Genomic DNA, 142,355 nt, shown 5'->3' on the forward strand with positions numbered 1-142,355 from the left:
TGCAACTAGAGAAAGCTTGCACACAGCAACAAAGACCCAGCACAACCATAAATACATTTTTAAAAATAGTTTAACTCTCTTGCCTTGTAGAGAATTACTGAAAAATACCCAGACCGAGGGCAGGGAAATTATTTAGGATCTCAAAGTTGGATGATCTGTTCTAGCAAAAGTAGAGGCAATGGGAACAGAAATTATAAGCCTTATCAAAGAGAAAATTTTAGAGCAGAGAAAATGGAAGGAGTGGTTGATGTCAAGCTCAAGTATGGGGAGGGAGAAGAACCAAAGAGTATGGTAAGGCTGGATGCCATGCCTTGGTTGTGAAACTAGGAGGCAGGTGTTCAGAGGGTGAAGGTGTTAGAGGGTGAGTATAGTTTTAGACTCAGTGACCCTCCAAGACCTGTGACAGCTCAGCAGGATGTGCCTAACGCAGGAGAGAGGGGCCAGAGATGCAGACAGCTGTCCACTGGATCTAGATGGTGATGGATCCAGAGGCGGTGGGCTCAGCTATTATCCTGAAGCAGACGGTACTGAAAATGACCTGTGAATTTAGAATCCAACGAGGCTCCTTAGAGATACCATCCAAGCCAGAGATAAAACACTTCCAGTATCACTCCTTCACTTACATCACATTTTCAGCCCAGAGACAAATATCTCTCCACCTCAATCATTGCAGTTTTTATTCAGTCTCATTTGCCCACCAATAATGCATCAGATCCAATGGAGTCAATACATTCTTTTAATTTTGCCAAAAATGAAATAAAGACACATCAAACCCTATATCCTGAAGAAACTGCCAGGATACTATCCTAACATTTTATACCCTGAAAGCCGTTTAACCAACACAGCACTGCAAGCACAGTGTGATATGACTGCTGACCACCCTGGACAGCTGCAGAGTGGAACACCTCCCGTGGAGAGATCACACCGCTCACGGCACCCAGGAGGCAAGCACTGGTCTGCAGCTTTGAATGCTGTTGGGTAGGGAATAATATGTACAATATATACATATTGTACAATAGGAAAAATATGAAAATATGTACAAGTACATATTTCTAAAAGTCTATCTCTAATGTAATCTCATTGTTTATATTACTCTTTTCAAAGATAACACTTGTATGTTACTAATGAAGAGATTCGTGGCTAACAAAATTTTCCTCAGAGTATTCAATGCATTTATTTGGAATCCTGAAATAGTTCTTTTCTAGTCCATTTGCTTCTTAATGAGCTTAAACAAGCTACACTTCTTGAAGGCAAATAAAAAAACTTTTTTTAAGTAAAATACAGAGAAGCTCTCAATACCTTTTCTCTCTTTAGTCTCTTAAGAAATTTTTCATGTCAATGCAAACTTTTAAATGAAATAACACAGACTCATAAAAGTTATTTGAGTAAGCACTTCCCTCATAGCTCAGTCAGTAAAGAATCTGCCTGCAATGCAGGAGACCCGGGTTTGATTCCTGGGTTGGAAAGATCCGCAGGAGAAGGAAATGGCAACCCACTCCCGTATTCTTGCCTGTATAATCCCATGGACAGAGGAGCCTGACAGGCTACAGTCCATGGGGTCGAAAGAGTCAGATATGACTTAGCGACTTAACTACTACTACTATATAATCCTAGGGAAAACGGAAAACAAAAACCTATATACTGGAGTATATTGAAATAAAAGAATTAGTAGTGAGAGGGTAACAGGCAGGAAGGCCAGGGGTCTCCAAACGGAGGAAATGGCCTGCAAGTGTCAGACATTTTTATCTCTCTTAAGCGGCAGGAGGAAACCAACTAGCAGTATTTTTTTCCTTCCCTATACAAATTTAAAAGGAAGTTTCTCTTAAAATAGTGTGTTGCCATAAGGACACCTGGTTTCACCTGAAGTTAACTACTCTCAAACGTTGAGTTAACCAATGCCTTTTTTCTTATGGAAATATTTGTCTTAAGCTATGCTAATGTACTATGCATTTACCCCAAACTCTGTCTTCAAGTGGGTTCAGCCTCTTGGCTCAGAACCTACTTGACAAACCAGTATGTTATACTCAGATATTGTTCCTCTAATTTATATAAATGAAACTATTTCTATGGTGATCTGCCCTTCTTCAAGATTCAAGTTAATCATTTTATGTCCCAGGATGAAGCATTTGGTGCCAAGATTATCCCAAAATGCATTTTATGGGTGAGGGGCATGATGCCAGAGTTTTAAGACTTTCATTCATTCATTCATTTCATTCATTCATCCTTTCTTTCATTAACAGACTGCTAGTGACTATATAACATCCAGCTGAAGACTAGCAGGGGGGTACTCTTTCTGCCCCCTTCCGATGCCTATGTCAGAAGCTTTCTCAGTTTCCTTTATACTTTAATAAAACTTTATTACACAAAAGCTCTGAGTGATCGAGCCTTGTCTCTGGCCCCGGATTGAATTCTTCTCCTCCAGGGGCCAAAAATCCTGATGTCTTTGCGTGATTCAACAACAACCTTTCAGTAGTAGTACATTTATTGAGAGGTTAAAACTAAAAAACTGCAAAGCCTATAAAGCATTCAAGAATCAAAGACTTATTGTTAACAATTGTCTAAAAGGATTTACAAAATATATTTGCGCCAATATTAGAAAGACTCCATACACTGTAAACCCCTGAGTCATAATATTGTACAACACAACCTTCTCTCCTGGAGATTTCCATAAAACAGGTCCACCACCCACCACACCCACATTTCCCACCTTGGTGTTCAAAACACAAGGTCCTGAGTACACATCAGATAGCAGCATTCCAACTCAAATCCCCTTTAGTAACATTTAACATTTGATCAAAACCATCAAGGTGTTACCACCAGCAAAAGCATCTTTACTCCATGGTATAGGGATCCTCCAGCATAGGGATTTTCTTGGTGGCTCAGAGGGTAAAGCATCTGCCTGAGATGCGGAAGACCCAGGTTCGATCCCTGGGTTGGGAAGATCCCCTGGAGAAGGAAATGGCAACCCACTCCAGTATTCTTGCCTAGAGAATCCCATGGACAGAGGAGCCTGGTGGCCTACAGTCCATGGAGTTGCGAAGAGTCGGACACGACTGAGCGACTATACTTACTTACTAAAGTTAGTGAAGTTCTAAATATACAAAGAATCATTACTAGAAGAAAGAAAAGTTAACTCTTAAAACCACAACTCATATATGAATGGAAGGATTGGATGAGACTTGGAAGAAGAAGCTTCCCAGCAGAATTACATTCACCTTTGCAACCTGGGAAACCTAAGAGGGAGGAAATTATCACTGGGGACTTCTCTGGTGGTTCAGTGGGTAAGAATCTGCCTGCCAAAGGAGGGAACACGGGTTCAATCCCTGGTCTGGGAAGATTCCACATGACATGGAGCAACCATGCCTGTGTGCCACAACTACTGAGCCCCACTTCTAGAGTCTGAGAGTTGCAACTACTGAAGCCCACATGTGTAAAGCCTATGCTCTGCAATGAGAAAGCCACCACAGTGAGAAGTCTGAGCATCGCACTGAAGAGCAGCCCCCGCTGGCCACCACTAGAGAAAGACCACACAAAGCGATGAAGAGCCAGCACAGCCATAAATAAGTAAATAAATAAACTAGTTTAAATTAAAAAATAAACCTTCGCCCCATCTTACAGGAAATAGGTGGGACACTTAAAAAGGGGATGCCAATGGAAAGACTTCTCAGCCGGCACTCTTGCTGCAGGGCTGCTACTGTGTGTAAAGAAACAATTTAAGTGTCACAGAATTCTTCTCCACACATGCACTAGATCCCAGAGAACTACCATCAAGGACCATTCTGCCTGAAGTATAAAAGAGACTGAAAGGAGCAAGGTTAAACATTTTTAAGCATATTTTTAAAACACAACAAAAGCTTAATTTTCTCAAGAAATTACTCTATTCCCTGTGAAAATTTAAAAGGACAATTTTTGACCCATTGCAGCTCTGGCATAACAGATAATAAAGCTACCAATAGGTCCAGGGTATGCCGGACACTGACTCAATCACAGAATAATGGCAGTCATTTCTCATGCAATCAATGCCTCGAGAGACATCCTTGAAGGGAAGACACAAAGGCTTCCCTCTCTCTCACCCACAGTGGAGCAGGTGTCTAAGAACAACACTCCCTGGCATCCTCTGCTAGCATCCAATAACTGTCATCTCTTGTTCTGATCTTTCCGATGTTACAGTACCCTGCATTATTACCATTTCAAATTGACTAGAAGTTTTATTATCTGTGTATTTATACATTTAACATTCAGAAAATCTTAGAAAGGTTTCAGTCACTGATATTATATCCAATAACTTTATATTGGATATAAATTATATCCCACAAGTCAGTTGGGAGTGAATGAAGATGGCAGAGGAACAAGACATGGAGCTCACCATCTCCCCAGAGATACATCAAAAATGCATCTACATGTGGGATGATTCTCACAGAACATCTACTAAATGCTGACAGTGGACCTCAGACCTCCAAAAGGGCAAGAAAATCTCCATGCAACTGGGTAAGGCAAAAGAAAAACAGAGAGGAAGGAATCAGGACAGGACCTGTGGCCCGGGGAGGGAGTTGTGAAAGAGGAAAGTTCTCCTTGCTGGCAGGGAGCTCAGTTGGGACAGAGGGGGAGCTTCGGAGCCTCAGAGAAGAGCATGGTGACAGGTGTGCAGAGGGCAAAGAAGAGAGAGTCCTGCATGGTCAGTCGGTGCTGAGCGGCACACCCGAGCCTCAAACGCTCCTACTAAGGGGGCTGGGTACTGAGGCTCAAGTCTAAGGTCAGGCTTGGGGAGAGGACTATGGTTGGTTGCACGAAGACAGCAAGCCAGCCTAAGGGCACTAGGGTGTGATGCGCTACAACCAAGGGAGCTCAGAAAGAAGTCTGGGACCACCAAAGAGGCAAGGAGCCACTGCTGGGGGGCATGCGAAGAGAGGGTCAGGCCCACCGTAGGAGCCTCTATCTCTGCACATGCTCTCAGGCATCAGGGGGCCACCTACATGAGTTACACGGGCAGGCTTGAGCCACCATGGCCATGTAGGGTTCCAGAGGAATGGACCACTGCCACTGCAGAGGGTCCTGAGAGCAGATACAAGTTGCTGTCCCCACATTCCTGGGGGCACGAGCAGCCCACCACCAACAAAGGTCCCATGATACAGCACTGATAACTGTCCTCATCTCCCTAGTGGAGCCAGCTGCCTGCACCAAGGGACCGCCAACTGGGAGCCAGCTGCTGCCCCAACCTTCCCAGGGGCATGCGCATGGGCCGTGCACCTGTGCACCCCTTATCAAGGGGATCACAGCCAGCACATGCTGAAAAAAGAGACAGCAAAACCAGCCCTCACCCCTCCAAAAAATTAAGCCCACACACGCTACGAAGGGATGCTCCCACATATACATAGTCCTCCAAGACTACAGTAGATTGGTTTCTCCTAAACTCACAGAGGAAGTGAAATATAAAAATGAAGAAGCAGAGGAACCACTCTTAGTTAAAAGATCAAGAGAATTCCCCTGAAAGAACAATGAAACAGACGTCTTCAGTCTAATAATGGAAGTAATGAAATACTGAAAGAATTAAGAAAGGCTATCAACAGAAATGCAGATAACTGTAGAAAGGAACTAGAAACTATAACGAGGAGCCAAGAAAAATTAGACAGCTTATTTGCTGAGATGAAAACTGAGCTCATGAGAATGAATAGCAGGATGACAAATACAGAAGAAAGAATAAGTGATCTGGAAGATAGAATAATGGAAATTACCCAATCAAAATAGCAGACAATAACCCAATCAAAATAGCAGACAGAAAGTCAAATGAAAAGAAAAAAATGAAATATAAGAAACCTACAGGATGATATGGGCTTCCCTCTGCCACTGCAGAGGGTCCTGAGAGCAGATACGAGTTGCTGCCCCCACATTCCTGGGAGCATAAGCAGCCCACCAACAAGGGTCCCGTGACACAGCCCCGATCACTGTCCTCATCCCCCTGGTGCAGCCAGCCACCTTCACCAAGGGACTGCCAACAGGGAGCCAACCACTGCCCCCACCTTCCCTGGTGGCTCAGACAGTAAAGAGTCCATCTGCAATGCAGAAGATCTGGGTTTGATCCCTGGATTCACAGACCCCTGGAAAAGGGCATGGCAACACACTCCAGTATTCTTGCCTGGAGAATCCCCATGGACAGAGGAGCCTGGTGGGCTACAGTCCATGGGGTCACAAAGAGTTGGGCAAGACTGAGTGGCTAAGTAGAGCACAGCATATGGGATAATATAAAACAGGGTATTCTACGACAACAGGCATTCCAAAAGGAGAAGAAAGAGAAAAGGAGATTGAAAACATATTTGAAGAAATTCTGGTTGAAAACTTCCCAAACCTAAAGAAGGAAACAGATATCCAGAACAGGAAGCACAGAGGGTCCCAAACAGACATCAAGACATAATAAAAATGGCAAAAGTCCAAGGGAGGATTTCAAACCCAGCAAGAGACAAGCAAACAGCTCATTACAAGGGAACCTCCATAAGGCTATCAGCTGACTTCTCTATGGAAACACTGATAAAGTTTTCTAGAGAAAAGGGAGCAGCAAAATATATTCAAAGCATTCAAAGAGGAAAATCTGCAACCTAGAATATTCTAGCCAGCAAGATTATCATTTAGAACAGGAAGAGAAATAATAATTTCTCAGACAAGCAAAAACTAAAAGAATACTAAGCCTATTCTAAAAGAAATATCAAAAGGTCATCTCTACAGAATAAAGAAGCAAGATGCTATTTGAAAGAGGAAATCACAATTGGGAAGGAAATTATTTAAATCAGCCAGTATACAGATCAAAAGCACTTCCCAGCTGGTGCTACTGGTAAAAACCCTGCCTGCCAGTGCAAGAGATATGAGACCTGGGGTCAAACCCTGGGTTGGAAAGTTCCCTTGGAGGGCATGGCAACCCACTCCAGAATTCATGCCTGGAGAATCCCATGGACAGAAGAGACTGGCAGGCTGCAGTCCACAGAGACATATAGTTGAACATGATCGAAGCAACTTAGCACACACACACACACACACACACACACACATAAAAATAAAGAAAAAAAAAGTATTTGTGAAAGCAATGATAACACAAGGACCAGCAAAAGGATAAACATGAAGATGTAAAATAGGGACATCATAATCATAAAATGTGAGCAAGGAGAATAAGAATATGCATATTCTTTTTCTTTTTTTAGAACATGTTTGAGCCTGTATGACTATCAGACTAAAGCAAGCGGATATAGGAAGGGGACCACCTGATCTGTCTCTTGAGAAACCTATATGCAGGTCAGGAAGCAACAGTTAGAACGGGACATGGAACAACAGGCTGGTTCCAAATAAGAAAAGGAGTACGACAAGGCTGTATATTGTCACCGTGCTTATTTAAATTATATGCAGAGTACAGCATGAGAAACGCTGGGCTGGAAGAAGCACAAGCTGGAATCAAGATTGCCAAGAGAAATGTCAATAACTTCAGATATGCAGATGACAGCACCCTTATGGCAGAAAGGGAAGAGGAACTAAAAAGCCTCTTGATGAAAGTGAAAGAGGAGAGTGAAAAAGTTGGCTTGAAACTCAACATTCAGAAAACTAAGATCATGGCATCCAGTCCCATCACTTCATGGCAAATAGTGGGGAAAAGTGGAAACAGTGACAGGCTATTTTGGGGGGCTCCAACATCACTGCAGATGGTGACTGCAGCCATGAAATTAAAAGATGCTTGCTCCTTGGAAGACAAGGTATGACCAACCTAGACAGCATAATAAAAAGCAGAGATATTACTTTGCCAACAAAGGTTCATCTAGTCAAAGCTATGGTTTTTCCACTAGTCATGTATGGATGTGAGAGTTGGACTATAAAGAAAGCTGAGCACCATAGAGTTGATGCTTTTGAACTGTGGTGTTGGAGAAGACTCGAGAGTCCCTTGGACTGCAAGGAGATCCAACCAGTCCATCCTAAAGGAAATCAATCCTGAATACTCATTGGAAGGACTGATGCCAAAGCTAAATCTCCAATACACTGGCCACCCGATGCAAAGAACTGACCCACTAGAAAAGACCCTGATGCTGGGAAAGATTGAAGGCAGGAGGATAAGGGGACGACGGAGGATGAGATGGTTGGATGGCATCACCAACTCAATAGACATGAGTTGAAGTAAACTCCAGGAGTTGGTGATGGACAGAGAGGCCTGGCATGCTGCAGTCCATGGGGTTGCAAAGAGCTGAACATGACTGAGCAACTGAACTGAACTGAAACAATATGCTACTAAAAAACCAACGGGTCAACAAGAAAATCAAGAAGGAAATTACAACGCAACAAGGTAGTACATATTAGGTTCATCCTGCCTCTTGAGAAGCATGTATGCAGGTCAGGAAGCAACAGTTAGAACTGGACATGGAACAACAGACTGGTTCCAAATAGGAAAAGGAGTACGAGAAGGCTGTATATTGTCACTCTGCTAATTTAACTTCTATGCAGTGTACATCATGAGAAACGCTGGGCTGGAAGAAGCACAAGCTGGAATCAAGATTGCCGGGAGAAATATCAATAACCTCAGATATGCAGATGACACCACCCTTATGGCAGAAAGTGAAGAGGAACTAAAAAGCCTCTTGGTAAAAGTGAAAGAGGAGAGTGAAAAAGTTGGCTTAAAATTCAACATTCAGAAAACGAAGATCATGGCATCTGATCCTATCACTTCATGGGAAATAGATGAGGAAACAGAGGAAACAGTGTCAGACTTAATTTTTGGGGGCTCCAACATCACTGCAGATGGTGATTGCAGCCATGAAATTAAAAGACGCTTACGCCTTGGAAGGAAAGTTATGACCAACCTAGATAGCATATTAAAAAGCAGAGACATTACTTTGTCAAAAAATGTCCATCTAGTCAAGGCTATGGTTTTTCCAGTAGTCATGTATGGACGTGAGAGATGGAGTGAGAGGTTGGGGTTGGCAGATATAAGCTATTACATACAGAACGGATAAATAAGAAGGTCCTACTACATAGCACAGAGAACCAGATTCTGGTATATCCTGGTATAAGCTATATCGAAAAGAATACTGAAAAGAATGTATACAGTGGCTGAACAACAAAACACATATATATACATACATATGTATAACTGAGTCACTTTGCTGTATGGCAGAAGTTAATACAGCATTAAAAACCAACTATACTTCAATTAAATAGAATAAAGATGATGGCCATAGTAAAGCAACTAACCACACAGGAAAAATTTCTGCTTGGAAGTCAACAAAACGCACTTACCTCCTCAACAGGAATCCTGCTAAGACTCTCAAATTTCAAATTTGGAAATAATTAGAAAATTTAAACAAAATGCTAGCTCCAAGAATACCCCTTTTATTTTCCTTAAGGAAAACAAAACTTTAACCTGGGGTTGAAGGGTCCTATGATCTTCAGGATTCAGATCAATCCTCCTATCAATTTCTCTCTCTTCATCCCTTGCCAAGGTGATAAGTCACTGCACACTTGATGCACCCAAAGTACTGTATCTCTGTGTGTTCCTGTGCTTAGTCAGTGAGTCATGGAAAGGCAGAAACAGGATTTAATGATCGTTGTATCACTCAGCACTTAACATACTGTCTAGCACAATATGACTGCCCAGTGTATGTATGTATGTGTGTGTATATATATATATTTGTTAAATAAAGGAAATGTATTTTTCCTTTAATATTCATTTGGAAATGAATATTTCCAAATTCTAAAGCTGCCTGAAAGAACAATATTAATGAATGATAATCTTAATTATGGTGATACTTTCATTTTAGGAAAACAATATATGAAATGAGTATTACCTATATAAGGAGGAAATAATTTCTCACCAACATTCAGTTCACAAAAATTAAATAAAGAACTTTCCGATCCTTTTATTTCAGGTTTTTTGGGTTTTTATCATTGTGTGTTGTTTTAAAATTTATCTAGTGGGTATCAAGACTATAAACATTCCTAACTTAACCTACAAAATAACAGGAACAGAAAATTAGAAAAGGGAGAGCAAGCATGTAAAACATAGAGGAGGCCACTCTTAAGTAGAAGACTCGATAAATGTAAAAATAAGAGAGTCCATAGAAGAAACTTGAACTGTGGCCCGCCCCGCCCAAAGCCCATGCCCAAGCCCAGCCCCAGTCTCACACCCAGCCCCTCGTATGCAAACACACACACACACACACACACACACACACACACACGCACACATCCTGCCAGCCCCAGTCTCACACCCAGCCCCTCGTATGCAAACACACACACACACACACACACACACACACACACACATCCTGCCAGCCCCAGTCTCACACCCAGCCCCTCGCATGCAAACACACACACACACACACACACACACACACACACACACACATCCTGCCACCCAGACAGGTCAAGAGCCTGAAACCCCAGGTAAGGGAGATGGAGAAAGAGGGAGAGAGACAGCAAGAGGACCACACAGGCTTCCAAACCCCGGCCTCCACACCCTGCCCCCTCCTTTCTGGGTATCCACCTGGCCCCCAGTTGGCCGACCACACCCTCACCCACCAACACACTCACCCTCTGGCCTAGGGGTAGGGGCTAGGTCTTGCCTTAAGTAGCAAAGCCGAAGGGAACCTTTGAGACCTCTGCTGTGAAAAAGTCTTGGGGACCCCACGGGTAACTGCCAGCCCCGCTGGGGCCGGGCCCAAGGCTGACTCCCCCTCCCTTGAAGAAGCTGCTTCTTCTGCATGGCCTCTCTCTGAGGTGTGTCAAGATCTGTGCCAGTGTGTCTGTCTCGGATCGGATGCCATCCTCTCTCCCGTGTCGGTCTCCAGTTTTCTGTCTGTCAGTTGCTCTGTGTTTCTGTCTCTCCATCTGTGCCTCTCTGTGTGAGTATGCGTGCACGTGTGTGCACGCGGACATGTCTGTCTGCCTGCATCTCCCTCTCGCAGTCTTCGAGTCCGTCTCTGAACCTTCGCCTCTTTCTGCCTCTGTGTCTCCCGTCCCTTCCTCTGGCCCCGGCCTCTCACAGGTGCTAGGACTCTGGCTCTGGCTGACGAACTTGCCTCGGCCGGCTGTCTCACCTGGTGTGGGTGAGTGCGAGTGGCTGTGTGTCTGTCCGTGTGCCTGCCCGTCACTCATCTGCTCTCTCCGGAAGGTCCTGTACTTGGCAGGCGGCGTGGGCCGAGGGGGTCCTCGGTAGGGCGAAGGGGCGGGGCTGACGCTCTCCGGTCTACTGCGCTGGTAGCTCGGGTTGCATTTGGGCACCGAGCAGATACTGGGCAGGATGGGCGCTCCAAGCCCCGGCTGGGCTGTGCCTAGGCCCGGAGGAAGCTCAGAGGACCGCGGGCCGCAGGCAGCAGCAGGCCCCGAAGCCAGACACCTCCGGGGCCACATGGTCCTGAGCAGAGAACAGGATCGGGGCGGGGGAGGGAGCCGCCGAGCGAGGCGGGCCTGGATAGGCCCAGGGCGGGAGAGCGCCGAGACCTCCTCGACCCCCACCCCAACCCCAAGCCCCGGCACGCACGCACGCATGCCCGGGCGCCCGCCTGGGGTGCCGGGAGCCCTCCTGGGCCAGGCGAGTGCTGGCCGTGCTGGCCGGGGGTGGCGGTGTGCAGGGGCGGGGCGGCGTCGGCCGGCCACCGGGCTGCCGACCCTGGCCAGGCGGAGTCGGTCGCGGCTCTTGCGGCTCAGGTACAGTGCAAGGCCTGTTGAGAGGTGCGGCCGGCTGGCCCAACCGGCAGGCAGGTCTGAGCGAAAGGGAGGCGCAGAGCAGGGCTTTTAGGGCGCCTGGTGGTAACCGCCTCCGTCTGTGGCCATACTACCCTGAAGGTGCCTGATCTCGGAAGCTAAGCAGGGTCGGGGCGGGTTAGTACTTAGATGGGAGACCGCCTGAGACTACCGGCTGCTGTAGGCGTTTTGCGTCCCCTCTCCTTTAGCCCCGGCCCCCCAGTGCGGCTGGCGCCTCAAGCCCCCACCAGTGCCTGGCCCCTAGCACCCCACCGCGCTCAGAGGGGTCGCCTGCCTTCCAGCCGGCGGCCCTCGCAGGCAGCGGCGTCCCAACTCTTGGGTCCCCGCAGCCCCAGCCCCTCCCCGGGTGGGTGGCCGAGCCGGACTCCCGCCGCAGACCTGGGTTGCCTCGGCGCGGCCAGCAAGCCCCTCCGCATTCAGCTTCCAGGAACCCAGATGACCATCTTGTCTCTGTCTGAGGCTTCCTTGGCAAGCCTCAGGCAATCCCGGAGGCTGCCCCAACCCCAGCACCATCCTCGCAGGCACACACACCCCAGCCTCTGAGATAGGTCAAGAGCCAGAAACCCCAGGTAAAGGAGGCGGAGAAAGAGGGAGAGACAGACAGCAAGAGGACCACACAGGCTTCCCATCCCCCGACCTCCACACATTCCCCCCTCCATTCTGGGTATCCACCAGGCCCCTAGTCGACCCGACCACACCCTCGCCCACCGACACACTCACACACACACTCACACTCACACTCACACTCTGGCCTGGGGGCGGGGTCTGAGTCTTGCCTAAGGTAGCCAAGCCGAAGGGGACCTTGGAGACCTCGCCTGCTAAGAAGTCTTGGGGACCCCACAGGTGACTGCCAGCCCCAGGGCACCACATCCTGCTGGAGCCTGGCCCAAGGCTGATGCCCCCTACCTTGGGGAAGCTGCTACTTCCACATGGCCTCTCTCTGAGTTGTGTCACCGTCTGTGTCAGTGTGTCTGTCTCGGATCGGATGCCATCCTCTCTCCCGTGTCTGTCTCCCGTATTCTGTCTCTCTGTCACTCGCTCTGTGTCTCCCTGTCTCTGTCTCTACCTCCGAATGTGTGTGTGTGTACACACGCGTGTGTGTGCACGTGCATGTCTGTCTACCTGTGAAAGGTTGTTGCTGAACGAAAAGACGCTGGAATGCTTGGCCTCAGGAGAAGAAGAATTCAATTTGGGGCTAGAGACGAGGCTTGATCGCTCAGAGCATTTGTGTAATAAAGCTTTAAATAAATATAAAAGAGGTAGAGAAAGCTTCTGACAGGCATCAGAAGGGGATAGAAAGAGTACCCCCCCACCCCTGCTAGTCTTCAGCTGGGTGTTATATAGTCACTAGCAGACTTTTAATGAAAGAAAGCAATGTCTTAAAACTCAAAATGGCACCAGGCCCCTCATCCATAAAATGCATTTTGGGATAATCTCAGCACCAGATGGTTCATCCTGGGCCATAAAACGATTGACTTGAAACTTGTAGAAGGGCAGATTACTATGCAAATAGTTTCTTTTACATAGATTAGGGGAACAATATCAGAGTATAACATACTGGTTTGTCAAGTTTGCCATTAGGCAGAGCCGACTTGAAGACAGAGTCTGGGGTAAATGCATAGTACATTAACATAGCTTTAAGACAAACATTTCCATAAGAAAAATGCATTGGTTAACTCAAGGTTTTGAGAATAGTTAACTTCAGGTGAAACCAGATGTCATTACAGCAACAGTATTTTAAGAGAAACCTCCTTTTAAATTGGAATAGAGAAGGAGAAAAACATCGCTAGTTTGTTTCCTTCTGCCGCACTTGCAGGCTGCTTCCTCCCTTTGGAGGCCCCTGGCCTTCCTGCCTGTTACTCTCTCACCTGCATCTCCCTCTCGGCGCCTCCGAGTCTGTCTCTGAACCTTCGTCTCTTTCTGCCTCTGCGTCTCCTCACACCCGGCCTCCCACCCCTTCCTCTGGCCTGGGCTCTCACAGGAGCTGTGGATCTGGCTCTGGCTGACGAGCTTGCGGCAGCCGGCTGTCTCACTTCGCGTGGGTGCGTGCGAGTGTCTGTGTGTCTGTCCAACGGCCTGCCTGTCGCTCCTCTGCCCTCTCAGGGAAGTCCTATGCTTGGCGGGCGGCGCGGGGGCAAGGGGGCCTCAGTAGGGTGAAGGGGCGGGGCCGACGCGCTCTGTTCGACCTAACTTGCGGCTCCCGGTGGGTCAGAGCACTGGGCCGGTGCCCGGGCAGGAGCGGCGCTCAGGGCCCCGGCTAGGCTGCGCATAGGCCCGCAGGAGGCTCGGGGGACCATGGGTGGCGGGCAGCGGTGGGCCCCGAAGCCACAAAACTCCGAGGCCAACTGGCCCTGAGCAGCGAAACGGATGGGGGTTGGGTGCAGCCCAACGGGGGCCTGGCTCCAGAAGCCCAGGGTTGGAGAGCGCCTAGACCTCTGCAGCCCTCAACCCAACCCCCAGCCCCCGCACGCACGCACGCCCGGCAGGCCGCTCAGTGGTCCCGGAGGCCCTCTGGGCCCGAGGCCGGGTGCTGGCCACGGATGGCGGTGTGCGGGGGCGGGGCGGCTTCCATCCGCCGCTGCGCTGCCGGCCCTGCCTGGCCCGAGTTCAGTCGCTGCGCATGTACAGAGCTTGGTCTGGGGAGAAGTGCGCTCGGCTCTCCCGAGGGGCAGGCCAGAACCAAAAGGAGGGCTCTTAAGCGCCTGGCAGCAGCCACCTCTGTCTACAACCATACCACGCTGAACATGCCCAATCTCGTCTGATCTCAGAAGCTAAGCAGGGTCGGCACTGGTTAGTAATTGGATGAGAGACCCCTTGGGAATTCCGGGTGCTGTCATCTTTTTGCCTCCCCTCTCCTTTAGCCCCCGCCCCCCAGGCGTGGTTGGCGCCGCCAACCCCACCCGCCCCTGACCATGGCACCCCACCACACTCAAAGTCGTCGCCTGCCTTTAGGTTGGCCAGCCGGCCGGCTGGCCGGCCAGCCAGCCGGCGGGCCTCTCAGGCACCGGCGTCAAAACTGTTGGGTCCCTGCAGCCCCTGCCCCTCCCTGGGTGGGTGGTAGGGGCCCTGGCTCCAGACAAAGACCTGGGTTGCCTCCAGGCAGCACGCGAGCCCCTTCACATTCAGCTTCCAGGAACCCAGATGACCATCCAGTCTCTGTCTGAGGCTCCATTGGCAAGCCCCAGGCAATCCCAGAGGCTGCCCCAGCCCCAACCCCACCCCGAGCCCAACCCCTAATCCCAGCCCCAAACTCGCACAGGACAGCATACTCTGGCGCACACGCACTCACACCCAGAGAAACAAACACACACACACCATCCGGCGCCAAGACAGGTCAAGAGCAGGAAACCCCAGGTAATGGAGATGGAGAAAGAGGGGAGAGAAGCATCAAGAGGATCACACAGGCTTCCCATCCCCCGACGTCCACACACTCCCCTCTCCTTTCTGGGTAGCCACCCGGCCCCCAGTCAACCCGACCACACCCTCGCCCACCGACACACTCACACACACTCTCCCACACTCACCCTCTGGCCTGGGGATGGGGTCTGGGTCTTGCCTAAGGTAGCCAAGCCGAAGGGGAGCTTTGAGACCTAGGCTGCGAAGAAGTCTTAGGGACGCCACGGGTGACTGCCAGCCCCAGGGCAACACATTCAGCCGGGGACCCACCCAAGGCTGACGCCCCCTCCCTTGGAAAAGCATGGCCTCTCTCTGAGGTGTGTCACGGTCTGTGCCAGTGGGTCTGTCTTTGATCGGATGCCATCCTCTCTCCCATGTCTGTCTCCTGTTTTCCATCTGTCAGTCGGTCTGTGTCTCCCTCTGTCTGTCTATGCCTGCCTGTGTATGTGTGTCTGTGTGCGTGTGTGTGTGTGCATGCGTGTCTGTCTCCCTCTTGCCATCTTCGAGTCTGTCTCTGAACCTTCGTTTCTTTCTCGCTTTTTGTCTCCTGACACCAGGCCTCCCGTCCCTTCCTCTTGCCCCAGCCTCCCGCAGGTGCTATGACTCTGGCTCTGGCTGACGAACGTGCTCTGGCTGGCTGTCTCACTTGGTGTGAGTGCGTGCGAGTGTCTGTGTGTCTGTCCGTGTGCCTGCCTGTCGCTCAACTGCACTCTCAGGAAGGTCCTGTGCTTGGCAGGCGGCGTGGGGCAAGGGGGCCTCCTTAGGGCGAAGGGGCGGGGCTGACGCTCTCCAGTGGACCACGCTGGTGGCTCCCCGTGCATTTGGGCACCGGGCAGGTGCCCGACAGGAAGGGCACTCCGGGATGCGGCTGGGCTGCGCATAGGCCGGCAGAGGCTCACAAGACCTTGAGCCGCGGTCAGCTGCGGGCTGCCAAACCAGACACCTCGCGGCCTCGAGGCCCTGAGCAGCGAATGGGGGCGGGGGGGGGGCTGGCCTGCAGAGGCCCAGGGTGGGAGAGCGCCCAGATTTCCGTGCCTCTCACCCCATCCCCCAGCCCACGCAGGCGTGCACGCCCAGCCACCCGCTTGGGGTCCAGGAAGCGCTCCGGCCCGCGGACCAGGCCAGACGGATGCTGACCGGGGGTGGTGGTGTTGCAGGGCCGGGTGGCATCGGCTGGCCACCGGGCTGCCGACCCTGGCAGGCCGGATTCCGGTCGCGGGTCGTGCAGCTCAAGTACAGCGTGCGGCCCGTGGAGAGGTGCGGCCAGCTGGCCCGATCGGCAGGCAGGTCTGAGCAAAAGGGAGACGCAGCACAGGGCTCTTTAGGGCTGCAGCCACCTCCGTCTACGGCCATACCACCCTTAACGCGACCGATCTCGTCTGATCTCGAAAACGAAGCAGGGTCAGGACTGGTTATTACGTGGATGGGAGACCACCTGGAAATACCGGGTGCTGTAGGCTTTTAGCCTCCCCTCTCCTTTATCCCCCGGCCCCTGGCGCGGCTACCTCCGTAAGCCCCACCTCCCCCTGGCTCCTCGCACCCCACCGCGCTCAGAGCCTTCACCTGCCTTCCAGCCGCCGGTGGCCCTCGCAGGCAGCGGCGTCCCAAGTTTTGGGTCCCCGCAGCCACAGCCCCTCCCCGGGTGGCTGGCTGGGGCTCCAACTCCTGACGCGTGGCCCGCGAGCCACTCTGTAAGCCATTCGGCTTACAGGGAACCAGATGACCCCAGCCCCAGCCCCAGCCCCATCCTCACATACGACCTCCTACTCTGGTGCGCACGCACTCACAGCCAGAGAAACACACACACACACCAACCGGTGCCAAGACAGGTCAACAGCCGGAAACCCCAGGTAAGGGAGATGGAGAAAGTGGGAGAGAGAGACATCAAGAGGACCACACAGGCTTCCCACCCCCGGCCTCCACACCCTTCCCCCTCCATTCTCGGTATCCACCCGGCCCCCATTCGACCGACCACACCCTCGACCTCGGACACACTCACACACACACACACTCTCACACACTCACCCTCTGGACTGGGGGCGGGAGCTGGGTCTTGCCTTAGGTAGCCAAGCCGAAGGGGACCTTGGAGACCTCGTCTGCGAAGAAATCTTGGGGACCCCACAGGTAACTGCCAGCCCCAGGGCACCACATCCAGCCGGGGCCCGGCCCAAGGCTGACGCCCCCTCCCTTGGGGAAGTTGCTTCATCCGCATGGCCTCTCTCTGAGGTGTGTCACAGTCTTTGCCAGTGTGTCTGTCTCGGATCGGATGCCATCCTCTCTGCCGTGTCTGTCTCCCGTTTTCCGTCTGTCAGTCACTCTGTGTCTCCCTCTCTCTGTCTATGCCTCCCTGTGTGTGTGTGCTCACGCGGGTCTGTCTCCCTCTCGCCATCTTCGAGTTTGTCTCTGAACCTTCGTCTCTTTCTGGCTCTGTGTCTCCTGACAGCGGGGCCCCTATCCCTTCCTCTGGCCCCGGCCTCTCACAGGTGCTATGATTCTGGCTCTTGCTGACTAACTTGCTCCGGCCAGCTGTCCTTCTTGGCGTGAGGGCACGCGCAGGTCTGTTTGTCTGTCCGTGTGCCTGCCGGTCGACAGTCTGCTCTCTCAGGAAGGTCCTGTGCTTGCGGGCGGCGTGGGGCAAGGGGGGCCTCGGTAAGGCGATGGGGCGGGGCTGACGCTCTCCAGTCGAACGCGCTGGTGGCTCCTCGTGCGCTTGGGCACCGGGGGCAGATGCCGGGCAGGATGGGCGCTCCAGGCCCCGGCTGGGCTGCGCCTAGGCCCGCAGGAGGCTCAGGACCGAGGGCAGCTGCGGGCCCCCAAGCCAGACACCTCCGGGGCCAAGTGGGCCTGAGCACAGAATGGGATGGTGGGGGGCGGAGCCGCCTAGCCGGGGCGGGCCTGGAGAGGCCCAGGGTGGGAGAGCACGGAGACCTCCGCGCCCCTCACCCAAGCCCCTAGCCCGCACACGCACGCCCAGCCTCCCGCTCTGTGTCCCAGAAGCCCACCGGGCCCGGGTGCTGGCCAGGGTAGAAGTGTACAGGGGCGGGGCGGCTTCGGCCGACCGCCGGGCTGCCGGCCCTGTCTGGATGGAGTCCATTCGCGGGTTGGTACAGCGCGCGGGCCGGGGAGAAGTGCGCCCGGCTCTCCCGACTGGCAGGCAGGTCAGAGCGAAAGGGAGGCGCAGCGCTGGGGTCTTAGGGCGCCTGGCGGCAGCCGTCCCTATCTGCAACCATACCACCCTGAACACGCCCGATCTCCTCTGATCTCCCAGGCGAAGCAGGGTCGGGCCTGTTTAATACTTGGATGGGAGACCGCTTGGGATTACCGCGTGCTGTCGTCTTTTTTGCCCCCTCTCTCCTTTAACCCCGGCCACCAGGCACTGTTGGCGCCGCACACCCCACCTGCCCCTGTCCTCTGGCACCCCACCACACTCAGAGCCATCGCGTGTCGAGTCATATAGGTATTCCTGAACCATGGTTGGAGTGACTAACAATTTGTTGAGGGGCTCACTGCAAAATGGAGGAAAATAAAGAAAATGCATCCAAATGATACTCAGGTGGCCGTATTTACTGTAAATTAAAGACAACTTGTCTGAAATATGAACATGACTGAGCACAATTAAGTATCAGAACCCAAGCACCCACCTCACACAACTTCTGTAACAGTTCCAGTTTGGACCGAATTGAGCAAATGCTTTCTGAAAATGTGGACTGAAAAAGGATGCCAAAACACTCGCTCTGAAAAGTTGGGGATTAGTGACAGTTCATAAAGGAACCTAAGGAAATAATGCCAAGTTAAGAGGAAAAAGCTGGAAACAAGATTTCCAGGAGAAATATCAATAATCTCAGATATGCAGATGATACCACCCTTATGGAAGAAAGTGAAGAGGAACTAAAGAGCCTCTTGATGAAAGTGAGTGAAAAAGTTGGCTTAAAGCTCAACATTCAGACACTAAGATCATGGCATCTGGTCCCATCACTTCATGGCAAATAGATGGGGAAACAGTGGAGACAGGGGCTGACTATTTTTCTGGGCTCCAAAATCACTGCAGATGGTGACTGCAGCTGTGAGATTAAAAGATGCTTACTCCTTGGAAGGAAAGTTATGACCAACCTAGACAGCATATTAAAAAGCAGAGACATGACGTTGTCAACAGAGGTCCTTCTAGTCAAGGCTATGGTTTTTTTTTCCAGTGGTTATGTATGGATGTGAGAGTTGGACTGTGAAGAACGACGAAGAATTGATGCTTTTGAACTGTGGTGTTGGAGAAGACTCTTGAGAGTCCCTTGGACTGCAAGGAGATCCAACCAGTCCATCCTAAAGGAGCTCAGTCTTGGGTGTTCATTGGAAGGACTGATGTCGAAACTGAAACTCCAATACTGACGCAGTGCTGACTCATTTGAAAAGACCCTGATGGTGGGAAAGATTGAGGGAAGGCGGAGAAGGGGACGACGGAGGATGAGATGGTTGGACGGCATCACCGACACGATGGACATGGGTTTGGGTGGACTCTGGGAGTTGGTGATGGACAGGGAGGCCTGGCATACTGAGGTTCATGGGGTCGCAAAGAGTTGGACACAACTGAGCAACTGAACTGAGCTGAACTAAGAGGGAAAAGACGATGCCCATAAACACGTTCATCCTCACACCGTTCATGACACTGATGCACAGAAGATACTTCATTTTCCCAATGGAAAGGGCCCCCTATGGCCTGCATGCTGCCCATGGGGCCAACAGTGTGCTTACTCCTCAAGTTTGTCCAGAGACTTGGCGTTTTCCTTGTCTTTGGAGGACTGAATATGATTTTCAGTTTTTTCCAGTTCAACTGACTGTGCTCTCTGGAAAAACAAAAACCAAGCAGCTTTTAGATAATGATCTTAAATACAGCAAAACTCTACATATTTTCATATTTCTTAGCATCTGTTTGAGGTAAAGCTTGACTTTATTCATGAGGTATTTTAAAGTGCATATGTGTAACGCAAACCACATCATCTCCAAATCTTCCAACTGATTGTGCTCTCTGGAAAAACAAAAACCAAGCAGCTTTTAGATAATGATCTTAAATACAGCAAAACTCTACATATTTTCATATTTCTTAGCATCTGTTTGAGGTAAAGCTTGACTTTATTCATGAGGTATTTTAAAGTGCATATGTGTAATACAAACCACATCATCTCCAAATCTTCCAAATATTATTGGCTATCAAAAGTGAAAGTGAAACTCTCTGTCGTGTTTGACTCTTTGTGACCGCATGGCCTATGCAGTCCATGGACTTCTCCAGGCCAGAATACTGCAGTGGGTAGCCTTTCCCTTCTCCAGGCGATCTTCCTGACCCAGGAATCGAACCGGGGTCTCCTGTGTTGTAGGCAGATTCTTTACCAACTGAGCTATCAGAGAAACCGTTATTGGCTATTGGTGATGTGCAAAATATTTATTCTAGCATGGTTTAAATCCATATGATTTCCCTTTCTTGTTTTTTAGCTGTTTATAATACTTCTCTGGCAATCCAGTAGCTAGGATTCTGAGCTTCCACTGTAGCAGGGCACAGGTTCAATTCTTGCTCAGAGAACTCAGATCCCACATGACAATTAAACTATGATACTCTCTGGAATGCAATAATTTTACTTAAAAATGGTATTTCTTATTCAGAAGTTAGTCACATTAAATTTGGAAGGAATTTGATCCTAAAGATGGTATAAGATTTTTAATATAAGTTCATTTATTTTAATTGGAGGTTAATTACTTTACAATATTGTATTGGTATAAGATTTTTAAAAGAAAAAGTACCTATTTACCCTATTGCAATCATTGTCTATGCCTATCTGCTTTGGAAGAAATAAAAATACAGTTGAATTATTAAGTCACGGAACAAAAATAAAAGATTTCGATTCTCCTAAATTTTCTTTCTGATACAAAAATAGCTCCAGGCTTATTTTCTTCCCAAGTGTCTTCTTTTACCCTTGAAAATCTCAAGCTAAACATTTGTAATTCTAAATTTCTGTCTTTATGGGAGAGGATTTTCTACATTTCAACATAATATAGAGAATTTTATGGGCTAACCAAAACACAAACTTATGCTTTATGGAGAATCTGGATGATTTTTATTTTTTATTTTAATATCGCTATCATTCACAAAGATGTTTCAAAACAGCCTAAATACTTCATTTTCTAAGTGTATGAAGAAATTTGAGTAGATCACCCTATCTTGGGTTTGAATCTAGTCCTCAGAAGGTAAAATCCCTTCAAGATTATTTGTTGTTTACACAGAAAAGCAGCCAGCCAAAAACTGCTGTACATGACAGAACCTGATCAACTTTTAAGCGAAGGGATGGTTCTGTTTTGAGCTCACTGATAATTCTGAAAGGCAGGTATTTCTGTTGATGGGATTAATTAGCCAAGACTAGTTCCTCCAAGAAAACTTCTTTTAGCAGGGAAAAAAGATTTGATGACAGATTGGTCAATCTTGAGGGTTTGATAGATGTTGCTTTTGGAATATGATGCAACAGAAGAATACTGACAAGTAAAGATACAACATCTGCTGCAAAGGCTGTCTTGCCCATCTCAACCCCTACTCTAACCAGTCTCTCTCTAGACCAACATAGAACCTTATATTTGCTCTGTATTGTGCCACACATACCACCATGTCTTACTGGTGATGTGCAGGCATGTTTACAACTTCTGTAAGAGAAGGGCCACGTCCTGTGTATCTCTGTGGTCCTGGTGACCGGTATGATTCATGATGTGGTCAGCCCTCTGCATCCTGGGCTCCGAATTCAAGGATTCAACCAAACGCAGATCCAAAATATTTGGGGGAAAAACTCCATAAAGTTCCCAAAGGTAAACTAGAATTCACTGCACTCCAGTAATCATTTATACAGCATTTCCATCATATTAGGCATTATAAGTAATTGAAGTGATTAAAAGTATACAAGAGGGTGGGGTGGGGTGTTCTATGCAAGAAGTGTGTCATTTTATTTAAGGGACTTCAGCACCTTTTTTGTATCAATCCTCCCTCCTGTCCCCCTCCCTGCAGATATCCAGGGATGACTATAAAGCTGTTGTTCAGTTGCTAAACCGTCCCCACCTCTCTGCGACCCATGGACTGCAGTATGCCAGGCTTCCTTCACTATCACCGTGAGTTTGCTTAAACTCATGTCCACTGAGTCAGTGATACCTTCCAACCATCTCATTATATGTCACCCTCTTCGCCTCTGGCCCTTAGGTTTTCCTACCATCAGGGTCTTTTCAAAAGAGTCAGCTCTTCACATAAAGGGGTCGAAGTATTAGAGCTTCAGCTTCAGCATCAGTCCTTCCAATGTATACTCAGGGTTGATTTCCCTGACTGACTGGCTGGATCTCCTTGCATTTCAAGGGATTTTCAAGAGTCTTCTCTAGCACCACAATTCAAAAGCTTCAGCTCTTTAGCACTCAGCTTTCTTTATGGTCCATCTCTCACATCCATACATGACTACTGGAAAAACCATTGCTTTGACTAGATGGACCTTTGTTGGCAAAGTGATGTCTCTGTTTTTTAATATGCTGTCTAGGTTTGTCACAGCTTCTCTTCCAAGGAGCAAGTATCTTTGAATTCCGTGGCTACAGTCACTGGCCACAGTGATTTTGGAGCCCAAGAGAGAATATCCGTCACAGTTTCCACTTTTTCCCCATCAATTTGCCATGAAGTGATGGGACCAGATGCCATGATATTTGTTTTTTAAACGTTGAGTTTTAAGCCAGCTTTTTCACTCTCCTCTTTCACCTTCAGCAAGAGGTTCTTTAGTTCCTCTTGGCTTTCTGCCGTTAAAGTGGTATCATCTGCATATCTGAGATTGTTGAATTTCTCCTGGCAATCTTGATTCCAACTTGTGATTCAACCAGCCCAGCATTTCGAATGATGTACTCTGCATAGAGGGCTTCCCAGGTGGTGCTAGTGGTAAAGAACCTGCCTGCCAATGCAGGTTATATGTAAGAGATACGGGTTTGATCCCTGGGTAGGGAAGATCCCCTGGAGGAGGGCATAGCATCCCACTCCAGTATTCTTGCCAGAGGAGAATCCCATGGACAGAGGAGCCTGGCAAGCTGCAGTCCACAGGATCACACAGAGTTGGACACGACTGAAGTGACTTAGCATGTATGCATGCACTCTGCTAAGCAGGGTGACAATATACAGCCTTGACATACTACTTAGCAGTTAGTAAATTCTTAAAACATTGAAAAATTAAATCAGTCATCCAATAAGAAGAAAGAAGGCCTCCAAGTCCAGAGAGAAGACAGAGGCAAAAGGAGGAAAGATAATGACAGGACACTGGAAACAAGAAATGGGACGCAATGACATGCAGAACATGCCAGCTGTTTACTATCACCTTAAGAGCACAGTGAGAGTCCTTGTGAGTTAATGTGAATCCAAAATATACACCTAAGCATGCATGAGACAAAACTAGTTATTTCAAGTGTTAGGACACCAACAAGTAGATAAAGAAACAAGAAAGTTACACTCAGCAAAAGCACCTGTGAATTCACTCATCTGTATATTCATTCAACATCACTCTCTCTTGCAGGAATCATCAACCTGTTATGCAGGAATATGTGTATAAAGCTGTAAGGAGTAGGACTAACAGGGATGGCCGGGTGGCACAGTGGTAAAGAACCTGCTTGCCAATGCAGGTGATGCAAGAGACGTGGGTTCAATCTCTCGGTTGGGAAGATCCCCTGAAGTAGGAAATGGCAACCGACTCCAGTATTCTTGCCTGGAGAATTCCATGGACAAAGAAGCCTGGCAGACTACAGTCCACAGTGCAGCAAAGAATCAGACATGACTGAGTGCACGTGCGTGCACGCACACACACTCAGGACTAAAACACCATAGATTTTTAAGCAGTATTCATCAAATCTACAAATTTTACTATTCATCAGTACACTAAGACCAACTGCTTCTTCTAGCCCATTATGTCAGTTTTCTCCTTGCAAAACTTGTGCAAAACTTAGAGTCAGTTATTTTCTACCTTTTTAGTTCAGTTCAGTTCAGTTCAGTTCAGTCGCTCAGTCGTGTCCGAATCTTTGCGACTCCATGAATCACAGCACGCCAGGTCTCCCTGTTCATCACCATCTCCTGGAGTTCACTCAGACTCACGTCCATAGAGTCCATTATGCCATCCAGCCATCTCATCCTTGGTCGCCCCCTTCTCCTCCTGCCCCCAATCTCTCCCAGCATCAGAGTTTTTTCCAATGAGTCAACTCTTCGCATGAGGTGGCCAAAGTACTGGAGTTTCAGCGTTAGCATCATTCCTTCCAAAGAAATCCCAGGGTTGATCTCCTTCAGAATGGACTGGTTGGATCTCCTTGCAGTCCAAGGGACTCTCAAGAGTCTTCTTCAACACTGCAGTTCAAAAGCATCAATTCTTCGGTGCTCAGCCTTCTTCATAGTCCAACTCTCACATCCATACATGACCACAGGAAAAACCACAGCCTTGACTAGACGGACCTTAGTCGGCAAAGTAATGTCTCTGCTTTTGAATATGCTATCTAGGTTGGTCATAACTTTTCTTCCAAGGAGTAAGCGTCTTTTAATTTCATGGCTGCAGTCACCATCTGCAGTGATTCTGGAGCCCCCCAAAACAAAGTCTGACACTGTTTCTACTGTTTCCCCATCTATTTCTCATGAAGTGATGGAACCGGATGCCATGATCTTCGTTTTCTGAATGTTGAGCTTTAGGCCAACTTTTTCGCTCTCCTCTTTCATTTTCATCAAGAGGCTTTTTAGCTCCTCTTCACTTTCTGCCATAAAGGTGGTGTCATCTGCATATCTGAGGTTATTGATATTTCTCCTCGCAATCTTGATTCCAGCTTGTGCTTCTTCCAGCCCAGCATTTCTCATGATGTACTCTGCATATAAGTTAAATAAGCAGGGTGACAATATACAGCCTTGATGTACTCCTTTTCCTATTTGGAAGCAGTGTGTTGTTCCATGTCCAGTTCTAACTGTTGCTTCCTGACCTGCATACAGATTTCTCAAGAGGCAGGTCAGGTGGTCTGGTATTCCCATCTCTTTCAGAATTTTCCACAGTTAGGCCCCAAATTCTCTTTCTTATCAGCAACCATCAACTATGTCAGACTAGTGACTACCAATCTGTACAAGAACCTAAAGGTCATCCGGGTAATTCTGACTCTCTTTGACCCCCAAAGTGAAGTATCAAGGGTTCTTCACTGGTCCATCAGTTTAAAGTCAGGCTTTAAAAAGAACGAGTATTAGGGATTTATTCATCCACCTATTCAATTAAAGGCCGACCGATTACTAAGCGTTACACAAGATACTGGAGATAAATATATATATTGGGCTTCAAGTTCTAGGAAAATCCCACCACACTCCTTGCCCACACATCCGTGCTCCTCATAACACCATTCTTATTTGCTCAACCTGCTACAGCGATCTTCCACTGCTTTTAAAACTGCGTGTAACTCTTTCTATATATGAAGGAGGTGCTAGTGAGCTCACTATCATTCCAGAGTTTCTGCTGAAATAGGTTATTATGGCCAAACATATGGACAATGCAACTACACATTCACATATCAATTAACCACATAAAAGAATTTCCAAGTTTCAAACATTCAAATAACAAGCCCTCCCTCTCCTAGCCTCACGAGACCAAATTGTTTCAGTCTCCAGCACAGGGACTGCGTACCCCTTCCCACTCCCACCCCAATTATCTGCAGGTTTGTTCCAGAATTTCTTTTTCCCATGATTTCCCATCTGCCTAAAGATGAACTAGACCTATCGCTGCTAAGTTAGAGGCTTTCACTAATTACTCACTAGTTTCACTAGTTTTCACTTTGTTACTCACTAAGACTCATGGCACCTAACACCACAGACACAACTCTCACCCAACCACTGGCCAGAATAGATAGAATTCCTGGCTGCCAGGAATCACCAAGTATTTTGACCTCCACAGTCCTAAACCAACATATCCTGCAACTGATGGCTGCTCTTCCAACTCCTGAGAGAAACTGTAGCTCCCAGAGAGGAGAGGCGTGGGAGCAGGTACGCAGAGGGAGGGGAGGCTGTCGAGAGAGACCATGTGCTTTTCTGTGGCTAAGTCTATTGACAGTGCTCAGCCAGTGTTTCTCAAGTGGGGTTCCAGGGAACATTGACTTGTGTCCTGGGATTCATTAAGAATTGCTGGGTGGTACATACTATAGTAATAAGGGGGTTTCCCAGGTGGCTCAGTGGTAAAGAATCCGCCTGTAATGCAGGAGACATGGGTCCAATCCCTGGCTTGGGAGGATCCCCTGGAGAAGAAAATGGCAACTTGCCCCGGTATCCTTCCCTGGTGACTCCCACAGGCAGAGGAGCCTGGCAGGTGGGGTAGCAAAAGAGCCAGACACGACTTAGTGACTAAACAAAGACATGCTAAATAAATACTTTCAGAAGTTATGTTATTGAAAGAGCTATTTCATTTTAACAACAATCCTCATAATTAATGGATTATAAAACAAGTGTGTGTGTGTGTGTGTCAGAAGGAGACAGAGAAGATGTGATAGAAATGCTCCTGAAGAGCCAGGTTTCCAAGGGCTGCAGGTGGAAACACTGTGCAAGCCAGACTTTCACCAGCTCCCTCACTCAGTCTCTACCATTTTCTCAGTATTTTATACTCAATCTCATCTGTAAATCTTTGCCTTGATCCTCAAAGGGCATAAACTCTCACCCTCGTTTCTGCTGCCTAGTGTTGCTTCCTTCCATCACAGCATCACACCCTCGGCCCCTGGACTTCCCCTCACCCCCACCAACCCCCCTCACCAGACCTGCATGCACCCAACCACCCAGGACAAATCTCTTCAGCCTGTGTTTCTGTGATCAGCTCCAGTTTTCCCTCCACATCCACACAGGCAACTACTTTCTAGGCATTTTCATCTTAGACCAAAAAAGTCTAAAGATAAGCTCATGTCTTCTTCAGTGGTTCTGATGTCAGTAAAGTGGGAACGAGTTGCCCAGCTGGAAGGTGATGAATTGCCAAGTCTCGGAGCTGCTCACTGTCCTCCACTCCCACTGCTCTGCCCTCTCCATACCAACAGCCTCCATCTACCCAAGACGCGAGGGTCCACCTGGTCCCCCACCATATCCAAGGCTCTGATACATGTCCTAAATGGTGGGCAGCTTGGCTGTAAAGATTTGGATCTGAGCCTGTGTTCCACACCGACCTCACTCTTACCTGTGTCACAGTATCCTGTGGAGGGTTACTATCCTCACTCTTGGATCCACAGAGACCCTGGGCACATGTTAAGCTCCCAGTGCCTGCCCGCTTCCCTGCACCCATGTCTGTGTCCTGCCCCCTCCTGCTGAGCAAGTCTGTCCTCACCAGCTTTCCTTCAGTTCCTCATCCACAAACGCCACATCCTTTATCTAGAACATGCCGCACACATCTCACCCTGGCGGCACCCACAGCCACCTGGCTTCAGCTCTAGCCTCTCTGCTCTGGGGAGGCCTCCCTCACCCTCCACCAGCTGCATCCCCCTGTATCATGGCAGCACTAGAGGAATGCGCATTTCCTTCCAGCACACATCACAGCTGTGAACAGATATGTGAGGCCCAGTGCCCAGAGCAGAAAGAAACTGACCTAAGCACATGGATAATGTCCATTTTCTCCTCACTGCAACCAGAGCAAATGCCTGAAATAAAGCAGATGGTTAATAAACACAAGATGAACTCATAATAAAAGAATGGAGCTTATTATACATATAAATTACTTTAAACTCACTCCTTTCTTTCTAATCTCTTACCTCCTCCTTCCGTCTCTTTCCTCTTCTTTACACAGTGGAAACAGTAACCACCAGGAGTGGAAACAGTGGGTGTCTGATTTTGGAGAAGCAGAGGTCACAGGATGTGGTGATGTCAGTCAGGAATGCAGTCCTGGGCTGGATTCGGGCCGAGGGGCGCCTGCACTGGCCTCGGGGTCAGTGTCCTGTCTTTGCTCCTGTGCTACTCTGACAGCACCAGCCGCACTGTCCTCTCCCTGTAATTTACCTGCATGTCTCCCTTCTCCCTCCTCCCCGTCAGCTTCTCCTCCTGTCCTGCCTGAGCTTCAGACTTCCTTCTCCCTCTTTCACAGGCCTCTCTCTCCTTCTCCAGCTCAGAATCTCAGAGGCAAACTGACTTCCCTCACCGAGTGCTTGGTATTTGAATCCCCATCATCTGGCTTTTGTTCTTCCACTAAGCTCAGAAATGATCTCCCTGGAGCCAAGAGTCTCACCTATAGAAGAACAAGAGCTCCTACTGTTGAGCCCTTAGTAACAGGCAGGCATCTGCCAGGTACCCTGTGTGTACAGTGTCATGGAACCCTGACAGACAGGCATCATCACCAAGAGGGTCACCCCCAGTGTATGAAGACAATGCAGATCTCGGGCCTTGTCCACTGAGGACAGGCGCTGAGGTCCAGGCCCTCACCCGTCACCTCCTGACGTCAAGGGCCAACATCAGTGTCTCTCCACAGGAGCTCTACTGAGCCCCAGGCTAACTAATGAAGGGGTCTGGGGCCTTAGACACCAACAAATATAGGAAAGCTATGAAAAATGTAGGGAAGGTGACCAGGCAGGAACTTCACAACCTGAGGAATGATGTAAGCTCCTGGGTTTTCTTTCCTCCTTCATCCCTGATGGGGTGCTAGAGAGGCCTGGGCCCAGTACCAGCTCTACACAAAGGACTGGAGAAAGGGTGTCTGGTAGAAAAACACTTCATTTTTAATACTTGTTGACCAACCAAAAACCAAAAGGAAAACTGACCCCTCTTGGAATCAGTGTGTTAAAGTGGAGAACCAAACTTTCCCCCTGAGGAGGGGGCAGATGGCACTCCTACCTGCTCCCGCAGCAGCAACAAGGCAGAATGAGGTGGCTCAGAGGGGTGATAGTGAGCCTACAATCTAACAAGAAAATGGGCAAAAGACAGAGACTTCACTGAGAGAACACACAGAAGATAAACATGCAAAGGTGGTCATTTTTTTTCCAGTGGTCACGTATGGATGTGAGAGTTGCACTGTAAAGCAAGCTGAGCACCAAGACTTGATGCTTTTCAACTGTGGTGTCGGAGAAGACTCTTGAGAGTCCCTTGGACTGTGAGGAGATCCAACCTGTCCATCTTAAAGGAGATCAGTCCTGGGTGTTTATTGGAAGGACTGATGTTGAAGCTGAAACTCCAATAATTTGGCCACCTGATGCGAAGAGCTGACTCATTGGAAAAGCCCCTCATGCTGGGAAAGATTGAGGGCAGGAAGAGAAGGGGACAACAGAGGATGAGATGGTTGGATGGCATCACCAACTCAATGGAGATGGGTTTGCGTGGACACTGGGAGTTGGTGATAGACAGGGAGGTCTGGCGTGCTGTGGTTCATGTAGTTGCAAAAAGTCGGGCATGACTGAGCAATTGAACTGAACTGAACTGAAGACTGCCTTTTACCATTAGAAAATTGCCCATTAAAATCACGAAGAGATATTGCCATACATCCATCTATTACAACAGCTAAAATTTTTAACTGGTGATAGTAGCAGCGATGTAGCAAAATTAGATCTCTCACATATTGCCTCTGAGAGTATTAAAATGGTACAGCCATTCTGTAGTTTTCAGTCCGTTTGCCCTCTGATGGAGAAGGACAAGAGGCTTATAAAAGCTTCCTGATGGGATAGACTGACTGTGGGGGATACTGGGGATACTGGGTCTTGTTCTGATGGGCAGGGCCATGGTCAGTAAATCTTTAATCTAATTTTCTGTTGAGGGATGGAGCTCTGTTCCCTTCCCGCTATTTACCTCGGGCCAAACTATGGTGGAATCAATGAATGGATGGATGGTATCACCGACTCAATAGACATGAGTCTCAATAAATTCTGGGAGTTGGTGATGGACAGGGAGGCCTGGCATGCTGCAGTCCACGGGGTCACAAAGAGTCAGACAGGACTGAGCGACTGAACAGAATAAAGATAACGGTGACCTCCCTCAAAAGATCCTATGCATGTACTGCTACAGTCCATGCCCCGAACCCCACAGCAGGCCACCACCAACCCATGCCTCTGCCGGAGACTCCCGGACATCCACAGGCAAGTCTCCTGTGGGGTCACTGTTTCTTTCTCCTGGGTCCTGGTGCTGACATCACCAGCTGAACTGAACTCAACGGCCATTCTGGAAAATAGTTTCAGTTCAGTTCAGTCGATCAGTCATGTCCGACTCTTTGCGACCCCATGAATAGCAGCACGCCAGGCCTCCCTGTCCATCACCATCTCCCGGAGTTCACTTAGACTCACATCCATCGAGTCCGTGATGCCATCCAGCCATCTCATCCTCTGTTGTCCCCTTCTCCTCCTGCCCCCAATCCCTCCCAACATCAGAGTCTTTTCCAATGAGTCAACTCTTCTCATGAGGTGGCCAAAGTACTGGAGTTTCAGCTTTAGCATCATTCCTTCCAAAGAAATCCCAGGGCTGATCTCCTTCAGAATGGACTGGTTGGATCTCCTTGCAGTCCAAGGGACTCTCAAGAGTCTTCTCCAACACCACAGTTCAAAAGCATCAATTCTTCGGCGCTCATCCTTCTTCACAGTCCAACTCTCACATCCATACATGACCACAGGAAAAACCATAGCCTTGACTAGACGGACCTTAGTCGGCAAAGTAGTGTCTCTGCTTTTGAATATGCTATCTAGGTTGCTCATAACTTTTCTTCCAAGGAGTAAGCATCTTTTAATTTCATGGCTGCAATCACCATCTGCAGTGATTTTGGAGCCCCCAAAAATAAAGTCTGACACTGTTTTCACTGTTTCCTCATCTATTTCCCATGAAGTGATGGAACCGGATGCCATGATCTTCGTTTTCTGAATGTTGAGCTTTAAGCCAACCTTTTTGCTCTCCTCTTTCATTTTCATCAAGAGGCTTTTTAGCTCCTCTTCCCTTTCTGCCATAAAGGTGGTGTCATCTGCATATCTGAGGTTATTGATATTTCTCTCGGCAATCTTGATTCCAGCTTGTGTTTCTTCCAGTCCAGCGTTTCTCATGATGTACTCTGCATATAAGTTATATAAGCAGGGTGACAATATACAGCCTTGACATACTCCTTTTCCTATTTGGAGCCAGTCTGTTTTTCCATGTCCAGTTCTCAGTGTTGCTTCCTGAACTGCATACAGATTTCTCAAGAGGCAGGTCAGGTGGTCTGGTATTCCCATCTCTTTCAGAATTTTCCACAGTTTATTGTGTTCCACACAGTCAAAGGCTTTGGCATAGTCAATAGTTGATTTATAATGTGTTAGTTTCAGGTGTACAGCAAAATGATTTAGTTACACACATGTATATACACCTACTTTTTTTCAGATTGTTTCCTCATATAGGTTATTACAGAATACTGAGAGGAGTTTCCTGTGCTGTACAGTAGGTCCTTGAAGATAATCTATTTTATATATAGTAGTGAAAAGAAAGCGAAGTCGCTCAGTTGTGTCTGACTCTTTGTGACCCCATGGACTGTAACCTACCAGGGTCCTCTGTCCATGGGATTTTCCCATATATAATAGTGTGTTCATGTTAATCCCAAACTCCTAATTTCCCTCTCCCCCTTTCCCTTTTGATAACCATAAGTTTGTTTTTTAGGTCTGTAAGTCTATTTGTTTTGCAAATAAGTTAATTTGTATTGGTTTTTAGATTCCACATATAAGTGAAGAATTTGAGGACAGCAGGATTAGCAGATCTTTTTTCTTCTCTCTTTTGAGAAATCTTGGGTATTTTTTAACCAGGTGATTACATATTAAAAACAGCCCTGTGATTTACAAACAGGTCTGTGGTTGGAGCAGAATTTCTCAGGGAAGTGTGAACATTGGAAAGGCACAACACAGCAACCCTCCCTCCATTCCAGCCTTTCAATCAATGTCTGTGCTCCCAGCTCTAGACGCCACACATCCCCTCCACAAACCGACTGCCTTCACCATCTACTCCTTGTTTTAAGGGGATGAGACTTAGAGTGCGCTATGGTATATTTTGTGCTAAATTATCATATCATTGAATGTTATCCCATTGGAATACTTTCGTGATTATTAAAAATTTATGCATATTTTAACCCCCCCCCCCCCCAAAGTATATCCTCTTTGCGGGGAAAGGAGGGCAGAAACAGGCGTCCAGGATATTTTCTAGAATCATTCTATAGACAAAGCATAAATTGGAACATAAAACGTGTAAGTATAAATTATTTTTCAGAGGATTACTATTGTTGTTGTTCAGTCGCCAAGTCGTGTCTCTTTGGGAGACCATGGGCTGCAGCACGTCAGGCTTCCCTTTCCTTTGCTATCTCTGAGTTTGCTCAAACTCACGAGCATTGAATTGGTGATGCCATCTGATCATCTCATCCTCTGCCAATCCCTTCTCCTCCTGCCCTCAATTTCTTCCAGCATCAGGGTCTTTTCCAATGAGTCGAGTGTCCACATCCAGTGGTCAAAGTGTTGGAGCTGCAGCTTCAGCAACAGTCTTTCCAATGAATATTTAGGGTTGACTTCCTTTCGGATCAACTAGTTTGATCTCCTTGCTCTCCAAGGGAGTCTCAACAGTCTTCTCCAGCACCACAACTGAAATGCATCAATTCTTCAGTGCTCAGCCTTCTTTATGGCCTACTCTCACATCTGTACATGACTACTGGAAAAACCATAACTTTGACTAGATGGACCATTGTCAGCAAGTCATGTCTCTGCTTTTTAATATGCTGTCTAGGATTGTCAGAGTATATACTATTTCCATATATATTATTTTAAACATTTAATTAAATATCCAATACTATATTTTAACATGCACAATATACACAGCTTTCCAGAAATGGAATTACCAGTCACATCTAAGGAAAACCTTACCTCAACTTCACCAAGTGTTCACCACCTTGGAATATCTTATAAATGTACGTAGGTTTTTATCTATTAATTTCTTCTCAGAATGGTAAAGGAAATGTGGGCAGAGAATGTTGATGCAATTTCAGTAAACCAAGGATGTTGCTGCCTTCAGCCACTACAGCCACCTCCTCTGTGAGCCCTGAGAGGATCTGGGAGGGAGTGAAACAGGACACCGGCCCTAAGTAGTTAAGGTGCACATCAAAGGGATGTTCCAGTGAACCCAGCCTCTTGCATCTTCCTATACACAGAACACCACTGAGGTCATTTACTTGAGATGTCTGTTTTTGTGATTAGAAGTCACCTTTTGATATTCACTACATGTTTTTGTTTTTGTTTTTTTTCCCCTTTTATATATCCTTACCTCTTTGGGACAGTCACTCAGAGCTTTCTGAGAGGCTGTATCCCAGACTTACATCCTCAGAATGTCTGCCAAGAAAAACATAGTTCTCAACTTACAGGCTGTACATATTTTTCAGCCGACAATAACATATTTCTTAGGAAAAGGCGGCATCGAATGGATAGGATTGAGGATTAGGAGTCTGGTCTAAGGATTATCCATCTGGGATGACTCATCCTTATGCAGGAAGCTCACTCAATAAAGAGACTCCAAAAGGAAAGCAAAGTGGTAACACTGGAGCTTCAAAAGCAAATGTTGCAACATGGAATGATGCAGTCAACATCCAGGGATTACTTCCTGAGGGTGCCTGGTCATTTAAAATGAGAGAGGGCCAGAGGGGAAAAGGAGAAGGTCCAGAGCAGAAGGAAGCTCCATAGAGCCAGGAGTACAGTCTCTCTTCAGGCCCCCTGGGGACGCACAAGGAAGCCAGTAATTGTGATGCACTGGAGAAACACAGCAGGTCAACCCAGGCAGCTCTCAGCTGTGCTTTATGTCGGGGACGTAGTGCCAGAGACCTGACTTCCTGTCATGATTATGAGAAAGTGAGAGTCTTTATTTCATTTGTCAAAGTAAAAACTGATCCTCAGATTACCTTTGTGGAACATCTGATCACAGTTCCTCTTTCTCCTTAAAATATTTGTCATCACTTAAGTAATGATCAAAAGCTTGATGTTTTTAAAAACATTCTATTTAAGAGAACATGTCAAAGCTAGTGTTATGTTTACTATCAGTAAATGCATTTATTTGGTAAATATTTCTTTGGGATGCTTAGTGGGTTCCCAGTGGGAATATGCTACTAAGGAAAAGAAGCAGACATGGAACTTACATGATGTTGGAGGCGATGACAGTAAATGCTGGGGCTGTGTGTGGAACATCCAGGCTAAGTGCTCTAAGGGTGAGGTTGCTCTGAGTTTAAAATAGGAGGGTCTTTGACCTGGAAGAATGAATGAGGAGGAAGGAGGGAATGAGAAATGCTTCCGAGGAGGAGATGGTGAGCAGAAGCTTCCATCTGAGAGCAGCTTGTCAATGGAGTTCTAGGGGTGGACAAGGAGGTTCTGAGAAGCAGACACCAAGTGGCTGGAGGGCAGACAGCTGGGAGACCTGTTCTCCAACATGTCTACCCTTGGATTTCACCAATCAAATTAGAATCTCAAGTTAAAATGAGGGGGAAAAGTGTGTGAACATTGCCATGTCGTTCATTTTCAGTGAAGCCGGGTTATCATTCTAACTTTCATTTTCCAGGAATTCCCTGGAAACCATTTATCTAAAAGAAGCACAGTTATCAAAACCTCAGTCGCACCTTCATTGTGTGGCAGGTGATGTCATGTCTCAGACGGAGTAGAGAGAAACGTAATGTCTGGATTTTACGCAGTCCACAGCATCGATGTGTTAAGTGATCTGAGATCAACAGGCTTTCTGTTTTAATTCTGACATTCACCTTAATCGCGTTCATACTTGAAAATGAGGAACACGGATTCCAGGAACCACCCCCAAAAGCAAAGAAATGCTAAGAGTGTAGTTTTCAAGAAGCTCTGTGGGGAATTTAATTTCCTTGGGCTCCAATGTCACTGCAGGTGGTAGCTGCAGTCATGAGATTAAAAAAACGTTTGCTCCTTGGAAGGAAGGCTATGATGAACCTACATGGCATATTAGGAAGCAAAGACTACTTTGTCAACAAAGATCTGTCTAGTCAAAGCTATGGCTTCGTATGGATGTGAGAGTTGGACCAGAAAGAAGGCTGAGCACTGAAGAATTGATGCTTTTGGACTGCGCTGTTAGAGAAGACTCTTGAGAGTCCCTTGGACTGCAAGGAGATCAAACCAGTCAATCTTAAAGGAAATCAATCCTGAATATTCATTGGAAGTACTGATGCTGAAGCTCCAATACTTTGGCCACTTGATGCGAAGAGTTGACTCATTAGATAAGACCCTGATGCTGGGAAAGTTTGAAGACAGGAGTAGAAGGGGATGACAGAGGTTGGATGGCATCACTGACTCAATGGACATGAATTTGAGCAAGCTCTGGAAGATGGTGAAGGATAGGGAAGCCTGGTATGCTGCAGTTCATGGTGTCACAAAGAGTTGGATGGGACTGAGTGATTTAACAACAACTATGGAGAACATCAGTAATCCTATTACACTTTTTTGAAGAAACTAGTGATTAAATGTTTCATAAAACATCAATCCAGTAAAGTCCTCTAGGAAGTGATGGGAACAGATGGTCAATCTAGTTCCTTTTTACTAAGGTACCACAGTGCACACCTTTGAGGATGCTCTGTCCTGTGCTGTGTGCTGGCTCCTTTTCCATACTGAGGTTTACAATCTGTCAACCAGGACACTAAGTAAAGATCACTCCAACTATGAAGCCTGCCTGTGAAATCCAATCTTGAAAAGTGTAATTTTAAACCTCTAATTCTTTCTACTTTCCCTGATTTTTTCCCCTCCTTCTAATTGGATTAGTTGTTTAATTACAAAGGGATCAGGATTTTTTTCCCTTTTCTTTTCAATATCTTTTCTTGGACTAAAATTCTAATAGGACTTACTTCCAAGGTTTGCTTTTGTCTTACTATTTAAGATTATTTCTGTTTCTTGAATATGAAATAAAGAAAACTGAACCATTCTCTGAAAAAAAATATACAAGGACATTTTTACAGGCACATTTCTGACTTTATGTTAAATATTTGATTCACTAAAAAAAAAAAAAGGATTCTACCTCAACTTCTCTTCCATTCTCCCAACCTCTGTCCACCACTTCTCACTGGGCCATATGAAGAGTATGTACTAAGAATTAGAATCAATAGATATATTGAAGAAGAAGTGAAGTGAAGTCGCTCGGTCGTGTCTGACTCTTTGCGACTGTAGCCCACCAGGTTCCTCCGTCCATGGGGTTCTCCAGGCAAGAATACTGGAGTGGGTTGCCATTTCCTTCTCCAGGCAAATCTTCCCAACCCAGGGATCGAACCCAGGTCTCCCGCATTGTAGGCAGACGCTTTAACCTCTGAGCCACCAGGGAAGCCCCAATATATACATTGAACCATCCATAAATACTGCATAGCTTATGAAGAGATATTACTCTCAGAACTCAATGGCAGTCAATAACTCAAAGTTAACTGTAAAGATTTTTGCTTCAAAAAAAGTCAATAGGATATACAGTATTTAGAATCTCTGGATTTGCTAGGATTTAATTCCTCAGGAAACAGGTATTGGGCCCTCAAGGCTGCGGCTTTTGAAATTGTGTCGTGTTTACATCTGGAGAGAAAGCTCTCTGCCAAACATATGCCATCAGGGGAAAACAAAGATTACATTCTCAACAAGGCTGCATAACAAGAGCATCCGTCTGTTCCACAAAGGTCACACACAGCTGCTGCAAAACATGCCAACGATCTGGAAGCCTCTGGCAAAATGCAAACATGGATCTACAGCAAAGGATTCAGGCTGGCTATGGGTGCTGCTCTCAAGGACCAAGACTGGAAAGACAAGTAAGTGTTCCTTGTACCCCTGAAACAAATATAACAATATATGTCAATTATATTTCAATAAAAAATGAAAAGGAAAAAATAAACCACTAATTAAAAGATCATTTATCATATATTTAGTAGCAAAAAAATGAGTTTAAACATTAGTCTATTTTCTACTAGAGAAAACTTAAATAGCACTTCAAAATACCATTATTGCCTGAGGGGAAGAACAAGATCATGGAGGAGGAGGTGGGCATGGACTACATCTCTCTCCATGGATACATCAGGAACACACCTTCAGACACAGAAGTGTATGCAGAACACCAGCTGAGAGTGGACAGGAATACATGACCAGTGATAAAGAATATATAGAACCATGCAAAACTCAAGATCAAGCCCTGAGCCTCTGCAGTGGGAGCACTGAATCTAAGATCCTAGGCTACCAGGGAACTAACCCTAGGGAGTATCAAATAGCAAGAACTTCCACAAAGGAAACTACTTGAATACAAGTCCAACCAACACCCAACCACCAGTAGAACCCTGTGCAGGATGCCTCATCCAAACAACAAACAAAACAAAAATACAAACCCAATCATCAGCAGAGATTACCACCTCATTCAGCCTTGCCCACCAGAGGAAAAAAATAACTCAGCCCTAATCTCACCCTATACAAAGCTTACACAAATCACTAGATCAAACTTAGGAGGGCAGAAACCAAAAGGAAGAAATAATTCAACCTTGAAGTCGGGAAAAAGGAGACCTCAAACACAATAAGTTAAAATCAAACAAACAAACAAACAAACAAACAGACTAAAAGGCAGAGAAATATTGCACAGATGAAGGAACAAACTAGGAACACAAGTGCAAATAAATGAAGAGGAAATAGGAAAACTACCTGAAAAAGAATTCAGAATAATGCTAGTAAAGATGATCAAAAATCTTGAAGACAAAATGAAGAAAATGCAAGACTCAGTTAACAGAGACCTAGAAGAATTAAAGAATAAACCTACAGAGACAAACAACACAATTACTGAGATTAAAAATACTCTAGAAATAATCAATAGCAGAATATCTGAAGCAGAAGAACAAATCAGTGAGCTGGAAGATAAAATGGTGGAAATAACTTCTGAATAGCAGAATAAAGTAAACACAATGAAAGAACTGAGGATAGTCTCAGAGACCTCTGGGACAACATCAAATGCACCAGAATTCAAATTATATGGGTCCCCGAAGAAGAATAGAAAAAGGAAGGGCATGAGAAACTTTTTGAAGAGAATATAGCTGAAAATTTCCTCAACATGGAAAAGGAAATAGTCAATCCAGTCCAAGAGGTGCAAAGAGTCCCATGCAGGATAAACCCAAGGAGAAACATGCCAAGACACAGAATAATCAAACTAACAAAGACTAAATACAAAGAAAGAATATGAAAGGCAGCAAGGGAGAAGCAACAAGTAACATACAAGGGAAACCCCATACGCTTAACAGCTGATCTTTCAGCAGAAACTGCAGGCCAGAAGGAAATGGCAGGGTATATTTAAAGGGAAAAATCTACAACCAAGATTACTGTACCTGGAAAGTATCTCAATCAAAATTGATGGAGAAATCAAAAGCTTTCCAGACAAGCAAAAGTTAAGAGAATTCAGTACCACCAAACCAGCTTTACAACAAATGTTAAATGGACTTATATAGTCAAGAATATTAGAGAAGAAACAGGTATACAAAATCAAACCCCAAACAATTAAGGAAATGGCAATAGGAACAAATATATCAATAATTACTTGAAATGTAAATGGATTAAATGCTCCAACCAAAAGTCACAGACTGGCTAAATGAACACAAAAACAAGACCCATATATATTCTGTCTGTAAGAAACCCACTTCAGGCCTAAAGACACATATACATTGAAAGTGAGAAGATGGAAAAATATATTCCATGCAAATGGAAAGCAAAAGAAAGCTGGAGTAGCAATCCTTATATCAGACAAAATTGACCTTAAATTAAAGAATATTACAAGAGATAAGGAAGGACACTGCATAATGATCAAGAGATCAATCCATGAGGAAGACATGACAATTGTAAATATCTATGCACCCCACGTAGGAGCACCTCAATACATAAGACAAACACTAACAGACATAAAAGGAGAAATTGACAGTAACACAATAATAGTAGGACACTTCAACACCCCACTCACACCAATGGACAGATCATCAAAACAGAAAATTAATAAGGAAACACGAGTCTTAAATGATACATTAGATGAGATGGATCTCACTGATATCTTCAGGACATTCCATCCAAATGCAGAAGAATACACATTCTTCTCAAGCACATACAATACATTCTCCAGGATAGACCACATCTTGGGTCACAAATCAAATTTTGGTAAATTTAAGAATATTGAAATTCCATAAAGCATCTTTTCTGACCACAATGCTATGAGATTAAGTATCAATTACAAGAAAAATAACTGTAAAAGACAAAAACACGTGGAGATTAACCAACATGTTTCTATATAACCGACAGGTTACTGAAGAAATCAAAAGGGAAATCAAAAATTTCTCAAAACAAATGATGATGAAATCATGACAACTCAAAACCTATGGGATGCAGCAAAAGCCGTTCTAAGAGGGAAGTTTATAGCAATGCAATCCTACCTCAAGGAACAAGAAAAGCATCGAATAGACAACCTAACTTTACACCTGAAACAACTGAAAAAGAATAAAAATCCCAAAAATTAGCATCAGGAAAGAAATCATAAAGATCCAAGCAGAAATAAATGAAAAAGAAATGAAAGAAAAATAGTAAAGATTAATAAAACTAAAAGCTGTTTTTTTGAGAAGATAAACAAAATTGACAAATCTTTAACCAGACTCATCCAGAAAAAAAGACTGAAAATCAAATCAACAAAATCCGAAATGATAAATGAGAGGCTATTACAGACAATGCAGAGATACAAAGGCATATAAGGGACTATTACAAACAACTATATGGCAATAAAATGGAAAACCTTCAAGAAATGGACAGATGTTTAGAAAAGTTCAATCTTCCAAGACTGAGCCAGGAAGAAATAGAAATTATGAACAACCCAATTACAAGCACTGAAATTGAAGCTGTGATAAAAAACCTCTCAAAAGAACAAAAGCCCAGGACCAGATGGCTTCACAGGAGAATTCTGTCTAACATTTAGAGAAGAGCTAATGCCTATCCTTCTAAAACTCTTTCAAAAAATCGCAGAGGAAGGAAAATTTCCAAACTCATTCTATGAGGCCACCATCACCCTGATACCAAAACCAGACAAAGGCAACACAAAAAAAGAAAACTACAGGCCAATATCACTGATGAATGTATATGCAAAAATCCTCAACAAAATTTTAGCAAACAGAATTCAGCAACACATCAAAAATTTCATACAACATGAGCAAGTTGGGTTTATACCAGGGATGCAAGAATTCTTCAATAAATGCAAATCAGTCAATGGGATACACCATGTTAACAAATTGAAAGATAAAAATCATATGATCATTTCAATAGATGCAGAAAAAGCCTTTGACAAAATTCAGCACCCATTTATGATTGAAATTCTTTAAAAATGGGCATAAGAAGAAACATACCTCAACCTAGTAAAGGTCATATATGATAAGCCCACAGCAGACATTAGTCTCAGTGGTGAAAAACTGAATGGATTCCCCTAAAATCAGGAACAAGACAAGGGTGGCCACTTTCACCGCTATTATTCAACATAGTTCTGGAAGTCCTAGCTACAGCAATCAGGGAAGAAAAAGAAATAGAAGGAATCCAGATCAGAAAAGAAGATGTTAAGTTCTCACTCTTTGCAGGTGACATGATACTGTACATAGAAAACCCTAAAGATAATATCAGAAAATTATGAGAGCTAATCAGTGAATTTAGCAAATTCGTAGGATACACTATCAACACACAGAAATAACTTACATTTCTATACAGTAACAATGAAGAATCAGAAAGAGAAATTAAGGAATCAATCCCATTCACCACTGCAACAAAAATAATTAAATATCTAGGAACAAACGTATCTAAGGAGACAAAAGAACTACACACAGAAAATTATAAGACACTGATGAAAGAAATCAAAGATGACATAAACAGATAGAGAGACAGTCCATGTTCCTGGGTAGAAAGAATCAATATTGTAAAAATAACTATACTACCAAACACAGTCTACAGATTCTGTGCGATCCCTATCAAATTACCGAACGCATTTTTCATAGAACTAGAACAAAAAAAATTCACAATTCATATGGAAACACAAAAGACCTCAAACGCCCCAAGCAGTCTTGAGAAAGAAGAATGGAGCTGGAGAATCAACCTTCCTGACTTCAGATTATACTACAAAGCTACAGTCACCAAAACAGTATGGTAGTGGTGCAAAAACATAAATATAGACCAATGAAATAAGATATAAAGGAGGCAAGAATATACAATGGGGCAAAGACAGCCTCTTCCATAAATGGTGCTGGGAATACTGGACAGCTACACGTATAAGAGTGAAATTAGAACACTTCCTAACACCATACAGAAAGATAAACTCAAAATGGATTAAAGACCTAAATGTAGGGCCAGAAACTATAAAACTCTCAGAGGAAAACAGAGGCAGAACACTCAATGACATAAATCAAAGCAAGATCCTCCGTGACCCACCCCTTAGAGTAATGGGAATTCAAAACAAAAGTAAACAAGTGTGACCTGATTACGCTTAGCTTTTGCACAGCAAAGGAAACTATCTGCAAGTTGAAATGGCAACTCTCAGAATGGGAGAAAATAATAGCAAATGAAACAACTGACAAAGAATTAATTTCCAAAATATACAAGCAGCTCATACAACTCAATACCAGAAAAACAAACAACCCAATCAAAAACTGGGGGAAAGGCCTAAACAGATATTTCTCCAAAGAAGACATACAGATGGCTAACAAACATATGAAAAGATGTTCAACATCGCTCATAATTAGAGAAATGCAAATGAAAACTACAATGAGATATCATCTCATACCAGTCAGAATGGCCATCATCAAAAAGGTCTACAAACAATAAATGCTGGAGAGGGTGTGGAGAAAAGGGAACACTCTTATACTGTTGGTGGGAATGTAAATTGATACAACCACTATGGGAGATGGTATGGAGATTTCTTTAAAAACTAGGGTTAAAACCACCATATGACCCAGCAATCCCACTCCGAGGTATATACCCTGAGAAAACCAAAATTGAAAAAGACATGTGTGTCCCATTCATTGCAGCAATAGCTAGAATGTGGAAGCAACCTAGATGTCCATCAACAGATGAATGGATAAAGAAGCTGTGGTACATATACACAATGGAATATTATTACTCAGCCATAAAAAGGAACATATTTAAGTCAGTTCTAATGAAGTGGATGAACCTGAGACTATTATACAGAGTGAAGTAAGTCAGAAAGAGAAAGATAAATATCGTATACAAATGCACATATTCAGAATCTAGAAAAATGGTACTCAAGAATTTATTTGCAGGGCAGCAATGGAGAAACAGACATAGAGAACAGACTTATGGACAGGGGGAGAGGGGAGGAGAGGGTGAGATGAAGGGAGAGAATAACTTACACTACCACGTGTAAAATGGATATCCAGTGGGAAATTGCTGTATGGCTCAGGTAACTCAAACAGGGGCTCTGTATCAACCTAGAGGGGTGAGATGGGGAGGGAGATGGGAGGGAGGTTCAAAAGGGAGGGAATATTATGTATACCTATGGCTGATTCATGATGAGGTTTGACAGAAAACCACAAAATTCTGTAAAGCAATCATCCTTCAGTTAAAAAATAAATAAAATTTTTAAAAGTTCATTATTAAACATTATGGCAAATTTAAGGCTCTATTCAGATATATTTCCAATACTGTTTCAGACCTGAAATAAATATTTACAGTTATATCGCACAATAAAGTTTGAAAGATTTCCAAGGAGATCCCAAGCCAGATCCAAGTGCACAGATAAATTTTTCCTTCCAGAGGCACCTTCATATGAGCAATACTTGAGTCTTACAGAGTCACAAGTGACATGGGACCTATACGCAAAATAAGAACAAACCTTCCAAGCCTCAACCCTCCCTACTGTCCATGCCAGTTATTGACTCTCAGCCCTCAATTTACCCCACTGACCCCATTCTTCACATAGTGGACAGGCCTTTCAGCATCTTGCCTTTTGCCCTGTGAACACAATGTTAAGCTCTGCCAGTAGCGGGCGCTGGAGGGACACAGCCGGCGGAAAAGTGCTCTTCCTGATTCGGGCGGGCAGGGGTTGATCTCTTCTTTCCCAGCTGTTCAGGTGATTCGCTCAGGGGAGCCACCTGCACAGGTGATCCAAAACGCGGGTGTGTGAGAACATGGGGGTCCTCCGGCCTCAGCTGTAGCCACAAACCAGAGCACACAGAGCCCTTTAGAACTTCGCAGGCCTGACTGAGGCCCAGTGACCTCTTCAGCCCCATGTGGATGCCAGGCACTTGGCATCTGTGCCAGCCAGGGCTCACCTAATACTCCCTGGCATCTGCCTTGGCATCCTGCTCCATGACAACGGCCCCCAATGCTTCAGCGTCTTCGAGGAGCTGGTACTTCCCCACATCTCTGATGACCTCCAGCTATATTCCCCTCGCTCACACTGTTTCCTTTGAGCCTCCCTACTGGTCCTTGAACACATCAGGCTTGCTCATACCTCAGGCAGGAAATCATCCCTGAAATATCCACGTGGCTTCTCTTCTCCCTCTCCTGAATTTCCTACTTAAAATGCCATCTTTCATATGGTATTTACAATTGTACATATTATCCTGGGCAATCTTCATTCTCTTGAAGGACAACTTTGCTGGAGAGAGTATTTCTGGCTGACATTTTTTATCATTCAGTATTTTAAGAACGTCATTCTGCTCTTGCCTGGCCTGCAGGGTTTCTGCTGAGAAATCTGATGATGGCCCAGTGGGAGTTCCTTTGTAGGGTTCCTTTTTTTTTTTAATTTCTTGCTGCCTTTAAAATTATTTGTCATTGACTTCTGACAGTTTTAACATAATGTGTGTTGGAGAAGGCCTTTTAGTGTTGAAGTAATTAGGAGTTCTCTTAGCCTCATGGACTTGCTTATCCACTTCCTTCCCCTGTCTGGGAAGTTCTCAGCTATTATTTCTTTAGACAGTCACTCTATTCCCTTCTCTCTCTCTTCTCCTTCTGGGTACCCATCACTCTGTTGCCCCTTATAAAAGAATCGGAGAATTCTTGTAGGATTTCCTTACTTTTTAAAGATTTTAATTCTCTATTCTCTTCTATCTGAATCATTTCTAGATTTATATCTTCGAGCTCACTATTTCTTCCACACGGTCTGCTCTATTTCCAGTACTTTCTAACGAATTTTTTCATCTTCTTAATCGAGTTCTTCAGCTCTAGAATTTTTGTTTGTTGGTTTTTTAGAGCTTCAGTCTCTTTGGTAAAGGATTCCTCCTGTACAATAATATTATTCTTGATCTCATTGTAACGGCTTTCTGAGTTTTCCTGTGCTTCTTCACAATGGCCATTTTGAATTGTCTTTCATTTGGATAATACTCCTTAAGTTTTTTTTTTTGTTTTTTCTGGAAGACTGTTGATTTCTTTTTGAAACACAATGCCACCTGGTTTTTCATGGTGCTGGATGAGCTGTTCTTCTGCAGGCACATGTGAAGTAGGCAACACCTTTCTTCTTTAGGTAAAGCTTTTTTTTTCACTTGATTCTAACATTTAAGGGAAGGGAATGTTGCTCAGTCATGTCCGATTCTTTGTGACCGCATGAGCTATACAGTCCATGGAATTCTCCAGGCCAGAATACTGGAGTGGGTAGCCTTCCCCTTCTGCTGGGGATCTTCCAAACCCAGGGGTTGAACCCAGGTCTGCCACATTGGGGGCAGATTCTTTACCAGCTGAGCCACCAAGGAAGTCCAAGAATACTGGAGTGGGTAGCCTATCCCTTCTTCACGGGATCTTCCTGACCCAGGAATTGAACTGGGGTCTCCTGCATCACAGTCAGATTCTTCACCAGCCGAGCTGCTAAGAGCTAACATTTTATTTTATTTTTTTTTATTTAGAGAATACTTTATTAGTTTCTGTAATCAAACCCATGTAGATAAGACCTTACATATTTAACACAGTGTGTTACCCCTGTACAAATGGAAAAAATTATGTTTAACGTTTCTAGACCAATATGGCTGTTAATTTCTGTACAATGCCAACCCAACACGGTACAACTGGGATACTTTTTCCAAAGTTGACAGCACAGCTAAAGTTTCCAAAAATTCAAATTATATATATATGTATATATATATAGATTTATTTATTTATATAAAAAGACCAATAGCAGTATGTTATGCATCAATAGCAGCAACAGCTTTTCCAAGTTCTGCAGTCATCTGAACAAAATTATAGAGACATCCAGCACACTCCATTTAAAAAAAAAAAAAGTAAAAAAACAAAACCTCAGAAAACAGCAAAGTTCTGATACTGTTGTGGTACCTGGCACCATTTTTTTTTTTAATTACATTTCTCAATCATCATCTGGAAAGAAACATTCTAGAATAACGTCATTAAAAACAGATCTGATAAAGCATGGTCACTACTACATATCATAGAGCAGGTACAAGATATTTTACATTCACAGAGGTATGATACAGTACTGTCCTACATCTAGAATGCTAGAGGATATAATTAAAAAGGCATTATTTGAGACTTGATTCTACTTTTCCAGCAGAGGGCCCAAAGGATGGTTATGACACAGCTCTGGTACAGAAACGCACCTTCTTAGACAGGATTTCCCTCCTTTATTGGCATAGTTCTAGGCACTGCTCTTCATGAACATCAGCTAAAAACCGTTTAAAAAAATAAACAAAAACCAACCATTGGATTCATACAAAGATGACTGAAAAGAGGCAAGCAGGACTCAACCTAAGTAGCATTTAACCAACTCCATCATGTCTGAATGGTTAAGAGCTTTGCTGTGTTTTGGTTGTGGCCCAAAGCTTTGAAGTGCTACTTGGCATCTCCTTTCTTCCATGAAGCTCTTAACCATTCAGACAAGAGCTAACATTTTAAAAGGTCTGTAATTAGAGCGCTGTCTCCGATTTCCAGTAGGTGGCGCTGTGGCATACATTTGTGTGTCTCCACCTGCGTGGCCTCTGCAGGTGCTGCAGGTGACCTGGGTACTGCTGCTGGTTTACTGGGATGTGCGTCACTTCCACCACATTCCGGGGCCTCCTGCATATCCAGGGTGTGGGGTCCACAGGCACAATCCTGGGGGGTCAGGAGGCAGGTGGCTGGAGTCCCTGATGCCCAGCTCCCATGGCCCAGGCGTTTCAGTGGTCAGGAGGCTGGAGTCCTATACAAGCTGCCTGACCAGTGCTGCCAGGCTCCCCGGGGATGCGGGCTGAGCCCCCAGCCAGTCCAGGATCACAGGCAGGTGATCCAGGATCACCTTCTCTGTCTCAGGCTCCACTTTCTCCACGTGCCCTACACACCCGCCTTCAGATGCACAGATCCAAGGAACTCTCCAGAGACCTGACATGCTGAGCAGAGGCATCTTTGTTGAGTTATGGATATTTTACTGATTATATATTGAAGGGGAAAGAGACAGAGATCATCTCATTCCACTCTGATGCTGGACATAGTTAAGATGCCATTTTCACATAATAATTCTTGGTAAAAAGAAACATAACTGGAAAAAGTTCAATTATTTTGTAACAGGTAAAGACTAACAATATTAATTTATAATTATATAATAGACACTTTCCTTGACATTTTATAACAGATAAATTTCTGAAAGCCTGGGTTTATTTCAACTGTAGCACAGTAGTATTTTCAAAAGTATATAATTTGTGTACTATCTGTTCTTTTTTATGGCTGAGTATAGAATTTTTTAGATAAAGAGGAAGTGGTGGTGATACAGCTGCGATGGGCTGGGCATGCTCCAGAAAAGGCGAGGGTTCGGGAGTGGACACACTACAAGGGCCAGGACGTGTCACTGAGCTGGCCTTGTTTAGCCTGCCCACTCGCTCTCCCCACACCTTCAATAGTGCAGAGGAGACATGAAATGTCTGCTGCAGTTCCACTGGGTTGGGGTGCTGCCCCTTATAATACATGATGAATGAGAAGTGCAGCTGGAACCCCAGTCCCATGGGGACTGGCACACATACTGGTTTCACGTGGCTGGAACCACACCTTCTGTTGTGCCTTGTGTGTAAGGGCAGGAGAAGAGGGTTGGTTCAGGAAAGTCACCTCATCTCAGGCAGAAACAAAACTTCAGCCTATTTAATGCAGCTCCACTCCACCTGTAAAGGCAGGAGGGGGAGGGACATGGGAAGGGCCCCAGAGGTCCACCCAGACACGTGGTCACGTGGCGGCCACCTCATTTCTGTGAGTCATAGGTAAACACAGAGTCTTTAACAACTGAAAAAACATGGAGAACTGTGTTCTGCATTGCATACAAAATAAATAAACTACAACTGGGTCCAAGTCTTGGCTTCACCTTGGGATCAATGAACTGGGATGAGAAAGTTCGCACATCCAGTCAATCTACTTGGCATTCAAAGGTCAAGGCAACCTGGGAAAAGGGAAAACTTCCTCCAGCAGCTCCAACAGCTTCTGAGGCAAAAGCCTCTGAAACTGCATTAACAAGAAGGAAACGACCATACTGAGGCTGCCTAAGACAAAACGTCACTTACTAAATTTAAAACATTGAAAAAAAGCACACAAAAATCCGATGAACTATTTCTGAGTTAGTAATGATTAACTTCTATTCAGGTAGTTATCAGTTCTGAATCTTTGAATACATATTTCTGAAATTATATTTAAGAAGGCAACATTACTTTTTACACTGATCTTTCAAAAACATACAGTATTTGAAATAGTGACATTTACCAATTTCATCTCCTTCATTGATGAAACCATGCCAAAAGCAAAAAATAATACAACTCTCAGATCATTCTTTAATTAACTAGTAATTATTATAATATACATAAACCATCACGCTAAGCATGGAATATGAAAATCCTACTAGCAAGGAATTTATAAGGAAAGTGGACACAGTGGCTGACTTTATTTTGGGGGGGCTCCAAAATCACTGCAGATGGTGACTGTATCCATGAAATAAAAAGATGCTTGCTCCTTGGAAGGAAAGTTATGACCAACATATTGAAATATGTCATTTTAATTATTAAAATAATTTAAAAAGCAGACATTACTTTGCTAACAAAAGTCCGTCTAGTCAAGGCTATGGTTTTTCCAGTAGTCACGTATGGATGCGAGAGTTGGACTACAAAGAAAGCTGAGCGCCAAAGAATTGATGCTTTTGAACTGTGGTGTTGGAGAAGACTCAAGAGTCACTTGGACTGCAAGGAGATCCAACCAGTCCATCCTAAAGGAGATCAGTGCTGAGTGTTCATTGGAAGGACTGATGTTTAAGTTGAAACTCCAATACTCTGGCCACCTGATGTGAAGAGCTGACTCATTGGAAAATGCCCTGATGCTGGGAAAAACTGAAGGCAGGAGGAGAAGGGGACGGAGGATGAGATGGTTGGATGGCATCACCAACTCAATGGACATGAGTTTGGGTAAACTCGGGGGGTTGGTGATGGACAGGGAGGCCTGGCGTGCTGTGGTCCATGGGGTCACAAACAGTCGGACATGACTGAGCAACTGAACTGAACTGAAGGAATTTATAGTTAAATTGAAAGATAAGACATATGTACACAAATGATAATATAAATCAAAAAAAGGTGTGTGACCAAGGAAAGGAAGATGGAAAGGATGTCATAAGGGAGGTTACTGGAACAACCATCAGAACAATGGTATCTGAGGATTAGATGACACTAATATATCAGTGTCAATTTCATGATATTGCTGGTTGTATTATGATTAAGTGTCTGCTACTTTGTATGAAATACACACTAAAGTATTCAGCGACAATCAGGCATAATGTTGACAATTTATTTGCAACAAATACAGAAAAAGAATAGTCCTTCATAGTGACCTGCAGCTTCAGTGTACCTCTGAAAATGTTTTAAAAAATTAAATATAAATTTTAAAGTGAAGATTGTAAATAAAGTGGTGTCATTCTAAATTTGACAATTTTTTTTAAAAGAAGTATTCCCCATGAATTCATGTTGCCTATAAATACACAGATATTTATTCTCCTTCATTCAGCAAAATCTTCAGACCCTCGAGGAAAGGTCCAGTTTTAAGATCCATGGTGCACAACTTTTGCTATCTTCAATGCTACCAGTCTTAGACAGTCACTGTCGTTTGACAATCTTAGTTGTTTTCAGTTCTATGCTCATGCTTATTTTTATTTCAAAGAAAAGCATAATAGTATTGAATAGTCCAGAAAATTCTCTTTATGTTCATTTGACAGTGACAAAAATTGATGTTTTTATAAATTATTAGACACCCCATTTAGAAATGGGGAAATGGAAGCTGAAGGAGCATCAGTAAATCACTGGGGGCAACCATGAGCTTCTGCTGCTGAAACCTGGGCCACATTCTCACTTTTCACCCCGAGTTCCTGCCACCACACAGTGTGCCTTACCTCTTCCCAGAGGGTCCTGTCCAGTGCTCTTCAAGAATCAGGAAATTCTGTGCTTCAGAGCATGGTGCTCAGGGACCAGGGTCACACGCAGCAATGAGCTGACTACCTCTCTGGGTCAGTTTTCTCTTTTTCTAATAATAGTGCTTCTTCCTTCTAAGTTGGATGTAAGTCACTTGCAGGATTAAATGAAGTAACATATGTAAGATGCTTAGAGTGGTATCTGGTGCATAATACGCATTAAATTACTACTAGTCTAAAACTCAGATACCCTGATTTTTAAATGATCATAGCTCCCTTAGAACTTAAACAAGTCGAATGAAGATTTTGAACAGTGCGTTTTTCACTCAGGGGATATGTAGCTCAATTTTCTCTTGAGTTAGGGGGAGTTTCTTGCTTTGCTAAAAGTACATTCATCACCTAACTGGGGAAGACTTCATCCACAACCGTTGTCTGACACCAAGAAAAAACAGACACAGCCTTAGCCCATATCCCTAGAAAACCAAAGAGCATCACATGCCAACAAGTCCCGGAAGTCTGACCCTAACGACCCAGAATTCCAAAAATATGTAACAAATTTACCTTTTTCATTTACCCTTTTCAAAGTTTCAGCCATTCTGCTCCTCGCCACGTTTTGTGCAGATCAGGTTACAGTAAGCTATCCACAGCCTCCCAGAAAGAGCCTCTCATTATCGTGCATGTGCAGTTTCATTATCAACAAAGTAAAGAGGGCAAGAATCAACGTTCAATATGGATCCTTGTTCATGATGAGTATCAGTGTGAAAAGGCAAAATGGATCTGAAAACTATATTACAGAAAATCCAAGAGGTCATAAAACCAAGCCTACCAGCAGAGTTCACTCAGGAATTCAGACATATATTCAAAAAAGATGTCCTTTTCATCATAGGGGACTGGAATGCAACAGCAGGAAGTCAAAAGATACCTGGAGTAACAGGCAACTTTGGCCTTGGAGTATGGAATGAAGCAGGGCAAAGGCCAACAGAGTTTTGCCAAGAGAATGCACTGGTCATAGTAAACACCCTCTTCCAACAATAAGAGAGAACTCTACACACGGACGTCACCGGATGGTCAATACCCAAATCAGACTGATTATATTCTTTGCAGCCAAAGATAAAGATGCTCTAAATAGTCAGCAAAAGCAAGACCGGGAGCTGACGGTGGGTCAGATCATGAACTCCTTACTGCAAAATCCAGACTTAAATTGAAGAAAGTAGGGAAAACCACTAGACCATTCAGGTATGACCTAAACCAAATCCCTTATGATATACAGTGGAAGAGACAAATAGATTCAAGGGATTCGATCTGATAGACTGTCTGAGGAACTATGGACAGAGGTTCATGACATCATACAGGAGGCAGGGATCAAGACCATCCCCATGGAAAAGAAAAGCAAAAAGAGCAAAATGGCTGTCTGAGGAGGCCTTACAAATAGCTGAGAAAAGAAGAGAAGCTAAAGACAAAGGAGAAAAGCAAAGATATGCCCATCTGAATGCAGAGTTCCGAAGAATAGCAAGGAGAGATAAGAAAGCCTTCCTCAGTGATCAATGCAAAGAAATAGAGGAAAACAATAGAATGGGAAAGACTAGAGATCTCTTCAAGAAAATTATACATACCAAGGGAACATTTCATGCAAAGATAAGCACAATAAAGAACAGAAATGGTATGGACCTAACAGAAGCAGAAGACAATAATAAGAGGTGGCAAGAATACACAGAAGAACTATATAAAATATTTCAATGACCCAGATAACCATGATGGTGTGATCACTCACCTAGAGCCAGACATTCTGGGATGCAAAGTCAAGTGGGCCTTGGGAAGCATCCCTATGAACAAAGCTGGTGATGGAATTCCAGTTGAGCTATTTCAAGTCCTAAAAGATGATGTTAAAAGTGCTACACTCAATATGCCAGCAAATATGAAGAACTCAGCAGTGGCCACAGGACTGGAAAAGGTCAGGTTCAATTCCAATCCCAAAGAAAGGCGATGCCAAAGAATGCTCAAACTACCACCCAACTGCACTTGTCTCACACGCTAGCAAAGTAATGCTCAAAATTCTCAAAGTGAGCTTCAACAGTACATGAACCGAGAACTTCCAGATGTTCAAGTTGGATTTAGAAAAAGCAGAGGAACTAGAGATGAAATTGCCAATATCCACTGGATCATTGAAAAAGCAAGAGAGTTCCAGAAAAACATCTACTTTATTGACTGTGCCAAACCCTTTGACTGTGTGGATCACAACAAACTGTGGAAAATTTTTTAAGAAATGGGAATACCAGACCACCTGACCTGCCTCTTGAGAAATCTGTATGCAGGTCAAGAAGCAAGAGTTAGAACCAGATATGGAACAATGTTCTCGTTCCAAATAGGAAAGGAGTATGTCAAGGCTGGATACTGTCACCCTGTTTATTTAACTTATATGAAGTGTACATCAAGCAAAATAACAGGCTGGATAAAGCACAAGATGGAATCAAGATTGCCATGAAAAATATCATTAACCTCAGATATGCAGATGACACCCCCTAGATGGCAAAAAGAGAAGAGGAACTAAAGAGCCTCTTTATGAAAGTGAAAGAGGAGAGTGAAAAAGTTGGCTTAAAACTCAACATTCTGGTCCCATCATTTCATGGGAAATAGATGGGGAAACAATGGAAACGGTGACAGACTTTATTTTGGAGGGGGCTCCAAAATCACCGTGGATGGTGCCTGCAGCCATGAAATTAAAGGACATTTGCTCCTTGGAAGAAAAGCTATGACCAAATGGACAGCATATTAAAAAGCAGAGACATTATTTTGCCAGCAAGGCCCATCGAGTCAAACCTATGGTTTTTGCAGTAGTCATGTATGGATGGGATAGTTGGACCATAAGGAAAGTTGAGTGCTGAAGAAGATGCTTTGAACTGTGGTGTTGGAGAAGACTCTTGACAGTGCCTTGGACTGCAAGGAGATCAAACCAGTCAATTCTAAGGGAAATCAGTCCTGAATATTCATTGGGAGGACTGATGCGGAAGCTACAATAATTTGGCCACCTGATGTAAAGAAATGACACATTGGAAAAGACCCTGATGCTGGGAAAGATTGAAGGCAGAAGGGGAGGACAGAGGATGAGATGGTTGGATAGCATCACCGACTTGATGGACACGAGTTTGAGCAAGCTCAGGGAGTTGGTGATGGACAAGGAAGCCTAGCGTGCTGCAGTCCATGGGGTTGCAAACAGTCAGACATGACTGAGCAACTGAGCTGACCGACTGATCCATTTAACATTTACTGAATATTTCCTATGTGCCCGGTACTACCTGAATCTAAGTGCTCAGGATGTTGCTGTGGATAAAAAATAGTTCTGCCTTCTTTGGCCTTGTATATTAATGGACATGACTCAGGAATTAGTATGAGTTCTGTTTGTATACAAGGCATATATTTTTACACAAGGCATCTCTTATTCGTACAGGGTGCCTTAAGTTCCTCTATTGAAGACAGTGATCAAAACAATCCAGAATATTCCCAACTAAACCAGTATCACTATGAATCACTCCTACCACATTGTTTTCCTGACACAGTGAAAGTCTGAACCATCAGATTTAATGACATCAGCAATATAAAGAAAACCACAAATGTAACTAGTTCCAGTTGGTGCCGGTTCTCCTTTCATGGAGTACAGTGGTAAGAAATTCTGGGTAGCTATCTGGGTTGTCTATAGTCAGAAATTTATATTTTGTGAAGTTACTTTACTTTAAAGGCGAAAATCTCCCAAAGGAAATACTCTAAATCACTGCAAAATAAAGTCTCCTTATAAATACAGTTGTCCCCAATGTTGTTGGTTGTTTTTTTTCTGTATATGTTTATGCACATGGATATAGCAGCTTAAAATAAAACATTCATGCCTTCATATAATGTACAGACATATACACTATGTATCTGCAGAAAGACATGTACATAAGTACATTGAATATGTGCATGAGACACAGTTACACATATACCAATAAGTCTGACATGGTTACAATCTGTTCAAGGCATTGTTCTCCCTGGTGTTTCTTTGTTTCTTCCACATGGTTCTTGGTTGAGAGCAGGTTGGCAGGAAGGATGAGGGAAATGAAAGCTCTGTATACCTCTAAACAGTTCCATTTTTTCCAAGTTTTCCATCATGTAGTGACCACCAGGTAACAAAACACTCATGCTTTCCTCTCCAGTTCATTAATGAGTCACACGCCTGGGCCCACAGTGGGCGCCAGGTGACAGCTCTGCGTCCGCCACAGCTGTATATTTCGCCTGTGGACTGGATGATGCTTCATGAGAAATACGTGCCCGATTCTAATATGCCGTCAACGTTGAAACCCACCAATCAAGCCCACCGCTGAGTTTTCAGATGAGAGACTTGAGACAGACAATCCTTAGCCACTCCCCTCTGCTTCCCAATCCCATCCATTCATTGCTACTGTCCAGCTTCTGATTCTCTGACTGGAACGTCTCGCTCTATCCAAATGGTACAAGGCCCCCAGAGGTGACAGAACAACGTCACCATGGTGGCCAGCATGCCCCACTCGTGAGAATGTGTGTGTGTGTGCTAAGTGTCTGCAGTCATGTTGGACTCTGCGACCCCATGGACTACAGTCCACCAGGCTCCTCTGTCCATGGGATTCCCTAGACAAGAATACTGGAGTGGGTTGCCGCGCCCTCCTCTAAGGGATCTTCCCAAAACAGGAATCAAACTCAAGCCTCCTATGTCTCCTGTGCTGGCAGGTGGGTTCTTTACCACTAGTGCCACCTGGAAGAGAATCCAGGAAAGCCCCTCAAGGACCATGAGGCAAGATGGCAGCCACCTTGCTGTGGTCACCATATCCACCTCAATTTCCAACACACACCCATGACCTATGGAACCACAAACTGGCCCAGGCTTTGTAAAGTGCTACCCAAACGCACTTGGTCACTCTTATTACATCATTCGTGGCAGCATCACCTCAGGAACCTGGTAAAAGTGTGCACTTTGCCCACTCACCCATTTGCTTCCTATTACTCATGTTCTTAGGCGTCTTTCTGCTGCTGTTCTATTTTGTCATTATCACTGCACAGTTTACAAAAGTAAGACACATTTTTTCTTACTTCTTTTTAATTTTTGTGTATTCTGGTATCACACCCAATACAACAAATTCTTTTTTCCCTTGCTTTAGCCAGAAAAAAAATGCCAAAATAGACACCAAAATGGCTTGCTCAACACCTGAACCAACACCAAATAACCCTAAGATTTGGGACCAGTGAGCTGCAAACAAAAGTTGAACAATTATGATGGAGGCAAAACAGATCCTGCTGCTCTGTCTCTCCTAGAATTCTAGGCACCTCTCTAATCCATTTCTCATTCCTCTTGTCCCCAATCTTGAGGGAGCCCAAGATCAGTAGGAAAAGGAACCCTACAAACAGGCCTCTACACCTCCGCCTTGTCAAAGATTTAAAATCAAGAAGCAAATAACCTTGGTAGAATGACCTGTGTGATTCTTTTGCTTCTTTTAAGTGTAGTCCACACTGTTGGTAAATTACGTGCAAGTGTTTCAGAGACTCCTATGTACCTTTCAAATACTTTGGCATATGGTATGACCAGAAACAGGGCTTCCCAGGTGGCACGAGTGATAAAGATCCTGCCTGCTAAGGCAGGAGTCATGAGAGATGCAGGTCTGATCCCAGGGCTGGGAAGATCCCCTGGAGGAGAGCATGGCACCCACTCCAGTATTCCTGCCTGGAGAATTCCACAGACAGAGGAGCCTGGCGGGCTGCAGTCTTAGGGTCGCAGAGCTGGACACAACTGAAGCCACTTAGCACACGTGCACACGACCAGAACAGCCGGATGGGGCAACCCTGCCCAGGGCTCAGCAGCAGGTCTGGGCTCTGGGCCTCCCCCCAGGTCACAAACCTCAACCCTGGGCATTTTGTGTGTGTGAAACTCACTCAGTCATGTCTGACTCTTTGTGACCCCATGGATTGTAGCCTGCCAGGCTCCTCTGTCCATGGAATTCTCCAGGCCAGAATATTAAAGTGGGTAGTCATCATTCCCTTCTTCAGGGGATCTTTCCAACCCAGGGATCAAACTCAAGTCTCCCACATTGCAGGCAGATTCTTTACTGTCTGAGTTACCAGGGAAGCCCTAGCTGCAGCCAAACTCAGTTTTTCTGTCAGTTCTGTGGGCTTCCAGAAAGAATTCAGAACTATAACGTGAACAAACATCCTCTAACTGATCCACCTTACGTAGCCAGGGTTTTGTGAATTACATGTTCTTAGGATGATGCACACCTTGGTTCTCTTAACTGTGAAAGAAAGGTTGGGTTTTTTTTTCCAAAGCCTAATAGCGAACCACTGGAGGTGGGGAAGGAGACCTGTGGAATGTTGCCAAGAGTTTGTTTCTGTTCAGTTATCTGGTCAGTGAAGGAAGGAACCTGGACCTCACCGTACAAGTTGTGTGTGTGTGTGTGTGCGCACATATATGGGTACATGAGTGAATGTGTGTGACTGTATTGCATGAGTGAGTATGCTTGTGTGTGTCTATGGGGATGTGTGTCAATGTTTGTGTGTTTGTGTTGCAGGAAGGGGGATCCCTTCCTGGCCATGAGAGTGGGCTCTCATTTACATTTCTGAGTCTAACACTCAGAAAAGAATCGTCCAAGGAGAACAAGTGTGCTGACTAAGCAAGAGATTTTATTGTGTAGGGGTGCTCCAGTGGAGAGCAGCAGGGTAAGGGAATCCAGAACTGTTCTGCCACATGGCTTGCAGTCTTGGGTTTTATGGTGATGGGATTAGTTTCTGGGTTGTCTTTGGCCAATCATTCTGACTCAGAGTCCTTCCTGGTGGCGCACACATGGCTCAGCCAACATGGACACCAGTGAAAAGGATTCTGGTAGGTGGTCAGATATACGGCATTTCCTTTTGACTTTGCCTGAATTCTTCTGATTGGTGGTGGCTTGTTAGTTCTGTGTTCCTCACCAGGACATCCTCTCATAAAATATCTCAAGCAGATGGTTACTGTGGTACCTGGTCAAGGGGGATGGTTTCAGTTAGTGTGTTTCTCCTAACATTTGAACAGGTGTGAAAGAGTTCTGTGAGCATGCTGTCAGTGTGTATGAACATATGTGAGTGTGTACGTACATGAGTGTATGTGTATGAAGTATGTGCATTTGAGTCTGTCTGTGGGGGCTTGGGCATATACTCAATTCCTGGGGATAGTCCTGTAGTTCACAGCTAACCTGTTGAGACCACTGGTCTCAGAGGTTCGTTCCTGGGCTAAACAGGTTGCATCCTTGTTTGCTGGACCATGCCCAGAAAGTACACCTTTGTGGCACTCATATCCGTTTTCAGCCTACACTTGGAGATTCTGTATTCAGAAGTAAAGCTAATTTTTTTCTGAATTGTCCAGCCTCTTGGGCAACTAAAAGCAAGAACAGAATCTCCTTAGCCCAAGAACCTTCCCAGGATCAGCCTCAAAGGAGGGCTGCTCTCACGACTCGTATTTGCATCCCTGGTGACAGATGGTAGAGTCTGCCTGCAATGCAGGACACCTATGTTTGACCCTGGGTGGGGAAGATCCCTTAGAGAAGGGAATTGCAACCCACTCCAGTATTCTTGCCTGGAGCATTCCATGGACAGAGGAGCCTGGGGGCCTATAGTCCATGGGGTCACAGAGTTGAACATGACTGAGCAACTAACACACACATACGGTATGTTTGCAAGAACAAATGCATTTTGTTTCAAAAATGCATGCCTGGAGAAGACTTCAAGGCAGGTGAGCAACCCTGGGGTACTTCTCACCTGCCAGCACAAGAACAGCTTTTGAGGGCCCTGCAAAGGGGGTGTGGGGTCCCTGGGAGGGGAAGGCTGCCAGGAACCAAGAGATTTCCAACTACACTTAAAAATGGAGCTATCTGCAAGACCTGTATGTCAGCCACCTGGGCAAGCACAGGTCACATGCATTTTTTCGGACCTCTTTAAGGCTCCATGAAAATGTCTTTGAGTGTCACAATTCTAATACAGATAATTTCTAATTTAACTAATGATAACCAGTCAATCCTAAAGGAAGTCAACCCTGAACATTCATTGGAAGGACTGATGCTGAAGCTGAAGTTCCAATACTTTGGCCACCTGATGCAAAGAGCCAACTCATTGGAAAAGACCCTGATGCTGGGAAAGATCGAGGGCAGAAGAGGGAGGTAAAGGATGAGTCGGTTGGATGGTATCACCGACTCAATGGACATGAACTTGAGCAAGCTCTGGGAGCTGGTGAAGGACAGGGGAGTCTGGTGTGCTGCCGTCCATGGGGTCACAGATTCAGACACGACTTCGTGACTGAACAACAACAGCAATACTTTCTAGTTCAAAGTTGCTATTGCAATTTTACTATTATTATTTCTTTGACCGCACTGCATGTGGGATGCCAGTTCCCCAATCAGGGATGGAATCTGCATGCCCTGCAGTAAAAGCACAGTGTTAACTTGTGGACCACCAGGGAAGTCACACTCTCATCACTTTAAAGGAAGCCCATTTCAGTTCACTTTCTCAGTGCCGGTCCCCTTCGAAAGTTCCTGTAAGTATTAACTCCTATCCCACCTAATCTAACATTATTATTACTTTGGCTGCGCTGGGTCATTTTGAGGGGCATGGGCTTCTCCAGTTGTGGCGCTTAGGCTCAGCAGTTGTGTTATATGGATCTAGTTGCCTGGTAGCTTGTGGGATCTTAGCTCCCAACCAGGGATCAAACCCATGTTCCCTGTATTGGAAGGCAGCCTCTTAACCACTGGACCACCAGGGAAATCCCATCCTACCTTTTTATTTTTAAAAATAGTGTAATATAGGGTTATCCCTAGGATAATGTGGGTCATGGTCATTTTAGCGGTGTCCTGGGGCAACTCACATCTTATAACTGACTTCCCATCTTTTTCCATCAGGCAAGGATCAGGTGAAGCAATACACACACACACACACACACACCATCTCAGTGGAGGATGCAAAGTAAAATAAAGAAAAATTAAAGATATTGGTTCCAAATAAATATTTTCATAATTTGTTTAATTTGTAAGGCACAAAGGGTTTACGTAGATCGCTTTAACCTCTAAAAATACAAACCTGGCACTAGTAGCAGCAATTCATTTACTAAATTTAAATGTAACATGGTAAAACTCATCTTCAGAATCTGATTCCTAAACAGATGTGAGACAGGAATCACCACGACACATGCCAGAGACAACTTCCTAAATAAATGGCTAACAAAGCGAGTGGAGGGCTGGGAGTTTGGCTGCCCCTGGTTAAACCACTGGATCCAGTACGAGGGAAGAGAAAGTGGCCACCGTATGAAGGGCTTTGTTCCTCTTACTAGACATCTTTTTCTAAATCCCAGAAATCTCAGAATGTTAATGCTAAAGAAATCTCCCTTTCTTCCAAATGAATCGCCCAGTGAACAGGTGTACACTTTTTTTCTAACGTTTTTAACATCAATCACATGCTGTCTCCAACTCCACAAGCGAGTTTTCTGGAAGGTGTGTGCCAATGTCAAAAGGACACAGCCTGGCGGATAACACTGGAACCCTGGGAGTTTAGATGAGCATGGAAGGAGTCTCCTATTCTGTCCTCCAAGCCTTGAGTAGGAACCCAGCTCCCACACACAGCTGTCGCTGTGAAGCTGGCTCAGGGTGGGGGAGGGGAAGGCACAGATGAACCAGAACACTCTTTTGACTCAGTACTTTCTACTTCCTCCCCATATCGCCTATTTACCACAACTGCCCAAGAGGAGTTACCAAGAATTTAATCTCCCTGGATTTTCCCTGCCCGACCTTGAAACGATGCTAGAGAGCGCAGAGATCCAGCAGAATCCAGGCCAGCCCATCATGACATGATGGCCAAAGAGGTGCGGTGTTACGCCATCTGAAGAATCAAGATGTGCTTGGTCCACGTTTCAACAGGGGGCAAGGAGATTCTGCCACACAGATGATGTTAAGAGTCCTCCCGCAGGCGTGATGTCTGAGAGGGAGGGAGTAAGAGGCCTCTGAAAGGGAGCCAGGAGAGACAGAGAGGCACCCTCCTCCATGCCTTCCCTGGAACCAGGGACAGAGGCATCATGGAGGTAGGAACAAGGTGGGTGGGGGTGGGGGTGGGGGTGGGGCCCGGGCTCGGGCCCGGGCCCGGGCCCTCCCACTGCTTGCGGTCCCCGCTGGTCTTCACAAGTCCTCACATCTCTGTGGACCCCGAGGTTTTCCATCCCTCTGAAACTTGGCCACAAGTGCTCTCTCGAGGTCTGTGGTGCCAAATCTCTGTTTTAGGTCCTCTAGGGCTGACCATCAAGGTATCACCAAGGGGGGCCAGTCCCTTCACCAGTCCTTGAAAATAAACTAACACAATACCACAGACGCAGGAAATTATATGTGGTGTGAATGCGAGTACTCACTGATACACTATCAGTAGTTATATAAGTGTAGTGAAATTCTAGGTGACTTTTGTCTTTCTTTTTTATACCTTCTGACTTTGTTTCAAATATTAAAATAAGCAAGTATCACTTTGTAATTATAAAAATTATTTTGTTTTAAAATAGTTGAACCACCATTTTAGAGCAGAAAAATAGGTTATGCATGATTTTGAGAACTATCAGAGAAAAACACATTTTAAAACAAATAAAGGAGGTTAGTAATAAATAAGGTTTGAATCCAAACCTTATTTGCTTTGAAATGTAAACTGCACAACACATGCCCTAAATATCATGGATTACAAGGTCCCAGAATGCCAAAGATATAAATGAACATAAACCAGACAACTGGAGTGTATAACAACAGACACTAGTATTATTCAGATACACAAGTGAGCTGACAAATTACAAGGCTAGGAATGATTTCCTGTTGAGTGGATCATGCTATGGTATCCACGTAGCTAAACTATGGGCATTATTTTGCAAAGAATGGTCACTGGGAGGAAAACACAAAGGAGACACTCGTTTCATAGTCTAGCTCACACAGCTGAGAAATGAGACAGAAAACAGCCCAGCTTTACTTCATTCTTTTGGCAACATCTGAATATGCGTGTTCAATCTCCTGGTCGGCAGGACACGTGTTTGTGAACTCATCCCGAGCATATGCATTGTTCAAGTACCTCCAGATGCCAGTCATTTCAGGAGGAAATTCAAAATCTCTGTATCTCTTGGCCACGATCTGAAAACGAAGAGGAAACAGTCAAGAAAGGAAAACCCACAAACGTAGGCAGTTACATCAGACAATCCATTCTTCTGAGGCATGTAATATATTCTTTCTCAAGTTCCCATGTCATTCTACAGCCTTTCAAGCCGCCCAAATTGAGCATGGGACTCAAAACAGAAGTACTACACACCTGTACCCCACCCATTCATCACAGATGGTCCTCGTGACCCGCTGGCATGAATCTGCTCTATTGTCTTGTCGCTCAGTCATGTCCAGCTCTTTTGTGACCCCATGGACTGTAGCCCACCAGGCTCCTCTGTCCATGAGATTTCCCTGGCAAGAATACTGGAGTGGGCCACCATTTCCTTCTGCAGGGGATCTTCCTGACCCAGGGATTGAACCCAAATCTCCTGCACTAGTGGGCAGATTCTTTACCATCTGAGCCACCAGGGAAGCCCTGAGCTTGCTCAGTAATCTGGTGGATTTCTCTTTGTGCTTCTAGTAGTTTTCTCTCCCTGTGTTCTGCTGCTGAGTTATTTGGTGCCTAAAGATTCAGATGGCTCAGATGATAAAGAGTCTGCCTGCAATACAGGAGGCCCGGGTTCAATCCCTGGATCAGGAAGATCCCCTGGAGAAGGAAATGTCAACTTAATCCATTATTCTTGCCTAGAGAATCCCATAAACAGAGGAGACAATTCATGGGATCGCATAGATTTGGACATGACTAAGCAACTAACACTTTCACTTTCAAGAGTTCAGGATGGATTTTCAGTGCCAGGATCACTCTGTAGTGCCCTCTCTTTTTCTTATTTGCTGAGCCTCACCTCCTGAAACCCCAAGTAACCATGTACGTTACACCTGTGAATTTCCATCATTCTGCCCAAGAGGATCATTTCACTGTGGGTCTGCCGTGTGCAGAGGGCAGATTCATGAACTGAAAAATCCTTATCCTCAAGGAAACAGTGGATATAAGGCTGGGGTAGCTGAGAATGGATATCATGAAAACACAGTGGTATGAGATGTCTCCTCTGGCTGGAGGGTGTCACTGGGAATTCATCACAAAGGAGGGTGTATCCTCTTTGCAGGTGGTATGGGTTCTCTGCGGTTGCCTTAACAAAGCACTACAACCGTGGGTGGCTTAAACAACAGAAATGTCTTCTCCCACAGCCCGGGAGGCCCAGAGTCCAAGATCATGGTGTCAGCAGGGCCGGGTTCCCTCTGAAGCCTCCAGGGAAGGATCTGTTCCAGGTCTCTCCCTGTCTCTGGCTCCTGGGAGTACAGCTCCAGCCTTCACCTGGCATTTCCCCTGTGTTGGCGTCTCTGGATCTAAGCTCCCTTTTATAGGAGCATCTGTCATGTTGGAGTAGGAGCCCATTCTACTGCTCCTAATCAACTAACATGACCCCATCTTAACTAATTACATCTGCTAAAACTCTATTTCTAAATAAGGTCAGTTTTGAGATATTGGGAGTTAGGACTTGGTCTAGTTTAGATACAAATTCAGGGGGACAAATATTTGGAAAGCTATGACAAACCTAGACAGTTTACTAAAAAGCAGAGACATCACTTTGCCAACAAAAGTGCATATAGTCAAAGCTGTGGCTTTTCCAGTAGTCATGTATGGATGTGAGAGCTGGACTGTAAAGAAGGCTGAGCACCAAAGAACTGATGCTTTTGAACTATGGTGCTGGAGAAGACTCTTGAGAGTCCCTTGGACTGCAAGATCAAACCAGTCAATCCTAAAGGAAATGAACCTCGAATATTCATTAGGAGAACTGATACTAAAGTTCCAATACTTTGACCACGTGATGCAAAGGGCTGACTCAATGGAAAAGACCCTGATGCTGGGAAAGACTGAAGGCGGGAGGAAAGGGGGATGACAGAGGATGAGACGGTTGGATGGCATCACCGACTCAATGGACATAAGTGTGACCAAGCTCTGGGAGTTGGTACTGGACAGGGAAGCCTGGCATTCTGTAGTCCATGGGGTCCCAAAGAGCCAGACACGTCTGAGCAACAACACTTGGAAGGACTAATATTTCCCACTGTATTGGCTCCTGGGATGTTTGGATGACGTGAGCATGGAATTCGTCACCAATTAGAAGATTTTAAAGACTTATTTCTCAGATTTTGGAAGCTGCGAGCTAATGATGCAGCAAGACAAGGCCACATAACTTTCCAAAGAAGCTCCTAAATTAATACCTTTCACTTGAATTCAATCTTACTAGAGGTTAGTGTCAAGACTCCTGCTTTTCTTTTATTTGCATTTCCCTGCTTTTGCTTTACCCAAACATTCTGGGTAAATTTATTACATATGTGCCTCTCATAAATGTAAACTTGTTTTATATCATATCTTACTAATGTTATACTTTGTTTTCCAACTTCCTATAAATATTTTTGCATTTGTGTACATGTGTGTTTCCCTCTCTGGTGGTTTGGAAGGTTTACGGTCTGTTTTAACTCTTCCAGTGGTGGTGGTTGTTTAGTTGCTAAGCCATGTCTGACTCTTTGTGGCTCCATGGACTATAACCTCCCAGCCTCCTCTGTTCATGGGATTTCCCAGGCAAGAATACTGGAGTGGGTCCAGTGGTTTCCTATATAACTAAAAAACAAGAATTCTTTATTTCTTGATTATCAACTATCTAACTGATCTCTACTTACTCCTGATAATAAGCAAGGAAATGAGTATACTTACACTTCTTTTCATTTCTGATCTACTATGCTCCTTCCAGTGGTGTGAAAATAGAAGTTTACTATATTTGATTCAGTTCTGTATCTGTAATTCCCACTGCTCTTGAGTTTTAGTTCTGGTTTAATATCTAAAGAGGTTCTATGTCTCTATCACTAATCCTTTTATACCACGCACCTTCTCTGTTCCTGGATCCTTATTTTATTATCCTTTTTTATTATGTCATCATACAGAAATTTTATTTTTACAAAATGGCTCAGGGGTGCTTATTCCATCAAGACCAGAAGTCTAGGTGAAAGCAACAATTTACTTGGATATAAAATTCTTACATCACACATCCTTTCCTTTAATCCTTTACCTACTGGCCGTGCTGGGTCTTCACTGCGGCACGCAGGCTTCTCTAGTTATGGAGCATGGGCTTAGTTGCCCCAAAGCATATGGGCTCTTAGTTCCCCGACCAGGCGTAGAACCTGCATCCCCTGCACTGGAAGGCAGATTCTTAACCACTAGGCCACCAGGGAAGTCCCTAATCCCTTAACCATTAAACCACTGTTTTCTGGCTTTTAATGAGATTCTAGAATCCCACGGAGAAGGGAATGGCAACCCACTCCAGTATTCTTTTCCTTTTTTAATTAATTTATTTTTTTTAATCAGAGGATAATTGCTTACAGAATTTTGTTGTTTTCTGTCAAACCTCAACATGAATCAGCCATCAGTTCAGTTCAGTTGCTCAGTCCTGTCCGACTCTTTGTGACCCCATGAACCACAGCACACCAGGCCTCCCTGTCCATCACCAACTGCCAGAGTTTACCCAAACTCATGTCCATTGAGTCACTGATGCCATCTAACCACTGCATCCTCTGTTGTCCCCTTCTCCTCCTGCCTTCAATCTTTCCCAACATGAGGGTCTTTTCAAATGAGTCAACTCTTTGCATCAGGTGGCCAAAATATTGGAGTTTCAGCTTCAAATCAGTCCTTTCAATGAACACTCAGGACTGATCTCCTTTAGGATGGACTGGTTGGAACTCCTTGCAGGCCAAGGGACTTTCAAGTGTCTTCTCCAACATCACAGCACAAAAGCATCCATTCTTTAGCGCTCAGCTTTCTTTATAGTCCAACTCTCACATCCATAAATGACCACCTTGACTAGACGGACCTTTGTTGACAAAGTAATGTCTCTGCTTTTTAATATGCTGTCTAGGTTGGTCATAACTTTGCTTACAAGGAGTAAGCATCTTTTAATTTATTGCCATCGGTATACATATATCCCCTCCCTTTTGAACCTCCCTCCCATCTCCCACCCCATCCCACTCCTCTAGGTTGATACAGAGCCCGTTTGAGTTTTCTGAGACATACAGCAAATTCCCATTGGCTATCTATTTTATATAGGGTAATGTAAGTTTCCATGTTATCCTTTCCATACATCTCGCCTTCTCCTCCCCTCTCCCATGTCCATAAGTCTATTCTCTACGTCTGTTTCTCCATTGCTGCACTGGAAATAAATTCTTCAGTACCAGGATTCCATATATATGCATTAGAATACAATATTTATCTTTCTCTTTCTGATTTACTTCACTCTATATAATATGTTCTAGGTTCATCCACCTCATTAGAACTGACTCAAATGCATTCATTTATGGCTGAGTAATATTCCATTGTGTATATGTACAACTTCTTTATCCATTCATCTGTTGATGGAAATCTAGGTTACTTTCATGCTCTAGGTATTGTAAATAGTGCTGCATTGAACAATGGGATACATGTGTCTTTTTCAATTTTGGTTTCCTCAGGGTATATACATAGGAGTGGGAATGGAAGAAGCACAAGTTGGAATAAAGATTGCCGGGAGAAATATCAATAACTTAAGATATGCAGATGACACTACCCTTATGGCAGAAAGTGAAGAGGAACTAAACAGCCTCTTGATGAAAGTGAAAGAGGAAAGTAAAAAAGTTGGCTTAAAGCTCAACATTCAGAAAACGAAGATCATGGCATCTGGTCCCATCACTTCACAGAAAATAGATGGGAAACAGTGGAAACAGTGTCAGACTTTATTTTTGGGCTCCAAAATCACTGCAGATGGTGACTGCAGCCATGAAATTAAAAGACGTTTACTCCTTGGAAGGAAAGTTATGACCAACCTAGATAGCATATTCAAAAGCAGAGACATTACTTTGCCAACAAAGGTCCATCTAGTCAAGGCTATGGTTTTCCCAGTGGTCATGTATGGATGTGAGAGTTGGACTGTGAAGAAAGCTGAGCGCCAAAGAATTGATGCTTTTGAACTCTGGTGTTGGAGAAGACTCTTGAGAGCCCCTTGGACTGCAACGAGATCCAACCAGTCCATTCTAAAGGAGATCAACCCTGGGATTTCTTCAGAAGGAATGATGCTAAAGCTGAAACTCCAGTACTTTGGCCACCTCATGCGAAGAGCTGACTCATTGAAAAAGACTCTGCATCAGAGTCTAGGAGGGATTGGGGGCAGGAGGAGAAGGGGACAACAGAGGATGAGATGGCTGGATGGCATCACTGACTCAATGGATGTGAGTCTGAGTGAACTCCAGGAGTTGGTGATGGACAGGGAGGCCTGGTGTGCTGCAGTTCATGGGGTCGCAAAGAGTCGGACACAACTGAGCGACTGAACTGAACTGAACTGATGGTGCTTTTATTCCTAGTTTTTTAAGGAATCTCCACACCATCTTCCATAGTGGCTATACTAATTCATATTCCCACCAACAGTACAAGAGTGTTCCCTTTTCTCCACACCCTCTCCAGCATTTATTGTCTGTAGACTTTTCGATGATGGCCATTCTGACCTGTGTATGTGATAGCTCACTGTAGTTTTGTTTTGCATTTCTCTGATAACAAGCAATATTGAGCATCTTTTCATGTGTTTGTTAGTCTTCTTTGGAGAAATGTCTGTTTAGGTCTTTTCCCCACTTTTTGACTGGCTTGTTTGTTTCTCTGGTATTGAGTTTTACGAGCTGCTTGTATCCTTTGTCAATTGTTTCATTTGCTATTAGTTTCTCCCATTCTGAGGGTTGTCTTTTCACCTTGCTTATAGCTTCCTTTGCTGTGCAAAAGCTTTTAAGTTTAATAAGATCTCACTTGTTTCCTTTTGTTTTTATTTCTATTACTCTAGGAGGTGGGTCATAGAGGATCTTGCTTTGATTTATGTCAGTGCCACTCCAGTATTCTTGCCTGGAGAATTCCAGAGGAGCCTGACAGGCGGTTGCAAAGAGTCAAACAACGACTGAGCTACTAACACTTTCACCTCACTTTAGAGACATATGAGGCTAGTCTGAATTTCTTCGTTGTGTAGGTGCACTTACCTTTTATTATTATTACTATTATCATTATCATCTGGGCACCCAAAGGGGTGATTTTTTTATCATCAAAGTTCAAATATAATTTACCAGCTATATCACAGTGTGTTGACTGTTCAGGACAATATTTTTCTAATCATGGATGGCTATTTAAAGTAAATGCTCAGGTCATCCTTTAATTCAAAACACTTTCCCTTTGAGTCTTCTTTTTCCTTTTTTTCTTTCCTCTTCTTTTTCCTGATTAGGTTTACCTTTACCTCTTGCTTCTTCTCCATTTGATTTGAGGTCATTTCCTCAGGCTCTCTTCCAAATCCTTGATGGATTTCTGCAATGTCATTTTCCACCTCTTGCTACTCCTAATACAACTTCTAAACAATTTCCGAAATTGTTTTGTCTGTAAGGTTTTTTTCAGTTCTACCAGTTTCATTTTCATCCTCTTTGTGAGATTATATTTTTTGACACTTTGTTACTTGTCTTCGAGCGCTTTCTCCAAAGGTTCATGTACTATGCTAAGTAGCTCAGTCATGTCCAACTCTTTTGAGACCCCATGGACTGTGGCCCACCAGGCTTCTCTGTCTATGGGATTTTCCACCTAAGAATACTGGAATGGGTTGTTATTTCCTACTCCAGGGCATCTTCCCAACTCAGGGATCAAACCCATGTCTCCTGTGTCTTCTGCATTGCACTTGGGTTTTTTACCCACTAAGCCATCAGGGAAGGGTTCATGTTCTCTTTCATTTTTTTGAGGCTGTAGAGAAGTAACTGTCTGAAAAGTTGAGACACTTTTCAGTTACTGAAACCAATCTTAACCAGAGAGGTGTTTCTCATCTGCCTTTTTCTCTTTTATTCTATTTAACACTTCCCCCTCTTCTTTGTGATCATCTTTATCCACATAGAGGTCCCACTTAGATTCCTTTCGGTTACTAACCATCCTTTAATGGGCAGACCAGTTGGACCTACTATTTGCTTAAAAACAAGGTGGAGAGCAATGGGAGGAAGGCCAGGCAACAGGCAGACCAATTTGGATATTTATCCTCAAACACCTGTTCATCAAGGGGCTTCCCTGGTGGCTCAAATGGTAAAGAAACTGCCTGCATTGCAGAAGACCCAGGTTCAACTCCTGGTCAGGAAGATCTCCTGGAGAAGGAAATGATAGCCCACTCCAATATTCTTGCCTGGAGAATTCCATGGACGGAGGAGCCTGGCAGGCTAGATTCCATGGGTGGCAGAATCAGACAAAACTGAGCAACTGACACTCTAACTTTTTTCACCTGCTCTTCAAACACTACCCTACACTCTGCCCCAGGGACACATGAGGGTCAAGGTCAAGGTCAGGGTTAGTGTCTCCTCCACTCTGAAGCTCATGGGTTAGGAGGAGGTCGCCCTGGCTAAGAGTGACGCTGAGGTCATCCACAGTCTCTCTTCTGAGCGATTCCAAGCTTATTTCTTTTCTCTGCTCAGCAGTCACAGAGCAGAATGCCTCTTTCCTTCTCTCCTCCCCTCCATCTCCCCTCCCTGTTCCTTTGGGTCAGGGGACAGTGGCAGAACACACAGGGGACACCTCTGAACAGTTTCACCTTCAGCTCTGCCTCCACAGAGATCTCATCTCCATAGGGCTTGTCCCTGCCTCTCTTGGCCCACTCGGTGCTCTGTCCTCAAACAAAGAAGCTTAGGTTGGGCACTTCAAGGCTGTATTATTTACTTATACAGACATCCGAAGCTTGCTGAAGATCTAGAGAAGCTAGTGTCTAAGCCTTTGAGCTGGTGGTCCTTCCTTTTCTAATTTTACATAAGGTGGAGAGGGACTTCCCTGGTGGTCCAGTGGCTAAGACTCTGAGCTTCCAATGCAGGAGGTGCATGTTCAATCCCTGGATGGGGAACCGAGGTCCCAGGTGCTACCCAGTGCAGCCAAAAAGAAATTAAAGGTGGAGATAATGCTTTAGATTTTCAGAATGTTTTTGCTGGTTTCAGGATGGGAATAGATTATAAAGTCCTCTATTTTCTCATTGTCTTACCATAAATTCCTCTGGACTGATTCTCATTGCCTTTCAAAAGTGCTGCATTCTGGAAGATTATTAAGCTGCTGGGTATTTTGAGTGCTAAGTGGCTTTGAAGATTTTGCAGTTAGGTCTTCCATTGGAGCCGTGGACTGCTTTATTTTACTCTGAAGTTTATACCCTCTACTGACATATTAAATAGTCTTTTTTTATAGGAACTAAACAAGTGGCAACAGATCTGTGTATGTATGCATGTGTGTATATACATGTGTCTTTTACTTGCCTTCCCTAAACTCCATGTGCTTCTGTGATGTTACATTAGTCAGAGCAATAATGAGAATATGTTTAACAAAGGAACTAACCCAGACACAATGACATAAATAATCTGTTGGAAAATAGCTCCCAAATATCCGGTTTGGATTATCACCAATGTGGCAGGTTTGAGTGGCAGGTTTGAAGGATTGAGTTGCTGTCATGAAACTTTACATCAGAACACTGGCAGCTATTAAAAATCACTTGGAGGATCAGCAGCATCCTCAAGGCTTAGCTTTCAGGTTGGTGCCCCTTGAACACATCAGGGAAGAGAGAAGAAAGATGAATGGGGCAAGGCTGGGAATGGAGTCGGAAAGGAAAAGAAAGGCAAAGAATGACTGGAGTAACGGGGTGGCCAGTCGCCCACAGGACAGCCATGCCACAGATGGTGGGAACCTAATTTGTAAATTTCTAAATGCCAGATTAGTCATGTATGGATGTGAGAGTTGGACTATGAAGAAAGCTGAGTACTGAAGAATTGATGCTTTTGAACTATAGTATTGGAGAAGACTCTTGAGAGTCCCATGGACTGCAAGGAGATCCCACCAGTCCATCCTAAAGGAAATCAGTCCTGAATATTCATTGAAAGGACTGATGCTGAAGCTGAAACTCCAATACTTTGGCCACCTGATTCGAAGAGCCAATTCCTTGGAAAAGACCCTGATGCTGGGAAAGACTGAAGGCTGGAGGAGAAGGGGACGACAGAGGATGAGATGGTTGGATGACATCACTGATTTGATGGGCATGAGTTTGAGGAAGCTCTGGGAGTTGGTGATGGACAGGGAGGCCTAGAGTGCTGCAGTCCAATTCAGTTCAGTTCAGTCGCTCAGCCGTGTCCGACTCTTTGCGACCCCATGAACCTGCAGTCCATGGGGTCGCAAAGAGTCGGACACAACTGAGCAACTAAACTGAAATAAAATGCCAAATAAGTGCATTATCGAACAAAAGGTCGTTGACCTGTATTTCCCTGTGTCTTCTCTCCCATCTCCCTACCCTATACCAAGGACCTAGTTCTGGACCTGGTATGATCTGAATACTAAGGATGCCCCAGAACAAGGGTTGGGCTTCCTCCTGGGGCATCTAGGGCTACTGAGGACCAAGGGCATAGCAACAGTGATAATGACACAACAACTAACAGCTGTGAGTAACAGCCAGACTGGGGCACTTGGAGAGCAGCCATAACTACGGGGACCAAGGGTGGGGTCATCTGCTTCTGAATTTCAGAGTCACCCCCAGAAGTTCTGCTTTTAGTAAGTCAGGAGCTGAACTGATGGGTTTACATTTCTAAAAGGGCTTCTCTGGTGCCTCAGTGGTAAAGAATCTGCCTGCATTGCAGGAGACGTGGGTGCAATCCCCGGGTCAGGAAGATTCCCTGGAGGAGGGCATGGTAACCCACTCCAGTAAACTTGCTGGGAAAATCCCATGGACAGAGGAGTCTAGTGGGCTATAGTGCATGGGGTCACAAAGAGTCAGACACAACTGGAGCCCGTGAGCAGGCACCGTTCTAAATTAGTAGGCATCTTTAAACCCTAATTATTTATACATGACCAGCGACCCTTATTTCATGTTCGATCACCTGGGAAAACAGGCTGCTGCATGCGGTCCAGCCGAGGAGCTGTCAGCAGCTTACCAGCTGTTAAGGGGTCTGTGTTAAGAGCCAACCCCCTCCCTTATCCCAGGGTTAGGCTTACTCTTCCCATCACCAACAATTGACTGAGTTCATTTTTTTTTTTCCGAAGGTTGGCTCAGTTTTTTGGTTGTTATTTTTGTTTTTAGACTGCACTGCTCAGCTTGTAGGATCTTAGTTCCCCAGCCACAGATTGAACCCAGGCCACCCCAGTGAAAGCGCTGAGTCCCAACCACTGGACCACCACCAGGGAATTTCCCGAGTTCACATTTTAATCCTTGCAGATTCCACACACCATCCCTAAGCCTGGAGTGTGAAATACCAGCTATAAGCAATGTATTCCCTTAAGTTGCTTTCACAGAGCTCGTCTTTAGGCTGTGAGGGTTAAGACTGGAAAAAAGAAGCTGTGAGGATGGAGGGATGAGAGCCAAGCTCTCAGATGCTTCATGAAAACCTCCAAGGAACACCTGATAATAGCATCCACAGATCTCAGACTTGGGGCTTGGCTGCCGCAAACAGAAACGAGCTAGACTTTTAAATTCATTTTAGATTGTCTTGGCAAAAAAAAAACACCGCAAGTCAAAACCAAATGGAACAAAGCCCCATTCATGTATTCAGCACCTGACGTACAAGGAAGGACAAACCTTAATAATGTGGAGCTTGGGTAAGAGGTTGCAGTCAGCCAGTGTGAGCTCATTGCCATCCAGGAACTTCCTTCCAGAAACAGCAGCTTCCTTGGTGCTGTAGGTATCTATCTCATCAGGTAGGGGGCTGTTCAGATAACTATCCAGCTTCTTCAGGGCCTTTAACAGGTTCCTTTCATAAACTAAAATGGAAAGGCAGAAAACAACTGCGATGAGCCATGGAAGTCCACGTCTCCTCTGTCTTTGTCGTTGCTCAGTGGCTCAGTCATGTCCAGCTCTTTGCGACCCCGCCAGGCTCCCCTGTCCTTCGCCAACTCCCAGAGCTTGCTCAAACTCATGTCCATTGGGTTGATGATGCCATCCAATCATCTCATCCTCTGTTATCCCCTTCTCCTCCTGCCCTCCTCTCTACAGATATCAAAAAAAAGGAGTTTGTCCCTTCCCTCCTGAGGCATGGCCAGTGAGTATTAAGAGTCAGGAAGGAGACAGATGGGTTTATGAGATCTAAATAAAAGACTCACTTCTCCTTGGAAAATAATTCTGCTCTCTACACAACACTGCTGCTTCTAGAACTCATTCATTTATTCAAAAACCTATATGGAAAAACTTTCACGGTGGGCATCACCAACTCAATGTACGTAAGTTTGAGTAAACTCTGAGAGTTGGTGATGGACAGGGAGGCCTAGCGTGCTGCAGTCCGTGGGATTGCAAAGAGTCAGACGCGACTGAGCGACTGAACTGAACTGAATGATTAAGACTCTGTGCTTTCCAGGTGGGATGGGAGGTTGGAGGGAGGCTCAAGAGGGAGGGGATGGGTATATACCCATCGCTGATGCATGTTTATGTATGGCAGAAACCAACACAATATGCTAAAGGAATTATATTCCAACTAAAAATAAATAAACTAAAAAAGACTCTGCATTTCCAATGCAGGGTCAAGGAACTAAGATCCCACATGCTACACCATATGACCAAAACATTTTTTAAAAAATTAAAAATTAAAAAAAAAAATTCATGGAAATCATATAATGAAGGAAGCACCAATAGAAGGTTCATTCACCCTGAATTCCATGGGAGAGCAAGGAACTACTGGTGGTGATGATTTTCTCCTAAAAATCTCCTTTTCTGGACAATCCCTAGAAAAGCACTCAGTCCCTGAAACCCATGTGCAGGCTCAGAGTAGGAGGTGCTTTTTCTTTATTTCTATACACAGGTCCCTCCCCGCTGTGCAGTGAGTCAGAATTCCCCGAATCTTATAAGCCACACCAGAGGTGGAATAGAGGTCCATGAAGAAAACAGAAAACAGGAAGATGGGAGGGACTCACTCTCGTTTGCATCCTTCTTGGTGTTTTTTATAAATGCTGAGAACTTGGCAAACACATCATTTCCAGCAGAGTTAGATTCAGGGTGCTGGGTCCCCAGCTTAGGGTACCTTGAAAAGTTCAAAGTGAGAGTATCATAGATCAGCAATGTTTGAGCTAGAAGAATACAAAGCAGGAGGGGAAGAAATGCCTTTCTTTGAGCAGATATAAAGATGAAAACTGCTCCTTAAGTGTTTTCCTAATCTATCCATCTTCAAAGTTGGGAGTAACACCAGCCAAGAGTGAAGCACTGGATGGACTGTTCTCATCCTGGGATGGAGTGCCCCCTGGCCTTGCTGGTCTCAGTTCTCTCCCTCCTGAAATAAAGGTGATGAACTAGAAGGCTCCCTTGCAGGCCCAGCCTGCTGCTATGTTGCGTGTAACACACATTCCCAACAGGCCATCAAAACAGGCCACCCACGTGACATCAGCCCACTTCCTGCCACCAAACCCTAATTGCCAAATGCAGAGTAGAGAAATCCCAGCCACCTAGACTCAGGGCTTCTAATCTCGCTGTGCTTCCTGTGGCACACCACAGGCGCAGCTCAGGAGGTAAGCCACAGGAAACCAACACAGCGCCAAGAGCTTTAGAACGGTCTGTGAACGGGGAAAGCTGACGACCAAGTTGCCGACACTCGTCTGGCGAGGCCCACCTTGGGGGAGCCAGTTTCTCCTCCAAAAACTCCTCGATCTTATTCACGTCTGTCTTGACTTCGCCGTCAAAAGTCATGAAAGGTGGGTTGGTGCCGGGAGCCAAGTTCTGCAGGTCCGCGGGTTTCCTGGGCAGGGGGGAAGGGCAGTGCCAGGGTTGGGATCATTGCCTAGGCTTAAGCAGGCCCTCACACACACACACATGCACACACCAGTGGAAGAGAAACCACCCTTGAGAATTTCAAAGGCAACTGGAGTTTACAAACTGTCCTACTGGCAAGGAGAGTGTGGCCCTTTATCTGGAGACGGGGCTGAAAAGTTGACCCTTCCCAGTGTTATCAGCCAGGAGCAGGGCTCAGGCAGGCTCCAGAGAGAGTCACGGCTGACCAGTCATGGGGTGGGCAGGCTCCTCCCAGTTCCCCTCCGCCTACTCCTTCCAGGTTACATCTGACCCCATCCTGTAATGACTCTGTGGCCCACGTACGCCCACCCCAATCCAGGGACCTGACCCAGGGTGGATATGCCCAGAACAGGGCCCACGGGTCCTAGGAGTGTGTATGCGTGTACCTGTGTGTTTCTGTCTCAGTGTGTCTCCGTCTGTGTGTGTGTGTGTGTGTGTGTGTGTGTGTGTGTGTCTGTGTCTATGTATGCGCCTGTCTCCATCTGTGTGTGTGCATCTATGTGTCTGTGTCTGTGTCTGTGCCTCTGTGCGTGTCTGTCTCTGTGTGTTGTGTCTGTGTATGTGCCTATGTCTGTATGTCTGTGTGTCTCCATCTGTGTGTGTGCACACCTGTGTGTATGTGTTTCTCTATGTCTCTGTGTGTGTCTGTCTTTGTCTCAGTGTTTGTATGTGTGTGTCTGTGTGTCTGTGTTTGTATTTGGGTCTGTGTATGCTCCTGTGTCTATCTGTCTATGTGTGTGTGTGTGTTTCCATCTCTGTGTGGGTGTGCTTACACCTGTGTGTCTGTGTCTCTGGGTGCCTCTGTGTGTGTCTGTCTCTGTATGTCTCCATCTGTGTGTGCATGTGTCTGTGTAGACACCTGTGTCTGTATGTCTGTGTGTATGTGTATCTCCATCTATGTGTGTGTGTGTGCATGCCTGTGTGTCTGCATCTCTGAGTGCCTACGTGCGTGTCTGTCTCTGTGTGTCTCTGTCTTTGTGTGTGTATGTGTGTGTGTGTGTGTGTGTCTGTGTCTGTGTCTATATTTGGGTCTGTGTATGCACTGTGTATGCGTGTCTGTGTGGATGCGTGTCTCCATCTCTGTGTGTGCGTGCACCTGTTTGTCTGTGTCTCTCTGTGCCTCTGTGCATGTCTGTCTGTCTGTCTGAGTGTGTGTGTGTCTGTGTCTGTATCTGGGTCTGTGTATGCACTGTCTCTGTGTGTCTGTGTGGATGCATGTCTCCATCTCTGTGTGTGTGCCTGTGCCTGTGTGTCTGTATGTGTCCGCCTGGGTGTCTCTCTGTGTGCCTGTGTGTATAGGGAACTGGGGATGTTTATTTCAATACTGCAGAAACTAGGTCTTACCTTTTCAAGTCCACTGTTGTCACATTAAATATAACGCCCTTCAGCCAGAGAATCATAAAGAGACGCTGAGAAAATGGGCAATTGCCAATACTCTCACCATCACAGCCAGCCTGCAAAAGGAAGAGGAGATCATCATCAGAGCCAGCCTCACAGTTACAAATGCCAGACTCTGCTCTGCACGCACACAAAATCATGGTGAATGTTTGTTAACAGTGATGATACTGTAAGTAGCCTTCTGAGGTCCCTTCCCCCAGCCTCCAAGTGGGAGGTGTGGGCGGGGAGGACACATGCACTCGCTGAGCCTTCTGCCTTCCTTCCATCTCCTTACCACTTCCTGCCATTTGGGGCCTCTGAATAGTGGTTCTCAGAGGGGAAAGAGCAGCCAGAGGGAACCCCCTTTATTACTAAAGGCAAAAAAGAAAGACATACTCTTCCCCTCCCTCCATCTCTTGATCCTCTTTAGAGACACACCTCTCTTGCCAGGATGATCATTTGTGAAAAAGACCAGCAGGCTCTCCCACCGGGACTCGATGCCCAGCATTCTCTACTGTTTCCATCTCTGGAATGAGGGCTAGTTCCTATGAGTTCTAGGACCCCGGGACACTAAAATGTTTAGGTCCCCTCCTCCATTTGGGAGCATTTGTACTTAGATGGCAGATTGTTCACAGTTGATATGGAGGGTAGGAAAACAGGTAGAAACAATGTCTCCCTGATAACCTGAGAGGGTCACATCCACACACAGGTACCCGGACGCAGGCACAGAAGAACACTCAGCAGACATCCTCCCTTCTGTGGGCTTGCGGGAGAAAAGAACGGCAGATATAAGAGAAGAGAAGGGAGCCACAGACTTCGTCCTCTTGGGGCAGTTCCCAATCTCTTCCTTCTCTTCCCCACAAAGTTATAGCGCTAAAAAAATGCTGCTGGAAAGACCAGGAGACTCAGCCAGGCTCTGATGACAGAAATGGCCATATTTAGGCCAGAAGTCCATTTATTCCACCTGCGGTCCAAACGGAATTGACAGGAAAGCATTGAAACTATAACCTGAACAACAGAAAGGGAGAAAGTTAATTGCTGGTTTGAGAATTGAAGAAAGGAAAAAAGATGCTTCAAGAAAATTGGGCATCTTAAGAAATTCTTCAGAGGTGGTTCTCTGGCATGAAGTTCTTAAGTCACCTGGAGACGTGGTTAATAACAAGCTGTTCCTACAAATGTAGAGTTGATAAGAGACCCCAAACTCAGTTTTAAAAGACACTCGATCAGCCTCTTCACAAAGACAAAGCCCAGATGGCCAACAAGCACATGAAAAGGTTCTTAACAGTAACAGGGCAATACAATTTATAACCGCAAATAAATTCGATGACACACCTACTAGAATGGCTAAAATGAAAAGCTCAGACAATATCAAGTGTGGACAGGAATGTGGAGCAGCGGACTCCCCATCCACTGTTGGTGAGAGTGCAAATTGGTGCAACCACTCTGGAAAACTGTTCGGCGATTATTTACCCAAAATAAACATGCATTCATGCTATGACATAGCAATTCCACTCCCAACAGAAATGAGTGTTAGGGGCACAAAAAGCACTTAAATGAATATTCCTAGCAGCTTTAGTGTCATAGCCAAAACCTGGAAACAACTCAGACACCACCAAGAGTAGAATGAATAAATAAATGGTAGTGAGAGAGTCATTTCCTAGGAAGGTTGATAAGAAGTCTAGGGGTCCCCAAGGAGAGAGGGGTCTGGAATTCTCAAGGAGGAAGAAAGGACAAACTTTCTTTTTTCCTCCACATTCCTTAGGATTATGTATCCTGCCTGAGGACAGTCTCTGGATTAAACCTTCTGGCTAATTCTGTTATCTTAAAATGTAAATTATGGGAGTAGGTCTGGTGAGATCTTTACAACCTCCAGACATTCTTTGGATTCACTGGAGAGTATATAACTCCATTGCTAACATTAGCAAGTGGGTACTCTTTCTGCTCCCTTCTGATGTCTATGTCAGAAGCTTTCTCTATCTCCTTTATACCTTAATAATAAACTTTATTACACAAAAGGACCCCATGCCCGAGGAGCGGCAGCCAAGATGAGCTACACCGCGTCCGAGGTCAGGGGCAGCAGCAGAGAATGCCAGGCTGCGACGGCACAGGAACAGCCAAGAGGAGTTACCCCGCATCTGAGGTCAGGGGCGGCAGCCAAGAGGAGCAACCCTACGTCCAAGGAGTGATGGCTGCGCGGGTGCAGGAGGGCCTAGAGGAGCTACTCCATGTTCAAGTTCAGGAGGGGTGGCGGCGAGGAGATACCTCTCGTCCAAGGTAAGGAGCAGTGGCTGCGCTTTGCTGCAATAGCCGTGAAGAGATACCCCACGTCCAAGGTAAGAGAAACCCAAGTAAGATGGTAGGTGTTGCAAGAAAGCATCAGAGAGCAGACACACTGAAACCATACTCACAGAAAACTAGTCAATTTAATCACACTAGGACCTCAGCCTTGTCTAATTCAATGAAACAAAGCCATGCCCTGTGGGGCCACCCAAGAGGAGAGGGTCATGGTGGAGAGGTCTGACAGAATGTGGTCCACTGGAGAAGGGAATGGCAAGCCACTTCAGTATTCTTGCCTTGAGAACCCCATGAACAGTATGAAAAGGCAAAATGATAGGATACCAAAAGAGGAACTCCCCAGGTCATTAGGTGCCCAATATGCTACTGGAGATATGTGGAGAAATAACTCCAGAAAGAATGAAGGGATGGAGCCAAAGCAAAAACAATACCCAGTTGTGGATGTGACTGGTGATAGAAGCAAGGTCCAATGCTGTAAAGAGCAGTATTGCATAGGAACCTGGAATGTCAGGTCCATGAATCAAGGCAAATTGGAAGTGGTCAAACAAGAGATGGCAAGAATGAACCTCGACATTCTAGGAATCAGTGAACTAAAATGGGCTGGAATGGGTGGATTTAACTCAGATGACCATTATATCTACTACTGTGGACAGGAATCCCTCAGAAGAAATGGAGTAGCCATCACGGTCAACAAAAGAGTCTGAAATGCAGTACTTGGATGCAATCTCAAAAACGACAGAATGATCTTTGTTTGTTTCCAAGGCAAACCATTCAGTATCACAGTAATCCAAGTCAATGCCCCAACCAGTAACACTGAAGAAGCTGAAGTTGAACGGTTTTATCAAGACCTACAAGACCTTTTAGAACTAACACCAAAAAAAGATGTCCTTTTCATTATAGGGGACTGGAATGCAAAAGTAGGAAGTCAAGAAACACCTGCAGTAACAGGCAAATTTGGCCTTGGAATATGGAATGAAGCGGGACAAAGGCTAATAGAGTTTTGCCAAGAGAAGGCACTGGTCATAGCAAACACCCTCTTCCAACAACACAAGAGAAGACTCTACACATGGACATCACCAGATGGTCAACACAGAAATCAGACTGATTATATTCTGTGCAGCCAAAGATGGAGAAGCTCTATACAGTCAGAGAAAACAAGACCGGGAGCTGACTGAGGCTCAGATCATGAGCTCCTTATTGCCAAATTCAGATTTAAATTGAAGAAAGTAGGGAAAACCGCTAGACCATTCAGGTATGACCTAGATCAAATCCCTTATGATTATGCAGTGGAAGTAAGGAATAGATTTAAGGGCCTAGATCTGATAGATAGAGTGCCTGATGAACTATGGACAGAGGTTCGTGACATTGTACAGGAGATAGGGATCAAGACCATCCCCATGGAAAAGAAATGCAAAAAAGCAAAATGACTGTCTGGGGAGGGCTTACAAATAGCTGTGAAAAGAAGAGAAGTGAAAAGCAAAGGAGAAAAGGAAAGATATAAGCATCTGAAAGCAGAGTTTCAAAGAATAGCAAGAAGAGATAAGAAAGCCTTCCTCAGTGATCAGTGCAAAGAAATAGAGGCAAACAACAGAATGGGAAAGACTAGAGATCTCTTTAAGAAAATTAGAGATACCAAGGGAAAATTTCATGCAAAGATGGGCTTGAAAAAGGAGTGAAATGGCATGGACCTAACAGAAGCAGAAGATATTAAGAAGAGGTGGCAAGAATACATGGAAGAACTGTACAAAAAAGATCTTCACGACCCAGATAATCATGATGGTGTGATCACTCACCTCGAGCAGACATCCTGGAATGTGAAGTCAAGGGGGCCTTAGAAACCGTCACTACGAACTAAGCTAGTGGAGGTGATGGAATTCCAGTGGAGCTCTTTCAAATCCTGAAAGATGATGCTGTGAAAGTGCTGCACTCAATATGCCAGCAAATTTGGAAAACTCAGCAGTGGCCACAGGACTGGAAAAGGGCAGTTTTCATTCCAATTCCAAAGAAAGGCAATGCCAAAGAATGCTCAAACTACTGAACAATTGCACTCATCTCACACGCTAACAAAGTAATGCTCAGGATTCTCCAAGCCAGGCTTCAACAATACGTGAACCGTGAACTTTCAGATGTGCAAGCTGGTTTTAGAAATGGCAGAGGAACCAGAGATCAAGTTGCCAACATCTGCTGGATCATAGGAAAAGCAAGAGAGTTCCAGAAAAACACCTATTTCTGCTTTATTGACTATGCCAAAGCCTTTGACTGTGTGGATCACAACAAACTGTGGAAAATTCTAAAAGAGAACCAGCTGACCTACTTTTTCAGAAACCTATATGCAGGTTAGGAAGCAACAGTTAGAACTGGACATGGAACAACAGACTGGTTCCAAATATGAAAAGGAGTACGTCAAGGCTGTATATTGTCACCCTGCTTATTTAACTAATATGCAGAGTACATCATGAGAAACGCTGGGCTGGAAGAAGCACAAGCTGGAATCAAGATTGCCGGGAGAAATATCAATCACCTCAGATATGCAGACGACACCACCCTTATGGCAGAAAGTGAAGAGGAACTAAAAAGCCTCTTGATGAAAGTGAAAGAGGAGAGTGAAAAAGTTGGCTTAAAGCTCAACATTCAGAAAACAAAGATCATGGCATCTGGTCCCATCACTTCGTGGGAAATAGATGAGGAAACAGTGGAAACAAATGTCAGACTTTATTTATTTGGGCTCCAAAATCCCTGCAGATGGTGACTGCAGCCATGAAATTAAAAGACGTTTACTCCTTGGAAGAAAAGTTATGACCAACCTAGATAGCATATTCAAAAGCAGAGACATTACTTTGCCGACTAAGGTCCGTCTAGTCAAGGTTATGGTTTTTCCTGTGGTCGTGTATGGATGTGAGAGTTGGACTGTGAAGAAGGCTGAGCACCAAATAATCGAGGCTTTTTCACTGTGGTGTTGGAGAAGACTCTTGAGAGTCCCTTGGACTGCAAGGAGATCCAACCAGTCCATTCTAAAGGAGATCAGCCCTGGGATTTCTTTGGAAGGAATGATGCTGAAGCTGAAACTCCAGTACTTTGGCCACCTCATGCAAAGAGTTGACTCATTGGAAAAGACTCTGATGCTGGGAGGGATTGGGGGCAGGAGGAGAAGGGGACGACAGAGGATGAGATGGCTGGATGGCATCACCGACTCGATGAACCGGAGTCTGAGTGAACTCCGGGAGATGACAATGGACAGGGAGGCCTGGCGTGCTGCGATTCATGGGGTCACAATGAGTCAGACACAACTGAGCGACTGAACTGACTGACTGACACAGAAGCTCTGAGCGATGAAGCCTTGTCTCTGACCCTGGACTGAATTCTCCTCAGGAGGCCAAGGATCCAGGCATCTTTGCGTGATTCAGCAACAACCTTTCAGTAGTATACTCATATATGGGCTTCCCAGATAGCACTGGGGGTAAAGAACCTGCCTGCCAATGCAGGAGATGTAAGGGATGTGGCTTCGATCCCTAGAATGGGAAGATCCCCTAAAGGGCACGGCAACCCACCCCAGTCCTCCTGCCTGGAGAATCCCATGGACAGAGGAGCCTTGCAGGCTACAGTCCATGGAGTCACAAAGGGTCAGACACGCCTGAAGCAACTTAGCATGCATACTCATATACTACCCCACACTACACCACAGACACTGCACCATACACTCATACCACAGTGGGAAAAAACAGCCATTACTACAACCGCAATGTGGATAAATCTCACACACATAATGTGGAGGGAAAGAAACCAGACTCAAGAGTCCTTTAGGAGAGTCCAATGTAGATGAAGTTCACACACAGGAAAACTGTGTGTTGGGAGTCAGAAGAACTGCCTTTGGAAGCTGGGTATTGTCTGGAAAGGGTGGAAGGAGCCCTTAGGATGGTGGAAATCTTCTATAGCTTGAGTGGGGTGGTGGCACATGGTGGGTATACTCACCTTGACAAAGTCTTAATTAAGGTTTGTTTCCTTTACTGCTTGTTTTACTCCAATTTAAAAAAAAAAGAAGCAAAAGTATTAATTTAAAAAATGCAGAGTCAGATTCAATAGGTATTGTATGGGGTCCAGAGGTCTGAATTTTTAACAAAGTTTGCCAAGGTAACATAATGCTGGCAGTCCAGGGCCTCAGCCCCACCTTGGACAAGAGGTAAGGCTGGTGCAGTGCCCTGGTTAATGCATAAGACAGAATGGCTTGAACCACACCCCAATGGATGATCAGCTGACGAGAAGGTTCTTACAAGAACTTCAAGCTGATAAATCTAGCTGCATAAGTGGAAAGATAATAGGTGAATTTAATATACATGAAGAGGCACCAACAGACTCAGATAAGTGACCTCAGAGTTCCCTAAGCCGTGAAGCTCTGGCTTCACAGACTCCAACTCCTCCAGCTCTCCCTTCCCGCTTCTAGCATTTATGGGCAGGCCCACCTGGTGTTTCCAGTAGTTGGACCATAAAGAAGGCTGAGCACTGAAGAATTGATGCTTTCGAAGTGTAGTGCTAGAGAAGATGCTTGAGAGTCCCTTGGACTGCAAGGAGATCACACCAGTCCGTCCTAAAGGAAATAGTCACTGGAAGGACTGATACTGAAGCTGAAGCTCCAATACTTTGGCCACCTGATGCAAAGAGCCAACTCATTGGAAAAGACCCTGATGCTGAGAAAGATTGAAGGCAGGAGGAGAAGGAGGTGACAGAGGATGAGATGGTTGGATGGCATCACCAACTCACTGGACATGAGTTTTGTTTTTTGAGCAAACTCTGGGAGACAGTGAAGGACAGGGAAGCCTGGTGTGCTGCAATCCTCGGAGTAGCAAAGAGTCAGACATGACTGAGCGACTGAACAGCCTGGTGTCTGTGACAGATTAGGAGTGTGACAGTTAGGACCCCTGCAGATGCCCATGTGGCTGCCTGAGGCCACACCCCGCCAGGGGGCCCCATAGCCTTTTGGCCATTTTGAAGACTGCCCAGTCTCCTCTCAGCTGTGTACAGAGCTCAGCTACATAAAACTCTGAACAGCTTGTTGCTGGAGACCCCTCCTAAATCATGGTGCTTTCTTAACTACTGCAGGTTTGGGCAGAGTCACACAAGAAAAGGGGGCAAAGGAAAAGATGAAAGTTCAGGGACACAAAGGCACGTATTTTGGCCAGTCCTGACTTGTTCCTCAGCTTCTAAACCTCTTATTTTTATAGTGGTTACACTAAGCTCAGTCAAGCCTGAGGTAAGTTTTGCAGAGTCAGGCCATTTTGTTTCTCCTTCTCTCTTGTGTCTCTAACCTCCAGAATCCTCTTATAACTCTATGCTGAACGGGGCCAAGATCCCCAAGGAAATGCACTTTGACCAAGAGCTCTGTGCCTGGGACCCACCGCTTTCTACGGCATCTGGAGAACAGCTACCCTGAACAGGTCTCTCTGCCTCGCTGCTCTGTCTCTTTCATGGTCTCAAACTCAGGCCAGTGTTTTCCCTTGAAATTGTTCTCTGTTTTTCCTGAACCCTGGAAGCTCCTTCTTAAGCAGAAACAAAAAGGGAGAGAGGAGCAACTCATCTTTTAAAACCTAAAAATGGCCTGTGCCATCCAGCCAGGTAAACACTTCACCTTCTTAACAGGTTCCTTCCCAGAACTGGAACTGGGACTTAACACAGGACCTGGAAGGTGGAATGATGGTCTGCAAGGCACAACGCCCACAGCCCAGAAGGTAGTGATGAAAGCCGCCTGTGTACCTTGCCCACCCATGTGATCATCAAACAGAATTGTTCCGACGCAGCTTGGGCGCTGATCTGAAGGCTGTCAGGCATTTTAGAAGAATCAGCCAGCTGCCACGACTGCCCATAAAAGATTTTTGCATATCCAGTGTTGCCTCACCTTAAATTGCTCTAAAAAAAAAATTTTTTTTTCTGTCTCAGTCGGTTGTAAATGAGGGGTTTACAGGAACATGGCGGGAGTGACCAGGATGCCTTGCTGCCTGATTTTATTACTTTAATGTGCTTCAATGCCAGTATGTGCCAGCAAAAATAAAGGCAAAGATACGCCATCTCTACCACCCATTACTGGGCAACACCAAGGGAGTATCGCCCTGGTCATGGTCATTATCAGACGAGATGATGGGATCAACACAGGCATTAGGGGTGAAAACCTGACACGGCTGCCATAATTAGGAGGTTTTATCATATGCAGTTTTATTTTCCGATGCTGATAATTCTCTCAGGCTAATTACACACTGGGCTAAGTTTTCTCAGCAGAGTTCTCAGCCTACAGGGAAATTTTTGTATGTATAAATTGCTGATAAAATCAAATTAGGCAGTTTGAGAGATCAGAGTGTCTTTTTGTTTCCAGTGAAGACCCAAGCACTTGGATAACCCAGATTCATAGGTCCGCCTTTTGAAATACAACATTTCTGAGTGCCTACGATGATGGTCATTCTCAAAAGAAAAGCACTGATGCCTCTGACATGTTCTGAGAAATCTCGTCTGCCCCGGAACCTGTTTGCGGCATTGGAGGACGTTAGTAATTCTGCTGAGTCCTGGCCTGGGCCCACCTCCCACCTCACAGCCCGAGCTGTTAAAGGTTCAAATGTCGCTACAAAGGTCAGTAGGTCTTCAGACCGGAACCTACTCTCACCTACTCTTTGCACACTTAACTCCATTTAGAATTTGTGGAGGAGCATTTTGTTAAATTTCCTTTCAGTGCTTTTTGCTTCCGGCCAATGACCTTTCCCAGGCTGGGCTGGAGGGACACGTAAGGAACACCAGTCACCCCCACCTGCCACTAAAGTCACTCCTACTCCCCACAGCCTGTGAGGGACTGCCCCCCACCCCTGACAAATGGGTGATGACCCTCTGGTGGCTCCAGATTACCCTTACTGGACCCTCCAGCTGAATCCCACCTTCAGGGTCTCTTTCTAGGAAATTCCATGAGGGCCTAAAAGGTAAACACATTCTGCAAAGGAAGCATCTTTCCATGTAAAGATCATGAAAAAACAATTGGAGGAGACTTCCCTGGTGGGACAATGGATGGGAATCCACCTGCCAATGCAGGGGGACATGGGTTTGATCCCTGGTCCAGTAAGATCCCACATGCTTCAGAGCAACTCAGCTCGTGTGCTACAGCTACTGAGCCCGTGTGCAGCAACTACGGAGCCCGTGCACCTAGGACTGTGCTCTACAGCAAAGAGTAGCCCCTACTCGCTGCACCTAGAGAGAGCCTGCCCACAGCAACGAAGACCTAGTGCAGCCAAAATCAATTAACTACTAAAAGAAAAAAAAAACAGTTCGACGGTGGAGGGAAGATAAAGGAAGAGGCAATAAACTGGAAGTACCCTGCCCCCTTTCTGGCGACTGGTTTTCAACCAAGAAGATGAGAGTGAGACGTGCTAGTTGCTCGATCACGTCTAACTCTCTGTGACCCCATGGACAGTAGAGCCCACCTGGTTCCCCTGTCCATGGAGTTCTCCAGACAAGAAGAGAATTTTCATCCCATGTGCAGGAAAGTGTTCTTGTCCCTGTAGAAACGCGGGAGGGATCCGGGGGGTCAAAGAGCTAATGTAATCAACTCCATCCCAGGGATCCAGAGAAAATCAGTGAGTAATGATGGACGGTGTTCCCAACATTCTGGGGGAGGTCTTGCTGTTTAGTTGCTCAGTCATGCTCAGCTCTTTGCGACCCCATGGACTATAGCCCACCAGGCTGAATAAAAGAACTGCTGATCTGAGGAGGTGAAGGTTAGAAGACAGTTTGATGTGGGAGGCCAAAGGCAACCATGAAGAACAGCGCTCACCCAAGAAGAACGATGTGGTCAAAGGGCTGGTCAGGACTCTCCTCTGTTGGCAGCTGCCCCCGTGGAAGGCTGGAGACAACACAGCCAGAGGAACAGCTGCAGCCAGCCGGATGAGAGCCGACTCTCCGCTCCAAGACCTGCCTGCACACTCCCACGAACTCCTCCAGGGTCCTCTGCAGGAAGCCTGATGGCCCCATGTGCTTTGGGGCCTGGCGATCAAACCCACCTTGCAAGGCCAATGGCAGAGATCCTGCCTCAGAGCTGGACAGGCAGCCCTCCCATGTCCATGGTTCCTGCACACACACCATCTTATGACTGACGCCAGGGGTGGCTGAGCACCCCTCCTGGAAGGTGGGAGCTATAAACTCAACCCCAGGAGGGTGGGAGGGTGAGCTTGGGGTGCTGGTAAAGAGAAACGTGGGTGCAGTTCTGCACGTGCAACCCTAGAGCCCAGCCTGAACCCACCATGTCCACCTGCCACTAGGAGCGACAGGTGGGAGATGCTCCTCCTAGGTCTTTCCTTGCTCCCAGGGAAGCAGGTGGGAGCTCCAGGATCTCCCTAACCATCCACACAGCCAGTGTCTAGAGCCAGGAACCTGTCTTCCTTCAGCCAAGGGTCCCGCAGGACATGGCGGAGTTCCAGGCCCACAGTAAACACTCCATGTGTGAAACACTAAGGGCCTGAATCCCATGGCTCCAGGCACCTGAAGCCTGGAGCACTTCACAAAGTGCCTCCCAGGCCTGCCTTCCTCTTTCTTCTCAAGGCCAGTGTCCATGAACTCTTGATATTTTTAAAAAGCTCACAAAGACAAGGTGCTGAAATGGAAGACCTTGTGTACTCCTGAATCTTCAGAGCTTCCTAAGGGACAAATTTTCTTCTCAGGAATGGAGGAAAATTCTCCCATTTTTGAGCCATACTTTTATGACAATTCTACAAAATTGCATGTAACTTTATATTTTAAAAAGATACAGTTTTGCAAATATTTGTAAGTACATATATTACAAATATTCTGCTTGCTTGATTTTGAATTATAGATGTCTAATATTTTGGTTTTGGGGGGTTATGTTTTATTATACTTTGTTAAAAAAGGAAAAATTGTACATTTTTAGAATGTTTGTATGAATAAATTTATGTACTGGAAATAAAAATTTTAAAAAGGAAAAGAAGCTCACAATGTCTCGCGATTAAGAGATCACCCAAGGAGAGCAGCATTCAACAGGAGCAGAACAGAAGAAAAGGAGAGGTGGGAGTGGGGAGGGGAGACAGAGAGGAGGGAGGGGTGGGGGAGAAAGAAGGAAAAAGACAGGGGAGGGAAGTGGGAGAGGATCAGAACACGAGGCACTCAGGTCATGGGCAGCAAAGTCTTCCCAAAGCCTCATGGACTTGAGGTTTGACTTAAAAGGCAAAATTTAAATCAATCTGAAACTTCTTGGTTTTGAATAATCTGTACGGTTGACAAAATGTATATACAATTCTTCCTGTTTGCCAGACACCTTGAAGTTTCTGTTTTGAGCAACATGAAATCTCTCAGAGGCAATGCAGTCCAGGAGGATGGGTGTGGGGCCAGGGAGGGCCAGTGTGAACTTGGGTCCCACTCCTTACTAATCGAGTGGCCTCAGGCAAACCATTTGTTCTCCCCAAGTCTCATTTTCTCCATTTAAAAGCCAAGAAGAGAATTTCTACGCCTTGGAGGATCTCTGGGTGCTACACACTGGAGTCTCCTGGGCACCTAATAAAGGCAGCTATTAAAATTATTATTACTGTCATCATTCCTCTTCTAGATCTGCAGGGCCCAGAACAATTAGGGAATTTAGGGTACTTTATAACAAGGCTCAATTAGTGTGGTTTTCATGCCAAACTGTATAGGCCTTAAAGAAGTACTGATTTTTTTTTTGCGCCCCCCAAATCCAACGCCTCCTATATCAATTCCAACTGAAAATTAACAACTGAAGTTGCTTTCTTAATTGCAAAAACAAACAGATCCTCAGCCAGGAGGTAAAACAGCAGAGCCCCGGCCTGGCATTTGCATCTGGGAGTCACCCCAGCCTCTTAGGGAAAAGTCCAGAGGAAAAGGCATGTGGAGAGCTGGGGGCACCTGACTGACAGCAGGGCTGATAAGCCCAGAGAAACTGCTTCCTTTTCAAGAAGTAATGCCGCAGGCCTCCGTCTTTTATCCACCATCATCTGGGCTTCCCTGGTGGCTCAGAGGGTAATCAATCTGCCTGCCATGCAGGAGACCTGGGTTTGATCCCTGGGTCCAGAAGATCCCCTGGAAAAGGAAATGGCAACCCACTCCAGTATTCTTGCCTGGAGAATCCCATGGACAGAGGAGCCTGGTGGGCTACAGCCCATGGGGTCGCAAAAAGTCAGATACTACTGAGCAGCTAACACTTTCATCTGAGGGAGGGTGAGTTTCATATAATGAGGGAAGAAGGCAATCCCTCCCCCATCAGGACTTGGTGTTCAACATGATGGAACTGCAGATCCATGTGGAAAAAGGCTATTTTAACCAAGCAGAGGAGAAACAAGGAAGCCCATCTCTTCCTTATCAAACTAGAATGTTTTGGAAGCAAAAAGTAAGTAAGTAAGTAAAGTCACTCAATCGTGTCCGACTCTTTGCAACCCCAGGGACTGTAGCCCGCCAGGCTCCTCTGTCCATGGGATTTTCCAGGCAAGAATACTGGAGGGGTTGCCATTTCCTCCTCCAGGGGATCTTCCCAACCCAGGGATCGAACCCAGGTCTCCAGCACTGTAGGCAGACGCTTTACCATCTGAGCCACCAGGGAAGCCCTTTGGAAGCAAATGCGCTGGCCCCAAATCAGCAATTTTGAAGGTGATCTCTAAAAAGTAACACTTCTTAAAGCCCTATTCTGACTTCAAGTCTTTCCAAACTATTTATAGACATGGGCTTCAATCCTCTCAATGGAAACAGTGACAGGTTTTATTTTCTTGGGCTCTAAAATCACTGTGGATGGTGACTGCAGCCAAGAAATTAGAAGATGCTTGCTCCTTGGAAGAAAAGCTATGACAAACCTAGACAAGCGTATTAAAAAGCAGAGATGTCACTCTGCGGGCAAAGGTCCGTCTAGTCAAAGCTATGGTTTTTCCAGAAGTCATGTACGGATGTACGTGTTAAAACATAAAGAAGGCTGAGCACCGAAAAACTGATGCTTTGAAACTGTGGTGCTAGAGAAGACTCTTGAGAGTCCCTTGGACTGCAAGATCAAATCAGTCAATGCTAAAGGTAACCTATTCATTGGAAGGACTGATGGTGAAGCTGAAGCTTCAATACTTCGGCCACCTGATACTAAGGGCCAACTCATTAGAAAAGACCTTGATGCTGGGAAAGATTGAGGGCAAGAGAAGAGAGTAACAGAAGATGAGATGCTTGGATGGCATCACCGACTCAATGGACATGAGTCTGAGCAAACTCCAAGAGATGGTGAAGGACAAGAAGCCTGGCATGCTGCAGTCCATGGGGTCACAAAGAGTCAGACACGACTGAGCAACTGAACAACAGATCCTCCCAAACTCCTGTAAGATGTCCTATTTCTACTCCCATTTCACAGATGAAGAAACCAAGGCTCAGAGGGGCTAATAAACAACCTGCCCAAAGACCCAAACACAATTAGGTGAATAAAGATCACTCACGTTCTTGTAAACTAGATCCAGTTAACGATCGCAACTCCTCTCCAAGCCCTCAAGATGGAAACCAGACCCCCCACCACCACCCTTTTCCTGAACATCACTAGACCCCAACACAGCTTTCTCCTTTGAAATCCTTTTTGCCCAGGTCTCCTAGCCTCCCACCCAGATTCCTGCAGCAGTCTCCAGATGGGTCTCTCCTTCCTGGGATTTCTAGCCCCTCTGATCCTTCCTGTATCCTGGACAAGACGAACCCAGATAAAATGCCACTGTCTGGGCTCATTCTGCCGGAATGTTGCCCAAGTGCAGACTCCAGTCATGTTGCTCTCAATAGTGTGTGACATGGGCAGAGCACCTGACCTCCCAGGGTAGCTCTTCGCTCGTTTGCAACAGCAGGTTAATTGCGCCTGCCCCTCCGTGCCGGGTGAGAATGAATGAGATGTTATACAGAACACACAGGACAGTGCCAGACATGAGGAAACAACTGATAATCTGTTACGCCTCCCCTTCTTTCCTCCTTCGCCTTCCTCCCCTTCTCTTTCCTCCTCTCCACGGTCTAACAGATGCCGGCCAGCGGAGCCAATCATTCCCCTTAAATGCTGTCCTTCAACATCCCACGTCACCTTCCTGTCCATCCCACTACCACCTCTCTCCCACTCAAGTCAGTAAGTTCTCCCAAGCTCCTGGACCCTTTCCTGTGACTCTCTGGTCAGTATTTCATTTTGCCTTTTCTGAAGTCCGCTGACCATACTATCCTCGGCTCTGCCTGGTGTTACACCAAACTGTTCCTTCATTATTTGGTTCCATTCCTTTCGGGGAAAACCATGCCAGACTCTGCGGAACCAATGATTAACGACAGTGCCTGGGACAGGTTCTTCCCACCCACCACTGACAGCATCCACTGCACACGGCCAGGCTGTGGAAGCCATTCCAGGAAAACTCACGTCGAGGAGCCAGGGATCACTGTACTCAGAAGTTCTAGGAAGCTCCTTATCACAAGGAGTTCATTGAAATACAGGGGAACCAGTCTCACCCCCGGAAAGGGTTATCAGCAAGCCCAGCCTCACCACCCCTAGTTCTCTCCCCAGGCTGTCTGTCCTGGGGCTTCTTTCTCCTCCCCCCCAAAAGGACAAGGGCTGAGTGATCTGGTTTCTTTGGGACTGTGATGATTTTAAAGTTGGAAATCCCTCATCAGCCCCCTCACCAAGTCTCAGGAGTGCTAGGATGGCTGGTCACCCCATCATCCACTCAGATGACAGCTTTATTTTTTGAGAGGGTCAAAAAAAAGCATTAGTAACAACTTCTGAGTAACCCAGAAGAAGGAAAAGGAGGAGAAGGGGATGACAGAGGATGAGATGGTTGGATGGTATCTTTGACTCGATGGACATGAGTTTGAGCAAGTTCTGGGAGTTGGTGATGGACAGGGAAGCCTAGTGTGCTGCAGTCCATGGGGTCGCAAACAGTTGGACACAACTGAACTGAGTAAACTAGAAGTGGGGCTTTGTTCCTCCCGAACCAGAAAAACTTCAGCACAGATGAACGTAACCCATTGATCAGATTAGGCAGCTGATCCTTGAAAGGTGAGGATCCAAGACTATAGGTCCCTGGAAGGGAGAACAGATGAAGAGAGGTTGAAGTCCATGAGGGGTGGGGAAGGGAGGTGGGAATTTAAGACAATCTTGGCAAACTCCTCAGTAGCTCAGGGTCAGCTATTAAAGAAACGGCCTTCCTCCTCCCAGCTGTCAGACCACCTTCGGGAAAGAGAAGCAGTTAAAAATCAAGAGTGCAGTGCAGGTAACAAATATTCCCCCAGAACTGCCCATCTCTGAATGTGATCAGTGCAGAAACACTAACTAGAAAAAGATATATGCACCCCCATGTTCATAACCAAGATATGGAGATAACCAAGTGTCCACTGGCAGATGAATGGATAAAGCAATGTGATATGTATATATTGTGCTCAGTTGTGTCCAACTCTTTGTGACCCCAGGGACTCCAGCTACATTCCCTTCTCCAGCTACATATATCTTCAGGTGTGTGTGTATATATATATCTTTAGGTAAGTATACCTAGAGAAGGAAATGGCAGCCCACTCCAGTATTCTTGCCTGGAAAATCCCATGGACAGAGGAGCCTGGACGGCTACATACAATCCATGGGGTCACAAGAGTCGGACACGATTGAACGACTATACCACCACTACTATCTCTCTATATATACACACACACAATTTACTATTATTAATCTATAAAAAAGATTGAAATCTTGCCATTAGTGACAATGGAGATACTTGCCATTACAGACAAAGGAGAGACCTTGAGGGCTTTTGAGGACACAAGAAGACAAACACCGTAAGATCTCATTTCTACATGGGATCTGAAAAAGAAAAACCTCATAGGTTAGTGTTTGGTTGCCAGAGATGGGGAGGGAGGGAGGTGAAATGGGTGAAGGAGGTCGAAAGGTACAAACTTCCATGTATTAAATAAGTCGTGGGAATGTAATGAACAGCATGGCAATTATGGCTAATGATACTCTATTGAATATTTGAAAGTTGTTAAGAGAGTAGATCTTAAAAGTTCTCACCACAAGAAAGAAAAAAAATGTTGTAACTCTGTAAGATGATTTATGTTAACTACACTTATTGGGGCGATCACTTTAAAAAATACACAAATGTCATATCATGGTGTTGTACACCTGAAGCTGTATAATGTATGTCAATTATATCTCAATTTAAAAAAATTTAAGAAATAAAACTAAAAAGTAACTAAATCATGGGACTTCCCCAGTGGTCCAGTGGTTAAGAATCCGCCTTGCAATGCAGGGGACGTGTGTTCAATTCCTAGTCTGGAACTCTGACCCCACATCCCACAGAACAACTAAGCCTGCATGCCACAGCTAGACAGTCTGTGCACCACAAGGAAAGATCCCACATGCCGCAACTAAGTCTTGACACAGTCAAATAAATAAATACATTTTTTAAAAATAAAATAAAATAAAAATAAAAAGTAATTAAATCAACAGATCATTGAAAAAACTGCCCTCCATCATGGACACCCTGGATACTGAGTTAAGCCTACATTAAACCACAGCCCCTGGAAGAGTCGTTTGTTCAGCATTTCAGTCAGGATCTTCCAGACTCTCAGGTTTAGCCTCTGAAGTTCCAGGTAATTGAGGAAACAGCAAATTGAAATGCAATCAGAACACTCCCACATAAGGATGCTAAGACTCACCTTTCCACAGCATGACATATTACTATACATGAACCTCCTATTTCCTTCTAACGACGCTTGGTTCAGTAAACTGAGGGGAACTTCCCTGGCAGTCCATTGGTTAAGACTCAGTGCTTCAGCTTCAGGGGGCACAGGTTCGACCCCTGGTTGAGAGAGGAAGACCCTGCATGCCACTCGATGGGGCCAAAAAATAATAAAAAATTATTTTTTAAAAAATGTGCCAGCAGGTCTTGGGCCTACTGAAGTAATTAAAAAAAAAAAGAAGAAGAAGAGAACTGAGGGGCCTCTGAGAGACTGGACACCTAGCAAAAGGTGCTATTCCTTCCTCTTAAATTAGAGGATGAAAACCTTGAACCATTTCCAATATTCTTGCTTAATTGAGGGCTTATTTTTTTTTCTTATAAGATGACCTACCTTATTTGAGAACCATCAGTAAAGAGTTGAGATTGAGGAAAAAAAAACTGTAGTGCAGATATATTTATATTGGCATAGTGGTTTCTTAAGATTAACAATCATAACCACCAGGTGCACAAAGAGAGGGAAGTGGGTGGAGTATCACTGAGATCTAAGAAATATAATAATGAAAACCATTTTAAACAGGCAGTGAAAGTCAGGTGACAAACCGACCCCAGAACAGCCCATCTCTGGGTGTGACAGACACTCCAGACTAAAGGGCACCACACAGAGGTGCCAGAAACCATCACCCGCTCATTCTTAAATCCGTAAATTAAGCTCAGCAAAGGCCACGGTTTCTCTTTGACCCTCCATATGACCTTTTGGGTCAAAAAGAACAGCAAAAACTTCTGTCCCAAACAGGAAAGTCTTCTAGGTACCCCTCCCCCTCTCAGGTCAGCAGCTGAAAGAAACCCTGGCAAACCTGAGTGTCCATCTCCCCTGGGGAATTTGGGGCTGAAGTGTTCATCACTCTGTCGTGTCCAACTCTTTGTGACCCCTGGAGACTTGCCTGGGGAATTCTCCAGGCAAGATACTGGAGTGGGTTGGCATTCCCTTCGCCAGGGAATCTTTCCAACCTAGGGATCAAACCTGGGTCTCTTGCATCGCAGGCAGATTCTACCATCTGAGTTACCAGGGAAGCCCCTGGGCCTGAAAAGATCAGTATAATTAGTAAGTGGCAGCTTGGAACTCAGCTCCCATCTCTCACTGTAAAAAAGAAGACATATAACTAGAGGCATCTTCTCTAGTTCACCCAAGACAGTTCACCCAAGGCCCTAAGAGATTCACAGATTCCCAATCTGTCTTTTGCCAATGTCATTACAAACAAAATAGGTGTGTTATGAAATGATGATGTTGATGGTGATGACAATGGTCTGATAAGATGGTGGTGACGGAAATGGTGATGCTTATAGCAACTAACACAGAGCCTTTACTCTTTGCAAGTCCTAGTTCTAAACACTCTACTGATATTAACTCAATACATCCTGACAGCAACTCTACTAGATACATACACTATTAGTATCTCAATTAGTTGGTGTGGAAATTGAGATACAGAAAGGTTAGTGTAACCTGTCCAAGGTCACACAGCAGGCCTTGAACCCAAGAGTCATCTAGAGTCCATCCTCTTCATCCCATTCTGGACACTGGCTCATGTCCAAATGGAGAGGCTCTAGCTCCCTGGGTCAGCAAGATCCCCTGGAGAAGGAAATGACAACCCACTCCAGTATTCCTGCCTGGAGAATCCCATGGACAGCGGAGCCTGGTGGGCTACAGTCCATGGGGTCATACAGAGTCGGACACAATGGAGCAACTAACACTTTCACTTTCTTTCCAGCTCCAGCAAGACCCCTCCCCAGGATTAACGCCTCTAGGGCCCTGGCTGGGTTACCAGCTTGTTTATCTTACCCCATGTCCTTTCAGGAAGGTGATTTGCAGGAACCCATTATGAAACACACAGCAGAGGGCTGCCCTGGTGGCTCCTGGTACCTGCCTGCCAATGCAGGAATTCGATCCCTGGTCCGGGAAGACCCCACATGCCTCGGGGCAACTAAACCCATGCACAACTGCTGAGCCTGAGCTCTAGAACCTAGGGGGGGACCCCAACAATTGAGCCCAGGGGCCACAATTACTGAAGCCCTCACGCCCTACAGCCCATGCTCCACAAGAGAAGTCGCCGCAATGAGAAACCCAGGGACCACAACCAGAGAAAAAGCCTGCGTGACAACAAAGACCCAGCACAGCCAAAGATTAAATAAATACATAAAATCTTAAAAACACACAGCAGAACAAGTGCAAAGTGCAGAAGGCAAACAGTGTTGGGACACTGGATAGTCCTGGGGGGACAACTTTGGTGGTCAAGTGGGCTGGGGTGTTGGAGAAACCTCTGGCTGTGTGCTACAACCCTCTCCAGGAAACTTCTGCAAGAAGTCAGCGTGACAATGGGTTTGACACTGCGCGCCCCAGCCCACACGTGGAGCGCAAACCATCTTTCTGCTTGCTGAACAACAGAGGTCTCCCTCCTTAGACACACACAGCCGTGCAAGGCTGGCATCGACCTGCGAAAACTGAGGAGGCAAGTCCTGCAAAGCTGTGCTGCAAAGCCCTTCCAGCAGGGCAGGCAGAGCCAAGGTGTGTTGAATCGACTCTAATCCAGCTCATCACAGTCCCTGCAGCATGCTTCATGTCAGGTGGCCAAGAGTTTGGCTCTGGAATTTTCAAGGCAAGTAAAACCAAATGCCTATTCTTGGCCATAAATTGCTTTCTGTAAACCCACCAGTCCATCCTAAAGGAGATCAGTCCTGAGTGTTCATTGGAAGGACTGATGCTGAAGCTGAAACTCCAATACTTTGGCCACCTGATGCATAGAACTGAGTCACTGGAAAAGAGCCTGATGCTGGGAAACATTGAGGGCAGGAGGAGAAAGAGACAACAGAGGATGAGATGGTTGGATGGCATCATCGACTCAATGGACATGAGTCTGAGTAAACTCTGGGAGTTAGTGATGGACAGGGAGGCCTGGCATGCTGCAGTCCATGGGGTCACAAAGAGTTGGACACGACTGAGTGACTGAACTGAACTGAAACACAACAGAAAGTGCTGAACACAAAGCATGACACTGCCTACTGTAGAAAAATGATTTTTTAGACTTGTCTTTCTCATGTCAGAGTCCAAGAAGGCACTGGTTAAGGAGGACCAGTAGGCAATCGCAGAAAAAGGCAGGAAAATAACCACCAATTCACTTTCCAAGTAGGTCTTTTGCCGTTGTTGCTGTTGTTGTTTAGTCACAAAGTCGTGTCCAACTCTTTTGCAGCCCCATGGACTGCAGTCTGCTAGGCTCCTCCATCCACGGGATTTCCCAGGAAGAATACTGGACTGGGTTGTCATTTCCTTCTCCAGGGGATCTTCCCAGTTCAGGGATTGAGCCTGTGTCTCCTGCACTGCCAGGTGGATTCTTTACCACTGAGCCACAAGGGAAACTCAAGTAGGTCTATGCTTGACCACAAGTCATCCCAGCCATGGCCTGTGGTGACAATGGTGGAATATGAAAGAACAAATCTGAAGACTATCTGCTGCGCCAGTAGGCTGGGTAATGACCCCTCAGAGATGTCCACATCCTAACACTCAGAACTGGTGAATGGCAACAAGGTTATGAATTTGAGATGGGGAGGTTTCCCTGAGCTGTCAGGTAGGTGGGCCCACTCTGATCACACCCATCCTTAAAAGTGAGAACCTTTCCCAGCTGCCGTCAGCGAAGATTTGACTAGGGAACAGTGGTCAGAGAGATAAACTCACTGGCTTTGAAGACGGAGGAAGGGGGCCCTAAGTCAAGGAAGGCAGGTGACCTGCAGAAACTGGAAAAAGCACAGATGTGGATTCTCCCCTGAGCCTCCAGAAAGGAGGTCCAGAAGGCACCACCAGTGCCTTAGTTTTAGCCCAGGGAGTTGTGTGTCAAACTTTTGACCAATGGAACTGTCAAATAATACATCTGAGTTGGTTAAAGCCACCGAGTATGTGGTCATTTGTTACAGCAGAAATAGGAAACTAACACAACTGATGATGATTCCGTACGGGAATCCGGAACCTCTTCCTAAGACGATTCGGTGGATCAACCGCACGCCAGTCACGCAGAAGGACCCTGAAGCAGGCAGCATGTGGCCTATTTCTGGAAACTTCCTGCATGAGCCTCTCCTCACTGCCAAGGATTTACAAGGTTGACAAACAGCCAAGCTAAGACCATAGCCCCTCTGTGTGGGCTTGCGGATACAATGACCCCTTTGACCTGAAATATCAGGAGGCTTGCTCATCCCTTCACACCACCCTTTAGGGCCACATGGTCTAGCAGACCAGCTCCTCAGACAGCTTTCTACTTGACTCTGCAGGCTATATACCTTGCTCTGATTTCTTAATCTAGTAAAAGCAATCTGAGGATCCATCTGGCCAAAAGCTAAGAAGGCACAGTCCCAGATCATCCTCTCAAGAGGATGAGGAGGTCCGCTGTCATATTCTGCTCTTTTTATTCTTGTTTCGTCCCAGTGGTTTTTCTAAAATCTGCCTTCTCAAAAAAGAGCTTTATAGCTTGAAGCCATGGAACGTGTTCAATAGAGCTGGCGCCCCCTAGTGATCCCGAGATGCACTTTCTGGCTCATCACCTTTCCTTTAGACACAGCCATACAGTTCATCCTATAGGAAATCAGTCCTGAAGATTCGTTGGAAGGACTGATGCTGAAGCTGAAACTCCAATCCTTTGGCCACCTGATGAGAAGAACCGACTCATTGGAAAAGCCCCCGATGCTGGGAAAGAGTGAAGGCAGAGGGAGAAGGGGACGACTGATCTGAACTGAACTGACTGAAACACAGTTGTGACCCAAACAGTGGTGGCTTTACTGATGCATCTCAAGTTGAGATCAGCAGCTGATGTGTGCACACTTTGCTCGTGATAGGAAAATAGCAACTGAAGATTTGTAAACTACTTAGGAGCAAGGAAGTGTGAAGAGTGGAAGAGTAGGGTCACCCCATGTGTGAGGCAGAACCAATCATGAAAAGGAAATTCTGGTTTTCTCTAAGAGGATTCAGATGCAATTTGTTCACAAGTCTCTAGCCCTTTTGCATAATTATTTAGAAACAAGGGCTTCCCCAGAGGCTCAGTGGTAAAGAGTCCGCCTGCCAATGTAGGAGACCTGAGTTCAGTCCCTGGGTCAAAGAGCCCTGGAGAAGGAAATGGCAACCCACTCCAGTATTCTTGCCTGGGAAATCCCATGGACAGAGGAGCCTGGTAGGCTACAAAGAGTCAGACAGAACTTGGCCACCACACAACAACAACTTAGAAACAGGCAGCCTCCTGAAAACTTAAAAAAAAAAAAATCCCTCTTTATTTTTCTTTGTAATGTCTGTAAGTTTTAAAGACACCAAAGGTCTGAAACTATCTATTTACAAACAGGAAAGTCTATTGCCTTAAAGACACATTAGTTTTGATGACCAACTTATGAAAGTTGTTTGGATCGGAGTCAGGAAGGGAGGGGACTGGAAATTTCATATTTTTTGTTCTAACTGAAACTAGTCAGTTAATCAGAAACATCTTAAAGGTTACTGAGAGAATTGTTGTGACCAGTGCTTTTAAGATTTTAGAATGTGTTCCCTTCAATGCTTAAAGAGGCAGAAATCAGAGGCTTTATGCTTACCTTTTTCAGGTAGAAAGGAGGAATCACCTATGTGGTATGATATGTGAGTTCTGGAAGAATCCACACATCTAAAACTGCCCACACCAGCCCTCCATGAAAGCCTGAATCTCAAAGAACTGTCTAGAAAAAGCCACTGTCTGTTAAGAGGTAGTGGTGGTTAGTCTTATCTTCCCCAGGACTAACACAGGAAAAGACACCAGTCCCAGAAACCTCTAACCTTTCCACAAGTTGACACTGTTTGTCTATTTGCATGAAAGGGTCCATTTTGGTGAAATTTTCTACATCTTCTTACAGGTGTTTGATGAAGTGGCAAAACCATTAAATTCATTTTGTAAAGGTATGCTTGTCAGATCTCATTCTACAAGATTCAAGGCACTTTTGAGAAGCCACATTAATTATTGCAGCTGATCACTATAGTGATGAAAAGATATTCAAAATGTAAAACTAAATCCCAAAGACTTTTAATAGCCAAAAGAAATCTTGAGAAAGAAGATCAACATTGGAAGCTCACGCTTCCTGATTTCAAACTACATTACAAAGATATAATAATCAAATAGTATGGTATTGGCATAAAAATGGACACATAGATCAATGGAACCAAATAGAGAGCCCAGAAATAAACCCATGCATGTATTTATAGTCAGTTAATTCACAACAGAGGAGCCAAGAATATACAGTAGGGGAAAGGACAGTCTCTTCAATAAATGATGTTTCTTAAACTGGACAACAACATACAAAAAGACGAAACCAGACCACTATTCAGTTCAGTTCAGTCGCTCAGTCGTGTCCGACTCTTTGCCACCCTGTGAATTGCAGCACACCAGGCCTCCCTGTCCATCACCATCTCCCGGAGTTCACTCAAACTCACATGCATTGAGTTGGTGATGTCATCCAGCCATCTCATCCTCTGTCGTCCCCTTTTCCTCCTGCCCCAATCCGACCCAGCATCAGGGTCTTTTCCAATGAGTCAACTCTTCGCATGAGGTGGCCAAAGTACTGGAGTTTCAGCTTTAGCATCATTCCTTCCAAAGAAATCCCAGGGCTGATCTCCTTCAGAATGGACTGGTTGGATCTCCTTGCAGTCCAAGGGACTCTCAAGCGTCTTCTCCAACACCACAGTTCAAAAGCAACATTTCTTCTGTGCTCAGCCTTCTTCACAGTCCAACTCTCACATCCATACATGACTACTGGAAAAACCATAGCCTTGACTAGATGGACCTTTGTCGGCAAAGTAATGTCTCTGCTTTTGAATATGCTATCTAGGTTGGTCATAACTTTTCTTCCAAGGAGTAAGCATCTTTTAATTTCATGGCTGCAATCACCATCTGCAGTGATTTTGGAGCCCAAAAAAATAAAGTCTGACACTGTTTCCACTGTTTCCCCATCTATTTCCCATGAAGTGATGGGACCAGATGCCATGATCTTTGTTTTCTGAATGTTGAGCTTTAAGCCAACTTTTTCACTCTCTTCTTTCACTTTCATCAAGAGGCTTTTTAGCTCCTCTTCACTTTCTGCCATAAAGGCGGTATCACCTGCATATCTGAGGTTATTGATATTTCTCCCGGCAATCTGGATTCCACCCTGTGCTTCCTCCAGCCCAGCGTTTCTCATGATGTACTCTGCATGGAAGTTAAACAAGCAGGGTGACAATATACAGCCTTGACATACTCCTTTTCCTATTTGGAACCAGTCTGTTGTTCCATGTCCAGTTCTAACTGTTGCTTCCTGACCTGCATATATAGGTTTCTCAAGAGGCAGGTCAGGTGGTCTGGTATTCCCATCTCTTTCAGAATTTTCCAGTTTATTGTGATCCACACAGTCAAAAAAGCAGAAATAGATGTTTTTCTGGAACTCTCTTGCTTTTTCCATGATTTCCATGGCAATTTGATCTCTGGTTCCTCTGCCTTTTCTAAAACCAGCTTGACCATCTGGAAGTTCACAGTTCACGTATTGCTGAAGGCTGGCTTGGATAATGTTGAGCATTACTTTACTAGCGTGTGAGATGAGTGCAATTATGCGGTAGTTTACATTATACAAAAAAATTATTCAAAATGGATTAAAGACTTGAATGCAAGACCTGAAACCACAAAACTCCTAGAAGAAAACATATGCAGTAAGCTCCTTGACATCAGTCTTGGTGACAACTTTTTTTCTACTTGACACCGAAAGGCAACAAAGTCAAAAATAAACAAATAGGATTACATCAAACTGAATAGCTTCTGACCAGCAAAGGAAACCATCACCCAAATAAAGAAACAGTTTACTGAATGGCAGAAAATATTTTCTAATCATATACTGATAAGGGACTAATATCCAAAATGCATTAAAAAAACATGTACAAACTAACAGCAAAAACCCAACAATCTGATTTTTAAATGAGCAGAGGTTCTGAACAGACATTTTCCAAAGAAGGCATATAGATGGTCAACAGGCACATGAAAAGATGCTCAACATCCCTCTTCAGAGACAGACGAGATCAAAACCACCAAGAGATATCACCTCACACCTGTTTTAGAATAGCTATTATCAAAAAGGGCTTCCCAGTTGGCACAGAGGTAAAGGACCCACCTGTCAATGCAGGAGACACAAGAGACACAGCTTTGATCCCTGGGTGGGGAAGATCCCCTGGAGTAGGAAATAGCAACCCACTCCAGTATTCTTGCCTGGAAAAGTCCATGAACAGAGGAGCCTGGCAGGCCACAGTACAAGGGGTCGCCAAGAGTCAGACACCACTGAGCGACTGAGCCCGGAAGTCACATTATCAAAAAGATAAAAATATAACAAGTATTGTAGAGGATGTGGAGAAAAGGGAACCCTAGTGCACTGTCAGTGAGAATGTAACATGGAGCAGCCCTGTGGAAAACAGTACTAAAGTTTCTCAAAAAATTAAAAACAGAATACCATTAGATCCAGCAATTTCATTCCTGGGTATTTATCCAAAGAAAATGAAAAAACTGTCTGCTGCTCACAGGGCAGAGACCAGTGGTTCCAGCTGTGCCCTTCTTCTCTTCTTTAACTTTTCTGCAGGGCAGAGAGAGTGCTAATAAGACAGGAAACTACCCCGCTGGCCCGCTGGACCTTGGTCCCTTCTCGTCCCTTTTCTGCCCTCTAGTGGAGCAACAAAACAGGACGGTAGGACAGCAACAACTAAGAAAACACCTAGCGCCAGAAACAAGTTTTTTCTTTAAAGAAATAAACGCCTGCACAGTTGGTTGATAGCACTTTCTAGATGACTTTGTACACCCAACCGGTGGCTCGAGTCATCTGTCCCCAGTGGAGGGGAAGCCTTTGCTCATGGTCTGTCTGTACTTTATCAGTAAAATGTGTTCATTAGGGTCCTCGATCCACGTCACCAAGGGGACTATGCCCTATTTTAAAGCACGGTCCTCACTCCATAATCTTAGAACATAGGGATGGCTTCATTCCTCTTTACACTTAGATTCTAAGAAATATATTTTAGATTCTAAGACTTGAAAACAGATCTGAACCCTAAATGTATCCCCACATACCAGTTCAGTTCCTGCTCAGTCATGTCCAACTCTTTGCAACCCCATGGACTGCAGCACGTCAGGTCTCCCTGTCCATCACCAAATCCCGGAGTTCACTCAAACTCATGTCCATTGAGTCGCTGATGCCATCCAACCATCTCATCCTCTGTCGTCCCCTTCTCCTCCTGCCCTCAATCTTTCCCGGCATTGGCCTTTTCAAATGAGTCAGCTCTTCGCATCAGGTGGCCAAAGGATTGGAGTTTCAGCTTCAACATCAGTCCTTCCAATGAAGTGATGGGACCGGATGCCCACTTAGGACATGCGACTTAGGACTCTCCTAAGCTGGTAAAATCCGAGTGGGTGAAAGATGGCCAAGGGGAGAGGTCCAGAGTGGGTGAGAGCAGTGCCGAGGGGCTACGGGGCAGTATAGATGACAGGACGGCTGTATGTGACCAGGTCTTGTGTTTTGTGCCTACGTTTCCCCTTTGAGTTACTCTACGAAACGCTCAGGCATTCAAGAAAGTAAACCCCCAAGATATAGCAAAATGGGCTGCTTTATTAAGCTGGCTTTCCAGAACAAGATGTTCCTTTGTTGTAATAATTCCTTGTGAGAATTTTACAAGGAAATAGGCTTTTCATCTCTGTGTGAAAGCTTCAGTTGTTATCAGGCCATATTATTAAATAAGGATTAAAAATAGCCCTGGAGTTTTTAAAGCATAATTCATATAGGAGGATAAATAGCGAGTTTCATTGTGTTGGTCCACATACTTCTTATGAATTGATTCCACCTGCTGTGACCATAAAGACTGACACACAACCTAGCCTTTCGTCAGAATTTAAAGCTAAGAGCAACTGGGTTCAGTGATTAAGCTTTGTGGATCAATGGTGGTCACCCAACTACTCTACCTAATAAGACATTGATTGTTACTACAGTTGAAAAGAGAGTTGGACTATAAAGAAACCTGAGCGCCAAAGAACTGATGCTTTTGAACTGTGCTGTTGGAGAAGACTGTTGAGAGTCCCTTGGACTGCAAGGAGACCCAACCAGTCCATCCTAAAGGAGATTAGTCCTGAATATTCATTGGAAAGACTGATGCTGAAGCTGAAACTCCAGTGCTTTGGCCACCTGATGTGAAGAGCTGACTCACTAGAAAAGACCCTGATGCTATGAGGGATTGAAGGCAGGAGAAGGGGTCAACAGAGGATGAGATGGTTGGATGGCATCACCAACTCAATGGACATGAGTTTGAGTAAACTATGTGAGTTGGTGATGGACAGGGAGGCCTGCCATGCTGCGATTCATGCGGTCGCAAAGAGTCGGACACAACTGAACGACTGAAATGAACTGAAGTTGCATGTCTCAGGAGTACATCACTCCATATTTAACAGCCTCAGTTCAGTTCAGTCGCTCAGTTGTGTCCGACTCTTTGCGACTCCATGAATCGCACCACACCAGGCCTCCCTGTCCATCACCAACTCCCGGAGTTCACTCAGACTCACATCCATCAGGTCAGTGAGGCCATCCAGCCATCTCATCCTCTGTCGTACCCTTCTCCTCCTGCCCCCAATCCCTCCCAGCATCAGAGTCTTTTCCAATGAGTCAACTCTTCGCATGAGGTGGCCAAAGTACTGGAGTTTCAGCTTTAGCATCATTCCTTCCAAAGAAATTCCAGGGATGATTTCCCTCAGAATGAACTGGTTGGATCTCTTGCAGTTCAAGGGACTCTCAAGAGTCCTCTCCAACACCAAAGTTCAAAAGCATCAATTCTTCTGTGCTCAACTTTCTTCACAATCCAACCCTCACATCCATACATGACCACTGGAAAAACCATAGCCTTAATTAGAAAGACATTTGTTGGCAAAGTAATGTTGTTGCTTTTCAATATGCTATCTAGGTTGGTCATAACTTTTCTTCCAAGGAGTAAGCAACTTTTATGTAAGCAACTTCATGGCTCCAGTCACCATCTGCAGTGATTTTGGAGCCCAAATAAATAAAGTCTGACACTGTTTACACTGTTTCCCCATCTATTTCCCATGAAGTGATGGGACCAGATGCCATGATCTTCATTTGCTGAATGTTGAGCTTTAAGCCAACTCTTTTACTCTCCTCTTTCACTTTCATCAAGAGACTCTTTAGTTCCTCTTCACTTTCTGCCGTAAGGGTGGTGTCATCTCCATATCTGAGGTTATTGATATTTCTCCCAGCAATCTGGATTCCAGCTTGTGCTTCTTCCAGCCCTGCGTTTCTCATGATGTACTCTGCATAGAAGTTAAATAAGCAGGGTGACAATATACAGCCTTGACGTATTCCTTTTCCTATTTGGAACCAGTCTGTTGTTCCAGGTCCAGTTCTAACTGTTGCTTGCTGACTTGCATACAAATTTCTCAAGAGGCAGGTCAGGTGGTCTGGTATTCCCATCTCTTTCAGTATTTTGCACAGTTTGTTGTGATCCACACAGTCAAAGGCTTTAGCATAGTCAATAAAGCAGAAAAATTTTTCTGGAACTCTCTTGCTTTTTCCATGATACAGCAGATGCTGGCAATTTGATTTCTGGTTCCTCTGCCTTTCTAAAACCAGCTTGCACATCTGGAAGTTCATGGGTCACATATTGCTGAAGCCTGGCTTGGAGAATTTTGAGCATTACTTTACTAGCATGTGAGATAAGTGCAATTGTTCAGTAGTTTGAGCATTCTTTGGGGTTGCCTTTCTTTGGGATTGGAATGAAAACTGACCTTTTCCAGTCCTGTGGCCACTGCTGAGTTTTCCAAATTTGCTGGCATATTGAGTGCAGCACTTTCACAGCATCACCTTTCAGGATTTGAAATGGCTCAACTGGAATTCCATCACCTCCACTAGCTTTGTTCGTAGTGATGCTTTCTAAGGCCCACTTGACTTCACATTCCAGGATGTCTGGCTCTAGGTGAGTGATCACACCATTGTGATTATCTGGGTCGTGAAGATCTTTTTTGTACAGTTCTTCCGTGTATTCTTGCCACCTCTTCTTAATATTTTCTGCTTCTGTTAGGTCCATACCATTTCTGTCCTTTATCGAGTCCATCTTTGCATGAAATTTTCCCTTGGTATCTCTAATTTTCTTGAAGATGTCTCTAGTCTTTCCCATTCTGTTCTTTTCCTCTATTTCTTTGCACTGATTGCCGAGGAAGGCTTTCTTATCTCTTCTTGCTATTCTTTGGAACTCTGCTTTCAGATGCTTATATCTTTCCTTTTCTCCTTTGCTTTTTGCTTCTCTTCTTTTCACAGCTATTTGTAAGGCCTCCCCAGACAGCCATTTTGCTTTTTTGCATTTCTTTTCCATGGGGATGGTCTTGATCCCTGTCTCCTATACAATGTCACGAACCTCCTTCCATAGTTCTTCATCAGGCACTCTGTCTATCAGATCTAGGCACTTAAATCTATTCCTCACTTCCACTGTATAATCATAAGGGATTTGACTTAGGTCATACCTGAATGGTCTAGTGGTTTTCCCTACAAGTCTGAATTTGGCAATAAGGAGCTCATGATCTGAGCCACAGTCAGCTCCTGGTCTTGTTTTTGTTGACTGTATAGAGCTTCTCCATCTTTGGCTGCAAAGAATATAATCAATCTGATTTTGGTGTTGACCATTTGGTGATGTTCATGTGTAGAGTCTTCTCTTGTGTTTTTGGAAGAGGGTGTTTGCTATGACCAGTGCATTTTCTTGGCAAAACTCTATTAGTCTTTGCCCTGCTTCATTCCACATTCCAAGGCCAAATTTGCCTGTTACTCCAGGTGTTTCTTGACTTCCTACTTTTGCATTCCAGTCCCCTATAATGAAAAGGACATCTTTTTTGGGTTTAGTTCTAAAAGATCTTGTAGGTCTTCATAGAACCATTCAACTTCAGCTTCTTCTCTGTTACTGATTGGGGCATAGACACGGATTACTGTGACACTGAATGGTTTGCCTTGGAGACAAACAGAGATCGTTCTGTCGTTTTTAAGATTGCAGCCAAGTACTGCATTTTGGACTATTTTTTTGACCATGATGGCTACTCCATTTCTTTTGAGGGATTCTTGCCCGCATGAGTAGATATAATGGTCATCTGAGTTAAATTCACCCATTCCAGTCCATTTTAGTTTGCTGATTCCTAGAATATCGACATTCACTCTTGCCATCTCTTGTTTGACCGCTTCCAATTTGCCTTGATTCATGGACCTGACATTCCAGGTTCCTATGCAATATTGCTCTTTTACAGCATCGGATCTTGCTTCTATTACCAGTCACATCCACAGCTGGGTATTATTTTTGCTTTGGCTCCATCCCTTCATTCTTTCTGGAGTTATTTCTCCACTGACCTCCAGTAGCATTTGGGCACCTAATGACCTGGGGAGTTCCTCTTTCAGTATCCTATCATTTTGCCTTTTCATACTGTTCATGGGGTTCTCAAGGCAAGAATGCTGAAGTGGTTTCTGTCCGACCTCTCCACCATGACCCGCCCGTCTTGGGTGGCCCCAGAGGCATGGCTTAGTTTCACTGAGTTAGACAAGGCTGTGGTCCTAGTGTGATTAGATCGACTAGTTTTCTGTGAGTATGGTTTCAGTGTGTCTCCCCTCTGACGCCCTCTTGCAACACCTACCATCTTACTTGGGTTTATTGAGGGTTTAACAGCCTCAGTTGTCTGTTTTATTATATATCATGATTTGGTGAGTCAGGAATTTGGGGAAGGCTTGCCTGAATGATGCTTCTGTTTCATGTGACATTGACCAGGTCACTCAGTGGTGTTCAGCTGGTGAACCAGGTCCATGACAGCATCACACACCTGTCAGGTGTTTTGGCGGAATGGCCAGAAGGCCGTCCTCAGCTGGGACTGTCAAGTGAAGCACCTACAGGCAGCCACCAGTGTGCTGGCCTTGCGGTGGGGGGGTGGGGGTGGGGGTGGGGGGTTGGTCAGTGGACAAGGCGGAAGCTGCATGGCCTTTTGAAGTGAGAGCCACACAGCATCACTCCCATCGTATTTTCTTGGTTACCAAGTAGTCACCAAGGTCAGGCCACATTCAGAAGGAGGAGAATCAGAGCCCACTTCCCAAGGGTCTGATGGGATGTCCAGGAGGAGGCTCAAAGAATTTGGAGCCATCTTGAATTCACCACCCTATCTGATTTCAGAGTGTGCTGAAATACTCAAACTACTTACTTATAGATTCAGGTCTTTACTGAAGTTGCTCAATCATGTCAGACCCCTGTGACCCCATGGACTGTAGCCCACCAGGCACCCCTGTCCATGGGATTTTCCAGGCAAGAGTTCCAGAGTAGGTTGCCATTTCCTTCTCCACGGGATCTTCCCGACCCAGGGATTGAACCCGGGTCTCCAGCATTGGAGGCAGACACTTTTACCATCTGAGCCACTAGGGAAGTCCAAGCCTTTACTAACTTGAACCAATTTTTAAAAAAATTTTTAGCAGGGCATAAAAGCAATGTTGCTGTTTCCTATTATCCAGTGATGAGCAGGGCACTGTACCTGTACTACTTTCTACAGCAAGTCTCACGAGCTGGAGAGTGACAGACCAACCTTCCTTTCTTGTTGCTGCTTACAATCCAAAGAACCATAATATACTGGTTAAAATGACATTAACCAAAAATCATCCTCCTCCGTTTCTGATGTGTCAGTACCTCTAAGTTTCCCTTTTTTTTTCCCCAGGGAAAGCAAAGGTGACCTTTATTCAAATGGTAAAAAAGAATGCTTTCTCCCTGATGTCCAAAGGTGATACGAATTTTAGAAATACATTTTTCCATGAGAGTCCAAAAGAAAAAAAAAAAAAAAACACCCACACAATAAAGGAGAGAGATTAAGATTAAGGGTTAGAAATATGTATCACAGGTGATTAATTAGCACTAAAAAGTATGCAGGAATACATTCACTGTCATTTTTTTAAACCAAGTAATTTCAAGTGGAGAATATTACAATAAAGGCTCAATTCTTTCAGTTAAAAAAAATTTAAAAGGCAGTGGACAGAACATCGTATGACTGACCAAACAAACTTTTTATATTGTCAAACTTTCTCACAAATATGTCTATACACACACAAAGTAACTAAATGGCAAGCAACTAGGGGAAAGAAAACAAAACCTCCAACTCTTTTTGAATAATGTGATGAAAGACAAATAAAAGCACTCTACTTGCAGGATACAAAGGGTTCTCTCAGCCAAGTTTTGATGAAGAGAGTAGATGTCTAACACAGAGACAGGTATGTGTACGTGTGCATGCACGCGCATGCACTCAGTCACTTAGTTGTGTCCAACCATTTGCCACCCCATGGACGACTATAGCCCACCGGGCTCCTCAGTCCATGGAATTTTCCAGGCAAGAATACTGCAGTGGGTTGCCATTTCCTACTCCAGACCTCTAAGTTTTCTTAAGCATGGAATTCTCTGCTCAGAGAGTTAAATGACACCAAAAAGCCACTGAGTGCAACCCAAACTTCATCTTGTCGGGTAATTTATGGGAAGAGAGTTGAAGGCATCCAGCCTGGATGAAGTTCAAACGAAAGGGACAGAGTAGAGGAGAGGTAAAGGCTTTCAAAGATTCTTTGAATCCACTGCATCCGAGGACCTGACACCAAAGGAACCGAGAAAACAAAGTGTTAACTGTCATCATTTAGGGAGAAAGCCTGAAGTCTCTGGCTCTCCAATCGCACCTTCATGCTGGGTGACCTTCACAGCACATGGCAGCTGAGCTGCGCTGGGTGTCTTGGCCACGCCTGTGGCCATTGTCCTAAGGGCCCCATCCGACTCCCTGGTGCGCCCTACCCAGGGTGCCTCCCTGTCCTGATTTCTCATCCCCACAGTGCACGGTGGTTGGAGGTGGACTGGGGAACTGGGGTGGGCAGCTAGGGGTGCACAGCGAGGGTCTTCCTACTGGATCGCCAAGAGCCTCACGGGCCACAGGCAGAGTCCCGCAGGTTCAAAAAAGGGAACCCATCTCTGGCTTCCCAGAACAGCTCTAAACTTGCACACTCTAAGTGAAAAGGGGGCATTGAAGCTAGTAGCTCCTTAACCAGCACATACTGCTTCTCCTGGATAAGAATAAATGGCTGCCTCTTAGACATGACAAAGAAGTGACTATAAAAAGGGCCTATGGGGACTTCCCTGGTGGTCCAGTGGGTGGGGCTCCACGCTCCCAATGCAGGGGGCGCCGAGGTTCAGCCCCTGGCTGGGAAACAAGATCCCACATGCCTGCCACACCTAAGAAGTTCACATGCCACGGGCGGCAGGGAGGGGCTCTCTTGGGCCATGGCTAAGGCCCAGTGCAGCCAAAATAAGTAGATAAATAAGTATTTTGTAAAGGGCATACGAAGTGGCCCACCCAATTTCTTCCACATGATGTAACAGCCATGTTTGTCATCCATCCATCCACTGAGCACAACTGGTGCCTGAGACAGTCAAGAAACCTTCTGCAATGCAGGAGACCGAGGTTCAATCCCTGGGTCGGGAAGATCCCCTGGAGAAGGGCATGGCTACCCACTCCAGCAATTCTTGCCTGGACAATCCCATGGACAGAGGAGCCTGGCGCTACACTCCATGAGGTCGAAACGAGTCGGACACAACTGAGCGACTTTCACTTACTTTTCAACACAAGGGCGGAGCCCTCACTGTTTGAGACCTAGAGACCACACGTCTCCTTTCTGTTGGCCGTCGCCCAGCCTACCATCCTGCTCATCCCACCTGTCCCAGCTAACTCCGGCCCCAGTGCTCTCCTGCCTCATAAAACATTGAAGTTATTCCCCCTCAGATCACCCTCTGAGGCTGCAGGCTCCAAAAGAGCAGGTTCTGTGTTCATCAACACTGGCCTCAGTGTTACATGGTGTGTACTCCTTACTCAGCTTTAAATAGGCTTCTTGTTGTCGAGCAGTCACTAAGTCGTGTCCAACTCTACGACCCCATGGACTGCAGCACGCCAGGCTTCCCCGTCCTTCACCATATCCCGGAGTCTGCTCAAACTCACGTCCATTGAGTCCGTGATGTCACCCGACCATCTCATCCTCTGCAGCCCTCCTCTCCTTTTGCTTTCAATCTTTCCCGGCATCAGGGTCTTTCGAGTTGGCTCTTTACTTGGGTCCAAAATACCACTTGGTAGTTAGAAAGACTGAAAAGCAGCTTTTCTGTTGCCCTACATCAAGATTCAGCTTTCACACAGATGCCCAACTACAGAAGGACAGAGAAAGAGTTGAAATAGAGCCCATAAAACTAGTAAAAATGGAGAATTTTTGGTTTTCTTCCTGGCTTTCAACTTTTTATTTCGTATTAGGGAATAGTCAATTAACATGTTGTGGTAGTTTCAGGTGAACAGCGAAGGGACTCAGCCATACATGTCTGTGTATCCCCCAAAACCCCTTCAAAAAATGGAGAATATTTTTAATCTCATGATCATGCAGGCATATTTAAGATCAGACTTCCCTTGAAGACTGAGGAAGTATGTGCCCACATGGTCTGCATTTCTTCACAGAGCTACACTTCCAGAAGCTTCAAAATTATCTTTTCAAACAATCTTTGGTATTTGTGTATTTCCAGCCTCTCTCTCATCTGACATAAGCCACAGGCAGGCCTCCCAATTCCCTGGTCCTCTGCAAACAGGATTTGTCATCCATCTCTACATTGTGGTCAATTCTTTCAACAGATGGAATCCAAAAAAGAACATCTGGCTAGGAGGCACAATCTTAGAAACAGTACTTCACCACAGATAATTATCTGTCATGAATTCATTTCAGGAGATGGCAAGAGCAAAGGGATATATCTTTACATTTTCAGGTGGAGCAGTGTGGGTGTGAAATGATGCTGCTATCTATACATTTTAAACTTTGTTTGAACAGGAATCCTAACAATGTAGGCAAGAGTTTGATCCTGAAAGGATGTGTGCTTGATAAAATGTAACCTACTAATTAAAAAGGAAGGGAGAAAGGCAAGATTTGAAATACCTAATCCTTCAGGACTTAAGAAGTTAGAAAATAAAAAGCAGAACAGAGCATTTAAATATTTCAGGAAATGAAGTTTCTAAGAGTGCTGTCACAGCCGATCCTTTGTTTTCCCAAGTATCCATTACAAGAAATTACTAAAGCAAAAAAGATAAATTACTCCAGTACAAATAGTCAAAACAGACAGGGGTCTAACTTCCTTAATATAAAAATCAGGAAGAACAAGACCAAAAGGCAATTTGAAAAATGAGCAAAGGACATAAACAACAAAGGATAGATAACAGAAAAATAGATACTAATGGTTTTTAAATGTGTAAAATTAAACTCAGTCTCATGTATACTAAGAGAAATGTGCATTAAACGACAATGGATCTCATTTTTCCACTTCTCAGATTCAAAATGTTAGGGAACACACTGAACAGGCAAAGATGGGGAAGCAGACACAGCATTCATGGAGGGTCAGGGGAGCACTGTTTGGCATAACCTCTTTGGAGAGCAAATTTAATAAGTTATCAGAATCTTAAATACGCACATCCTTCCTCTTAGCAATATCATTCCCAAGGGTTTAGTTTCCATATATGATTATACATCTTTGGATAGATTTTCACTACAGCACTGCTTATCACATGAGAAAGGGGAAACTACCTAAATATCCAACAGTGGCAAACTGATAGTAGAATACACCCACTATGAGAAAAATGCAAAATGTTAACAAGAATGTGAGGGAGCTACAGGCACCAATGGGGAATGATTTACAAGACACAATGTTAAGTAAAGACAGCAAGATGCAACCAAATGTATTTCCAGTGTACTACCTTTCATGGCATCTGGTCCCATCACTTCATGGCAAATAGATAGGGAAACAGTGACTGACTTTATATTTTGGGGCTCCAAAATCACTGCAGATGCTGACTGCAGCCATAAAATTAAAAGACACTTGCTCCTTGGAAGAAAAGTTATAAGCAACCTAGACAGCATATTAAAAAGCAGAGACATTATTTTGCCAACAAAGATCAGTCTAGTCAAGGCTACGGCTTTTCCAGTGGTCATGTATGGATGTGAGAGCTGGACTATAAAGAAAGCTGAGTGCCAAAGAACTGATGCTTTTGAACTGTGGTGTTGGAGAAGATTCTTGAGAGTCCCTTGGACTGCAAGGAGATCCAATCAGTCCATCCTAAAGGAAATCAGTCCTGAATATTCACTGGAAGGACTGATGCTAAAGCTGAAACTCCAATCGTTTGGCCACCTGATGCAAAGAATTGACTCATTTGAAAAGACTCTGATACTTGGAAAGGTTGAGGACAGGAGGAGAAGGGGACGGCAGAGGATGAGATGGTTGGATGGCATCACTAACTCAATGGACATGAGTTTGAGTAAACTCCGGGAGTTGGTGATGGACAGGGAGGCCTGGCGTGCTGCGGTCCATGGGGGTCACAATGAATTGGACATGACTGAGTGACTGAACTGAACTTTTTATGGAAAAAAAAAAAAAAGGTGTGGTATTTTAAAATATTTTAAAAACATCTTTGGCCTTCTCTTTAAAAAGTGGAGTTGAGGTACTTCCTGGTGGTCCAGCAGTCAAGACTCTGTGCTTCCAATGAAGGGGGTGTGGGTTTGACCCCTGGTTGGGGAACTAAGATCCCACATGCGATGTGAGCAAAAAAATATCTTCTAAAAAACAAGTAAATAAATAATAAAAGGTAAAGTTGAATTCCACTCTCCTTGAAGGCTAGACTTAGACTACAGTATAAGACAGAAATTACAGCGTGTGATTTCTCAGTTGCTGTGCTCAGTCAGTCAGCCATGTCCAGCTCTCTGTGGCCCCCTGGACTGTAGCGTGCCAGGATCCTCTGTCCATGGGATTTTCCCAGGCAAGAATACCAGAGTGGGTTGCCATTCCCATCTCCAGGGGATCTTCCCGACCCAAGGACTGAACTCGCATCTGTTTCATCTCCTGCACTGGCTTCTGACACAATGTCATGAAAGGCTTCCTGTCTTGGATCCGTGCTCTGGGCAGAGCCAAAATGTGACAAGGACACTAAAGCAGCACTGTGGAGAGTCCAGGTGATGGACAAGTGAACCTCTTCACAACTGACAGGAGTCAACCAACCCCACAGAAGTGGATCCTCCAGCCCCAATCAGTCCTTCAGATGAGACCAGGGCCTTGGCCAACATCCTGGCTACAACCTCATGAAGGAGAACTACCCAGCTTAAGCCACTCTCAAGCTTCTGACACACAGAAACCTTGAATAGTAAACATTTGTTGTTTTACAGTGTTAAGTCTTAGGGTCATATGTCACACAGCACTCAGTAACCAATGCAGCGAAGATATTCACATATATGCTTGAATATTTGCAGAATATCTCTAGAGAGAAAGTGGAGAGACTGAGCCTCAGGGGTGGAAGAAAACATTTTCGATCATACTGTACCTTTTTATATTTATGTTTTTATTTTCCTAGTGTATTACCTTTTCTTTAAAAAGATACATTTAACAAAAGAACCTCATAGATTCCATGAATGACTGAATTGTGCATAAATATCTTTAACCTCACAATTTTAACTCTTAAAAAAATTTCATTTGTTCCACTTGTGAAATAAAACTGAAGTAAATAGTAAAATACAAGTTGAAATATTTTAGAAAATATCTCCCCCCAACTCTGCCCAGATACAGAGCCCACTGTATAAATCAGCACTCTGTCAGAAAAAGAGCAGAGAAAATTAATGATGGAAAAAGAGAAGCTTAGGAGATTTAAATAACCACCTCCCTGATTCTCAGAGAAAACTTTTCTTGGCTGAATATCACAGGAGCTCAGAGAATGGTTAGGGCAAAGCGAGCCTATTTTAGAAAATCTTGAAGAATCTGTGCTAGGGATTATCCAAGGGTCCCACTCTCTGTGTCTCCTCAAATACAGTTAAGTCCGTAACTCTTTAGAGACCACTCTACATGCAGGTCCTCTGTACATGCTTGTATAGCCCCCACTCAACCGGATCCCACTTTCCCTTCCTCCCCAGGTGACTATTATGTGCCAGACTATAGTGCCTTCATGGAAAAGACTGACTCTGGCCCTTGAGCAAGGGACCCTGGACTGAGCAGTGGGGAACAGAGCTCGAATCCAGCAAGGCACCTTGAACCAATCATCCATCCATCTGACTTATTTACTTTCCATTACCAAGAAGAAAGCTGAGCACCAAAGAACTGATGCTTTTGAACTGTGGTGTTGGAGAGTCCCTTGGACTGTAAGGAGATCCAACCAGTCCATCGTAAAGGAAATCAGCCCTGAATATTCATTGGAAGGACTGATGCTGAAGCTGAAACTCCAATACTTTGGCCACCTGATGCAAAGAACTGACTCATTTGAAAAGACCCTGATGCTGGGAAAGATTGAAGGTGGGAAGACAAGGGGATGACAGAGGATGAGATGGTTGGATGGCATCACCAGCTCAATGGACATGAGTTTGAGTAAGCTCTGGGAGTTGGTGATGGACAGGGAGGCCTGGTGTACTGTGGTCTATGGGGTCACAAAGAGTCAGACACGACTGAGCGACTGAACTGAACTGAACAGATGGAGGGCCTCCCACAATCCCTCTGCTGTGCCAGGTGGTGAGGACACCCCATGAATCTCACTCAAGGGCATGTGCTGTGTTGTGTGTGCACATGTGTGTAAGAGGTTAGCAAAGCACCTCTGTTCCCACCCCAACTAACCTTGTATGATTTCACAAACGTAATGTGAAAGGGGACAACAGAGGACAGGATGGTTGATGGCATCCATTGATGACTCAATGGACATGAGTTTGAGCAAATTCTGGGAGATAGTGAAGGACAGGGAAGCCTGGCGTGCTGCAGTACACAGGTTGCAAAGAATCGGACACAACTGAGCAACTGAACAATCACAAAATGTGTAAGCAAGTGGCATAGACACTCAGAATACAATGACCAAAAAATGTCATTTGGGGGGAAAAATTAAAGTTACAGAACTGCATTTTTGCTCATTTCCCTTGTGAACACAAAACTCATATTTGGTTATGGAAATAACATCTCCCTTTTAAGCTCTTCGGACACCAAACCGAAGAGGTCTCAGCCTGCTTGCTCCTGGAGAAAGATGCACAGAGAGTCCACCAGATGTTGGTCCCAACAGACCCCATCGCCACTCCCAACCCCTATTCAATGTGACAATGTTAGGACAACTCAGTTAATTTACTTATCTATTTAGGGAGGCAGCATCTCTCGAAGATAATGCTTATTCAATGGCCATGACTTGAGTTCTACTTTGTTGCACTCAGTTTCACCTCCCTGGAGAATCTAAATATAATGGCAAATACAAGTTTCCGAGCTCAGCAGTAGCTGTGTATTAGTGGTTAAATGTATGGTGTCCAAAACATAGTTTAAGAAATTCTTAGATTCTGGCCCAGGATTAGTCACTTGTCACATACATTAAGCTTTTTTTAATTAAGTCATGTGAAATTTGCTAGGAAATCCATTTTTTAGACTATTCCACCCCTGCTGCCTGTGTGCTCAGTCATGTCCGACTCTCTGCGATCCCATGGACTGTAGCCTGCCAGGCTCCTCTGTCCATGGGCTTCTCCAGGCAAGAATACTGGAGTTTCCTTCTCCAGGGGATCTTCCCAACCAGGGATCGAACACATATCTCCTGCATTGGCAGGCAGATCTTTCAGCAATGCGCCACCTGGGAAGACCTATCCCACCCCTGGACCCTGCCTGAAAGTATTAGAAGAACCAAACCTGTAAGCAAGACTTCCTTAGCTACTAAATCCTTGTGTCTAAAGTCCTTACTTTACTCCATGGTGTTAGTATCTTGTTTGTCATTTGTTCTTACTGTGTTGGTGTGTTATTATGTTGTCATCCTTTCCTTTGTAACGAAGAGAAGACTTTTTGTTTCTAAAGACATTGCAGGGTTACCCTATAATTTGATAAATAATTATCACTTCTTTGAGAAAACAAAACTAAAAATTACATGATCAGCAATTCATTTACCATACAATAATTCAAGGAGGCTTTCCAGTGGACTGCTTTATACATTCATGGCTCTTTTACAACCAAGAATACATTCTTGCATGTGCACAGAATAAAATAAAATGACAAAGTAATAGAATGACAATTCTCACCAAGATAGATAATATAAACTACCAGGTAGCTAAATTTAGAAGCACATCTTATTATTACATTTTACTGTGTCATATGTCATTACTTTCTGATAATCAATACATTTATTTGTCACCTATACATTTTAAAAATAGGAATAAATATAAAACATTTCCCAAACAGAATGAGACCTAATTAACTTAAAACTTTGTTTAAAAAAAAGAAGAAAAAAAACTGTGTTTACTAGGCTGTCATGAAGGCTAGGTAGTTAGAGGAACATTGCAGTATTATCCTTAAAGAACAGCTCTGTGAAATTTACACTCCAGTCATGGCATCAAAAACACACCAAGATACACTGGCCCCTGACATGTTTAAAAAACCTAGACGGTCAGATGTCCACTATGGAATACAGCGTCCAGATAAAGTGCAGCCCAAATAAGGAGCTTAGGAATGGTTAAATTTGGCAAAGAAATCCTATGCTGAACTAATTTAAGGATTCTACATCAAGTATCACAAAGTCAAGAGATAAAATAGGCTAAAGGGCTTTTGCTTGAGTTTTGCTTTGCGATTCTTCTGTTTTTCAAGACAATGGTTAGAAGCATGAGAAGAAAGTGAGATGCCTTAACAATCCTATGGGACACATCCTAAGTGACCCTTAGAAGTTGCATCAGGCAGTAGTTGCTTCAAAACCAGTTTCACTGTTTGGAGGTCCACTTGTTACTTTAACAAAAGGAAAAGGACTGAGCACCCTGCCAATCATCGGAGTCAAACACTATGGCTGAGCCACTCAGGGCATGCCCCCTTGCCTCTGCCCACACACACCACTCTAAGCAGAATCTGAGAAAACAACTTGTTTTTACTTTTCATAATATTCTTCTCCCCCAGAGAATGGAAGTAATTGGGTATATAGAGGTATTTTCCCTAAAATAAAATAAAATGGCAGGGATGGAATGGAAAAGGGACTATCCCCATGCAAAAATCAATGAAAGTTGATCAGAACTAGCAGATGTAACAAGAATTCACACTTATACCAGGCTTCTTTTAAGTAGAATCTTATCTTGAATCCCAACAACCTCATAGAGTAAGTACTATGGTTGTTCTGTTTTATCCATAAGCAACGAAGGCACAAAAAGGCTAAGTAACTTGCCCAAGGTCACACAGCAAGAAAGAACAAAGCCAGGATTTGGCCCCAGCTCACTGGCTCTAAAGTCTGTGCTACTGATCATTACAATATACCACCTCCTATAGGCAGTCACCGGTTCACATACATCATCCATTTCCAGACCTGTGCTCCACACTGGAGACAGCATACAGAGGGTGGTGTGAGTGGAGTTTTGACAGGGGGTACCCAAGCCAAATCAGGGTTGGGAAAGCCTCCCTGGAGGAGACGATGGCCACGCGGAACCTTGGACACAAGCAGATAGCCAGGCAAGGGAGGACGAGAGGGATGAAGGGGAAGAAACTTGATTTGGGTAGAGCACATGGAAAATTTCAAGGCAGAAAAGAATGTGGTTCTCCCAAGGACCAGTAAGTAGTTTAACTTGGCGGCACAGTGGTATCAAGGGGGGGGGGGGGGGGCGATGAGGGGGCACCCAGGCAATGCCAAGGAGACAGGAATCACATCCCAGAGAGCCTCGTGATCTGGCTAAGGAGTGGGGATTTATCTGCCATAAACAACTGAAGAATTTTATACTAGGAAACAAAAAGATCAGGTCTTTTCCTCCTTAGCTCACTGGCTATGACGAAGGACTAGATTGGGGAAAACCAAGGATGGAAGCAGAGTCCAGTTAGGAAACTGTTTCCAAGCTGTAATGAGAGACTGGTATCCTATAGCCCAGAGACCAGAGCCAGGGGAAATTTCTTAAACCAAGGAGCGGAGCTAGAACACGCACAGCAGCGCCGTGTTCAGGTTCCCCCTCCCCTAACTCCCCTGAAGTCTTCGTGCTCCAGGGACCCTCCTTGGGGTTTGTACCCTCAGATTAGGTCCCAATACATGATCTGAAAAGTCTCAGCATCTTTAAAATTGCCCCGAACAACACAGTGAAGAAAAGCAAGCCCGTTCTTCTCAAACTCTTGCCACTCAAAGAATTCTTGAAATTCTGATCTTAATCATGTTGGGAACTTTTTTTCCTTATTTCCTTTTTTTTTTCCAGTTATTAAAATTTGCTTACATTTCTGTCAAAGAGGCTGGGTCATAACTGGCCTCTATAAGCCTGGAAATATTTTGCAAGGATTATGACTTAACATACAATGCACATTCTTGACCTTATTATTTGCTGCTTTCCCAGTCTGGCCAAAGGTCTTTGGGAAGAGCTTTTTCAACAAAAAACCTGCTCCTGGACCTTGGTCCTTATTTGTGATGCCTCATAGGAATCCCTATTTAAACTCAAAACTACCTCACTTGTATCTCTACAGAATCTTTGTCCTCTTTGCCTCTTTGAAGTAAGGCTGAAAATATGACAAAGAAGCAGACGATGGTTATCAGCATATGGCATGCTTCTTTAAGAAAAAGCTAAAATGTTCCATAAATGTTACCCTATTTAAATAAACTTCCATTTTCCTCCCAAACATACTTTATTGATTCCCCCCAAATGAAAGAGGTTTTGGGAGTTAAAAATTTGGGCCAGCTCTGGGCCTCTGAGCTTTGAGTCCTAGTATACAGCTTCACTTAACAACCAACCTGTTGGCCTTTTTTCACTTTAAGTATTAGCGTTTCCTTTGGCAGAAATTGTTCGGAACATCAATAGGGCTTGTCAGGGTTTTGCTTTTGTTCTGTAGGTTCTTTGAGAATCTCCAGACTAGAAGGGCCAGTTAGGATTTTCAGGACAAAGGCCAGTGGGATGCTGGACTTACCTCCCACCACCCCCATCCCAACCTCTTTGTTTCCAAACCCTCAATTCTTCCCCGTCACATTCCTTTGGATTTCCCCGACTCGGTGGAAAAAAAAAAATTCCGCCTGCCAAAGCAGGAGACGTGGGTTCGATCCCTGGGTGGGGAAGATCCCCTGGAGAAGAATAGCAACCCATTCCAGGAGTCTTCCCTGGGACATTCCATGGACAGAGGACCCCGGAGGGCTAGAGTCCATGGGGGTCACAAAGAGTCGGACACGACTGAGCGACTTAACAACCACGCTCCTTTAACTCTTCTCGTTGAAACGTAGGCTGTCCTGCCTGGCTCTCGCGGACAGAGGGCTCGGTGACCATCGGGCGCAGAGAGCATGACCCCTGCGCGTCCCTGTGGGATCAGATCTGAAAAGACACCACTGAGGGTGCTGGGAGGGGGCGTCCCGGGAGTTGCGGGAAGCCAGGTTTACCTTCACGAAGAGGGTGATGTCGTGGTCCTGCCCCGGGGCCCCCTCCTCGGACGCCTCGCCGCCCTCCTGGCCGCCGTTCTCGGGCACTGCCCCGCCGCCGCGTTCAGCGCTGCGCTCGTCCGCCAGGTGGTTGCTCAGGTCGGCCTGGGGCTCCCCGACCTCCGCCGGCCGGATCGCCTCTCCAGCCGCGGTGCCCTCCTCCTCGCCCCCGGCCGTGGCCTCCTCGCTTGGCCCCGGGAGACCCCGCTCCGGCCTCTCCTCTTCGGCCTCCTCCGCCTGCCCCGGGGGCCCACCCTGGTCCGCGTCCTCACCGGCCTCTGCCCTCGCGTCCCCTGGGGACGCTTGCCCCGACTCCCCTCCCTCGGGGTCGCCCGTCTCCTCCGCTGAGCCCCGAGGCCCCCGCGCAAGCTCCCCGGGGGTGGACCCCACACTCTCCGCCGCTGGGGCCTCAATCGCCTCTGCCTCGGACTGGGGTCTGCGGTCCCCTCCGTCCCGGGGCTCACCCTCCGCGCCCTGCGCTCCTGCCGTCGGCACCCCGACATCCGTGCTGGCCCCCGCTGGCCCCCCGACATCTGTGCTATCCGCCACCGAATCCTCGGCGTCCACGCTCTCCCCCGCCGGCCCCTCGGCGTCCACGCGGGCCCCCACCGACCCCTCGGCGTCCACGCTGTTCCCCACCGGCTCCGGGCCGTCCACGCGGGCCCCCACCAACCCCTCGGCGTCCACGCTGTTCCCCTCCGACTCCGGGCCGTCCACGCGGGCCCCCATCGACCCCTCAGCTACCACGCTTTCCCCCACCGACTCCGGGGCGTCCACGAGCGCCCCAGACGCGCTGCCGGCCGGCTCCCTCGGCCCGCTCCCCGCTTCTTCCTTGGCGTTCAGGGCAGCGGGGTCCCCGCGCCCCCCCTGAGCCTCCCCCGGCTCCTCGCCCTGCGCACCTGGCCCGGGGCTCGCCTCCTCCTCCGGCTCCGCGCCGCTCGTCGGCCCCTCTCCCCCGCGGGCGTCCTCCCCTGCCTCGGCCTGGCCCTGCGCCCCGCTCCCGCCCCGCGTCTCGGCTCCCGCGCCCCCGCCGGAGCCCGGTTCCAGCCCGCCCGTTCGCCCTCCGGCCGGCCCCGGGCCTTCTCCCTCGGGCCCCGCGGCCGTCGCGGCTGCGCCCGCCCCTTCGCCCCCCGGCGCCTCCGCGGGGCCCTCTCCAGCCTCCTCTCGCTGAGCCTTCGGGCCCGCGGCCTCCGGCTCGCCCCGCCTCTCTGCCTGAAGCGCCGAGCCCCCGGACGGGCTCCGAGGACGCGGGGCGCCCCCCTCCAGCTCCGCGACCTCGGCCATGGCTGTAGATCCCTGTCTTGGACCCGAGACCCTTCCTGGACTCTGCTGAGGAGCCGGCTGGCACTAGGCGAAGGGCACGGCGCGGGGGACCGTGGCAGCCCCTCGGAGAGGACCCCCTGCTCCGGGCTCTGGCGGCGCCTGAGCGGTGCGCTGGGCGCGCGGGGCGAAATCCTCTAGCCACAAGACGCCGCGCCCCTTCTCCCGAGCTTGAACTCTCTGGTTCTTTGACTGCTCCTGTTTCTCCCTGGTTCCGTGTCTGCTTCCCACCTGGACCCCTAATTCCGACCTTGGTTCCCTGGAAAGGCGCCCGCGAGGGTGCAGTGCGCGGCTGGGGAGGGCCGCTCGGCGTTCGGAGGTTGACCAGGAGTGCCCAGTGCCACCTCCATCCCCCCTGGGACTTGGGCGGGGTTTGCATCCTCCTCGGTTCCCCCGACGTGGGTGGCCTGAGAGCCTGGCCAATGACAGCCTTTCTTGCGGCCTTTGTGGATTTCAGTGAAAAGATCCTGATCCTGCCGGCAGCTTGGGAGCTTTCTGGAACAGCTTCAAGTTCCAGAGCCATTAAAATCACCCCCAGACGCCCAAACACCTAATCCCCACTTTCCCAGGAGTCAAGTGTTAAACTTCAGCAGCTGCTCAACTGCGGGCGCCCCTGAAATGCCTCAGTGCCCACGAGCAAGGTGGATACATCCTGGAAGAAGGAAGGCAAGGCGGCACTCCTTCCTTCCAATTTCTGCCGGGGCCTACTGAGAAGTTCCAGGGGCCTCGATATAGAAGGAAGAGGAGCTGTATCATGTAATCAGTCGTATAATTCTGTATCTTTCTTTGATTTTCTGTAATTTAAAATGCATTATTTTTAGCTCTGGTGGTTCAGATGGTAAAGAATCTTCATGGACTGTGAGAGACCAGGGTTGGATCCCTGGCTTGGGAAGATTCCCCTGGAGAAGGAAATAGCAATCCACTCTAGTATTCTTGCCTAGAGAATACCATGGACCAAGAGCCTGGCGGGCTACAGTCCATGGGGTTGCAAAGAGTCTGAGCACGACTAAAGCACACATTTTAAAATGAATACAGGCTCAATGCTGAAAATAGGGTAGCTAGAAAATAACAGAGCTCTTGAAAATTTTTCTGTTATCTCATTACCCATGTTAAATGAAGATATCTCCTGCCATGTCAATAAACAAGAAATGTCACAGCCATCAATGACTTCTGGCCTCCAAATGTGATTGAGGGCTCCCAAAACTGCAATCCAGGGGATGCCACCACCCTCCATGGTGATTGCTGAGGAGCGAGGGAATACGAGAAGCAGCCATCTACCGCTGTTTAAGGAGAACAAGGAAACTGGATTTGGCCCCAGATAGTGAGGTGCATATGAAAGGAATGAATTCTGTAAGCCCAGAGGCTTGCATCTTCCCAGGCTTAGAATGCTAAATTCCTGAACTTGATACCGGATCTTCGATGCTCAGACTACCTAGTCCCTTTGTTACAAACTTATTCACAGCCTGACTCCCCCTCCGGCCTCCTTGGAGCGGTCTCTCAGATTTAACTAAGGTGCTGTCTCCAGGGCTGCAGTCTTCCCTTTGCCCCAAATAAAACTGGCATTCTATCATGTATACTATCATGTAAGAATTGAATCGCCAGTCTATGTCTGACGCAGGATACAGCATGCTTGGGGCTGGTGCATGGGGATGACCCACAGAGATGTTATGGGGAGGGAGGTGGGAGGGGGGTTCATGTTTGGGAACACATGTAAGAATTAAAGATTTTAAAATTAAAAAAATAAAAAACTAAAAAAATAAAAATAAAAATAAAAAAAAATAAAACTGAACTCAAAAGTCTCAAGTTGGCTTCCCTGGTGGCTCAGAGGTTAAAGAGCCTGCCTGGAATGCGGGAGACCCGGGTTCTATCCCTGGGTCGGGAAGATCCCCTGGAGAAGGTAATGGCAACCCACTCCAGTACTCTTGCCTGGAAAATCCCACGGAGGGAGGAGCCTGGTAGGCTACAGTCCATGGGGTCGCGAAGAGTCGGACACGACTGAGCGACTTCACTTTCACCCACAATAAACACTTTATTTTAGAGAGAAAGAAGGAGGTGGGGTGGCCTGGGGGCTGGGTGCTAGGGAGCCAGAGCAAGACTTTGAGTATACAGCAGTGAACAAGACCGAGAAGTTTCCTCCCGTTATCAGAACTTCGGAGTGGAACAACAGCAACAAAAAATAATCAAACCAGATACCTTTGGAGTTTTATATAGACATATACACTTGAACAGGGCTTTCCTGGTGGCTCAGACGGTCAAGAATCTGCCTGCAGTGCTGAAGACTTGAGTTCAGACCCTGGGTTGGGAAGATCCCCTGAAGAATGGAATGGCAACCCACTCCAGTGTCCTTGCCTGGAGAATCTCATGGACAGAGGAGCTTGGCGGGCCACAGTCCATGGGGTCACACAGAGCGACTAAGCACACACAAACACATGAACATATAAAAAAAACCTTAGCTCCTGTATCTCACACCGCCATATCCAACCTGCCAGGAAATCCTATTATGTCTATTTTTTTTAAGTATATCCAGAATGCAACCTCTTTAATCTACCCTCATTGCTACCAGACTGGTCCAGGCAGCCATCACCTCCTAACTGGTTCTCCTGCTTTTCCGTCACCCTCCTATAGTCTGTTCTCCAGTCAGTTGATCCTCATTTGAAATCACCAGTCCACCACACCACTTTTATGCTTGAAACCTTTCAAAGACTTTCTGTCTCATGCCAAGAAAAAGCCAAGTCCTTGCACATCAAGTATGAGATTCCATAAAACCAGGCACCTGAATCTCTTCTGGCCTCACCGGCTTCTAACACACCAACCTCTCTGCTATTTCCTGGAACTTGCTGGGCAACCCTCTGCCAAGGATGCTGCCTGTATCCTCAGTGATCACTCTTTACCTTTTGAGATCTTTCACAAGCTGTTTTCTCAAAGCACTTATTTTACTTTATGTTTTAATTTTATTTTTGTGGGAATAATCCTTAAGACCTACCCTCTTAGCAATATACAATATTGCTTACCATCGTCACATTGTTGTACATTAGATCTTCAGAACTTATTCATCTTTGGCATAAGTGAAACGTGTGACCAACACCTTTCCAATTTCCCCTTACCCCAGTCCCTGATAACCACCATTCTATTCTCTTTCTATGACTATTTTAGATTCTACCTATCAGTGAGCTTATGCAGTAATTATTTTTTGTTTTTCCGGCTTATCTTACTTAGCATAAGGCCCTCCAGATTCACCCAGATTGTTACAAATGGCAGGATTTTCCTCTTTTTTTTTTTTTAAGATTGAATAACATTCCATTGTCTGTATCTACCATATTTGTTTTATCCATTCACCCAAGAAAGAACATTCAGGTTGTTTCCATATCTTGACCATTATAAGTAAAGCTGCAATGAACAAGGATAAGCAGTCTATTTTCAAACACAGGCTCTACTCTCAGTCACCCTTTTCTGCCTTGTTTTTCTCCATAGCAGTTATCTCCTTGTGACATAAGCTATTCTGCTTACTCATTATCTGTCTCCTTCATCCCACCCCACCAGGATGGTGGTTCTGTGAAGCTGGGCACATAATAGGCACTCAGTAAATAAGTGCTGAATTAGTGACTGCATGCATGCTTTCACATATATCCACCTGTATACAAACACACACACACACACATATATATAATTTTTTTGGTCATGCCACATGGCATTTGGGATCTTAGTTCCCTGACCTTCCCTCACCTTAGTTCTCTGCCCCTTGTATTCGAAGCACAGAGTCTTAACCCCTGGAGTGCCAAGGAAGTCCCCAGTCTGAGCCAGTTTTCAAATACACTTTTTCCAGTTGGTTTTATACTTTGGGGGATAAGCTAATGACATGAGACAGGCTATACACAGAAAATCTTATCGACTGACTTTGGTGAGTCCTTCAGTAAATACTTTTAATTACCAGCAAAGGTCAATCAGTTGGTATAAAGGAACACAAAGGAAATGCCAAATAAATCGAGTTGTGAAGGTCACTGTGAAGTCACTTAGAGATTTGCGCAGTGTTGACTCCATTGGCCCGCACCAGATTAGCTATTTAAATACCAAGGAGGGTTAAACAGAGGAGAGGAATTCAGGGATGGGAGGGAAAAGGCAAAAGTGCTGATAATTAAGTCCATTTTTAGTAATTTTAGAGTTTTCCTACCATCTTTTATGAGGAAACACAAAGCAGGGTAACTCAAGGATTACAAAAAAAATCTCAAGGACTTAAAATAAATGATATAAAGGTTTGTGTTTTTACTGTTTTCTCAGAATGAGCAGACTCATTTCCGCAGAGACCCTCTCTTTCTCCAGCAGGTCTCTGCTCCTTTCAGAAGAGCCCTTGGGAAGATGGTGTATCTAGAACATTCAGGCCAGAGGCCACACTGTGGCCAAACAAGATGTCCCCCTTGGGTGGACTTCTCCCCAGACAACTCCTCCTCCTCACCTAAGAATGGTCCCAAACCTGGCTGTGCCCCATCACTTAGAGAGGTATATTTCAGCTTGTTGTTGTTGTTGTTAGTCACTCGGTTGTGTCCGACTCTGCGAGATCCCATGGACTGTAGCCCACCAGGCTCTCTGTCCATGGGATTCTCCAGGCAAGAACACTGGAGTGGGTTGCCATTTCCTTCTCCATATTTCAGTTTAGAGAAGGGTATCTCAGGATATCCCTGGTGGTCTAGTGGTTAAGACTCCACGCTTCCATTGTGACAGGCTGGATTCAACCCTGATCAAGTCACGTGGCCCAGCCAAAAAAAAAAAAAAAGGAAGGATATTGCCTCCAAATCGTCCTCACCTGGGAGGCAGGAATTTAAGCACAGGTAGAGCATCCTGTAAGCCAGTGAAAACATCACACTAACCAACACGAATTGTGTCATGTGAAACTGGTGGGTTCTCTGATCACCTTGCCTGACTTAAATTCCACCTTAACACATGTTAACTGTGTGATCTTGGGTATGTTTTTCATCTAGAACAGTGGGCATAAGAGGATTATTGTCATTGTGAGCTTCAAATCAGAGGATGTATGTGTGATACTCAGCACAGCGCTGATTCTTGTTAACACTACAGTCTCCTTGTTCTACTTGTCCCAGGAGATAGAGCTGTCACATGTGGACAGAACCGTGTATTACAGGGCAGGAAGAGCCACGGAAATCTAGGATGATACTTCATCCCACTTAGCCCGTGATGGCCCAGGTTGTGTCTGTTCTTTCCACCAAGATGATAAGAGGATCCCCCCGACCCCCCACACAGGAAGTGTCCTGGTCTGAGGGCCTCCCTGGTGGCTCAGACAGCAAAGAATTCACCTGCAGTGCAGGAGACTGGGGTTTGATCTCTGGGTCAGGAAGATCCCCTGGAGAAGGGAATGACAACCCACTCCAGTATTCTTGCCTGGAGAATTTCATGGACCGGGGGCCTGGCGGGCTGCAGTCCTTGGGTCACAAAGAGTCAAAGAAGACTGAGCAGCTAACACTTTTCACTTTTACCCTGAACTTTTCTAACTGGTGGGAGTTTCCTCTGTTTTCTTTCCATGTGATTTTGCACTATTTTTAAAACAAACTAGATTCTGAGCAAATACTTATTGGATAATATAAGAGATTTTAAAAGGGGAGAGGAAGAGCAAGGAGAAGCAAAGGAAGAAGGGGAGGGAGATGAGGGGGAAGCGCCCCTATTTTTATTACAAACCACCTGCTGAAAGTCTTGCTGCAAAGTTATTTCATAACCTGGAAGGATGTTTGATAGAAACACGTTCAGCCCAGGGGGAAGGGCAGGGGAGAAAAGGTACAGAAACCTTCTGCTGAGCCAGCTTCTGGGTCCTGGTGACTGTAGTTTGAACCTCTCCTCCTTGTCACCTTTACTTCTAACACCAGAAGGAGCAGTAACAATCTTGGTAGAGATGGAGATAGTACTAGAATTTAAGAACGAAAATCGGTTCAAAATCTCCCGCCTCTATCTGTACAGTTTCTCTTAGCATTTTGATTGATCACTCAGAGCTTTTGTGTAACAAAGTTTTATTAAAGTATAAAGGAGATAGAGAAAGCTTCTGACATAGACATCAGAAGGGGGCAGAAAGAGTACCACCCTGCTAGTCTTCAGCTGGATGTTATATAGTCACTAGCAGTCTGTCAAAGAAAGAAAGGAATGTTTAAAACTCAGAATGGCACCAGGCCCCTCACCCATAAGATGCATTTTGGGATAATCTTGGCACCAGATGATTCATCCCGGGCCATAAAATGATTAGCTTGAATCTTATAGAAGGGCAGATTACTATACAAATAGTTTTGTTTACATAGGTTAGAGGAACAATGTCTGAGTATAACATACTGGTTTGTCAAGTAGGTTCTGAGCCATTAGGCGGAACCGACTTGAAGACAGAGTCTGGGGTAAATGCATCGTACATTAACATAGCTTAAAACAAACATTTCCATAAGAAAAATGCATTGGTTAACTCAAGGTTTGAGAATAGTTAACTTCAGGTGAAACCAGGTGTCATTATGGCAACACAGTATTTTAAGAGAAACCTCCTTTTAAATTGGAATAGAGAAGGGAAAACTGTAGCTAGTTTGTTCCCTGCTGCCACTTAAGAGAGATAAAAATATCTGACACTTGCAACCTATTTCCTCCATTTTGGAGACCCCTGGCCTTCCTGCCTGTTACCCTCTCAGTGGGTCAGGAAGATCCACTGGAGAAGGTTTAGGCTACCCACTCCAGGATTCTTGGGCTTCCCTGGTGGCTCAGCTGGTAAAGAATCCACTTGCAATGTGGGAGACCTGGGTTCGATCCCTGGGTTCGGGAAGATCTACCACTCCTGTATGCTGGCCTGGAGAATTCCATGGATAGTCCATGGGGTAGCAAAGAGTTGGACACGTTGGAGCCACTTTCACTTTCATTATTTTAGAAATTTGCATTTCTATTAACTCTTTCGAACCCTGCGTTTGTGATCTCCTGTCTCCAGAACTTCAGAACCCTGTAATCAGTCGTGACGGATGTGATCTGAAGAAACAGAGCTTGATCTTGATCACTGAGTTTTAACTGGGGGCAGTTTTGTCGTGGGACATTTGATAATGTCTGGGACAGATTTTTTTGGTTGTCATAGATAGGAGGGTGCTACTGGCTTCTAGTGGGTAGAGCATCAGGTATTGATAAGGTTTACTCCTTTATTTCAAATGAGCCAAGAAAATGACTTAGTGGTTGAAAGAAAGAAAAGAGAGAGGAAGGAAGGAGAGAAAGAAAGGGAAATAGGAAGGAAGGAAAAGAAAGAGCCTCTATATGTGTGGCGCACAACAAGCAAAAATCTTAAAAGCAAACTGGTGACTGTGAATATTGGGAGGAAAACAACAAAAATATTTTGCTTTATTTTATTACATTTACTTATGAATTAGCACAATAATATTGAGGCAAGGCCCCATATGTGAATATTTCAGGCAGAATAATTTAATAAAAATGAATTATATATAACTATTTATTATATATTACAACTACCCATATTGCAAATAAGGCACATGTGTGTGCCATGTCTGACTGTTTGTGGCCCCATGGACTGTAGCCGCCAGCCTCCTCTGTCCATGGAATTCTCCAGGCAAGAATACTGGAGTGGTTAGCCATTCCCTTCTCAAGGGGAGCTTCCTGATCCATGGATCGAACCCAGCTTTCCAGCATTGCAGGCAGATTCTTTACTGTCTCATCCACCAGGGAAGCCCATATAAGGCATAACTGCATCAACGAGAAATTTCTGTGGTCCTATAATTTCTCTTCTTTATACTTTCTTTATTGAAGTCTAAAGTAGGTTTCAAATTCTTTCATAATTTTTTTGCTGGTGTGGTTGCCAGAAATAATATTAAAGTTCCTGTTCATTTAAAATTAGTTTTGCAGGAATGGCAGGGAGCTGACTCCTTGTCAGTGAAGTCAAACGTAGAAACACAATGAATAGATCCCAGCGCTGAGGGTGCTGGAGGGGAAGAGGTCCCCCGTCCCCAGGGATAGCACTTAAACTTTCCCTGCCACTTTCCAGGCAGGTGTGTTCTAAAGGCCAAGCACATGCTATATATATAACAAGCGCTCAGTAAAGATCTCACAACCACTTAGAACACAAACCTTGAAAGGACCTTAAAGAGTGCTCCGTCCAGCTCCCTCTTGTAAATAGAATGTTTTGCGTTTTGCCACTGTAAAGTTCTTTACACACAGGTATTATTTTTAAATCATTTAATGTTCTCTTTAATTCTGGAAGGTGGTCACTGCCCAGCAGCAAAAGTGGGGGGTGTCATAGAGTGAAACACCATGGAACTGAACTGGATTCAGTGTATTAAAAAGCAGAGGCATCACTTTCCTGACAAAGGTCCATCTGTTCAAAGCTATGCTTTTTCCAGTAGTCATGTGAGTTTTGCCAAGAAAATGCACTGGTCATAGCAAACACCCTCCTCCCATAACACAAGAGAAGACCCTACACATGGACATCACCAGATGGTCAACACAGAAATCAGATTGATTATTTATATTCTTTCCAGCCAAAGATGGAGAAGCTCTATACAGTCAACAAAAACAAGACCAGGAGCTGACTGTGGCTCAGATCATGAACTCCTTATTACCAAATTCAGACTGAAATTGAAGAAAGTAGGGAAAACTGCTAGACCATTCAGGTATGACCTAAGTCAAATCCCTTATGATTATACAGTGCAAGTGAGAAATAGATTTAAGGGCCTAGATCTGATAGATAGAGTGCCTGATGAACTATGGAATGAGGTTCGTGACATTGTACAGGAGATAGGGATCAAGACCATCCCAATGGAAAAGAAATGCAAAAAAGCAAAATGGCTGCCTGGGGAGGGCTTACAAATAGCTGTGAAAGGAAGAGAAGCAAAAAGCAAAGGAGAAAAGCAAAGATATAAGCATCTGAAAGCAGAGTTCCAAAGAATAGCAAGAAGAGATAGATAAGAAAGCCTTCCTCAGCGACCAATGCAAAGAAATAGATGAAAACAACAGAATGGGAAAGACTAGAGATCTCTTCAAGAAAATTAGAGATACCAAGGGAACATTTCATGCAAAGATGGGCTCGATAAAGGACAGAAATGGTCTGGACCTAACAGAAGCAGAAGATATTAAGAAGAGGTGGCAAGAATACATTGAAGAACTGTACAAAAAAGATCTTCACGACCCAGATGATCACGATGGTGTGATCACTCACCTAGAGCCAGACATCCTGGAATGTGAAGTCAAGTGGGCCTTAGAAAGCATCATTACGAACTAAGCTAGTGGAGGTGATAGAATTCCAGTTGAACTGTTGCAAATCCTGAAAGATGATGCTGTGAAAGTGCTGCACTCAATATGCCAGCAAATTTGGAAAACTCGGCAGTGGCCACAGGACTGGAAAAGGGCAGTTTTCATTCCAATTCCAAAGAAAGGCAATGCCAAAGAATGCTCAAACTACCGCACAATTGCACTCATCTCACATGCGAGTAAAGAAATGCTCAACATTATCCAAGCCAGACTTCAGCAATACGTGAACCATGAACTTCCTGATGTTCAAGCTGGTTTTAGAAAAGGCAGAGGAACCAGAGATCAAATTGCCAACATCCGCTGGATCGTGGAAAAAGCAAGAGAGTTCCAGAAAAACATCTATTTCTGCTTTATTGACTATGCCAAAGCCTTTGACTGTGTGGATCACAATAAACTGTGGAAAATTCTGAAAGAGATGGGGAATACCAGACCACCTAATCTGCCTCTTGAGAAATCTGTATGCAGGCCAGGAAGCAACAGTTAGAACTGGATATGGAACAACAGACTGGTTCCAAATAGGAAAAGGAGTACATCAAGGCTGTATATTGTCACCCTGCTTATTCAACTTATATGCAGAGTACATCATGAGAAATGCCGGACTGGAAGAAACACCAGCTGGAATCAAGATTGCCATGAGAAATATCAATAACCTCAGATATGCAGATGACACCACCCTTATGGCAGAAAGTGAAGAGGAGCTAAAAAGCCTCTTGATGAAAGTGAAAGAGGAGAGCGAAAAAGTTGGCTTAAAGCTCAACATTCAGAAAACGAAGAACCATGGCATCCGGTCCCATCACTTCATGGGAAATAGATGGGGAAACAGTGGAAACAGTGTCAGACTTTATTTTTTTGGGCTCCAAAATCACTGCAGATGGTGACTGCAGCCATGAAATTAAAAGACGCTTACTCCTTGGAAGAAAAGTTATGACCAACCTAGATAATATATTCAAAAGCAGAGATATTACTTTGCCGACTAAGGTCCGTCTAGTCAAGGCTATGGTTTTTCCTGTGGTCATGTATGGATGTGAGAGCTGGACTGTGAAGAAGGCTGAGCGCCGAAGAATTGATGCTTTTGAACTGTGGTGTTGGAGAAAACTCTTGAGAGTCCCTTGGACTGCAAGGAGATCCAACCAGTCCATTCTGAAGGAGATCAGCCCTGGGATTTCTTTGGAAGGAATGATGCTAAAGCTGAAACTCCAGTACTTTGGCCACCTCATGCGAAGAGTTGACTCATTGGAAAAGACTCTGATGCTGGGAGGGATTGGGGGCAGGAGGAGAAAGGGATGACAGAGGATGAGAAGGCTGGATGGCATCACTGACTCGATGGACGTGAGTCTGAGCGAACTCTGGGAGATGGCGATGAACAGGGAGGCCTGGCGTGCTGCAATTCATGGGGTCGCAAAGAGTCGGACACGACTGAGCGACTGAACTGAGCTGAACTCTCTTGGAAACTTTAAAGTATAACAATCCGGTCTGTTCATTATAGTCACCATGTTGTACATTAGCTCTGAGGAACACTTTCATCTCGTAACTGAAAACCGGTACCCTTTGACCAACATCTCCCTGTTTCCTTCTCCCCCAGCCAATGACAGCCACCATCCTGCTGTTTCTATGAGCTTACTTCTTCGGATTCCACATGGAAGTGACTGGGCTCCACTTTTACGCAGAACTCTATCCTGGAAGCCTGGCTCGCTCTGTGCAGGAGGCTGGCTTTGGGTCACAGCCTCTATCACTCAGGTTCACCATGATGGCTACAGCCCCAATCCCACCCCTACCCCTACCATCTTCCCAATACTGCTGCTAAATTTTGTTCTCCTTTAAACTGGCTTTTCTTTTCTTGTTATTTTTTTCTTCTTGAAAACAGGGTCTACTGGTAGCCCCAGAATCTGAGGCCCTGTTCTTCAAGCTTGTTAACAGTTGCCCCACACAGAGCAGTGATGAGAGGCTCCAGGGTTTTCCCCAGACCCCATACTGCAGCACTAAAAACAACCAAAAAGTGCTCTGGAAAGATGCCAATGCCAGAGGTGTTCCTGGCAGGAGAATTGGAAAACCAAGGGATGTGAAGGTTTCCATGGTGTCTGCACTCATTACCTGTCAGAAGAGCAGCAGGTGGGGTTCTGGGGAACGCTGACACTGGTGTGTGATCTGGCTGCCTTCTTATCAGCTGTATAACTTGGGGCAACTCACTTCACCTCTCTGTGCCTTGGACTCATCTTCCCACCCCACGAGAGAGATGTTTTGAGTCAATGGATGTAAAATATAGAATATAGTCAACTTCGTTCTTCGAAGTTTCGAAGACTTGATAAAAAATCTTTTTATTTCTGCACACTTGCAGTCCCACTTACATTGCAATTACTTGTAGCCCCCAAATCAACACACGCTAGTGGGGTTTTAAAACATTTTTATTTATTTAATTTTTGGCTGCACTGGATCTTCGTTGCTGCCTGCGAGCTTTCACGATAGTTCTATAAAGTTGCCATGAATACTGAATTAGGAAATACAGCACAGCTATGGGCGGGTGCTACTCTTTGTTGTGGGGCAGAGGCTCCAGGGATGTGGGCTCAGTACCTGTGGCACGTGGGCTTAGTTGCCCCATGGCATATGGGATCTTCCTGGACCCGTGTCCCCTGCATTGGCAAGACAATTCTTAACCACTGGACCACCAGGTGACTTCATTCCACAGGGTGTTTGTGGTCATCCTCAGATATATACACAGCGCAGCAAAAAATTAGTTGCCCAATGTACATGTTTCCAATTGAGGTTGTATAAGGCTATGACTCTGCCTTCTTATTCCAAGTCTCATGCTATAAACAAGCGTCCTTTTCATAGTCTATTCAACACCAAGGTTTTTGTGCTTTTTGTTGATTTTACTGTTCAAAATCCACCCTAGTACAGTGCTGACCTACCGTCTAGTATTTGCACAAGGAGGCTACAGATGTGCTGGAGAAAATACATGTGTTAAGATTTGTTGAGGCGCAATATGTATGAAATAATGTCTTTGGTGGCTCAGACAGTAAAGAATCTGCCGGCAACGTGGGAGACCTGGGTTCAATCCCTTGGTCAGGAAGATCCCCTGGAGGAGGGCATGGCAACCCATTCTGGTATTCTGGCCTGGAGAATCATCATAGACAAAGGAGCCTGGCAGGCTCTGGGGTTGCAAAGAATTGGATATGACTGAGTGACTAAGCACACACACAGAAAGAAACGCACCTAAAACAAAGCTATTTATTTGATTAGTCTATGAAAATGTTGCGCCCAAAAACTTGTAGGAACTATCATGGGAAATAGATGAGGAAACAGTGGAAACAGTGAGAGGCTCTATTTTGGGGAGCTCCAAAATCACTGCAGATGGTGACTGCAGCCATGAAATTAAAAGATGCTTACTCCTAGGAAGAATAGTTATGACCAACCTAGAAAACATATTTAAAAGCAGAGACATTACTTTGCCAACAAAAGTCCATCTAGTTAAAGCTATAGTTTTTCCAGTGATCATGTATGGATGTGAGAGTTGGACTATAAAGAAAGCTGAGCACTGAAGAATTGATGCTTTTGAACTGTGGTGCTGGAGAAGACTCTTGAGAGTCCCTTGGACTGCAAAAGGATCCATCCAGTCCATCCTAAAGGAAATCAGTCCTGAATATCCATTGGAAGGACTGATGCTGAAGCCGAAACTCCAATCCTTTGGCCACCTGATTCAAAGAACTGACTCATTAGAAAAGACCCTGATGCTAGGAAAGATTGAAGGTGGGAGGAGAAGGGGACGACAGAAGATAAGATGGTTGGATGGCATCACCGACTCAATGGACATGAGTTTGAGTAAGCTCCGGGAGTTGGTGATGGACAGGGAGGCCTGGTGTGCTGCAGTCCACGGGGTCGCAAAGAGTTGGACACGACTGAGCGACTGAACTGAACTGAACTCAACTCAACCCTGTATTTCTCCAGTGTTAGTTGTTCTGTATTTCCTAATTCAGTATTCATGGAAACTTTATAGAACTATCATGAAAAGTAAGAACCAGCTATCCTTCTAAGTAAGGGTACCTGACATAGCGTAATGTCCTGGGAGTATCACCATTTAATCATTATTATTTGTAAACTAATACTTGTAAATTAATTGTAAATAATTCAAAATCATTGTTGTTTTTTAGTCACTAAGTCATGTCCAACTCCTGAGACCCCATGGACAGTAGCCCACCAGACTCCTCTGTCCGTGGGATCTCCCAGGCAAGAATACTGCAGTAAGTTGCCAGTTCCTTCTCCAGGGGATATTCTTGACCCAGGAATCAAACCTGCATCTCCTGAATTGCAGGAGGATTCTTTACTGCCAAGCCAGTGGGGAAGACCTAAAAATTGATTGTTATTTGTAAATTCTTGTAGTCATTGTTACTGGGTTAACAGAGATTGTCAGCTGTAAAAACCCCATAGAAATGTATTGTCTACCCAGCATCTAAAGGATGCCTTGATTCGCTTTCATCATGTAGTGAATGGCACCACCTCCATCTCTGTCCTGGAGCACTGCAGTACCATCCTGACTCTTCCCCTCATCCACTTGGATTGATTCTCAATTTGGCAGTTTAAGTCATCTTTTTAAAAGATGTTAGCTGAATAATACCACTCCCTTCAAATCCTTCCCTGGCTTCAATTTACACCTAGAATAGATCTGAAGCTCTTCTGGAAACTCTGAAGGCGTATGTACAGTCATCTCCACTCCTCCAACCTCTGTCTCCTGCCTCACCACATGACTCTAAACAAGGACCCCCACATGAAACTCTCTGCCCTCATCTCACACAGCTCACACTCTGACTTCGGTTAGGTCCCTGCTGAAGTCACCTCCTCAAACCCATCTCCCCGATTGTCCTGTGCAAAACAGCTTCACTCCCCTCCCTTCTTCTCCATCCTTTTCCTCAGCTCTGTTCTATTTGTCTGATTTCTGTCCCCACCCCCCAAGACAGGAAGCTCCAGGAGGGCAGGGAGCCTGCCTCTTGGTCCCTAGTGTTTCATCAGCACCTAGAACAGCGCCTGGAGTCCAGGTCAATCTTGATCATCCTGTGTTAGGTGAACGAATGCTACTTTGACTGAATTGACTTGACTTGCTGTCCAAGTTGACTGGATGGTTTTGAACTGTTTGCACAGCGAGGGCTTTTTCTCGGGGAATAAATGTGCTACTCAGTCAGCCAGCCATCAGATATGTTTTTTAATAGATTTTTAAAAAAATTTATTTTGTTGCACAGGATCTTAGTTGTAGCACCCAGGATCTCATCAAGTGGGTTCTAGTTTCCCAGCCAGGGATGGAACTCAGGCCTCCTGCAGTGGGAACTCAAGTGTGGAGTCTTAGTAGCTGGACCTCCAGGGAAGTCCCTCAAACAAGGTTTACTTGGCAGAGTTACTCTGTAGGTCCTGCTCAGGTAGAGGTGAACTAGTAACTTGGTGAACTGTCTATAAAGTCAAGATTGAAATATAGCCACCTCATTTTTCTTCCCACAGACTCCTTTGCCTCATTAAAAGGAAGCCAAGTGTTTTCCTCTTGAGACCATCTGCTTCTTTTGATTTGCCCAGGACCCCAGACATTTCTTCTTGCCAACAAGGGGCAAAAGCATCTCTGGTTTCCCACCTTCACCCAATGCTTATGGTCAAGCCAGAGGCCCTTCTCCTCTCTTCAGGGAGGCCTCATCCCAGTTCCCACACAGCCCCAGGGCCTAAAGCTTGGAGGGGAGACAACTCCATCCCTAGACCCCGAGTTCTCCCGGATGAGTTCCTACATCACAGCTCACAGCCAGTCCCCAACAGGTTCACCCCCAGCGGGTTTCACTCCCAGCTCCCATCCGGGGAGCTGCCCAAGTTGCGCCCGAGGGCCTGAGGTTGGGACACTGTTCAGTTCCACCCTGCCTCGTTAGTGTGGGGTAACTTCTTCTTTACCCTCAAAACAGAAACATGCCAACTCTACTCCTTCCCTGGTAACCCAGGGCAACCCTGCCTGCACCTGGCTTTTGATGAGTCGAAGGCGATTGACCAGACTGACCAGTCCTGTGTCTTCTGAAAGGTGGCTTCTCTCACCAAGAAAAATAAAAGAGGCACACTTTAATTTCCCTTGTGACACCCCTCCCAACTACCTTTGTAAATGAAAGCTTTTTTTTAAAAAGCTCCATTTCAGACTCGCCTGGTGGCTCAGTGGTAAAGTATCCACCTTACAGGACAGGGGACCCCAGTTCAATCCCTGGTCCTGGAAGATTCCACACGCAGCCGCAACTAACCCTCAATACAGTCAAATTAAAAAAACAAAACAAAGAATATTTGCACATGAAGTCCTATCTCTATTTGAGAAATAAAAGCTTTATGCTCATTGTAATTTTGTCTGTACCCGCAACTCAGTGAGAAAGCTATTTTTTCAGGTAGAGAATCTTTAACAGTTCCCTGGAATTAACCTAGGTGGGACTTTTGTCAAAAGAATATAATGTTATATTTGAACCAGATATCTTTTCATTGGCTACTATTTCATTTTATTTACTTTGCTATACAATAGGTCCTTGTTGTTAATCCATTTTAAATACAGCAGTGTGCACATGTCCATCCTAAACTCCCTAACTATCCCTTCCCCTCATCCTTCCCCCTGGCAACTATAGATTCATTTTCAAAGTCTGTGAGTCTCTGTTTTATAAGTAAGTTCAGCTGTATCCTTTCTTTTTATACCTGGTGGCTCAGTGGTAAAGAATCTGCCAGCAGTGCAGGAGACCTGGGTTCGATCCCTGGATGGGGAAGATCCCCTAGAGAAGGGAATGGCTACCCACTCCAGTATTCTTGCTTGGGAAATCCAGTAAACAGAGGAGCCTGGAGGGCTACAGTCCATGGGATGGCAAAGAGACTGACAGGACTGAGAACTAACAACGCTCTTTCTGTTTTACAAATAAGTTCATTTGTATCATTTCTTTTTATATTCCACATATAAAGGAAGTAAGTCAGACAGTGAAAGAAAAATAATCATATGTGTTTTCATAATGAAGGAGCAATAAGGAAATTGGTAGGTCTAAAAACAGTTTGGACACACAGTAGCAAGGGGGAAAATCCTATTTTTATTAATGGAAGTGTGAGGAAAAGACTCCAAAGCAAACTTATTTGGAGATTTTTTTAATATACAGATTTTTTCTCCTTATAAATCTAATTGATTTTTAAGGCATTACTGGTCTGTATGTCTCTGGTGCACTTATATCCACTCCATTTGAATATAAATCCTGTTGGGTGACTGTAGAAGCATTTGATATATGTAAAAACTTGAAAGCTCTTTTGTAAGCCCGTCTTCAAACCAGGAAGTTGAATTTTCCCAGAATCAAACTGGCTCATGTTTCAACAGAAACTCAGAGCTCGCAAAATACTGGCTGTATTTTTCTATTCCTGGCTAAGACTTTTCTTGCCCTTCCCCCCCGCCCCTTTTTACTCTAAGTGTGTCACATTGCTATAAATTCAGGTCGTAGTTCTCCTAGGTCGGGACAAAGCTAGACGTTTCACCTGATTGAGGACTTTGGGGGCTTTGTTCAAGTTTCTGCCATGGGATTTGAAGGCATAATTGTTAGATGGCTGGAAGTAAGCTGAGAAGTTTCTGAAGTCACAGAAAAAGACCAAGGATCACATACCTGCTGGAAATAGGCAGGTTATGCACTAATTAACAGCTGTGAGTCAGCAGAGAAAAAGACCTGAATCTACCTTGGTGGATGTGAAAGTTGGCAAAAAGGAGTTCCCACCTACCCTTTTAACCTAGGTGGGACTAGGTGTTAGCAAAAAAACTGAGCTGGATGTCTGGTCTAATTATAGCAAGGTACCTTCCCAAGTGGCTCAGTGGTAAAGAATCCACCTGCCAGTGCAGGAGACAAGGGTTCAGTATTTGGGTTGGGAAGATCTCCTGGAGAAAGAAATGGCTACCCACTCCAGCGGGAAAATCCTACGGACAAAGGAGCTTAGCACAGTCACGGGTTCGCAAAGAGTCAGACTGAGCACATGCACGTCACACACACACACACAATCCAAGTCTTCAAAGGTGGAGTTCAAGAGATTCCTGGGGAAAATTCCTATTTTCATATTCATGAAAGTCAGATTGAAATTTAGCATTTCCTTCAGCTGTGAATGAGGGGGAAATGGTAATGATAATCTGTGAGTGTGTCCCCAATTAAAATCACAAATACTTTTATATCTCATTCGTGCACGCTAATTCACTTCAGTCGTGTCTGACTCTTTGTGACCCCATGGTCTGTAACCACCAGGCTCCTCTGCCCATAGGATTCTCCAGGCAAGAATACTGGAGTGGGTTACTGTGCCCCCTCCACGGGATCTTCCCGACTCAGGGATCAAGCTTGTGTCTCACATCTCCTGCAGTGGCAGGCGGGTTCTTTACCACTAGGGCCACCAGGTGGAACTGCGCTCAAAGTGTCACGTGTGCTCCTCACAACTTCAAACTTTCCGTCGTTCTTAGATCTGCTTCTGGGCTTTATTTGATGTGTCCATGAAGGAATACAGATATTACTTCATTGCTTCTTAATATTTCTTCTTAATCACATATTTCTTCGTAATAATTGATGACTGTATTTCAATGTACTTGGCTTTCTTTGAGAATCCTATGCATTTCATTCTATATCAATACATTAACAACAGTATTTAGAGAAGAGTTCGCCTGACCAGTGAAGGGATCCATAGCTCAGTAATGCTTAAGAACCCTTGAACTAGAATTTATTTCACATGAAACCTATACATCCTAAAATGTTCCTATTCTTGAATTCTCTTCAACAGGGATATGAGTTACACGGGTGCATTTAATTTGTCAAAATTATAGTGAGTGAAAACAACTTAAATGTGCTTTAACTAGGGAATGGATAAAGAAACTGGTGTGTACATGCTTAGTTGTGTCTGACTCTTTTGCGACCCCGCGGATTGTAGCCCCCCCAGGCTCCTCTGTCCGTGGAATTCTCCAGGCAAGAATACTGGAGTGGGTTGCCATGCTCTCCTCCAGGGGATCTTCCCAACCCAGGGAACGAACCTGGGTCTCCTGCGTTGCAGGCAGATTCTTTACCATCTGAGCCACCTGGGAAACCCCAAAGAAACCGGTACAGCCATACAATGGAATACTTCTGAAGCTACTGAAATAAGCTACTGAAACATGCAATAACATGGATGAATCTCAAATGCATGGTGAAATCTGGAAGAAGCCAAACTTAAAAAGTCCACAGACTCCGTGATTCCATTTACATGACACTATGTCCAAGTCAAAAACAGACAAACACAAAACAGATTAGTGGTTGGCTAAGGGCAGGGATCAGAGTCAAGAACTGCTGACAAAGGGCACAGGAGATTTTCAAGGGCTGATGGCATTTTTGTAATTCAATGCCTGTTAATTTACCTGCAATTAATAGTGCTGCAAATATAACCTATAAGCTAGTTTCATGAATATCCCCTATATTCCAACTCCCCCCAAAGAGGTAGGTGGCTGGATAGCCCATAAGCACAGAGCGCAAGCCAACAACTCTTCCTCTGCCTCTGCCCCAATCACACATGGTCCCTTCTGGCTCTGAGTGCCCGTGTCTGCCCCACGTCCATCCCATTTCTACCTGCTGCTTTCCCGTCATTTCCTCATCTCAGCCCAGCCTCTTTCCCTTGTTTTTTTCAAACATAGCAACTCACAGAAAGTAGTTGGCATAACTGGGACATAATTTATAGCCCAAACTTGGATACTTTTGAAAATGAAGTTTTTATGCTATGGCTACAGGTATATGGCTCCTTGGAAGAAAAGTTACGACCACCCTAGACAGCATATTAAAAAGCAGATACATTACTTTGCCAATAAAGGTCCATCTAGTCGAAGCTATGGTTTTTCCAATAGTCATGTATGGATGTGAGAGTTGGATTATAAAGAAAGCTGAGCACTGAAGAATTGATGCTTTTGAACTGTGGTGTTGGAAAAGACTCTTGAGTCCCTTGGACTGCAAGGAGATCCAACCAATCCATCCTAAAGGAGATCAGTCCTGAATATTCATTGGAAGGACTGATGCTAAAGCTGAAACTCCACTATTTGGCCACCTGATGTGAAGAACTGACTCACTGGAAAAGACCCTGATGCTGAGAAAGATTGAGGGCAGGAGGAGAAGGGGACAACAGAAGACGAGATGGTTCGATGGCATCACAGACTCAATGGACATAAGTTTGAGTAAGCTCGCTGCAGTCCATGGGGTCACAAAGAGTCAGACACAACTAAGCAACTAAACTAACTGAACTGAGCAGGTGTAAACCCCGAGACTGTCCTGGCAATCTGGCTCCATGGCATGGGAGAGGTCTACTTCAGATTTAGGGCTCATCATACGCAGTTGTTTACATCAGAACCACAAGAAGGAAAAAAATGACAAAAACTGAAGATTAGACATACGGATTCTTAAGGCCCTTAGACAATTCCTGGTCCCAAGAATTACTCCTATAACAGGGGTCCCACTCTCCATCTCCACCTTAACTGCTCACACAGTGATTTAGCCATCCTTCCGTTTCATTCCTCACCCAATCTGCCTATGCCCTGAGAGCTATTGTTCCAACCCAAATGGCTCATCGGAGGTGCTTTTGCTAACCAGTTCTCTCCCCTGATAGGATCATTCCATCTGCTGGAGAATGAAACCAGGGGCAGTAACATGAATAATGACACGTGAATGTGCTAAACTCAGGGTGGCTTATCTCGCTCCATCCTTTCAGAGCCTTATGAGGTAACTGAAACTATGATGCCGATTTTAAAGATAGGCAGATTGAGATTCAGGGTATCAAATAAATCTGGAAAGCAATGGAGCCAACGATCCAAGCCAGATCCCTCAGACTGCGTGGGCGACCCTGGGGACCGCTACAGCGGGTCACCATCAGCCTTGCCTTGTCCCAGGTGCCTAGCACAGTGGTCAGGCAAATATTTGCTGTCTGCCTGCCTACCTGCCTGTCTGATGTAACTGTTTAAACAACCAAATTAACTCAACAGCTTCCACCACATTCCCAAACTGCTTGAGCTCAAATAGTCAGTAAAGGTCAGTGTGAGCTAATGGGCGCAGAATCGAGGGTCAAGAAAATGCTCCTGTTCTCAACTTCTCCTCAAGTGGAGATAACCTTGTTCAGAAGTTGGAAGTAATTTCCTCTTTAGACACCAAGACCCAGACTTAACACCACACCAGGTGACTTCTCTATGACTTTACACCTGCGAATGTAAAACTGAAAATATGGATGAAGAATTCATGTTTTGTAATATTGTAAGTCAACTACATGGGGGTGTGCTGAGTCCCATTGGTCATGTCAAAGTCTTTGCAACCCCATGGACTGCAGCTCACCAGACTCCTCTGTCCATGGGATTCTCCAGGCAAGAATATTGGAGTGGGTTGTCATTTCCTTCTCCAGGGGATCTTCCCAAACCAAGGATCGAACCCTCATTTCCTACATCTTCTGCATCGCAAGCGGATTCTTTACCCACCAAGCCACCTATTGTACATCAACTACAGTTCAATTTAAAAAAAATAAAGATTCCAGATTTTGGTTAACCCACGGCATAAATATAAAACATTAGAAATATCCTCCAAGGCAGACAGGAAATTTCCATTTCAACCAAATGCTGGATTACAAGAAACTGCCATGGCTTTACATAACCAGTAGCCCTGTCTTTTCTAATGGATGTGTTGACAAGCCAAAGGGAGGAATTTTAGAAGCATTTTTCTCATGGACACATTGTGATAAATGGCAATTAGGTATCCAGAGACAGTTCCTCCTGTGAGTCCAGGGGTGGGAGAGCTGAACACCAGAGGAACAAGCTAAGAAAGCTTCATTCTTTCCTGGACCAAAAACGAATAGGCCATCCGTTCTCATAAAATGAGTGAGTTTCTGGAATCCTCCCCACCTTTTCTGCTTCCTCTCTGAGGTCCTAATGTTATTCCTGACAATTCCAGATTCTTGGCTTCCTCCTTTATTGACATGAGGACTCCAGAGTCTCCACATCTCTGCCTCTATCTTCATCCCAATCAGCTACATCTCCTTCAAAGCAAAATCTTATCCACCTTAGTGTGAGTGAGTTCTAATAAGTGCTCAGAAATGCTAACAGCAGCTCTTATTTAGTGCTAACCGTCTGCTGTTCTGGTGGTGGTGATGGTGATTTAGTTGCTAAGTCGTGTCTGACTCTTGTGACGTCCCCATGGACTATATCCTTTCAGGCTCCTCTGTGCATGGAATTATCCAGGCAAGAATACTGGACTGGGTTGCCATTCCCTTCTCCAGAGAATCTTCCCAACCCAGGGATCGAACCCATGGTTCTCCTGCATTGTTTGCAGATTCTTTACCCTCTGAGCCACCAGGGAAGCTCCGTATTAGCTCATAGTAGTAGTAGTAGTAGCAATGTTAGTCGCTCAGTCATGTCTGACTCTTGCAACCCCACGGACTGAAGGCTGCCAGACTCCTTTGTCCATAGGATTCTCCAGGCAAGTATACTGAAGTGAGTTGCCATTCCCTTCTCCAGGGAATCTTCCTATCCAGGAATCCCACCTGGGTTTACCACACTGCAGGCAGATTCTTTACTGTCTGATCTACTAGGTATATGGTGCTTATAATAATTCTGAAGATAAATACTGTTATTACTACCTTGCACAAAAGAGGAAGAGACTAGGAGTGTGGCTCCTTCAGGGCTAAAGCTGTGTGGCTTTGTCAGCCACGCTAGCCACACTCCTGCAGCCACAAAATCAAAAGACACTTGCTCCTTGGAAGAAAAGTTATGACCAACCTAGACAGCATATTAAAAAACAGAGACATTACTTAGCCAACAAAGGCCATCTAGTCAAGAGGAAGGAATAGAAAGGGTAAGTATTTTGCCCAAAGGCACCCAGTTGGAAAGCAGCACAACTCAGCGATGCACCTAGACAGCCTGGCTCCAGTCAGTGAACTTGATCCTATGAACTTGACCCTTCCTAATACTTGGGAGGCATGGACCTGGTGCCAATCACCTGTATGTATTGAGGAGATATGCCCTAAGACTTGCCAGCCTGCCAGTCACTGTGCTGGAGCTGGAACACAGGGCTGACAAAGCCACACAGCTTTAGCCCTGAAGAAGCCCCACTCCTGGGAGGTCTCAGACAGTTAGCCCAGTAATGGCAATGGCAGAGTGGGGGAGGGAGGCAGTGAATGTTGTTTTAGGAGAGGGCAGCCCATCTAGGAGCACGTGGGAGCTGTACTCCATCCTGACTTGGGGCTGAATAGATGTGGAGTGAGGCTTGGCAAATAGTTGGGGAAACAATGGAAACAGTGACAGATTTTATTTTTCGGGGGGAGGCTCCAAAATCACTGCAGATGGTGAATGCAGCCACGAAATTAAAAGACGCTTGCTCCTTGGAAGAAAAGTTATGACCAACCTAGATAGCATATTTAAAAAAAGAGACATTACTTAGCCAACAAAGGTCCATCTAGTCAAAGGTATGGTTTTTCCAATATGGAGAGTTGGACTATAAAGAAAGCTG

General features: G+C 45.3%; 1 protein-coding gene and 2 pseudogenes across 1 annotated transcript; 2 read left to right on the top strand and 1 right to left on the bottom strand.

Moving 5' to 3' along the window:
* The first annotated feature begins 11,784 nt into the window (after positions 1-11,784).
* Positions 11,785-11,893, top strand: LOC128057959 (uncharacterized; annotated as a pseudogene).
* A 4,571-nt stretch (positions 11,894-16,464) lies between these two features.
* LOC128058582 (uncharacterized) lies at positions 16,465-16,583 on the top strand (annotated as a pseudogene).
* A 43,894-nt stretch (positions 16,584-60,477) lies between these two features.
* Positions 60,478-119,559, bottom strand: CLIC6 (chloride intracellular channel 6). Its single transcript, XM_052644511.1, has 6 exons — positions 118,237-119,559; positions 74,757-74,866; positions 73,234-73,359; positions 72,545-72,651; positions 71,220-71,401; positions 60,478-60,639 (listed from the first exon to the last, which is right to left on the bottom strand). The coding sequence occupies exons 1-6, from the start codon at positions 119,557-119,559 to the stop codon at positions 60,478-60,480; spliced, it is 2,010 nt and encodes a 669-aa protein (XP_052500471.1).
* Between the last annotated feature and the right edge of the window lie 22,796 nt (positions 119,560-142,355).

Source organism: Budorcas taxicolor, chromosome 1 (assembly GCF_023091745.1).
Source record: "Budorcas taxicolor isolate Tak-1 chromosome 1, Takin1.1, whole genome shotgun sequence".
Lineage (NCBI taxonomy): Eukaryota > Metazoa > Chordata > Mammalia > Artiodactyla > Bovidae > Budorcas > Budorcas taxicolor.

Excerpts from the sequence above, each read along its gene's own strand:
- CLIC6 (XM_052644511.1), bottom strand. The coding sequence starts at position 119,559 with ATGGCCGAGGTCGCGGAGCTGGAGGGGGGCGCCCCGCGTCCTCGGAGC. Across the intron at positions 73,360-74,756 it reads ACAACAGTGGACTTGAAAAG|GAAACCCGCGGACCTGCAGA; the intron begins GTAAGACCTAGT and ends CCCCCTGCCCAG. Across the intron at positions 71,402-72,544 it reads CAAGAAGGATGCAAACGAGA|TTTATGAAAGGAACCTGTTA; the intron begins GTGAGTCCCTCC and ends TTTCCATTTTAG.